This window comes from Hemicordylus capensis, chromosome 1, assembly GCF_027244095.1.
Source record: "Hemicordylus capensis ecotype Gifberg chromosome 1, rHemCap1.1.pri, whole genome shotgun sequence".
In the NCBI taxonomy this organism is placed as follows: Eukaryota; Metazoa; Chordata; class Lepidosauria; order Squamata; family Cordylidae; genus Hemicordylus; species Hemicordylus capensis.
This window is the reverse complement of record NC_069657.1, coordinates 288,788,715-288,932,893: the sequence shown is the minus strand read 5'-3', so window position 1 is coordinate 288,932,893 and position 144,179 is coordinate 288,788,715. Positions and strand designations below refer to the sequence as shown.

Genomic DNA, 144,179 nt, shown 5'->3' with positions numbered 1-144,179 from the left:
TAAAAGGTGCCTCTTTGCCAAGTTAGCAGGGGTTAGTTAAAGTTCAGTGTGCCAAGGTCTCATACACCAATGATAAGATGTGCAAAGCTTTGTCCTTGCACTACATCAAAAGCAAAGCAGTCTTAAACATAAAACATATCTATCTCTGTTTAGCCTACTGCTACTGTGTTTACAAGCCTGTTCTCACAGTTTTCCCTTCTGGCCTTTCCACTCATAACTCATAGATCTGACATGCATCTATTCTCAGTCTAGGTGCTTTCACATGGAAGTAAAGTCTGTTGATTTGAATGGACTTACTTCCATGTAAGTGTGTATAGGCATCTGCCAAGCAAAAACTGAAGTGAAAAAAGCCACAAATAGTGTTTAATGTGTATGCAGCTACAGATAGACTCCTCCATTGAAACCATTGTAGACTGGAGGTTATATCAGGATTTCTGCCCCACACACGCCTGCATCCTCCTAAGTTTCAATGTGAGAGTGGTGCTTTTTGAATTGCTCTATCACCATTTCAGGTGCTGTCAGCTTCCCAGGTGTTTAGACCTGTCTGCTTCAGGCAAAATCAATTTAAACTTGGCAGTGACCCGTGTCGTACAGACCTGCCCTGAGTAAGCTGGTAACAGCCAACTACCTATATTAGACAGCGGTCGTCACTCACTTTCAAAGAGCTATTTGGAGCAATCCGTGACACACAGTTGCAGGTTGGATGGACAGAGATTAACAAAGTTACTTCTTTGAGAACTGGAGTAGAATTGTGTGGGTGGGGGGTGGGTGGGGGTTAGAAATAGTTTGTCTGGGGGGAAAATGTTTACATAAGTTTACATTCGTTGCTGCCCACCTGGCCATCTTTGCCATGCACCTCTGTTTCATGTGATGCAGCATGATGATGTCACCAAGCTGGAGGGGTGGGCTATGCCCAGAGTGGATGCGCCATCTAAAGTGAAACTGATGAGCTAGTAAGAACAGGCCTGTCTGAAAGGGGCCACCTGTTTTCAGTGGGATCAGGGCAGCTTTGGGATCACAGCTGGTGGAGTGCAGGAGGGGCATCATGTGGGGGAGGTAGCTGCTGGGCCCCAGGCAGCAGGGCAGCATTGGGATGGATGCTGCCACACACTCCTGGCTCAATTGTCCTTATGCCCCTGCTGGGGAGGAAACAACTGAAAAATGACTCTAAGGACCAAACTTGGCCTTACCTGAAACACGTGGCCTCTGCTGATCCGCAGTTCTTTCCTGTGTCTTGTAATAACGTCTTGGTGAAGCAGATACGTGATGTGACATCATTACATCCAGTGTTTCTCTAGTGAACAGTACAGAAATCTTTCCTGTTCATATGGCTGTTGCGTGTGAGGCCCTATGTCAAGAAAGAAGAATGGGCTTTGCTGATGTTCCCAGTCATTGTTCTGCCAGCACACTGTTCTAATAAATCTTGGTCCTCTTAACTGAGTCTCCAAACACCGTAAGAGCCTTTGATCTACATTCATGGCACTTTCAGAACACCTCATAGGAAAACAGATTCCTCCCCCGCCTTCAGTTGAATCTCGCATCAGACCCATTATGGAATAAATGCCTCTACGAACTAGGTCATTTAAGTTAGGGTAGTATAAACCAACTACAGAGGCCTCCTCTTATTTATTTGTTTATAGCATTCCTCCAGCATTAACTTACAAACGGTCAAGCCTATTTTAATCAAATTTAATAACAACAATTCTCTCCTGGGCTAAGAAGTTGGAGGCCAAGTTCCTGCCTGGATCCCATCCATGGAGCTGATATACAAGGTACAGAAAATGTGGGCTTGCAGTGTAAATGGGGAGTGACATTTTAAGTTCAACAGCTCAAGCTGTTGTGCTGTAAATTACAATGGTTGCGGTGGGGGGGGGAATCTTCAAATATATGAAATGTTGAGCTTTTAAAAAATGGGAAAAGAATGCCTCATTTCAAATGTCTGTTCTACAAGCATGCTCTTCTACTTGTAAATCTGAATTTGAAAACCTGCTCTGGGGAAGGGGCAAGTTAGGGGTGTACATGGACCAAGGTTCGTGGACAGGTTTGGTGCCATCAGTGCAGGAGCGGAGAGCAGTGACCGGGATCTTTAAAAAAGAGGAGAGCAAGTCCTTACCTGCATGAGGTGGTGAAGGTAAGGAACTGGTCTCCTCCTTTTTAAAGATCCTGCTTCTTACCCCCAGCGGCACCGAACCTGTGCATGAACCTTGGTTCATGCACATCCCTAGTATAAGGCACTTTATGATGTCACAGGTGGCCAGCCTATCAGTACTCTGCACAGCTCCTTCTTTTTCAAACAGGAAACGATCCTTATCTTGAGCAGAAGAAGGTTATACACGGTGTGAAAACAAAGTAGTGAGTGAGCTTTCCAGAATGAAGTGACTGCTGGTTTCTGTACTAGACGCACTTCCCACTTCTCTGAGCAGTGAGACATTCCAAGTGCAGCACTACCTGGGTATTGGCTTCCTCATGACCAGTTTGGATTTTATGCTGTTGCCCCTGATCAGGATATCCCTCACTGAGAGTCAAGGCAGGCAGTGCAGGAGTGGGAGGGTCCTATGATGCAGACTCTGGGCAAACCACTGCCCCCCCCCAAGTACTGGAACTCCTTACACCAGGAGAACCAGTGGACTTGAGTCAGTCCCTCCACCATGACTGGCCTGAGGACACAGTCCTGTCTTTGACTCATTGCTTGAGGGTCTACCAGCTCCAGTACAGGTTAGATCCCCTAGTGCCACCTAGTGCTGCCTTGCATTGGGCAAGGCTCCTTTAATTGGATTGTCTTTGTTGTTTTAACTATTCTAATTTTATTATTTAAATTGTTGGTTTTAATATTCTTGTAAACTGCCTAGAGATCATTTGAGTAAGTGCTATAGAAATATAATGCTTGTGTGTACAAATGAATGAATAAGCAACGGAGCCTGCCCAAAAGGTGGGGCTAATTCACTCTGCTTGGGCAGCAGCCATAAAAACCAGCAGTCTTCTCCAGGAAGCTGCTGGAGCAACATCTCCAATGATGTGACAATCAGTTCTTTTAGGTTCCTATGTGGAGCTAGCCGAGGTCCTGACTTCAGCGCTGTCTGAGTCTGATCATATGTCCCTGCACAATACCTGCCTTGTCTTCTGGTCCAAACTGGTCACCAAATCTTAAGAAGGGCATTGTAGAATTGGGGAAAGGTGCAGAAGATGGCAACCAAGATGATCAGGGGCCTGGAGCATCTTCCTTATGAGGCAAGGCTACAGCATCTGGGGCTTTGTAGTATGGAAAAGAGGCAACTATGGGGAGACTTGATAGAGGTGTATAAAAGTATGTGTGGAGTAGAGAGAGTGCACAGAGAGAAATTTTCCTCTCTCACACACAGCACTAGAACCGAGGTCATTGCATTAAACTGATGGCCAGGAAATTTAGGACCAACAAAAGGAAGTACTTTTTCACACAACACATAATTAATCTATGGAATTCTCTGCCATGGGATGTGGTGATGGCCACTAGTTTGGATGGCTTTAAAGGGGGCTTGTACAGATTCATGGAGGACAGGTCTATCAATGGCTACTAATCTGGTGGCCATGGGCCACTTATAGCCTCAGAGGCAAGATGTCTCTAAATACCAGTTACAGGGGAGCAAAAGCAAGAGAGAGGGCATGCCCTCACCTCCTGCCTGTGGATTTCTCAGAGGAATCTGGTGGGGCCACTGTGTGAAACAGGATGCTGGACTAGATGGGCCTGACCCAGCAGGGCTGTTCTTATGTTCTGGTCCAAGGTTTCCACATGTGACCCAGACAACTCCAAGAGGCAGAGCCAGAAGCTTGATCAGAGCTAGGCTGGATACTAAGAACATAAGAACAGCCCTGCTGGATCAGGCCCAAGGCCCATCTAGTCAAGCATCCTGTTTCACACAGTGGCCCATCAGATGCCACTGGAAGCCTACAGGCAGGAGTTGAGGGCTGCTCTCCTGCTGTTACTCCCCTGCAACTACCGTAGTACTCAGACAACCTGCCTTTGAGGCTGGAGGTGGCCTATAGCCCTCCAACTAGTAGCTGTTGTTAGACTTCTCTTCCAAGAAGTTATCCAAACCCCTCTTAAAGCCATCCAGGTTGTTGGCTGTCATCACATCTTGTGGCAGAGAATTCCACAAGCTGATTATGCGTTGTGTGTGAAAAAGTACTTCAGTTTGCTGGTCCTAGATTTCCTGGCAATCAATTTCATGGGATGACCCCTGGTTCTAGTGTTATGTAATATATATAGTGTTATGTCATATAATACAGCATAGAATAATGTTGTTTTAGCAGCCAACTGCTGGTTATTATAATTGTGGCCTGTTCAGGGTGAACGGGTTCTGCTCCTTCACTTGGAATGATGCTGGTAATAAAGGGACCTTGCCTAATTTCTCAGGCTCTGGGTCTGATGATGCTGGCAGGCCTCTGTTACAGCTGGCAGGATCCTCCAAGTTGGATGTCAAGACTCTGTTCTTGGGTCAAGCCAGGGGCACAGGCTCAGATTTCTCCAGCTTACCTTTTGTAATAATGGGTTTATTTATAGGTTGAGCATCAGGTGGAAGCGTATGCATTTCTACAAGTTAGGAACAGATTACACCAGATGGCGAGAGAGAGGCTCCTGCACCCTATGATCCATCTTATTTATTGATAAGATCCATCTTATTTATTTATTATTTCTTGATGTAAGCCTCTTTGGAAACTTTTGTTGAAAAGTGGTATATAAATACTTGTTGTTCTTGTTCTTGTTCTTGTTGTTTGCATTAGCTTTTCAGCATTTGTGGAATGGATTCTCACTACAGACTTATCAAAGCCCAAATGTGAAATCCATTCAGGATGGCTCCAAAATACCCACATTGATTAAGCTGATGGAGAAGCTATTCACACGTGTGGAGGAAACCGGGCTAAGGGAACCCAACCCAGTTTCCCCTGCGCGTGTGAACCACCAGGAGCCACTTAATTGCTGACTCGCCATGGCGTGGTTCCGTGCCATGGTGACTCACAAGGAAACCTCCGACCAGGAGGCAACAGCCAGCCTCCCAGCCTCGGTGGTCTCCCCAGAATGCCCCATGTACTCACTAATTAGACCTGATCCTCACCACCCCTACCAGCTCCGTGACAGAGAGGGTAGTCATGTGGGTGGCCGATCTGGCCACCCAGGGCTAGCCTGAGGATTGTCTGAGGGAAGACCAGGCTTGACCTGCTCTCCCCGCAGAACCCTATTAGGCTCTACACACTGATCATGTGTAAAGCCTCATGGAGGGTCAGGGGAGGGTGTTTTAATTACTTACTAATTAAAATTGATATTTCAATTTCTGATCTAAAGATTCACAGCAAATTATGCAGTGATGGAAACATTTTAAAGACAGCACAGGAAAGGAAAGAATCCATGAAATCCAATGAATTCTAGCCCTTACTAAACAAAAACGGATCCAATAATACCCTTCCTAACAATGAGATCTGAACTACAGAAGAGTTCAGCATATTGTGCTGATTAACTAAGGCCCCTTCCCTCACTAACAACAATACTTTTATTCCTATTATACCTGTTTTTAAAAATAGGTTACATGGCTTGCATTTTAGATCTGGCAGAGTCAAAAAAGAGTCAATATCCTTGAGCTGGGAACCAAAAATAATGAGGCAAGTCGCTTTTAAAAGATGTCTCTCCAAACTATTTCTGAGGCAGTTAGGAACTGAGCAGACTGCTTTTGACAAATGACAAATGCAGGTTTTGCAACGTCAGTACCTGATATTTAAGAAAGCACAAGAATTTGGAACATCGAGCATAATTATCTCTTGTTGGACTAGTACTAGGGAGGTCTAGGCAGAAAGTTCCCAAGTTCCCTCCCTGGCAGCATCTCCAAAACAGGGCTGAGAGAGATTCTGGCCTGCAGCCTTGGAGAAGCTGCTGCCCGTCTATGAAGACAATACTGAGCTAGATGGACCAAGGGTCTGACTCAGTAGAAGGCAGTTTCCTATGTTCCTGTGAGACTTGGGTTCAACCTGCCACCATCACCACCATGAATCTCACTGGATGATCTTGGGCCAGACTCCATCTCTCAGCCTATTCTGCCTCACAGGGTTGTTGTCAGGGAGGAGGGGGAGGGAGGAAGAACCATGTATACTGGCCTGAGTTCCTTGATGGAAGGGTGAAATATTGATGATGATGATGATGATGATGATGATGATGATGATATAATCAATTAAAATTACTTTGCTTTCACATTGGCTCCTTCCAGGGACTCCAGGTGGAGACTGCAGCCCCAAATGCATCAAAAGACATTTCTGTTACCCATCCAGTGGGGCCCGGATGAGCACTGTGATGCAGACGTGCTTTTGGATGCTAAGCAGCTTACTGTCACAAGTGTTACAATTAGGCTTGTGCACCAACAAATCTATTGGATCAGATCAGATTTCTTTTTAAAATGTTGGATTCAGGTCTTTAGACCTCTTCAAAATGTCAGCTTCAGAGGTAGAGTTGGATTTTCTGACCAGAAAACTGACATTTATCCAGGTCAGGAGAAGGCTTGGAGGCACTTTGTCTCCAACACAGCTCCAGACCCATTTTTTAAGTGCTGAACCCCTGAAATTGGGATGTGTGTGGGGGGGTCTAAGCTAACCCCCTAGCAAGCACTTATTGGCCCAATGGGAGCTTGCTGGGGGTTATCTCCCCCCCCATTCCAGTTTTGTGGGTTCAGCATGTAAAAACTGGGTTAGGAACCCACATGGAGACACTCACTATCTGTGAGTCTTTGGTTTTTCCTGATATTCCCTATATTGGATCAGAATTATATTTGATAGGATCTGATACCAAGGATATTGGACCAAACTCAATATTCCAGATCCGATATTGCACAGGGATACTTACAACATGTATGGCAAGACACATGTACACTGCGGGGACTTTACAGCGAGGGCTAACCCGGGCGCTGACATGAGAACGACACCAAGGGGAGGCAACAAGCCTCTAATGCAAAATACTAAACGTTTATGGAATGTCAATCAAAATATATATTCTCATTTGGGGAAACAATAGAATAGGTATCTAATTATAATGCTAGCAAACCAAATTGTTAGCCTGGATACTTTCAGTAGACTAAACTCACTTGCATATAGAACAACATAGAAAAGCAATGCATACAATATTGCTCATGGAAACGAATGGAATAAAAGACACGACTCCTAGTGAGTCTCCTTATTGTTAAACTAGCTGCTGAACAGCTAGTTTATGTGGCAGTGCTTTCTGAGTCAGGCAGAGGGTTAACTGACACAGGGTTCAAAACCAGAGAAATAGATGGGTTAGAGAAGGAGGGAATAGGCAAAATACATTAATGCAATGAAGCTGCATTTCAGGTGAATCAGGTGGCTTAAATTGGCAGTGGCTGCATGCAGTGTGAAAAATGCAAGGGCAGGCTGGGCCCTGCAAGAAGTTGAATGAGAGAGGGTTTCACTATAATTTAAGCAGACAATGGAAAGAATCTAGATGGGGATTATTGAAGGGTCAAGCCAAAATGGGAAAACATATATAGGCTTTTTTCCTGGGGTCAGGCAGATATGCCTAGACAGCCACTAACCACAAACACATAGAGCCCTTTCTCGTGGTCAGTGAGAAGGGCTTGAGGGAGCACATGGAGGAAGGCTGCTAACACTTACCTCCTCTGCAGAGGATCCTTGGGACCATGTTGGATGTGCAGATCACGCACCCACATGGACGCCCGTGTTGATGGAACTGCCTCGGGGATGATTGGTCAGCACCCCTAGTTTGGACAAATGTGAGGAATTTAGCTCAAAAGGGGAGACTGTTCCAAGCCGTTTTAATTTGTGCAAGCGTATGAACTCAAGAAAATCATCTTGAGAGAGAGGTTTTAATTAACAAAAAGGAGTTTATTGGAAGACAAATAATAAAAGCAATACACTAAGTTACTAGGTGGTCCTAATGCAAAAGCAAAACAAATGTGTTTAAAAACAGACTATTGTAAGGCATATTTAGCTTAAAGTTCCAAATTATGTGTAAATTCCAAAGTGGGCTATAGAGCGTTACTTTGAGATAGGGGGGTAAAGTTTCAGAAATAAGAGAAAGGGATAGATTTAGCCCTGAAGGAGCTGGGCAAGAGGCTATATCACCTGTCCTTATGAAGATCCGACTTGGGCAGCTGGAGACTAGCATCTGTCTGGGGAGGCAAAGTGGAAAGCAGGAGAGTTGAAGGAGTTAGTGGGGTTGCTCACGAGGAAAGTTCCAGTGTGAGGTCAGCTGGATCGATCGGCAGGGAGCTGAGCCTCGGCGTGAGGGCAGCCAATTGGCCAGGCAGGTAGTGATTTTAGCTCGGGTGGTCCCAATGGAGAGGGTAACACCAAGGTGGTCTGCTGGAGTTCTTGTTGCAATGCAGTCCCCTGTGTAAAGCACAAAAGGTTCCCTGAAGATCATTTTGCTGAAGTCCTTGTTGCAGTCTGATGGAGTCCCAAATGTAAAGCACAAGGGAGCACTTGTAGCAGTGGAGTCCCAAGTGTATAATACACGAGGAAGCACACTGAGTCATGGGATTAGGGATATTTATATCCCAAAATATGCCTTGAGGGCACATATCCCAAAATGTGATTTGAGGGCACTTTTCTTTTGTCATACTTTGCTGAATAGGGTAGCCCATACAGGCTTCTGGGAATGTATTGTGCCTGATCATCCTTCCTGGGTGGGAAGGTGTGTAATTCACCTATTGTATTATGAGGACAATTGGAGTGTGCAGGGGAGTCCAAGAGTATTCTGTGCTGGGAAGGGCTTCTCAATAGTTCTATCAAAAGTTTCAATGGGCACCTCTTCAAAGTTACATCACTAACTTTTCACATCACTAACTCTTGTTGTAATGGAGTCTGCTGTTGCACTTGTCTTATCTGCCTTCCCTTCCTGGCCTAATTGCTTCGTTAGCAATTCCCTTTCCAATTTGTGGTGCTTGTAGCCCAATCTGGGGGCGACCAGTTCACTGCCAACTAAGCGACTTGTCCGCATGTATAAGATAGACTGGAAGCTCACTTTGTGGTGCAGGTCCTGAGCATAACCAAAGTGCAATCTCCAAGTCTGGAGATGCAGTTGCAACCAGGGAGGCTTCTGGGAGCAGGCAGAATAAGCTTAGCTGATAACACTAACTTTCCCTGGCAGCAAGGAGATTTTCAGGCTGGGACATGTTGTCTTGGCCCCTGGAACTCCCATAATGCACTGCACAAGTGCATTGTGGGGATCCCCAGTACTGGCTGGGAGCCTGCTCCTGTGTTGGTTCCACACAGCACTGACACACAAGCACTTAGCCTGGGTTAAGGGCACCCTCGCGCCCTTAACCTTGACCAAGCAGTGGGCTCTCTAAGCATGTTTGCTGCCATGCCAGTGCCAGGATCCACTTGTCTCATGGTAGTACACATGTGCAGCCAAGAGTGGGCTTGTCTGCCTTAGCTTGCTCTTGCCTACACTTGTGAACAGCTTCATAGTCTAGAGACAAATGAATCAAGGGGCTCCTGGGGTTCTACTTTACTTATATAAGATAGAAAGAGGAAATAGAAGCTGGGCAGTTGTGAGAAGGGCTATATCTACCTGTCTTAAAGCTGTGCCTTGTGTTGGAGTGAAGAGATGAGAGATCCGCTGAGCAAGGGGAAACTCTGGCAGCTCCGTTCTTGGTTTGCAAAGATTCGAGGAGCCCCAAAATAGTGGTTTCAACTCAGAGATTCTCAAGCTTGGCAATCTCTAAGACTCATCCATGGAATGCATACTCTCTCTGGGCTTTCAATGGGGGGTGGATGTTCATGTTAACCAGAGGTGAATGGCCTCAGTCCTAGGGAATAGTGAGGTGAATCCCAATGGGGGTTAGCTAGTTTGCAAGGGCTGAAGCAATGAACCAAGTGCCAAACTGAAGTTTATCACAAACACTGAACACGCTGAATTTACCATGCACACTTAATGTTTGCTGAACAACGTAACAGTTTTGGGAGGGGGGTTTATACTTTAAAGGTTTTATACCTTATACCTTTGAGCGTGGCCGTGCTGAACATCTTATACCTTCTAGAATCTTAATCTGGCAATTTATTGCTTCGGGTAACTAAACTCAGGATTCAGAAAAGCTGAATTGCTTGAGGGTGGAGATCAGTTTGGGCTTGAGGCTTGATCTTTGGGATTGATCTAATAATGAGATTCTGGTCCTCAACGTGCATTTTTCTCAGTTGGTGGAGAAATGGGTACTTACACATGGATGGGGGAGATTGCTCTGTGGAGGAATGTTATTATCGATGATTACCTTTTACTTCCTGAGGAGGCTTCATACATACCAAACCTAGTTGTTTTCCACGTAAGGTCTTCCCAAGTCGTCTGGATTGCTCTGAGATTTGTCAGTCTCTTCTGTTATTGTTCTCAAGCATGGGGAGAGGGGCACTTCTGCCAAACCTTTTCTCACCTTCCACTGTAAAATGTGTCATTCTGTTTGGTCTCTGGTAATGCCAATGTGAAGCTGAGAAAGTCCTGATACTGTCTGGGAGACCCACAGGCATATAGTTTGAGCTGAAAAGGTGGTTACTATTAACACAAGTTAACTGCTTTCTATTGGAAAGTCTGTGTTTGAATGTCACATGATTTTAAGATTTTATGTAAAAAGAAGGAAAAAAACAAGTCTGCATGGAGAACAAATATGTCCATATGATATTTCTCCAGATGTGTTATAGCTTTAAGAGCTTCCTCTCAAATGTGGACTTACAGTTTCATTAGGTCAGTATTCCCCTCACAGTTGCAATATATTAAAAAAATACAGAGATAAGATTGTTTTATTAGTGAGAAAGCAAATGGAGCCTACTTATATGGGAAAACCTCTCTGCCCATATGTTATCCACCACTGACAGATCACAGTGTAGAGTGCTTCATAACAAGTATCTCATGGAGCCATCAGAATGTTGCATTGTTGAATGCTGGCCAAATAGTAATTAGAATTCATTTAATTCTGAAGGTCTTGCCCCTTTCCCTAGTAGATCCTCCTATGTTGCAACATAAAAACCGGATATGTTTACATTTAAAAGTGTAATCGGTCACATAATCAATGTAAAGAATATTGAACTTACTTATTATCAAGTTCAGTATATTTGTAATGGATCAAGTCTCCTGACAACCTGAGATAGAAAACAAAAAAGATAACCAAGGAACAAGGTGGCATACATATAAGCTCATTTTTGGAACTGTTTTACGATCATGTGAAATGCAAATACATGCTAATTTACAAGACCATTATGTGTCTATCTAAATGCACATATTCTCATAATTATATAGCACCAAGCTTCTCCCAAGGATATAAAAATGGATGTAAAAATATTTCACACTAGCTTTGTAGGATAAATGAAATATATAATTACCTGGACAAAGACTATCCAGGTAATTAGATACTGTATATAATTGATTGTAAATGATCTGACGTTAAATTATAATAAATAAATCTAATATATGAGCATTTTTCTTTGATACTGGAAAAGAATAGGCTGGTATGTTCTTTAGAATTTTGTTGAACATTGTTTTCCTCCACTAACCATAGAATGAATTTCAGGAGTGTGCAAGTTATTTTTTTCAAAAACATAAAAATCTGCCAAAGTTCCTTAATACCATATTTGTTAGTAACACATTCCATATTTCAGTGGAATGTGGTCTCCTTGCTCTCGCTTGTTACTCTACAGTTACCATGAAGAATTAAAATATTTATTGAAACTATTAAAAATTAACATAATCAATAGGTGAAAATTACACAGTCCCTGCTCAAATGTTATGTTTTTTCATGTTGACTGATCAGTTTACTGCTTTTTTGTAACCAGTCTGTAGTGATTAGCCACCCCTCCCCTGATGAGTTAACTGGATGTGAACCCTGTCCTGACTGACAGGCTGGTGAACTCCAGGGCTCAGCCAATCAGCATACCAGGGGGTGGGACCTAGAGAGCCATTGGGAGGAAGGGGAGTTTCTTTGTTAGAAGAAGCTGGCTGGGGCTGCAGGGAGGAACATATGTGGTCAGGCAGTATGGCTGCTGGAGGATGACTGCAGTTCTTGGAAGATAGAACTGCAGGGGCTTGAATTCTCATCCAGGATTGGGTGAGTTCAAGACAAAGGCAGCCAGGGCTTTGACTTTGGGAAGTTTAGTCTAGGGAAAGTTTGTTTAGTCAGATTTTGCATTAGACTTCCTGTTTCTTTGGTGTGTGCTTTGTATATCCCTGAAACTGTTCTATGATTGATTACCTCTAATGTAACTAAACTAAGAAACACTAGCCTTCGCCCATCCAGCCATGGCATTACAAAAGACTCTGTAAGCTTTTAAAGGTGCTTTTGTATTTTTTTACATACCTGTTCCTTGTAACTGGGTAACCACGATTTTAAAAGCGTGCCACCCCAACATCATTTGGGGTACTTTTTGAAGTATTCTTGTAACCTACTATTTTTACCTGTAACTAAAAGCTGAGAGAGCCTCGGACAGAAGCAGTCTGTAGCATTTGAATAAAACTGTTTTTCTTTTTGTTATTTTCTTTTACAATCCTCTCCGAGTCGGGTTTTTAACTCAGAAGAAAGAGGGAGCTGGAAGGGGGTCTTACTCAGGTGCAAGCACATCCTCAAATGTTCAGCAACAACCAGTTTTCTCATCACATGTTGGCTTGCACATGGAGGATTTTTGGATATTTTTCCAATAGCAAAAGAAAGAGAATTTTCCCTGGGAGTCCACCCCAAGTCCAAGGAGGTTAAAATTCTGTAATAAAGAGGGGGGTGGGGTGGGTGGCTGCCATTTTTGAACCTACCAAAAATAAATAAGAGTTTTAGGAGAAGCCTAGTCATGCAGCTCTGCGGGGATGATTCATCATTTCTTTCCCTCAAATGAGCTTGCTCTGAGACAAAGGCTTTAATCTGCTACACAGTCAAATGCAACCCCATGGTGTGCTGCACCCATGTAACTCAGAATCTGTGAAAATAAATGAAACAGATGTTAAAGCAAAACTAAGGAATATACATTGATCCAAAAATTTACTGACCAAACTGTTTCTTTTCTTGCTATGATCTACCAAGTATTGTTCTTGTGAGGATATTGTAGGAGCTGCCTGACATTCTAACAAAGCACTTATTCAGCAGGAGAATCCCAGACTAATGCTGCACTGGCTAGTGTGTGTGTGTGCAAGGGCTGGGGGAGCGGGGGCTTTGATGACTTCCCCTTCTCCCAGATCCACTCTTATTCATCCTCAGGGCCATATTTTCAGGTGGCGGAGAACATTTTGGGGGGAACGGCAGGTTGTTGACATCTCTCCCACCTGCCCTGTAAACATTAGAGCTGAGTTAGTTAAACACGTCAGAAGTACCAGTGTTTCTCCTGTTGCCACTAGAGCCTTTAGTCAGGAGCCCAATTCAGACATTAAACTGTATGAGTGTACTTATGTCTGTAAACTCTACACATGTTTGTGTGATGACTGTACCTGTGTTCATTTTAAAAACACCTGGATACAGGGCCTTCAAATGCATGGTACAGATAGGAAGTGTACTTCTGTATCTGCATTCAACATAGCACATGAATGACTGTACCTGTGTACAGATCTGTACCTGTGTACATTGTACACTCATTGTACAAGTGCTGAACATAACATGTGAATGGGCCAAGGATGTCGGCTGACTTTGTCCAGGTAAGTGTATGGAACATTTTTTTTTTAAAGGGATATGGAGGAAGAGGTGAGATAAACCGTAGGACATCCATTTGGTCGTCTGCATAACAAATCAAATAAAAGGTGGTTCAAGAGCCAGATAAGTCCCATAGTGTGAAATCAAATCCATCACTCCCTGTTAACAATTAATTTTTGACATAGATTAGCATGGAAGCCCAGGGAAATTTCCAGCCTTGCACAGTGACCTCAATAGACTTTAAGGGCTCTATTTTGGTAAACGGTTTATTTTATTTAGCACAGGGTACCTAAGTGCCCACGCAATGGGTGTCCCTATAAATAAATGCAATATATAAACAATTAGACCTTTGTAAAATCTAGCATTGTTGCACCAATGTTCCCTATTGCTTGCTTGTTTCCCATATTAGATTCCCAGAGTTTTTGCAAGGAAAAACATTTTCCGTTCCCACGTTCCTGCTTCTTTTTAATAACATCTATTTAATTATGAAAATAAGAAGGGGCCAAGGGGTTGTTTTGAGACTGATGGGTGTTTGGGACAGCTGGGGTTTGCAAGAGATGGCTGCTCTCTTTTTTGTGGGAATGTAGTAGGATATGATATTCTGTGAAACGGAGGCTTGCAGTCATCCAGCGAGGCATTTCAGGGATGCTAGTTTTGTAGAGTATCCTTTCTGTCCCTTTGCATCTCCTAAATTGGGCATCATGTGTAGATGTAAAAAACCAAAGAGGATGTATGTGAAAAGGCGATGCTATAAGAGGCCAAAGGTTCTTAACTCTCCTCGACAGCCATCAGGGATCAGAGATTTCATAACTTTTTATAATTTGACAAACCAGAGTTTGCAGATAATTTGCCATGCAATTCAAACAGAACCAACCATTAAAAAAAAAGAAAAAAGGATTGCAACCAATAATAAACATGCAAACAGGATTCAGATGCAGGCACTTTGCAAACTGGCTGTTCTCAAAGTCCTTCAAGCCCAGTTCAGGTTTCCCAGAGGATTTTTGCAGCTGCGTGGGGGCCAGTTTCATCAGTTGGGCTCCACAAGTCCATGTGAGAGGTGAGGTCTGGGGTACCTTTGGCTTAAAAGAACTGGGGCAAGCCAGAGGCACAGCTGTTGGAGCAGGCCATTGGTGCCAGGCCTTAGATGTGAGACAGCGGGGGTGGGAAGTTATATTTAAGGTCCTCCAGTCTTAGTTGTAGGTTTTTTTGTTTGGTTTTTGTAGTTTGTGCCAGGCTGTTGCAGAGGTGTGCCTGGGCTCTCTTGTTATGGATGAAGCAGGTGGTGTGTTTGATGAGGTTAGGGCAGCTGTTTCAGTAGTGGTGGGGAATAGAGGATTGGGCATTGGCAGGCCAGCATTCTGTTACAGGGGAAGGGGAGTCCAGTAATTTAATTACTGTTTTCCCTTCTAGCTGCCCTGTCACTTCTCAGGCCTTGTGGAATAGTTCCAACTCCCCACTGAACCTAACCATGCTCCTTTGTAATGCCAGGTCGATTCAAAAATAATATTGCAATCATCCATGATTTGACTGTGGATGAAGGAGCCGACCTGGCTTGTATAACTGAGACCTGGTTGGGAAAGGGTAGTGGGATCTGCAGTTACCCCAGTTATCCCGAGTAACCCCGAATCTGCTGGTTCCTCCCTGGTACCTACCTGATGAAACAGACTTTGGTCTACAAAAGCTCCTTTTACAATAAATCTGTTAGTTATTAAGGTTCCCCGAGACTCTTTGTTGATTTTGCTGCAAAAGATTAACATGACAATCTCCTGAAAGTTCTTCTCTTCCAGATTTCCAAGCTTGGTTTCTGTTGTCATCCTCATGGTTGCATCTAGATCATGTTTAGCCAGCTTCAACTCATTAATGTAAGTGAACAGTGTTTACCACCATCACAATTTGCATTAAAGCGGAGCTCAAGTTCTCTGAAAGAGATACCACCAGTCATTCTCCCCCCCCATCCAGTCTTTGAAACGATGACAACGCAGCCAAGATAACATATACAACACCACAGTGCTATCATTAAAACACAAGACTGTGTGGGACAGCTGTAGCTGGGAATGAGGAACTGAATCTCCCTCACCCTGCAGTGAGAAAATGGAAAGTTGCATTTCGAATTTCATGAGAAACTCAGGTTTACTCTGCAAGATTTGCAACTTTTTTACAAGTTGCCTTATCATCCGTTTGTTATTTTAAGACTGGGATCTTTTTTGGACAGCAGAGTGGATGCGTTTTGAAGCCAAGAGACAGCAACTTCCCGGTGCTCAGACCTTTTGCTGTGCATTGAAACCAAACATTACATGCTTCTAAAGGCTGTTCCATTAGAAAAATGAGATGACATTTCTAAACCAAGCTAAGGATTAACAAACAAAGGAAGTTCTCAAGTGTTACCTGGAATCATTTGTAATCACGATATAGGAAATGATCTTGATGGGAGAGCAGCAAAATGGCCTTTGTCCTTGCAACTGTTTATCTGGCAGTTCCCACCACCTGCCGTCCTTCTGTCCCTTTGCTCCAGATCTATCAAAATCACTTTCAGAACATTGTAACACAGCAGTGACCACCACCATGCTACTGCCATGTGCCGCTTATTGCGGGTGGTAGGGCTTCCTCTCCAAGGGTTCCTTGCTCAGCAAAGAGCCAGGCTTGCCCTTACGCAGGGCAAGCCTCAGACAGCAGATTTTGCTGTATTGTTAGATGATAGTGGAAACAGTCAATTATGTAGCTGGTTGTTTCTTTCTTTGACACCATGCAAGGTACCTTTTGAATTTTCCAACTTGGGACACCAAAAGGCCATGGGCCATTTCTGCTTGTGCAGTCTTTGCGATTGCTCCTTCCCCCTCTTCTGTTCCATACCCTTGCCACTGTGGCTCCAAACTCCAGTATGAGCTCAGGAAGACTGGGGGAAATGGGAAGCGACGAGGGTCTTGTAACTCTCTCCCTTTCCCAACTTTCTAGGATAACCTGTCAGAGCACCTGCGGTGGCTGACCTATGAGATGTTCTGCCCCACATTTTCTTTCCGCATGATGAGCTTGCTTGGTCTGTCTATGCCATCTTCCCCGCCCTGGCACAAGGAGCAGGGAGACGGGAAGGTTGCCAGGAGCCTCCTCTTCACTATTCATGCTTCTTCCAAGCTTTGCCAAGAGTGTGGAGAGAGATCAGCAGGGCCGTGCCTGGGCTCATAGTGAAATTTGAAGCCACTGTGGCAAGGGTATGGAACGGAAGAGGGGAAAGAAGCAATTGCAAAGACTGCCCAATTCAAAATGGCCCATGGTCTTTTGGTGTCCCATTTGGGGTCCAAGTAGGGTCAGATCAGTCCCTAAGAGATGCTCCTATCATGTCAGTGGGGAGCATCTTACTGGAACATAGGAAGCCGCCATATACTGAGTCAGACCATTGGTCTATCTAGCTCAGTATTGTCTTCATAGACTGGCAGCGGCTTCTCCAAGGTTGCAAGCAGGAATCTCTCTCTGCCCTATCTTCGAGAAGCCAGGGAGGGAACTTGAAACCTTCTGCTCTTTCCAGAGGCTCCATCCCCTGAGGCGAATATCTTACAGTGCTCACACATCAAGTCTCCCATTCAGATGCAACCAGGGCAGACCCTGCTTAGCTAAGGGCACAGGTTATGCTTGCTACCACAAGACCAGCTCTCCTCTCCTTTCTCTACTGCCTTGCTGGCATCCCAATAATCAGAGGCAACTGCCTCATCTTGTTTCATGCCATTGTATCTGTGCAACACTGAGCATGGCTCTTAGAAACCTCATTTTCCTGATGAAAATTCGTGACTTGCATAAACAAGATCACCAGCTGGTAGCCTTCATTGTTTTTGCTACCTGCCTAAGTTTATTTAATTCCTGGCAGTATTCAAAGTTTTCTCTCCCTGATGTTATCCTGCTCCAGCACCAGAAAGTCCGTTGCAATGTGGAAAGTGACTTTCATCCTTTCAGATGATAGAATCTCTTTTTCCTGAGAAGAAACAGCCTAGAGCTCTTGGGTGAAGAATTGAGATTTTTAGTATTGTGACAAAAATCCTATTTGACAACCCTGTTTATGTTGCAGGGAATAATGGCTGCTGACAATTTCGAAGACCACCCGCTGGATTATTTACTTTCCAAGTCAGCTCTGTTTAGATAGTGTTTCAGTTTGCATCTGGCTTGCCGGCACATGCTACTTGGATGCTGTATTTCAGTCAGTGCACTGCATTGGGAGTGTAATCAGTAATACGTACATGTCACATTGTCAGGCAAGAGCTATTAATATCACACTCTTGGGGCTCATGTTAAACATTTTGTTCACTTAGATGCCGAGAGCCCATTAATGGAATCCTCTTAAGCATAAGGGGGGAAAATGTTGGTGGAGTAGCATGTGCATTACTGCGGGGAATAGTGGGTGGTGGTTTGGTAGGCAAAGTTTTAAGAAGTCGTTGCTCTAAGAAGCACCATCTGGCTCTTATTTTGGGGGTGCTGTTTCAGCCCTTTGGTCTCTGTGTACAGACCGTGTGTGTGTGTGTGTGTTGAGCAGATGCAGCTAAAGGCCTCTGTGCAACTGAAACAGGGTGCCAAATGCAATATCCCTTTTGCCCTTTTTTAAAAAAGCAGGGAGCAGAAAGGCACCTTGGCACCTCACTGGTGGCCCAGTAATCTGTTGCCGGGGGCGACCACCTTGCCTCATGGAAGGGCCACCCCTGGTCTTGAGCCTGTAGTAGCCCACAAAGTGATCAGCCTAGCAGCCATCTTTGGGGCCTGTTCGGTGTGCATGGCTAACTAGAAGCATGGGAGTATCTCCTGATCTGTGGCATCACCTACCTACCTGGCAGTGAGCTACAGCATCAAGCTAGTATTGCCAGTTGTTACTACTGGGATGTTCCTTAAAGTCATACTCTAGAGAAGCTATGGCAAATTATGTTCTTTCACGAGTCGAAGGCTAGAAAAGTATTTTGCTGCACCCTCTCCATGTCTGCTCTCTTTCTACAATAAAGTCACTTAAGAGTAAGGGCTTCGCAACTAAGGACACAAGTTCTCCAGCAGAATGAGTAATTGCCAGTATATTCCTTTCAAGAGATATATTTCCATTCCCAAATTGCTTGAAAGAGTGGGCAACTCCCTCTTCAACCAGCAACAGCCTTACAATACAATTTATACCCATGGTGTCTAATTGCTGCTCCAAGTAACTTGGTGATGTTTACAAAGGAGTGCATGAATAGCACAGGCAAAGGAGGAATTGGGTGGCAACATTACGTAAAAGGCAAGGATGAGTGAAATTTATTTATTTATCACATTAGGATACCACGACAATCATAAAATATCATAGTGGTTTACATAAATGATCAAAACAATGAAAACCAATGAAACAATTACAACAGTTAACAGCATTCAAAATGATTAAAGCAACTCAGTTTGAACATAACCCAAAGCCTGGTTAAACAAGGATGTCTTCAAAGGTTTTTAAAAGCTGGCAGATGTTGAGGCTCTTAGTCTAGCAAGGAGCACATTCTAAATATAAACCTCCTAGATTCCTGTCTCACAGGAAAACCCTACTGTAATAAATGCATAATGGCGCACGCACGCACCCCACCCCCAAGGGATAATGTTGGCTCAAGTGAAGCACATTTAAGACCCATTCATTTCAATGGGGGTGTAAGCACATGCCTAAATATTTTTCACTGAGATCAGTGGGATTACAGATGCTCAACTCGCAATCCATAGCTGGATTGTGTCTAGAGTATGGGGGAAGATGGGGAAGATCAATATTTGAAAAGGAATGGGAAGGGCATTGTTGTTGTTATAAGGTCAGTAGAACTAGAGAATGCTTTCCCATTAAGTTCTTTGCTCTTTCATTAATTCTGTCTCGAAAAGATGTGTCAAGCTCAATTGTTAAAAGCCTTATTTCAAAGGGTAAAGAAGAAAAATATTGGCAGTCAGACTGTGATACAGATAAAGTTGTCAAAATGGTGACTGTAACTTGAAAACTATAGGATAGATGCTAAGTACAAGGCAATTACCTTGGAGATACCAAATCCTGGAAATTAAAATTGATTTATGAAACTAAAATGTTCTCACTAGGACTGAGGAAACATTCAAGAATTGGCTGTTTTTAAAACTTTTCCCAAACTGACAAGGAGTCAGTTACATGGCATTCCTCCAGAAAGATCCTATTACTACTAAAATGAATGGAAATGACATTAATTGATTTTCATATATGTAGGTGCTTGCTTTGCTTTGCTTTGACATTGGTCCAAAGTTTAATGAAGTCAACAGAAACACTTCAAAAGTCACCGAAGGTCAATGGATCCATGGCATCCTGTTTATAGACCCCAGCAAGCTCTTCTAGTTGTAATACATTGATATTTGCTAGCCCACATTTGAAGTTAATTAAAAACACATATACAAAATAAGTGACCCAAAGCACTGAAGTCATTTTCTGTGGGGCTGTTATACTGCATGTTTGTCAGAATCTGATGGATAACGAACAACCAACTGAAGACAGGTTTGGGTTTATGACTGGTGTAGGTGGAGTTTTAAAATCAAGTATGAAAGAAGAAAGGTTAGCACATAAAGATACAAAAGAATGTGCTAAAGGAAAGAACAGGTTGAATGCAACTAAATAGTGACAAATTTTAAGAAGCAATGGGCTGCGAGAAGTTTTTAAATGTAATGGATTGTGGGCTATATTTCAATCTATAAAAGATTAACACTGAGGGGAAAAATATATGCAGCTGGGATTGTAATGAAAACCAACCCTGAAAAATAGCATCTGCCCTTAACAAAGATATATTTTGACACAGCCATGGAGGAGGAATTTGCTGACCAAACTTGCAAATCAGAATGGTCAACTTCTGTTGTTTATCATGCTAAAGATGATTATAAAGATGCCAGTTATCCTATGTACACTGCTTTCCCCTTTATAATGTTCAGTTGATGTGTAATGGAAAATATTTTCAACATTAACCCATCTATGTTGTCCCAAAGCTGCCAACAGATTTGGCCAAAGCTAGACTGGAGTGTTAGGTGCCATTAAGCCATTTCCAAAATTCGATCCTCAATAATATTGTACTTTTAAATGGCACTACATGCTTGTCACAGTCACAATTTGCTCCTCTTTTCATTGCATTTGTATGTAAAACATTTTTTTTCTAACTCGGATACATCCTAGCACACTGCACATATACAACATCAATCAGACTCAGACCCATACATGCAGGCAAGCAAAACAGATTTTCAGGTTCACAAAAGCATGTACCCCTTTCCCGTTCTTTGACTGAAAACTCTTTTCCTCATGGAATAGCTACCACTAGAGATCAAATGCACTCAACATTTTAATCCCAAACTATTCATTGCCACTACTGGCACAGTGTTGCACTGCTAGATTATACTGGGAAATTATACATACGTACATTCTGCAAACATAGGTAAATGTTCCTTGCTACAAATGGAAGTATCCTTTCTCCTCAAATCCAAGCACAGACAGACAATGGAATTCCCACAATGCGATATTCTGCCCTTGTGTAGCATTTATTCCTTTATTTAGAAGATTTTTATCCTGCCTCTCCACCGTTTAAGTCTTCAAGGTAGCCGCAAACGTATTTTAATGAAGTTGTTCTCAGAGCAGGGGGTGGGCTTCCACATGTAGATCTTCCACTCTACAACAACCTACAAACTTGCTCATCCTACATCAAATGTTTGTTCTGAATGGCTGCTATCCTCTGATGTTTTACTCCCGCATTGCCACTAGTGGCACCAGTGCAAAGAGCAAGCCCTACCCAACCTGGAAGAGAAGCAGATTAGCAGGCTTCCTCATCCTGCAGCCTTCCAGATGTTGCTGTAATCTACAGCTCCCAGCATCCCTAGCCACAATTTATTAATTAATTTTACCAGTCACTCAACTGGTAGCTCAGCTTGTGACTGTCTTCACTGGTAAATAAGATGCTTGGTGTGAGGCGATATGAAATCCCTTTTGTGGTGTCTGATCTGAACTGGTTCAGACATGCAAGTTATCACTTGAGGCTGAAGTCACTGATAGCACAATCCTAAGTGCATTTACTTGGCAGTAAGCAACATAGTGTTCAACAAGGCTTACTTCCAGGTTAATGTACATGGAATGACAGGCTGGGTGGTGAACTTAGTCTAAGACTGCATTAATGGCATGTGAAGGCTCTCGGAGGGAAAGGCACCTGTTCATTCTCAAGAGAGTCTTCCTGTATCTGTGATGGGGTTCTGCTTATTATTATTTTTACATTTATATCCCACTATTCCTCCAAGGAGGCTAGAGTGGTGTTCATGGTTATGTTTATCCTCACAACAACTCTGTGAGGTAGGTTAGGCTGAGAGATACACGACTGGCCCAGAGTCATCCAGTGAGTTTCATGGCTGAATGGGGATTTGAACTCAGGTCTACATGGTCCTAGTCCAACATTCTAACCACTACACCACAGTGGCCGCTTGCCTCAGAGACTAGGAACATACAGCCTTGTTCTTGTTCCTGCACAAGCAAGGTGCTCTAGAATACCATTCCATCAATAATTTGGTGCAAAGACCTCAGATTTTTCTCTCCTATTCAGATCTGGCAATTGTCATTGATACCTTCATAAACATGAGATCCAAATATTTTAAACAGACTGTGTGTAGCCTTCTGGCCTTTGAAGGGTATTTGGAGATATTTGGCTCATACAGCGCAACACTCCACAGAATGCAGTCTGCACAACCATGGCCTTCTCTCTGGACAGTAGGGCCGTGCACAAAGCCGGCTGGCCTGGCTCCGTTAGAGTCTGAACCAGACTGGCCCCCTTCAGTTCTGCACCTCCTCAAACTGACCCACCCCCCCGGTTCGACTCGGGTCCCCCCCCCACAAATCTTTTACTTAACTCCCTCCCTCCAGGGGTATTCTACGAGGCCACGGGGTGGGGGGACTCCAGAGGTTCCCCCTCCCTCCACCATCCTCCATTACTGCCAAAATCGCCTGGTTTGAGTGGTCTTTGGCCTATTCTGGGCCTGCCCAGGCTATGTAGAGGCCCATTGGGCATGCCCGGCAACCTCCAAAATGGCCACTGTGACAGAGGGCAGACCTGGAATGGGCCAAAGACCACCTCAACTGGGCAATTTTGGCAGTAATGGAGTCTGGCGGAGGGAGTGGGAACCTCCGGAGAATATCTGCAGCCTCAGAGAAGCTCCCGGACAGGGTAAGTTGATTAAAAATAATAATAAAAAACTTCAAACCCCCCAACCTGCCAAGCTGAACTGGGGTGTGTGTGTTCGGTTCAGCTCTGAGCCACTGAACCAAACCAGTTCAATGTTGAACAGGTTCGGTCTCGAACCTGTTCGCACATCCTTATTGGACAGTGTCAAGAGCTTCCTGAAATGTCCTTGCCAAGGGTCAAGACACCCAATGCTGTAGACCGAGACATGGGCAGCTACGGGGTAGTGGAGAGTGCCAGACAGAAACCCTTGCTCCATTAGTGGAGCTCTGCCCACTTTCTAGAATCTCTCCCCTCCCCCTGCAACCACCCCTGTCACAGCCCACAATATTGCCAAGGGGCCCTCCACCATCAACAAGGGACTTTGAGGATGGTCAGCAGGTTGCCCTGGGACAAAATTGTAGTTGCAGGGATTCTGCATTCCATCTGGCATCGCTCTATATGTGAACCACAGAACACAGTGGTTTGTCTCCTAGAAGTGTTTTTTTGGTGGGAGTATAATAACCCTCCTGCAAAGCCCATTCATTTTGACCAATACAGCTTGGACTTCAAGTGGCTATTTCCTCAAGTGGAATTATAAAGAAGGTGGTGGTGGTGGTTGTGCTTCACTGCTATTTCATTGGAATTTCTGCAGAACATAGGCTTTGGAAATGATGCAAGGAAGCTATTATTTCCATCTGCCAGTAACAGGGATCAGCAGTGCTGGGCAGCTGGTGAGGACCTAAGACCCTCAGAAAGGTCCACTGCTGATCCCCAAGACTGCTCTGTGTCCACAGCTTTTGTGAAATGGCAGCAGAGTCTTGCAGGTGCACCCAAGTGGGAGTAGGCCCATGGAAGGCAGTTTGCTGAAGTCCTCCTGGAAGTTGCCCCGTTCTGAATGCTAGAGTGACTTTTCCCCCTGGACTACACGCCCCAAGGGGCAGCTAAGCCAGACTTGGAAGGTACTGATTTTCAACTGGAATTATTTGGGAGTAGGTAGCAGGTCCTTCTCAAGTACATATTCCAACTGACTAAAGCAAAGCCCAAGCTGGGACCAATTTAATGACACCAAATATTACACATGCAGCTGACCTCTCATTTATCCATCTTGGCCCAAGTACTGTTTTCACCTTCTTATGCACATGCCTGAAAAGGTCCTCATCTCAGGCTCTGCTTGCTGGTCCATCAGTCATAGAGACCAGGGACAGAGGTTTTCTATGGTGGTGCCACACTTCTAGAACTCCCTGACTGAACTGACTCAGACCCCACCCCCATTTTAAACTGGCCTTGATGACCCATCTGCTTAGGCTAGTTTTTAAATTGAAAATTTTAAACTGAGAAAGATTTTAAAGTTGGATTTCCCCCGTATTGTATTGCTGTCTTGTCATTATTGGTTGTTGCTTTTTCTTTCAAGATGAGTTTTCTTCTTTTATGTTTTATTATGAACTACGATGCCATTTCAGAAAAGTGATATAAAATGGTGTACCCACACCCACACCCACCCACACCAGCCTTGACTACATGTGAATCACCAGCGATCTATGGCCTGGGCAGGTTCAGCACTAAGGTGCACGTTTATCAGCTTTGGGCCTGGTTGAAGTGAGGTGCCAGCTGGAACCTGGAACAGGTCCTTTTTTCTTATCTGACCAGTCACATTTAACTTGGGCCTTGGGTTCTGCAGAACCTTGAATAACTCCTAGAGAAGGCAGCTGATCCTGGCTCAGAGTCAGCATCTCAGGAGTCAATAACAAGAGTTCTGGGAGCCAAGTCACAACACTTAACTAAATGGGTATATGGTAGTCACCATGACCCACTGGGGCAGCTCAGATCCAAGAAAGAGAGAACACAATAAAACAAATATAAAACCCAAAGGAGAGGTAGGCTTAAAATGTTCCGTGACATTTTAAACTATCAATTGGTTTGAAAAGAACGCTAGAAATCCAGTTGATAAGAAACAGATACTTTTATTAGGCACTATTACTGGAAAGTGTTTGAGAGGCAAATTAGTAAGTTTTGAATCTTTTTTGCAGCTCATTTTGATTAGCTTTTGTGTAATTTCACTCATTTAAAAAAATCACAGAAAAAAGTTTACACAATTCTGCTTCCGAAAATATTATTTTTTTAAAAAAAGAAATCTGTAAAAATATAAAAGTCTTGATCCCATCAAGTGTGGACATCACACCTACATATAGTGACCCATTTTTGTTCCCTCTTCCAACATGAGCACATGGTTGAGTGTGCAGGGAGCACTGTGGCAAGTAGGATGCACTTCCCAAATCAAGCCTTACAGAGGACATGCATTTTCGATTCTATTCAGTGTCCTCAGGTTGCCTGTGAATTTTTGGGGACACCCAAAACAGCTCTATTGAGCCCTGTGGCACTTCTCTGTATGTTTGCACTGTACTCATGCTTGACTGGATCAAGCTAAATATAAATTCTTATCTTAAATAGGAGAAAAGGGGTTTTAGCTAAAAGGATAAGGCTATTTAATTTTCTTTAGTACATGGTAACATAATTGGCAGGGAAAATGCCAGTCCTGCCCTGTAAACTTCCTTCCCACCAATCGAACTGTGAATCGGTTTTCATTGTGACCTTTATTTTATCTCCAGCTTTGAAAGTCAAGTCCCCCGGCTGCTGTCCTTCAAATGAATATAATGCTGTCACTGTTGCAGGATTGGTCCTCAAGTTTCCTAAAAAGGAAAAAAAAATGTGTTCAGACTTGATGACATACTTTACATTAGAATTCAACATTCATTGGAACAAAATGTACCTGTGTTAACCACCACTGAATGCAATACATTTACAGAAAAGATGGTGACGTGTGGGAGCAGGAGAGACTGGCAGGATAGCAGCTTTCAGATAGCTACAGAGGATGTGCACTGTGGGCAGGAAGAAATATTGGAGTTGCACTGAGTTAAAGGCACTGAGGGTGGAGGGAGATGTCTGGGAATGGTGAGGAAGAACTCCGTTGCAATGAATTTCCCCCCAAAGCACTCCAAGACCAAAGACTACTATAAGAAACAAAAAGCAACATACTTGTCCCATTAAAAAACACACACACACACACACACACACACACACACACACACACACACACACTATGCACTCCTCCTCCCCGCACCACATCTTTTCGTTCTCCAATTCCTTCCTCAACACCTTTTTTTTCCATTTTGTCCCTTCTCTTCAAACTGTAAGGCACCTGGGATGGGAGGGGTGGGTGGTCTCAGCCTTGAATCATGGCCTCCAGCAGCAAGGCCCCAACACTTTACCTCCTCTGCCACCAGCACTCTGGCTCCTTGGCAGGCCTGACAGACTAAGCGCTATGGCTCAAGCGTGCCAACTGGGCTGAAGTATCGGCCAGAGGACAGGGTGGGCCCGGCCGGGAGGCGGCGGCGGGGGAGGCCGGAGAAGACGGCGCGCCCGGGGGAAGCTGGAGCCCTGGGGAAGCGGGCCCTGCAGAGGGGCCGGACGAGAAGGTGGCGGCAGAGCCGCCGCCTCGGCAAGAGGACGCGGTGAGGGCGAGGCGGCGGCGGAGCCGTGGCCTCGGCCAGAGGAGGCGGTGGGCCCGGCTGGGAGGAGGCCGGAGAAAACGGCGGGCCCAGCTGAGGGCCGAGGCGGAGAGCCGGGCGGGGCCGGCCAGCAGGCGGGGGCAGCAGGCGGCAAAGCGGTGACGGGCCAACGCTTCTAGCGCCCGTTAATTTTAACGGGATTAATGACTAGTGAAGTTATAAACTCATCAGATCAAAAGCAAAATTGGATTTTAGGTTGGACTCGGAACTGTACAACTTCTGCTCAAGCATGGAGAGCTGGAGAATCTGTGGTTGGGCTTGGGTGGTACTTGCTTAAATTCAAGAAGTTAAGCTTTAAGAGTGTTTTGAATTTTACAAAGTCCATAAGTCTTTAAAAAAAGAAAGAAAGAAAGAAAGAAAGAAAGAAAGAAAGGAAAGAAAGAGTTCTTGCTATTCCCAATAAGAAATCTTTTGAAATGCTAAAGGCAACCATGTCCCTGCTTTTTAAACATGCTAAAGGCAATATTGTGTAATACAAGACAGTGTACTTTTCATGGGTTTTTTTGTGTTGTTAATGATAACATTATCTTTTAAAAATACAAATAAAGAAATGCTCTACTCATACAAGACAGTGTTGCAGTGCTACGTTAAGTAAATGATATATACACTATTGAGCCCTATTGATCTGTTTATATGAAACTGGAAAACCAAAACATAACATGACAAAACATAACAGCCCTGCTGGATAAGGCCCAAAGCTCATCTAGTCCAGCATCCTGTTTCACACAGTGGCCCACCAGATGCCTCTGGGAAGCACACAGGCAAGAGCTGAGGGCTGTTGCCATGACTTTGGCTATAAAGCTTGTGTTTTTGTTACACTAAATCCACTTAAAATGGAAGACATTTACTAGGAGGTTCATCTCAGCTGGAATAATGCAACTTGACCCATCTCAACTTCAACTCACCTTGCTTCTTTTGCTCCTAGGAAAGGGGTGGAGAGGGAATCACATGCTAGTCCTAGCTCAGGAATGGCCAACCTGTAGATTCATTCCTGTAGCATAGTTTTAGAGATGAGGGAATTTCAACAGGTGCTGTTGTCCATGTCAGAGCTACAGGGCTTTGAGGAGCTGAAGTTGCCAAATTATTTTTTCAATTGCATAACTTAGTTGCCTTTAGCATATTTTGTGGAAAAGCAGTGTATACAGTTTTTAAACCAATAAGATTTCTGTCATCAGCACAATCAAAGGAAACCTGTACCACAATCTACTGTGTTCAATGGGGCTTACTGCCAGGCAAGTGTGTACAAGATTACAGCCCTGCTTTTGGACAGGCAGTTATTCCTTTCTTTGTATACCACTTAAAGAACTATGACCCTATACATATTTACTTAAAAGTAAGTACCATTGGCTCCAATAAAACATATTTATAAAGAGTGACTGAATTAAGTAGACTATTCTTAACCTGATGCTGAGCAATCCAGAGGCCCAAAATGGCACTCTCAACACGCCGACAAAGTGGTACTCTTGAGCACAAGAGTGGGCTCCAAGACCACCACCTAAGGACAGAAAGCAACTGCAACTCCCTGTCTAAGTGATCATCTAGAAGGCCCTTTGGAGAGCAAACGGAAGAGCTCATCCCATGAAATCTCAGCCATTTCACTCATTACAGCTCCTACACAGAAAGCACAAGAAACTACTTCCACAACCTTGCCAGTACGTCAACCAAGTAAGCAGTTTATGGCTGCCTTTGCACATAACACCAAAGCACAGGCAGATGAACCTAGAGGTCAGCTCTTGAACCAGGAAATCATCCTGCAGACGATCTTCCAACCTGGGTCGGGCAACCTCTGGTCAGGGCAGAGGAGCCCCTACATAAGAACAGCCCTTCTAGATCAGGCCCAAGGCTTGATCCAGCAGCCTCCCTTTCCCTGGTCTGTTGGGGCCACATCCCAGCAAGCTGCATAGCGCTCATGTTGACAGACTTTGGGCAAGGCATTAGCAGGGCGGCAGTTACTGGCCACGAACTTCAGTTGTGTCTTTTCGGCATGGACTGCGCACCCTAATTTATTATTTATTTATTTGATTTCTATACCTTCCTTCCAAAAATGGCCCAGGGCGGTTTACATTAAAACAAAAAACAAAACAATTAAAATGAAAAACTATAAAAACAATATCAAACCAAGTAACAATTAAAACATTTAAAACAGTTTTAAAACTCTTGAAAATCAGGCCAGACATTTACAGTTTAAAAACCCTGGAAGGCCCGGCAAAACAGAGAGGTCTTAAGGGCTCTCCTGAAGGCTAATAATGAGTTCAGATTACGGATTTCTGCAGGGAGTGCATTCCACAGCCCAGGGAAAGGGCATTTAAACCTTTTAAATGGCATTTAAACACTGTTCCTCGCAACACTTGTGTTGCTACCCTCACAAGAACCCTGCAGCCAGTCTCACATAAGCATGATCGCTGGTAACCCAGGGGTGGGGTGGGGGTGGGGTTTGGGGGTTGGAGAAGGGCACTATTTTTCTGTTACTCTGGGAAGGGATCATGACGACTTCCTAGGAGGGAATATGTATATGAGGGTGGGCGAAGGATCCCGGGCTCTGGTCCACTGTGACAAAGGATGCTCTTGTGATGGCAGACCCGGTCAAAGCAGTCTAGGAAGCCCCAACACACTCCTGCCTTCATGTTGGCTTGCTGGCCGGGGATTAGCTCTCATGAGAGGGCCAGCCTACTGGAGAGAACCAGAGGCTCCTGGAGCTTTGGGTCTCTGTTGGACTGCACCCTCATGAATTAGGCAATCCAACTATAGGGGCCCCGCTGATGTGGGGCCCTTGGTATATCAGTTTAAAAATAGAACATATACCTCTCGCCTTCCCCTCCACACTCAACCCCTATGGACTCCCAAGGAGTTGGGATGTCTCCATGTGTCCTGCCATTTCCCTGTGGGCTCAGTCTTGCAAGATCGGGGATGGCTCCTAGCACACATTCAAAATTCCTGGGCTGCGACTGGTGTTGCGGCGTATGCAGATCTGCCACTGTGGGTAATTGTGGGTGATGGGAGCCCCTGTTTGCAGCAATCCCAGGCAAGCCAGGTGGCCATACTGGGCAAAACTCAACATGCATATGTGCCAAGGGACGGCCAGATTGCTAGAGTGTACACTTTGATTCCTGCTGTCCACCAGTTGCTATGACCAGTTGCTATGAGGTGTTGGTGTGGTACCCGTTCCTCAGGCTTGTGTAGATCTAGCAACAGGAATGGGTGGAGACAGCTCTCTGGCCTGCCTGCATGCCTCTATGGCCTGCCCCTCTTGTGAAATTGCTGTCCGTGGGAGAAGGGGCATCACACATTCGCAGCAATACAGCCCGGTACACCCCAAGATGGTTCTTTTAATGCCAAAGATTGCACACAAGTGGAAGAGGCTGTACCCCCTTCCCCTACCAACTGGTTCCAAAAAATAGGAGCAGAGCCACTCAAGAATTCCAGGGACTGCCTTTCAACCCAGAACCCAGGTATTCCCTCCAGCAAGTGTTATCTTTGTTAGGAAAACAACTGGGTTGCCTGGTTTATGGTGCCACCAGGACTCTAAGTGCTTGTGCAAATATTTCTTAATCACTTGATTTGTGGGGACCTCTCCACAGAGTCTCCGTCTTGTCATCCCATTCCCCTTTTCTGCAGAGTGCCAAAGGGGGAGCAAGCATGGGATACAGTTTAAAGCAGGCATCCCTCAATGTCGCTTTTCCTTTTCATGTGCTTTGAAGCTTTTGATGCAGCAACATGACATCCCTGTTGCTGGGGAATGGCTGGACAAATGCCGAGACAACGTGAGGGGCAGGGCCAAGTGTTCGGAGAGGCAGCCAATGAGAAGCGCAGCAGGGATACAGTTGGTGTGTTTCTGGGCTAGTCTGAGCTGCCATCTCTATGGTTTTGGTGGCAACCACAACACAAAACCCAGGTTACAGCGGTGCAGAATTCGGACAACACGATACTGCCTTCAAACCTCAGGTTGCATCAGAGAAGCTCACTACAAACTGAACATTCGGATTATGGTTTCAGCTCAAAAACCTTGGGTGTCTTTTGTGATGAAACCATGGTTTCATGCATTTGGATGGTCACAAAATGGAACTTCTGCCCCCTTTGCTTCCAGTTTGGCATTACGTGCGAAGGTGGCCACTGAGTATTTTTACTAGTCTACCCACATCAGTCATTTGTGACTCCCACCATCTCTTGCAAAGCTTCCTTGCCGGCTTGCTTAGATAAAATGTAATATCTCCACAGGTAACTAGGAGTTGTCATATCACACCTGTGAATCTTTGGACTGGAGCTAGACTTCTTAATGATTACTTAACTCAGGGGTTCTCAAACTTGGGTCCCTCCCAGATGATGTTGGAGTACAATTCCCAGAATTCCCAGTCACAATGGCTTTTGGCAATTCTGGCTGGGGCTGAAGGGAGTTTTACTCCAATAATACCTGGGGGCCCAAGTTTGAAAAACCCTGAGTTAACCATTTCTAGCATATCCTCAGCACAGGTAGTGCAGTTCCTATTCTCCCGTCGGCCATTTTTTCACTCTGCAAGCATCTGTTTGCAACTCATCTGAATAGTGTGCCAAGTACAATGAATGCAATTCAATATTCCTGTAGCAGCACTTCATGCAGAGGGTGGTTTGTTGTTGTCTATACTTTACTTGGCTGCATTTTCGACATATGAGACTCCTAGTTCTCAGGGCATTCCAGCTACTGCTGGATTACAAGCAAGCCCTGTATTAACACAGCTAAGAAAGCTGCTCCCCAGACCCAGGAGTCATTTTTTTCCCCTGGCACACCCATCAAGTGGTATCTCTCTCTCTCTCTCTCTCATACACACACACACTTCTAAAATAAGTATTTGGATAAAGCTGCCCAACTTAACATTGCAGAGAAAGTGTACCCTTGCCTAGATCAAACCAAGCAAAACTCTCACAATCCATTGGGGAAAAGGGACTTCTGCAAGTCTAGATAGCACTGAAAACAACCAGAACATTTATTAGTTGGTTAACTTATAAGAAGGAAGCCTGTCAATATGTTATGGTTGGTTCTGTACTACAGACCAACTCAGTCAACATACTACTCTGCATATTAAGTGGGAATATTTGCCTCTCTCCCAAACAGTGGAACATTTCCCAGGCAGCCAATGCCCAATGGCTCCTATACAGAATCTCAGTATTTTCAGTACTGCATGCCACAGGACTGATACTGCAAGCCAGCTGCTGGTTAATCCTACTTCAGTTCAGTAGTGACCTACAGTAAACCCGTAATGTTGACAAATCCCAAGGCCACATTTTTCTCCCTTTCACTCTCACGGAACAGATGTTGGAAGAGATTTAAATGACCAGCAAGAACTACCTGACATTTCCATGGCTATTAATCCCATTCATATACAAAAGTATCATTTTTATTTCTGCTGTCTGTCCTGGAAAAGACTTCTAGCTTCTGTCACAACTGATCTGTTCATAATCTCCAACCGTGCTCTTCCTGCCCAAGAACAGTGGCAGCAAAATGCTGAGATTATCTCCCACAAGCTACTGATTTTCTCTTCTATCATATTAGGCAATTCTGCCTGCAACAGGACAGGACAGACTAACGCTTGCTGCCAGTTTTCAAGTTTACTTTCAAACTGTTAATATTTACCAGCCTCCTAAAAAGAGAACAAAAACCTTCAATTACAAGTTCTAGTTTGAGTTTCCAATTTCTTTAAATAAAAAAAAAAGCAGAGAGAGAAAACGAATACACTAATTTGTGTGTGTTATTTCAAGCCTCTTTTTCATTTTCCAATCACACTGCTTTCTACCACAGATATAGGCTCACATGTGAAAGGAGATACCGTGGCTACTTTTAGGAAGACAGTGCTCAGTTTTTCACTGGTATAGTATTCAAAGATATGCATCTAAAAATAACTGTGGTACACCCTTTACACAATGCATCTGCTTGTATGTGCAGACACCCTAAATGTAAAAAAAAAAATGCCATGGAGATATCTGTAGAAGCATATAGGACTGCTGGTTTCCAGCAATATGGCGAAATGAGATGTCATGGTAGGCAGCCATGTTGGTTTAATAATGTACATGCCTTCACATGTACATGCAAGAGGTGGGGTGTGTGTGCGCACGCACACAAACACTGGAGGGGATGTTAATCTCAACACTAAAAGGAACATGGAAGTCAGGAAAGCAGGCTCCTCTCCACCCCACCCCCTGCTTTCTCTTATCTCCATGCAGTCTATCCCCATCAAGATATTTGTCTGTCAGCCCAGCTCACTTCTGGCCATGGAGCTGGGGCAGAAGAAAATGTCAATCTGAGCACGGGACATTGGGGAAGATAAGGTAGGGAAAGTTAAGTTCTCCTCACCCATGTGTCTTTTCAATGTCAAAAATAAACACCCTCCATCTCTTAGTTTACAGATGAATGGCACATCAGAATCGAATGAGGCTACCACAATTCCATAAACTGTACTTGGAAATAACTAAATCTCCTTTGTAAAAACCTTGAAGGTTTGGGTCTATCATACCTCCACAACCACGTTCACTGATCTATCACAGTCCACTAATTGACATGCATATGTAGCTGACATTCTTTGTCTTCCTAGGACTGTTTCCTCAAGCTGGATGGAAAAGGGCCTAGAATTTCTCAGTGGTGCCATTAATGACTGTTGATAACAATTTTGTATGAAATATCTGCTTCAGTCAGAAAAACTGCACAATTGCCTTGAGTTAAGAATACGAAAAGGTGTGAGTTCTTAACATCTGCCAACAACTGAATAAGTTTAACTAAATGGCATTGACCGACCGGCAATAAAAACAAAGACCTCAATTTTCTAGACCAAGCAAGCACTGACCTCAATCTCTATGTCTTTGTAATCGGCTGGCTCAGCAGTAGCATGGATTTTCAAGGTCTCCCCATCTCCTGCCAAATGATCAGAATTCTACATCATGGAACTCCCCCCCGCCCCTCACTTCATGACCAGATAATCCAAAAGACGGGCAATCCGTGGGGGAAAGCTGCTTGGTTTAAATAACTGCTAAAGTGCTGTAGTAGTGTTACCTCAGCAAAGCAATCACAAAAATAGCCTTAGAAATTATTTCCAGGAATTTCCTGCTTTGCCATAGGAATTAAGACAGTTTATAATGGTAACAACAGATGGAGGAAAGCTACTAGATGGTGTTTATTTTAGCTGAAAACAAGTTACAAGCCTGCCTAGGAAGGCAGGAAAATGGAGTGCCATAAAAATAGACTATGTTGTTATAAACCCCTTTAAAAGAGGGTGGTGGGGGCGGGGAGAGAAAAGGTTTTACTTTCTAATGTTTACCAAGTTGTACATGTCATCACATAAATAAATATGGCACATTATCCCTTTGCTTAAGGATCTTCCAATACAAATATCCATTAGTCACGGCGATCTGGCTTGCTGCTTTTAGAGTTTCTAATCTGCTACAGAAATCATTACAAACATATTGCAGCCCAGCTTTTGTGCAGAAATTATTACTGCCATTGTGAATTACATGCTTGATCCGACATATATTTCTCCTTAAAAAGAAAGATATATCCTCTAAATCGTGAGCAGCCAGTCAGCAAGCATCCATCTGTTCACTTGACGTTGAACATAATTTCCATTACTGAAGAAATAAATTTCAGCTGCTTATTCCACTATAGTGTGAAGATCTTAATCTCAGAAATTTAGAACTTCTTTCCACTGTGGAAGCATTGGATTTTACCATCTACTATAATATCATCTGACGCCTCTTAGAAAAATACACTTGTGATAATGTTCCCCTTAGATCAAGACTGCACAACTTTGGCCCTTCAGCCTCTGTTGGACCAAACGTTGTGCATGTATATCACTCTATTCACCAAACATGACTATGCCAGTAGCTTCTGATTCAATTCTGGTGTTACTCTTCCATTGTGGAAGCCAATTTAGTATGGTACACTGTAACAGTAACACCTGCATTCAGGAACCAGCCACACTCGCTCCATCTAGGATCTGCAGAGTTGGGATAACACTGATCACTGCCCTGAGAACTGCTAAAGGTTTCCCAAGATAATATTTATTATTATTTTACATTTTATATCCCGCTCTTCCTCCAAGGAGCCCCGAGCGATGTACTACATACTTAAGTTTCTCCTCGCAACAACCCTGTGAAGTAGGTCAGGCTGAAAGAGAAGTGACTGGCCCAGAGTCACCCAGCAAGTATCACGGCTGAATGGGGATGGTCTCCCATTGTCTCGGGTCTCCCCGGTCCTAGTCCAGCACTCTAACTACTACACCACGTTGGCTCTTAAAATGTGTGGAGTACTTGGAAGACTCAAGTTTTATGCAAGAGTTAGCTATTATTACACAATAAGGTTGTTCACATGACCCACTTACATAAGCCTGGGAAGGCAGGCTCCTACCTGCCTCCTCGCATATGATCCTGCCACTTCCCATCCCTCTGCCGCTTGTGCACCCACTTAAGCGGTGCCATGGCAAGTGGCAGAGCTGGGATCTGGAGGAGGAAGTCCCCCAGCATCCCACAATGCACTGTATCAGGAACGGGGTGCATTGGATAATTTCCCAGCTGCCGGGTGCTCCTGCTGCCCAGCGCTGCAGGCATCCCAAGCAGCCACACAACTGGGGAGTGGAGTAGAAGAGCGTGCTTGCTCTTCTACCGCACTATTATCCCAGTTCAGAGCGCCGGGATCAGGACCAATCCTGGTGCTCCATATGACCAGCACTACCCAGGTAGGGCTGGTCATGTGACCGACCTCAATATGCTGCCAAGCAGTCTCTTCTCCATATTGTGAATTTAGTTTCTACCTGTGCCCAGGCAAACTGCTGCATGAACTAAAGCTTATACTTTGGGAACCACCTCCGTTTAGGCAAGATTATGTTTCATGCCTGGTGACAAGGAGTGGCTGACATTCTAAGGAAGCATGTGGGTAATGAGAGACTGTGGGGACGCAACTCGTGTGCAACTCCCCAGTCCCTCTACACACCTGCTGTTGTGCAAGCAGGCAGAACAACCCTGCTCTGCCCAGGCTCCAAAAGTGCTCTGGAGGAGAGAAAACACGGTGCTGGCCTCCAGCGATGTGGGCTTTAGGGCTACTCTGCTCTTGGACTCCTAGAGGAATGCGATCCCACTGGCCTGGCCTTGCCTTTGGCAAAGGCCTTGGCTTGTGGCATGTCTAAAACGTGCTGCCATCCTGACACCTCAAAAAGCTTTAGACTCATCATGCCTGAAGTGACTGCCTTGCAGCCTTGAAGGGCCATTACCCCCACAAGTGAAAGCCTCATCTGGAACCCTGGATACCCTCACCTGCCATCCATCTCCTCTTCTGCTCTCAGCCAAGGAAAGCTATAAGGTACTTCTCCTTTCTTTTCACTGCCTTCTGTTCCTCGAAGAGCCTTCATTCTCATTACCACAATCAATGTTCCATAACCAGCTGTTGTGCTGTGATCTCTAAAGCCCATCTTTTTTCTTTTTGAAGTCCCTGACTTTTAACTTTACTCTAAGGTGATGTTCCCCTATCCGAATCTGACCCAAGGTTATTCATGCTTGCTGGTTTGCTTCAAGTTCACGTGGGCTCATTCTGCGGAGTTGATAGCTGCCTGCTTCCTTGGCTAATATAGCTGGTTGCAAAAAAGAAAGGGTTCCATGAGCCTCTGAGTAATTTTTAGCTTTAAGCTAAGAATTCTCCCAGAAAACCTGAACTGGTATGCCAGAAAGAGACATGCAGCTAGGTTGCAACGAGGAACCTACAGCAACTTGCCTTTTTTAAATTTATTAATTTTATTATTATTTCTTGTTTACACAGTCAGACAGGTGTTATTGACTGGTTTGTTTTATCCAGACATCGAGTCCTTCCCAAGGACCTGGGATGGCTGGATTTTATTGTCAGTGTTGTTGCTGTTATAGATATCGTCGCAGAATATAGGCTGTTCCCAGTAAAGCTGCTTTTTGTAATTGGCTGTTGGTGATTTCTGTGGCCCCTATGGTGTTGAGGTGCTCTTCAAGGTCTTTTAGAACTGCACCCAGGGCGCCAATTACCACTGGGATGATTTGGGTCTTTTTCTGCCACAGCCTTTCAATTTCAATTTGTAGATCTTTGTATTTGGTGATTTTTTCTATTTCTTTTTCTTCTATTCTGCTATCCCCTGGTATTGCTATGTCGGTTATTTTAACTTGTTTTTCTTTCTTCTCAACTACAGTTATATCTGGTGTATTGTGTGGCAGATGTTTGTCTGTTTGTAGTCGGAAGTCCCATAATATTTTTGCATCTTCATTTTCTACCACTTTTTCAATTTTATGGTCCCACCAATTGTTGGCTACAGGTAGCTTGTATTTTTTGCAGATGTTCCAGTGTATCATCTCTGCTATCTTGTCATGCCTTTGTTTGTAGTCAGTCTGTGCGATCTTTTTACAACAGCTGATTAGGTGGTCCACTGTTTCATCTGCTTCTTTACAAAGGCGGCACTTGCTGTTTGTTGTGGATTTTTCTACTTTTGCTCTTATTGCATTTCTTCTTAGTGCCTGTTCTTGCGCAGCCAGTATTAAACCCTCTGTTTCTTTCTTCAAGTTGCCATTCTTAAGCCATTGCCAGGTCTTGGTGATGTCTGATTTTCCACTTATATTGTGCAAATATTGACCATACAGGGGCTTACTTTTCCATTTTTCTGCTCGGTTCTTGACTTGTTCTTTCTTGTAGGCCTGCTTTGTTTCATTGGTTTTGAATAGTTTCTCATTACTGACCATTTGAAGTGCATCTTCTTCACTGTCCTTTATATATTCTTCAAGGCCTCTTTTCTCCTCCTCTACTGTTTGATGGACTTGCAGCATTCCTCTTCCACCTGAGCTGCTGCGAGGGAGGTATAGCCTATCTACATCACTGCGGGGGTGCAGAGCATGGTTGATGGTCATGATTTTCCTGGTCTTACGATCTAGCGTCTCTAGCTCTGCCTGGGTCCAGTCTATTATTCCTGCAGTGTATCTGATAACAGGTATAGCCCAGGTGTTTATGGCTTGTATGGTGTTCCCGCCATTGAGGTTGGACTTGAAGATTTTTCTAACTCTCCTGATGTATTCACTTCCAATTTTACTTTTAACTTCAGTGTGTGCGATGTTATCAGCCTGAAGAATGCCCAAGTATTTGTAATGTTCTTTCTCTTCCAGGTTCTTGATCTTGCTTCCATTGGGCAGTTCTATTCCTTCTGTTTTTCTTATTTTCCCTCTGTTCATTATTAATGCAGCACACTTGTCTAGTCCAAACTCCATTGCTATATCGCTACTGAATATACGGACAGTGTTTAGCAGTGATTCAATTTTTGACTGGGAATTTCCATACAACTTCAGATCGTCCATGTACAGCAGATGGTTGATTTTACTTGATGTTTTAGATGTTTGGTATCCGAGGCCTGTTTTGTTTAGTATTTGTGAAAGTGGGGTCGTGGCGATTACCAACAACAGAGGGGATAGTGAGTCCCCTTGGAAAATGCCTCTTCTAATGCTAACCTGTCCAAGTGTCTCGCCATTGATTGTTAACTGTGTACTCCACATGCTCATTGCTTTTTAAATAAATATCTGAATGTTTTTGCTGACACCAGTTGTTTCTAAACATTTTAGTATCCATGTGTGAGGCAATGAATCGAAAGGCTTTCTTCTAGTCAATCCATGCAACTTAAATTTGTTTTTATTCTCTTGCAATTTTCTAAAATCATTTTGTCAATTAGCAGCTGGTCTTTTGTGCCTCTGGTGTTTGGGCAATTTCCTTTCTGTTCAACTGGAAGCTGTTAGTTAATAAGTGTTGCATCATTTCATCTGCTATTATTCCAGTTAATAATTTGAACATGGTTGGCAGGCAGGTTATTGGTCTATATTTACTTGGAACTGCACCTTTTGCTGGGTCTTTCATTATGAGATGAGTTTTCCCAGTTGTTAGCCATTGTTCAATATTACCACCTTGCAAAATGTGATTGAACTGTTTTGATAGTTGTTTATGAAGGCTTGTTAGGGGTTTAAGCCAGAAGCTATGCAGTTCATCGTCGCCTGGCGCAGTCCAATTTTTAATTTTCTTTGCCCTTTCACTTATTAATTCTGGTGTTATTATTAGGTCTTGCATTTGTTGGTTAGATTTTTTGACCTCTTTCATCCAGCCTGCTTTTTTATTATAATCTAATGGATTGTCCCATAATTTTCCCCAGAATTGCACTGTTTCTTCTTTATTTGGTGTTCCTATGTTTCTTGCAGTTTCTCCTTCTATGCTTTGGTAGAAACGTCTCTTTCGACTGGAATTGGAGATTCTTGCCTGTGTTGTGTAATTCTGGCTTCATATCTGCTAATCTTCTTTGACACTGCTGTTATTTGCTGCTTTATTGTTTCCAGGACTTCTCTAATTCTCCTTGAATCTAGGTGGTATTTTTGGATCAGATAGTGTTTGGTGTTTTCATTCTTCAATTTCTTGTCTTTCATATCTTTCAATTTACTAGCATCTGATCTAAGCTGGGAGATTTTATTTTCTAATCTAATCTTCCATTTAGGTGATGTCCTACTTTCTTTTTTTACAGGTCCACTGATTTTATATCCGAGCTCTTGTGTTGTTATTGTTGCTGCACTGTACATTAGTTGGTTTGTTTCTTGCAAATTATTGGTTGTTATTTCTCCAAGTGCAGCATTGACATCTTTTAATGCCTGAGCAAGTTGTTTTTTGGCAACTGTTTTTAGAGCTGGAAGTCGAACCCTGGTGGTTGTTTGGTTCATGTGCTCAGTTATTTTTTGCTTTAGTTCTTGTTGCTTTTCTTTTAAATGGCATTTGGGTTTTTGAGGTGAAGGCAAAGGGAAGGTTGCCTGGTTTTGATTTTGAAACAGTTCAGCAACAGTGGCACCCTCTATTTCCAACACCTCCTTGACCTGTGCCTGAGCAACTTCTTCAGTCGGTGGTAATTCTTCCATATCTTGAGCCTGTGTTGCTCTTTGCAGTTCTTCCAGCTCAACTCCTGTGAATACTTTATTTCTTATTATGAATCTTCTCTGGTCTGCTGGCCTTTGTTCTGTGATTTCTGTATCTGGATGCTTCTCTTTCCAAATTTGGTACATTCTTTTTAAATAACCTCTTTTAGTTGGACTAGACTTGTAATAGCAGATCATTATTTCCTTGTTGGCGTTTTTCGTATATTTTTTTCGGTTAAGCGACGTTTCTTCCAGTAACCTTGCAGTCTCCAGCCCTGGTTGCTCAACTGAAGATCCTGAGTCCTGTTGCCCACTTGCCACCAGATGTCCAGGGACTACAGCACCTGGCGCGGTCCTTGTTAACCCGGGCGACGACCAATCCGGTATAGATTTATTAAAGTTACGTCTCACCATATTGTTGATGGGAGAGGCACTCTTTGTCTGGCTCCTCTGGTGAGACCTGTCCAGTATGGTTGGACCTCTGGCATAGCACTCACCTTCCTCAGAGCACAGAAGCCCCACAACCACGCCAAGGTAGTGCCTCACTGGGGGTGGTTGTTGTTATTTTACATTTATATCCTGCTCTTCCTCCAAGGAGCCCAGAGCAGTGTACTACATACTTGAGTCTCTCCTCACAAGAACCCTGTGAAGTAGGTTAGGCTGAGAGCGAAGTGACTGGCCCAAAGTCACCCAGCTAGTTTCATGGCTGAATGGGGATTTGAACTCGGGTCTCCCCGGTCCTAGTCCAGCACTCTAACCACTACACCACGCTGCCTCCCTTTTAAAAAGTTTTATACTTTTAAACTTTGAAAATTAAATTAAATTTTTAAAACTGACTTTTTTAAAAAACGTGTTTTAATTTGTTTTGTATTGGTGTGTGTGTGTGTGTGTGTGTGTGTGTGTGTGTGTTGTGATTTCATATGTTATGTGTTTTTACTAGATGTTTTAATGCTTGTGAGCCACCCAGGGAACAATTTATTATGGGGCGGTTAACAAATAAATCCCACTAGCATTGTGGGAAGGAAGTGTTTTTAGGAGATACCAGGATACCAGTGTTTTTATGGTAGGTTATAATCATCACCTTGTATTTTGCCTGGAAACTTATTAGCAGCCAGTGTAGTTCTTTTACTATAGGAGTAATATGGTCTCTTCGAGATGACCCAGAGACCAAACTGGCTGCCGCATTGTGTACCAACTGCAGTTTCTGGACTCTACATATAAACTGTAACTGTTTTTAAATGGTTCTAAATTGTTTTTATATGATAGAGGTCTATAAAATCATGCATGGCGTGGAGAAAGTGGATAGAGAGAAATTCTTCTCCCTCTCCCATAACACTAGAACCAGGGGTCATCCCATGAAACTGATTGCCAGGAAATCTAGGACCAGCAAACAGAAGTACTTTTTCACACAACGCGTGATCCACTTGTGGAATTCTCTGCCATGAGATTTGGTAACAGCCAACAACCTGGATGGCTTTAAGAGGGCTTTGGATAATTTCATGGAGGAGAGGTCTATTGACGGCTACTAGTTGGAGGGCTCTAGGCCACCTCCAGCCTTGGAGGTGGGGTGCCTCTGGGTACCAGTTGCGGGGGAGTAACAGCAGGAGAGATGGCATACCCTCAACTCCTGCCTGTGGCTTCCAGAGGCATCTGGTGGCCACTGTGCGAAATGGGATGCTGGACTAGAGGGGCCTTGGGCCTGATTCAGCAGGGCTGTTCTTATGTTTCACATGATTCTTTGTTGTTGTGCACCACCCAGAGCTTTTGGATGGGGTGGTATTAAAACGTAATAAATAAATAAAATAAAGGCAGCCCCACATAGAGCGCACTGCAGTAGTCAAGTCTAGAGGCTACCAGCATATGTACCACTGTTCTGAGGTCATTTATCTCAAGAAACGAATGCAGCTGCTATATCAGCTGAAAATGATAGCAAGCACCTCTGGCCATGTCCTCAACCTAAGACACCAGGGAGAGGTTTGGATCCAGAAGCACTCCTAGACTGCATACCTGTTCTTTCTGGGGGAGTGTGACCTTATCTAGAACTGGCAGATCAAAATTGTCTCCAGAGTTCCCATGTGAGGTTCCTGCAGAGCAGGAAGAGGAAACAGCAGCAGTAGCAAGGAGAAAAGCTTGGGGCTTCTGGCTGTGGTAAAATTAAGAATCAGGATACCTGGATTAATTTCAGGCCTTGTACACGGGACCAGAATAGTAAAGCCTAGTACTGGGCTGACTCTTATATGAAGTCCTACCAAGCTTAAAGCCAGTACATAACACATGCTATCGCTCTTCCTGTCTCAGCCCATAGTCCACATCTAATGGGCAAAGACACAACAGTGGTCAGAAAGATCAGGGAAAGAGGGTTCCACCAATTTGTTAGCAACAGTTGCAGCATCTGGACCTGGATTTGAAAAGAGGAGACTTCCAAGTCAGAAATTATGCAACTTTCGCTACAGAATAATTAAATGGCCAGTTGTGCTGTGGTCTGCTCTACCAGTGTGGAGCCTAGCTCTTTGGGCTACATGTAAAGGGATTAACTTGCAACACTATTGAACAGAAATGACAACAGTGTGGTTGCTGAAATGGGATGACGCATCACTTTACCTGTTTAAGTCCTAGGCAGGGATGACTCACCAATGAAGCAAAGTGAGGTAATGACCTCAGGTGGCCCCTGTGCCCTGGGGCAGCAAGTACAGGTATCCCATACTGCCCAGGGTTGTTTCCTCACCTGGCTTGCCACTCGCTGCTTCCTGCCCCCACCTATTGACAGTGCCTAGACAGCTGGTTCAGTGCTAGCAGCTGAGATATGCCAACGAGTGGAGCCTGTGCCCTGATGCCAACCATGCCCTCGACACCAGTGCATCAGTATGAGGGGGAAAGCACCCTAGAGGCCAGATTAACCAGCCACTGCATCAAGAAAAGATTCACTGGCAGGCAGATCTACCAGCCCCTTGCCTAGAAGAAAGCTGACAGGTAGACCTAGCCACTTATGCTCCCATGCTTGCCTGTAGCCTACTGTTGCAAGGACAACCAGGTCTACCTGTCAGCTTTTTGGGGGGTGAGGGACTGGTAGATCTGGTCACTTGCAGACCCTCTCTCTGGCTGGTGGATAGTTGATCTGGCTTCTGATGGAAGGTGCTTGAGCCCCGATGCCCAACATGCTCCCCCAATCTTGGCACGTTGGCATCAGGGGTGAGGCCAATGCTGGGGTTGTGTGACTGGCAACATCTTGGCTTTGCTGGCACTCAAGCTGAGCCTGGTTTCCAGGCAAAATTAGACAACTTGAGAGATCCACAATCAGATCTGATATTTCTATTTTCTGGGGCCCCTTAAATTGGATCAGGTCTATAGGGCTGGGGGAACGGTTTCCTCTGTGCCATTTTCCTGAATCTAAATCACTGTCTCCCCAATCTGCATCCAAGTTCAAAGCTGCTATTTGCCTTACAGGGTATACAGGCATGCTTGCCCCAGCAGGGCATTTAGCAGCTTCATGGTGCTATTTACATTGGGGAAATAGCACATGGGGAAACATCTGTCCCCTACTGCAAGACTCCTGGGCTGTTCTTAAGAAAGGGGAGGGGGGAAGAAAGAGTCAGAAAATCCCATCACAGATCTCCCATGTCTCATCTATTGTTGGCAATACAGCTAATTGTTTGCAGAGTGATATAAAACAATGATGATGAAATCTTGGGTCAGGTTTTCATTGGAAAAAGCAAGAACTTTAAAAGCAATCCTCAACAAGAAAAAAGAGAACTGTACATACAAAAATATCAGAGGGGTAACTTCAAGTGTACCTCGGTTTTACAGCAAACCAACTGCATGAATGGAATAATAGCGCACTTTGGATTACAAGTGTCATGATTGCCTGGATTTTCTTTAAATGACTTCCTGAATTCTCAATTCCTGTTTTGAGTTTTACGAACAACAATATAAGAACTCACCCATTGCAGCAGAGTAACTGGGAAGCTCCGGGTAAAGTCTGTTTGGTGTTTTGACAGCTGAAGAAGAACAGAAGAATTCTGAACACATTGTATTAATTAACATGGCCCAATAGGTTTCATTCGAAACTGTAAAGCTATTATGACAATCCCAGAACTGCCCATAAGATGCAGGCAGAGCAAGAGAGAACTATCTTCACTGATGGACTATGAGAAAGGGGGATAAAGTTCACCAGTGCTGCAGAAGAAAGTCCAGCCCAAGCAGGCATGCTTTTGTGATGGGTTGGGCACATTCAGATCAGATCACAATCTTTAGTAGAGTCATTGACCAGAACAGGGTTGGGCACATTGCATCCCAAACGCTTAACAACTTAAAAAAGAAGAAGAGGAGAAAGAGCAAGAATGTTCTTGTGGCACATTTATTGAAGAATACACTTTCATGGTCTAGAGCAGGGTTTCTTAAACTTGGGCCCCCAGATGTTGTTGGACTACAACTCCCAGAATCCTCAGCTGCAATGGCTTTTGCTTGGGGATTCTGGGAGTTGTAGTCCAACAACATCTGGGGGCCCCCAAGGTTAAGAAACCCTGGTCTAGAGCCTACTTCATCAGAATCATCGAGTCCCATGAAAGCGTCTGCTTCAGTAAACTGGTTAGTCTTTCAAGTGCCACAAAACTCATTTTGTGGCACTTTCCGATACAAGAGACTAACACGGCTACCCCTCTGGAAACTTTTAGAGGTTACTAAAGGAAAGCCTCCAGCCCCTCTGTATTTTTAGAAACAATGAAACACTGATTGGGGGTGGGAGGCTTTCAGAATTTTGAGTGCTCCCCAAAGAGAGTCATTTTTCTCCAGCTACAAAGAGAGGCTCATTTGGATCCAACTAAAAAAAAGGAAAGCTCTTCTGGAGGAAACCTTAAATCCTAAAACAGTCTTTGTAGGATACATTAAGCTGGTTTGTAAAAACTGTACTCTAGTAGTTTTAGATTGTACATTAATGTATTCTAACACCACTGGATTGTTCCAAACCCCTGGTGCTGTAGTGTGAGCAGTAAGGCTAACACTCAAAAGTCTTCTAGCCCAATCCTAACCGTGGTCCTGAAAATTAATTATATTGTTTTAAATGGAACACAGGCCCAAGAAAATATACTTAGGATTGTAGCTTTAGTTTTAATTTATTATATGTGCCTATATTTGCATAAGAGTAAAAATAACAGGGAAAGCACACAAACAAAAGAAAGCACACACACACACACACAATTGGAGTACTAGGGCATAGGTCTGAGGGCACATGACACAGACATCTTGCTGAAGCCAAGCAGGTCTAGACCTGGGCATTACCTGGATGGGTGACCACCTGGGAACTCCAGTAAGTGGTGCTGAGCTCCATGATGGAAGGAAGGCAGGAAATGTGTAATACATAAATAAAATAAAGGCATCATGTGTGACAGAAGAGAAAAGCCTCTTCTAAAATTGTGTCTACCATCTGCAGTTTTTGTAAACACTTTGGCATTTGCTTTAATTTAAATTTTTTTATTGTTCTGTCCAATTGGAGGCACCCTTTAGTATATTATAACAGTTTAAATTGTTTAATCTATCCGATTAATCAACTAATGTTGCAGCCCCAGTGTACATTCTATCCCATTCACTTCAATGGAAGATTAAACTCTGCATATTATAGATCCACCTTTCTCCATCCCTTTATATAAATAGAACTGTGCTCATCCTATCTTTTTCCTCATTGAAATAAATAGGGAAGCCAGTGTAGGCAGAAAGCTCTATATCAGTGCTCTTAAACTTGGTCCCCAGATGTTGTTGGACTACAACGGCCATTGTGGCTGGGGGTGATGGGAGTTGTAGTCCAACATCATCTGGGGACCCAAGTTTGAGAACTCCTGCTCTATATACATATATCACCAGGGTTCTGCTGCTCCAGGAGAGAGAGCGACATGTATATGAGAAGATCACTTAATGTGTTCACATAGCGTACCAGTTTTATACTCAGAGAACAAAGTAACATGCTCATTGAAGTTTTGTAGGCCTTTTCATAAATGTAACTCAAAATTATGGATTACAAAATCTCTATGTGGGAAACTGCCTAGAGACTGATGATTAGGCAGTATATAAATGTAATACATACATTTAATTTTCACCATCTGTTAAAATAAATGTACCAATGAGTGGAACAAAACAGAACTGGAGACACATACAAATTATTAATTACATATTATTTACACATATGGTCCTCAGCATACGTGATCCCAGCAATTGCATATCTGCAGTCGGGCAATTGATACTGACCTCAATAAACGTGGGGGGAAATGATGAAAAGGGGGTTAATTTCCATGAATCTGCAGTTATGGGGTGGCCAAAAATGACCTCTGAGGTAACTTATGGCCGCTATTTAGAAGAAACGAACCATTTTGTGGCTCATTTGTGCAAAAAAAAAAGTATTTTCCATGATTAAAAAAAAGGAAAAATAGGCAAAAGTCAGCATTTTGGGGGCACTGCTGGGCAGTTGGGGATCCACAGAGCACGGTAGGGCACTCCCCCCATTTCAGCCATTTCTAGCCCTTTGGGACCAGTTTTCTGCCCTACTGCCCTGTTATCCGCAGTTTCGTTACCCACAGAAATCAGAGGGAATGGAACACCTGCGAATAACGGGGTACACACATATACATTTATTTATGTATTTATTTGGAGATGCCTGTTACATATATTGTACCTTCAGAAGGGGAGTTGTCAGGAATCCTGCGTGAAGGTCGCTTTGAGGATTGGTCATTAACCTGCGAAGAGAAAATACAACCAAAATATTCACCGGTAGCACTGCACAGAACAAGTAGTCAAAGGTTTTGAGAGAATTCAGAAGGTAGCCCCTCCACCCCCATAATGCTCTGAACAACACTGCATCCTATGGTTTTCTACAAACTGACGAATTCCTGTTCAAATGTGCAGGGGAGAGGGGTTGCCAGTCACCACTTCCTGCTGCATTCCCCCCACACCTTGCTGCATACCATTCTGTTTCAGAGGATCTCCCCCACAACATATTTCTGGGTGGTAAAGAGAGAGGGAAGAATGGCCCACCTTCCTTGCATGAATGGAAGTTCTTCTGTTTGTTGAACAACACTTTAGGATACATCCCATTGTGCCTCCCCCTCACCCCCCGGCTCAAAAGGGAACTGACTCATGCAAACCTTTTTTGGCTCGCTTGTGGCGGCTGTCCATATGGTGCTTCTCCCTTCCTGAGCTTCATATTGCAAAGTAAAAGACTCAAGAATATCATAAAGATCCTGAGCTTGAATGGGAGGAGGTATATCACCAAAAAGAATGGCACTAGCACGAATATCCCAACCATAAAACCTAGATTAAAGACAACAAGAGTTTAGTATTCTCCCCACAAGGGAAACTTACTAGCATTCAGCTGGACAAGGAATTTCATGCTGCACCCAAGCAGAATACAATTTCTAGGTTTTCAACAAGATGTAAGATTCCTTTTACAAATGGCTAATCAAGCAATTGATATAGTTGCTCAGCAGCAATATTTTATTGATAAAATACCTGGGAAATTGAGCTCCCTTTTCTTTTCAAGGTTTTTGTTTTTTTTTAAATTAAGCTATATTAATGTTTTCTTTTAATAGGCACAAAATACCAAAACAATGGTCTTAAGTGAAACCTTCAAGCATTTGTAAAAAGAAAACCCCAAAGCTTAGCTGTAACTAAGCTCACTTCAGTATTTACTGTAAATACTGAACAAATACCTGAACAGTCAGGCCGTCCGGAAATCGTTAAGAAGTTACTCATGGTCAGAAAGATCTCATTGTGCATTCTGAATACTGGAAAGTTTGGTGGGTGTGTTAGTGACTGACTGACTGACTGTGCACTAAAGCCTCAAGCTTGCGTACCATTATTTTTCTAACAGAATGCATTGCCTTGATAAGTACAGGGACTTCCTGAGCTTTCCCATGTACTAACATTGCCAAGAAAAGCTTTACACATACAATGGGGATGTGTGCACAGGACGACCACCCCAACATGACAGTAAATAGGGAGGCATGACTATATAAAGGCTGCTGTGCACCACTGAGCCAGCTAGCTCAATACTGTCTACACTGGCTGGCAGCAGTTCCCTAAAGCCTCAGGCAGGGGTCTTTCCCAGCTCGGCTCCCAAGAGAGACCAGGGATTAAACTTGGAACTTTATGCATGCAAAGCATGTGCTGCATTCTGAACTATAGCCTCTCCCAAATGCGAGGACTCCATCTGTACATCTGAGAGCCCAAAGGTCTGGATCAGGGCAACTGGTGTAATATATCCAATCCTTAGCTAGCCTATTTATTATGCTAATTAGCACTAGACACTATTTGTACAGTTTTACAGTGCTTTTGACTGTGGAAAATACATATCCATCTGATAAGCATCTGTTTCACTATGATTTCTTACATAGGTTTTGCTCCATCTAGCAAACTATATGTACCCCTACACATACTTCAATGGCAGCATGAGCTGTATATATGCAGAGTACACAAATGGTACATACCTGCAACAGTTTTTAAACTGCTGATTTGTTTTAACTTTTATATGTGTTTTAATTGTTTTATGTTAACCGCCCAGAGACGAAGATTTGGGTGGTATATAAGTTTGTTGAATGAATGAATGAATGAATGAATAAATAAATAAATAAACTTTAAAAAGACAAATAAGCGTATGCTTGGAAGCTCCAACTATGTATATGCAGCTGTAAGCAGTTTTCTACACACTAATTAAATGAATGTATGTGGTGTTAATTTGCTTTTAGACCAGAACGCAAGTTCTTATTTCCCCCACTAATCTTAATTTACTTGCAAATAAAGTAAGATTATAGAAACCCATGAAAATTTGCAACACAGAATGGTGTAAGGATACTTTTTCACATCTTTTAGAAGGAGCTAACTCCTAAAACTATGCTTACAGGAGAGATTCTACTCTCTTGGCTGGAAACATGAGAATGGCAACTCCTTCCATCCAGGGTAAAGAGCTAAAGCAAGCAGCTGTATGATTCAGGGCAACTTACTCAATTATAGCTATTATATATGTACTCTCAGTAGAAAGAATACACTCCAAAATAATTCTTTGCTCAAAGATCCAGCCTCAGACCTATCCCATGATACAATACAAAGATACTGAAAAAGATGTGCTATATTGGCTCCTCCTCTCCCAGAACTGTGTCGAATCAAAATTTCGTTATTGTGGCCAGAGACCAGCAGAGGAGAAAAAATAAACATAATTGACAGTAATTAATAAATCAAGCTGAAATAAAATCATTGATTGCCACAATCCAGAAGCTAAGAAACAGAATTTGACAACGTAAGTAACCTGAAACTTATGATCTGCTAAAAGAAATGATACATAAAAATCATCAGACTGACCCAGAAATTTCAATTAAGAAGTCAGACTATAGCGTAAATTGGAATAAAATTAACAATATAAAAGCACATGCATTATTGATCCAATTTCTTCCATACCACAAGGACACAAACGATGCACAGTGCAGATTTCACGGTATCTGCCCTCCAGGAGTGCTGAAGGGAGGGCATTAAATCATGCTCTTGTAACAGCCCAGCCATGGCTCTCCCATTGGCCTCACTTGGTGTCCTGCAAAAAGTGGGCATCTGGCTCAGATTGAACTGGAGCTCTAAATCTAAGAGTAATTGCAAAAGTAATTCTTTGGCCTTCTCCCTATTTAGCATCCACAGGGTATCCAGAGACAGGCCACAAGTAAGCATTTTGTGGACAATACATTTCTGCCAACTAGGGTGAAAATTCTCACTCAGGGTATGAGGGGCCAGCCCCACAGGAGTACAGCTGTGTCTATCAGCAGCCATTCCACCGGGCTATTATAACAATAACTGTGTGAGTTTATATATGAATTGGTACTTGGATTTGTTTTCGGCTTCCCGACCCACCATCCCACCCCCGCCCCCACAAACTCCCAGTTCTGTACTACATCCATGGTTGTAAGCCTGCAAACAACTCCTGAGCGGATCTTCAATTTGTGTGCGGAACCTAGAAAATGCTAGGTGCTTTGTAAATAATATTCATTTCCCTGTTAATTTTGTACCACTCAGTATAAGAACTTGAGAATTCCTTAAACTGAAATACTTGTTTACAACAGGGAATAATTTTGAACAGAAGAGTCTGATGTGTCCAACAACTTACTTGCTGTTTGTTTCCTTTCTTTCAATTAAACAACTTCCTTCTAAAGAAACTCCTGCAAATAATCCTCGAGATTTGCAATAGGTATAGACAGCAGCAGAGCTTCTCAAGGCTACATCACCTTCTAGATTTCTAGAGTGGGGAGAAAACAAAGGCATTGCTATGAGTTGTCAATTTTAATATCTTGTGATCATTTTCACATTTCACCATTACCTTGCACACTTTCAGCCTCCTTTCCAAAAGGAAGACAACTTATGATTTCACCGTGTCTCTCCCTGTGTCTCTGTAATAACTTGTGCATTTACAGTTATACACAAACCCAATTCAAAGAACTGGGAAGCTGACAGGAAGCTTTTGGCCAATCTGGCTTGTTGGTCCATGATGGCAGCCATTCAAAGCACAGACAACATCCCTTTGAAACCCATATGTGTCCCCTGCTAACTGAGTAAAGAGGCACTTTTTAAAGTGGTGATTCTCTTTATTTAGAAGGGAGAGAGCACAATTGGCCCTCTCCACCCCCAGCACAGCATCCCTCCAGTGGCTGTTGCTGATGTCTATCTTATGTTTCTTTTTTCGATTGTGAGCTCTTTGGAGACAGTGAGCCATTTTATTTATGTATTTATATCTATGCAAACCACTTTGGGAACTTTTTGTTGAAAAGCAGCATATAAGTATTGGTCATAATATTCATCATATAAGCGGACAGTCAGATACAAGCCAAATTCACAGGGCATCTTAGATAAGAGTTACCATGTGAAAAGAAGCAGAAAGCTGGCTCCACTGGTTCAACTGAGAAATACATTTTTTTTTTAAAAAAAACCCACAAGTATGCATATGCAAGTCTACATTTTTCTGAACTAGGCTGGCAGAAAAGATAACAGATTATGTGCTATATTGCACCAGTATGTTGCAAGTTATTTGCATACAAGTAGTCTGACAAGGAACTTTAGGGGTTCCTTAATAAATCTAAGCCCATATGAAACAACCTAGTTCTTTTTAAAAAGTGCCCTCTGCTTTCCCGTGGAAATGAAGGGAAAGGAGACCTTAAATGGGGGTGGGATGGGGAAATAGCACTGCTACCTAGAGACTGCATCTCACTATTTTTTCTAGATCCTTCAGAAACTAGGGATGTGCACTAACTAAGGTTCTTGCACTGGTTTGACACCACAGGGAGGGGAGTGGTGAGCAGGATCTTTAGGAACAAGGAGAGCAGGTCCTTACCAGCTCTCCATCACCCTGTTCTCCATCAACACATGCAGCTTCCTGCTGCGGCAGCGATTCTCTCAAGAACCCATGCACGGCGCTGGCATGGACATGGTGTCCATGCATGCACAGGTGCCATCTGCATGATCAGCATCATGTTACTGACCATGCAAATGGCGCCCATGCATGTGTGGACGCCATGTACGTGTTGGCACTGTGTGCGGGTTCTTAGGACCATCGCCACTGCAAAAGGAAGCCTGCATCTCCTCTCCTCTTTTTTTTTTTTTTTGGCCAATCTGGTCTCCTCTTTTTTTTTTTTTTAAATGTCCCGCTCGCCACTCCCCTCCCTGTGGCGTCAAATCAGTGCATGAACCTCGGTTCATGTACATCTCTAGCAGAAACCTCAAGAAACTGGGGTAATGTGTGCCTTTCAATTCTCCTTTGCTAGAACTAAAGGTAGAAACAAATGCATTAACAATGCTTAGTCTCTGCATATTGTTTCAAGTGTTCACAGTGCTACACATGTATTATATTGTTGTTATCCTTATAACAGCTCTGTTAAGATAAGTATTATTGCGCATTATTAAGCCAGACACACAAAGTGGGTTGAAAGCAGCACTGGTAAGTTGGCTAGCCATCACTGATAGCCAGATCTGACCTATGGGTTGCCAGAGGGCCAGATGTCTTATACCACTCTCATTTTTAGCATGAGTACCAGTGCTCTTCAAAACAATTCACAGGGAACACCAGAAAAGCAGAGAAGAGGTTAGACTAAGCTTCTTCTCCCCAACATGACAAATTTCCACAGGCAGGAGTTCTTGACACAGAGAAACAGTCAAATGAGACAGACACATACATATATTGTGTGATGCGGTACAAGTCCCAGAAGGACTCTTACATGCTTTGTCTCGATTCAAGATCAATTATCATAGCAGGCCCAACATGATAATTTTCAGTTTATTGCAAACAAAACAGACAGGAGCGCTGGCTATAGAAAAGCCTTCAACAGCTCTGATCCTTTAGTGTTTCAGCGATACTCACCTCCCCATGGGCCCAATTGCTACTGTAAAATTGCCTCCTAGGGTAAGATTGCCACCTTTTGCAAAAGCTTCCACTGCTCTTTCGTGGTTCATTATTATTACAAGGTCCGATACCTGGGGTGTGGGGAAGAATGAAAAGTGTGTTTGTGGGGCGGGACCCCTTATGTGTTAACTATTTCCAGAAAATCATCAAACTGATATTAAAAGTTGTTTCATCTGCCTACAAGCTGGAAAGAGAGAAAAGCTCACACCAGTTTGCAGGTACGTCTGCACACAACTTTAAATGTTAAGCACCTGTTTTCTTCAGAAGAGACCTTGATCATTCAAGAGAGTAAAGAAAGTTAAGTGTCCGTCATCTCAGGATACCTAATCTCAGGATAGCACAGGATATCCTGATCTCTGACTAATCCCAGGATAATGTGAACAAGCCTTATTTAAATATTGGAATACATGTGTTCATTCGGAACACAACCCACTGATACCTTCGCTTGCGTTGGCATGGCCAAAATTCAATTAAGTATGCAGTTTTCAAACAAAGACTCAGAAATGAAGCATTTGTTCTGAGCAAAGGAGAGGCAACCTGAGTGAGTCTGAAGGAGCTATATAAAGAAAGAAATTTGCAGCGGGGGTGGGATCTGAAATATAATTTTTTAAAAAGACGAAACAGGCTTGGAGAGAGGAGAATACTGGATTGAGAAATCTCTTCCCACAAACTTGTTGGAAATCTCATTATTTAGACTATCGAGATTGGGAAAACTCACATACATCACATGGGGGAGAGAGCGCAACAGGCCCTGACATATAGCTTATTAGTTGTACTGTGTCTGTGTCTTCATTCTGTCACCGGCTGCATATGTATTTGAGAAGGTCATGGAGATGGTCCTTAATAAGGTATGATGGAAGCTTGAGTGAGAACATTGGTTTGCCAAGTCCTGTCTCTTGTACAGCACCAGCGTGGTTCCTTGATTCTGTCTGTTCACACTTTCCAAAACTTTGCTCTCCAATTTGACAGCAATGGCTGCCCTCTTGCATGGCGCCCTCTTCTCCTGCTTCCAAACTGAAGGATGCAATGATGAGTGACAAAGAATGGCAGCAAATTGCAGAGTGGCACGACAGCACCACCTCCCCTGACTTAATTAACTAGATTCCATGTGTGATTCTGACACCTGTTTGGACAGGGATCAGTTTGCAGATGTGTACAAATTGATTCAGGTGACACAGCCGTCTCTGCTATCATCCAGAGGATTCAGTCAACCATCACAAGAATGCAGCTCCTTGCTTTCTCCATTTTAAAACTTTATATGTTTTGTTCAGTTTTCTCTGGGGAGTAACTCTCAAATAAAGCATAACAGCTGGCTTAACAACCAAGTACTAAATAGCCATCAAGCTACTTCAGCTCTCATTTGTAAATACACTTTACATATACAGGGCAGGATTTATAGAGTTCAGTCCCATGCTAGAATTCCAGCTTAACTAGTATAACAGGTTTGCTAAAATACAGCAAACTTTAAGGTCATAAGTCAGCCAATGACTTCTAGAAGTTTCCAGCAGTTATAATACTTAGTATACAGAAGATGCATGTAAGTACAAGACCATTTTAAACAGGACCGTCACCCTGATTCTTGCCAATTAAAAGCAAATCTGCACATCAAAAAACTTGGGGGGTGGGGACGGGGGGTGTTTGATAAATATCACAGTTTTGATAATAGTTTATGGATGTTTGTGGTCAGCAGGCATCACCTCAGAAAGAGGCATTTCTGTCCTTTGTCACACTGGAGGGGATGACCTTCTCAGATGATACTTGCGATCTATTTTTATAAGTAAAGTGTGCCATCAAGTCAATTTCGACTCCTGGAGCCCACAGAGCCCTGTGGTTTTCTTTGGTAGAATACAGGAGGGGTTTACCATTGCCTCCTCCCACGCAGTATGAGATGATGCCTTTCAGCATCTTCCTATATCGCTGCTGCCTGATATAGTACTAGTGGGGATCCGATCTGGCGACCTTGTACAAAACACAATTGCTAAGGATTTGTACCAAAAAAAAAAAAAATTGCTAAGGATTTGCTGCCCAACTAAAAGGGGAGGTACCTTTTAGTCTATCAATTGGAGAGGGATCAGTTAGTTCACTAAAAGTTGCAACTGGTTTTAAACACTTACCTCAATTCCAATTTCAAATCCACCACCAAGACCAGCTATCCCAATTGCAGATGGAGCAGACCAGTCTGAAAAACACAGAGATACACTGCTGGGACCACCTCATAAGTTTTAGAGCTATCAAGAAGCATGCTGGTTCAACCTGAAAAGAGGTACCCACTGCAGCCATTTCTTTTAAGGAAAGTTCCTCTATAAAAACAATCCATGCCATTTTGTAGGCAAAGGAAAAGAGCTTTTCCTTTTTAAAAAGAGAGAGAACTTCATGCTACACACAATTTGGACATCTCTGTCTTCTGCAACTGAACACTGGGGATATTCTCAACACTGTGAAACCTTCTCCAGTGTATCTGCTTAGGCCCACCCTGGCCCTTTCCTCACCACCTCACTGGCACAACTCATGGTTACAGTGGCATTCGTAAAGTAAGCTGAACACCATATCCGTGATGGGGGGTGGTCCCATGCTTGCGAGGCAATCCTGGAAGTGTCCACCATCATGGGTACGGATATCCAGCTCCTCCGACACCACAGTAACCATGAGTGGCACTAGCACGGGGATGAGTGATGGGCCCGGGCAGGACTTCTGGCCCTACTTTAGATGCTTGCACTTGCATGCAAATGCCTTTTCTACAATGATTGGATACGGCTACACTTTTTTGGGAAAGGGCACTAGTCCTATTGAGTCATGAGACCTAACTTAACAGCAGGCTCTGAATTAGAGAAATGTTTCTACTAATTAACCTGAAATATTTTCCCAGCCGTTCGTAGTGAGCCATTTTATACAGTAGTTAGCTCTCAATTTCACATTCAAGCACAACATGTACTGTAACACTTTGCTAAGTAAATATTCAAGACAAAGAGAGCATTCATTAGGACCTATTCTTTAGAGATTGTGGAAGCTGGCTATTAAAGCTTGCCAGCAAATGTACACAAATTATTATTTTTAAGCATGTGGCTACATTGGTAACATAATTCTGTCCCACTTTTAGCATTTTGTTTGAGGAGAGCCTTAACGTTTGAGTGTTGGAGACTAATTTCTCGTCTGATTATTAACAGAGGAATAATCATGGGTGTCAACACATTTATAGTACTAGAATCCAGAAAATATCACCCCATTCTGCACTTAACTTACTCCACTATTAGTTTCATGGATAGTTTAAACTGCAAATTCCTTTACATTCTCTTTATAACTGAGCCCTAGTAGGATGATTAGAAGTTCTTCCCCGTCACACTTCATTTTTTGAGTTTTCCATTAGATAAACACAATTAGCTATATAAATATACAGATGTCTAAACCAAGTGTTGAAACTTGAGAGGGAGCCTGATATTTTACCCTAGATAGAGTGAGTGGTGCACATGTTTAGCGGGCCCAATTTACAATAGTTTAGAATACTATCAGAGGTGCACCTAGGTAATTTGGGAGCCTGGACCTAAAGGCCTTTCGAGCACCCTCCCCCGCCGGTCCGGCTGCAAGTTAAGCATCATTCCCCTACACACATTCACAGTATTTTAAAACTCATGGCTTCTTAAGGGCACAAACAGCAATTGTACTCACAAGAATATAAGAATATAAAACAGGTTTATTTATGCACATATGCATTAGCAGAAACATTTCAACACAAAACTTCCCATCCCACATATTTCTTCCCCCCACCCCGTCTCTAAAGCACAGGTCACAATCACACTTGGCCACCCGGCACAGTGTGGGCCAGCAGTGATTACACCACCCACGACAGACTAGAGAGGATTTAGGGGGCCCCAGGGCCTGTGGAGGCCTTGGACTTTGGCCCCAAAATCCAGGGGTAAGAGCACCACAGTATACTATTTTATTCCAGTACTAAAAAAGGACTTTACTAGTTTGGTTACAATTCAAAGTGCTGAATTTAACCAATAAAGCCTGAAATGGCTTGGGATCTTGGCTACCTGAATAATTGCCTACACCTATGTGAATCTGCCCAACTAGTACATCTACTTCAGAAGCCCTGCTAAAAGGGGCCCCAGTTGAGATGGGCAGCAACACGGGATAGGGCCATTTGGGTTGTGGCACCTCATTTATGGAACTCCTTTTACTCTGGTTCCTTTGCTTAGTGCCTTCTCTTTTGATGCCAGCTAAAAATAGCTTTCGTATGGGGTTTAATATCCTAGAGTACATTTTCCTCGACATAGTTCTTGAGCTGGTTTTTAAAACTATTAAACAGTGGCCAATATCTAGAGCAACGAACCACCTGCAGAATGAGTAACAACGCTCTTTCACAAAAATTCCCATTGGCATATATGGAAGCATGCTTGCAGTTGCACCACACTAGTCTGGAACACAAGCTCCAGACTTAGCACTGCTAGCTAGCTCAACTCTTCTGCGCCAGCGTAAAGGCTGTGCGCCAGCAGTTCATTGTCATGTCAGCCCTCGTCCTTAAACCTGTTTCCCTGACCCCCTTTTGTCGAAGCTTATCTTTCCTGGTTTTCATGGCATGTATGTTTGAGCCTTCAAATGGAGGGAAAAATATATAAATATACCTAAAGTATTTCATTCAATGCCCCAGTTTTCATTTGAAATACTGGCTTGGATACAAAAATGCCCTTCCAGTAGTAGAAACCCTTCTCTGTTCTGACTTAGTGAAAGAGGTCATTCACACAATCAAAAACCTGGGTAGCTTTTCCTCCTACCTTGCTTCCACATAACCACTTCTACTCAGGTTTTTTCTTACCTTGCTTCCACACGACAAAAACTTGGGAGCACACACAGCTTCCAAATCTGGGTAGAACACACTTTTTGACTGTGTGGATGACCTCAAAGAATGCTTAATGAGAAAAGTGAGCCCAAATCCAGAGCAGTTCCTCCATTTGCACCAGCTCCTTTCACTATCTTTTTATGGCCCACTCGAGTTTATAAGCTACAGACTGTATCTTCCTTGTAATGCAGTGCCACACCAGATGCAATGGGACAGAGATGCAAGAAGTTTCCATTAACATTTGCACAAGAATTCACAGTATAGCACTAAGTTACTTTCTCTTCCATTCACAGTTCTTTGGATCCAAGTCACTGTGTGCACATCTTTAGTTGGGTCCCATGAAACTTCCTTTGTACGCGTAACAGAAAGATGTGAATTGCTCATGCAAATATTCCTGAAAGGGAGAACCCAGCAGCATACACTTGCTTCTTTTAATGGGAACATGCAATGCCTTCTTCAGTATGATCCCCACCGCACTTTAAGGTCATCCTGAGAGGTCCATCTCCAGCTGCTGCCAGCTCTCCTGGCGACAACTCGGGGTCGGGCCTCCTCTGTACCTGCTCCTGGGCTCTGGAATGTGCTCCCTATGGATATTAGAGGCTTAAGAGTTTTAGCAGCCTTTAAAAACAGAACATAAAGCCTGGCTATGAGTGAGTACTGAAATGATTTTAAGCTGGTTTTAATGAGCTATTTGTTCTTTATCTGTTTTTATAATTGTGAACCACCTAGAGACATGTGGGTGAGGCAGTATAAAAATCTAAACAAACAAACAAACACACAACATGCAAACTTACTTCCATTAGACAGGCGAGCTAGTACAATCCCACTGCCTCCTCGAGCTGTTACCAAAAATCCAGCCTTGATTACCGACAAGATTGCAAGGCCTTTTGCTTTAGCGACTACATGTGCTGCAAATAATGAATGTAACAATTAGAAGATGGAAGAAAAATAACTACTTAGATGATTAAAAAAAAAAAGAATCAAGGAATTTGCACAGACTTAATCAAATGTGTTTTACACCCACACCCATAAAATATTGTGGCTGGAACCCAGTTGCATTGCTGACATTGCAAATTACTTTTGCAAATCCCCTTCATTTTAGTTGTGTTTTGTCACATGCTCTTTGATAGACAGTAGTCTAAAGCATAATTGAGTGTATAGAACTAGTTGAGAGGCTATTTAGATCATGATCCACAGCTGAAATATTCAGTTATCTGGGAAAATCTGATAATCTTGACTGATTATTTTAAGGACAGAATTTTAAATTATTCTTAAACATGCCATAAGTGATTATCATTCATAATACTGACAAGTACAGAAGCCTGGGGTTTCTCTTACAGGCCACATCCTTTTAGCTACTAAACTAGAAATGAATGGCTGACATCTAGACTAATGCTGCACATGCACTTCGGGGGATCCCTCCTTCAACCTACAACCCTCTATGCTCCCCTCAAACACATTCCTGCTGGTTGTGGGTCTCTCAGGTACATATCTAGAGACATGGGAGCCTGCAGAAGGAAGAGGGTATCAGCAAAAATGTAAAGGGGGGGGGGATACAATACAATAGTATGGATTGTATACAATTGGTTGGAAGGGGGGGAATCTAAAAGTACTATCCAATTTGGCTTATATCAGTTCTGTAACTAAGGTGTAACATTTATTTCCAGCTTTGCCAACATAAAGACTACCACATTTTCTTTACTCCTGCTTGAAGCCTCATAAGGGATCTGTGTGTTCTAATGAGTGTTAGACAGAATCAAACAATTGTTAATATTTATTTTTTCAAAAGGCAGAATGCCATTTGCTTCAGTATGCTTTGGTGCAATCAGAGATATTTTGTACTGGGAACAATCTAGCCCAATTAGTCCTCAAAAAGCTTCCAGGATCACCCTATTAAGGCTGTCTAATATACAGCAGACAGGGCTTTTACCATGCCCTGTACCAACACTATATTTGACTTCCATTACACCCTTTTTTACCTTACACCCCACAACCCAAGTGAGGATATGCTGCCTCATCATGGCGGTGTGTGTGTGTGTGTGTGTTCCTGGGAAGGATGAGGCAAGTACGCCATGAGGTATACTCCCAGTAGGGCCACCCAAGGCGCGAAGGTCATCCCAGCCGCCCAGCTAAAGCAGCAGGTACCTATATTGGGCAGCAGCACTATAGGAAGGATGGTTGTTACTTTAGTGACAATGACAAAGGCATAATTTCATACTGCATGGGAGAAGGCAATGATAAACCACCCCGGTATTTTACCAAGAAAATCACATGGATAGACAAGATAGAATGATTGTCAATGTAATCCTGGATGATGGGCCCCTCAGGCTGGATGGTATTGCTACTGAAGAAGAGCTGAGAATCTCTCAGAGTACCAATGGTGTTTATGACGTGGTTAGATTAAAGCCTTTGGGTGTCTAGCAGCTGATATTGCCATGTGGGAAAAGAAAATCTGAAGCTGCAAAGACAGAATTACAATGGGAATGTGGAATATGGGAAAGCTCGATACAGTGAACGATGCAATGAATTGACTACAGATTGACACCTTGGGCATCAGTGAATTAAAATGGACTGGAATAGTACACTTTCAGTCAGAAAATCATACCGTTTACTACTCAGGACACAAAAAACAAAGAAGAAATGGTATTGCTTTCATAGGAAGGATATAAAATGGCAGTACTCGACTAATATCATTTAGATTTCATGGACAATCCTTTGACATGGCCATTTTTCAAGTCTATTGCCCAATGACTGATGCAGAAGGAGAGGAAGTTGATGAGTTTAATGCTCAAGTTCAGTCTGAAATTGACAGTAGAGATGTGCACGGTCCGGACCGGCACCGAAGGGGGGCCCTTTCTTTTAGGGCGGGAGGGCTTTCTTATCCCTCCCGCCTCTTCACCCCCTCCAGCGCCCGTATTCAACTGAATAACGGGGCGCTGGAAACCAGCCCCCCCCGCCGCCGCCCCCCCCAGCAGATTCACATACAAAGGTGGCCATACCCCTGCCGCCGTCGCCCGCCCGCCCGCCAGCCAACCAGCCCTCCCTCCCTCTCTCCCAGCTGCCCGCCCGCCTGAGTCCTTACCCAGCTGCAGGAGAAAACGAGAGGAGCTCCTGGACAGAGCTCCTCTCGTTAGAAAGGCCTGCTGCAGAATGAAGGCGCTTTGCGCGCGCGCACATGCACGCGCCGCAAAGGACACCAGAGGCCTGGTCTACCCGGCCTTTTCCCGGCGGGTAGACCGGGCCTCCGGCGTCCTTTGTGGTGCGCGCATGCGCGCGCGCGCGCGCAAAGCGCCTTCATTCTGCAGCAGGCCTTTCTAACGAGAGGAGCTCTATCCGGGAGCTCCTCTCGTTTTCTCCTGCAGCTGGGCAAGGACTTGGGCGGGCGGGCAGCTGGGAGGGAGGGAGGGAGGGAGGGCTGGCTGGCGGGCGGGCGACGGCGGCAGGGGTATGGCCACCTTTGTATGTGAATCTGCTGGGGGGAGGCGGGGGCGGCGGCGGGGGCGGCTGGTTTCCAGCGCCCCGTTATTCAGTTAAATACGGGCGCTGGAGGGGGTGAAGAGGCGGGAGGGGTAAGAAAGCCCTCCTGCCCTTAAAGTTATACCCCCCACCCGGACCAGCAAGGGCCGAACCGGTCCAGCAGTTCGGCCATTCCTTAGAATGGCCGCCGGACCGGTTCGGACACACCCCTAATTGACAGAACATGCAAGCAAGATGTGCTGCTGGTGGTTGGAGACTGGAATGCCAAAGTTGGAAATGGTAAGGAGGAAAACACGGTTGGACTGTATGGCCTAGGAAACAGAAATGAAGCAAGAGAATGACTTCTTAGTTTCTGCCAAGCCGCTGATCTCTTCATTGCTAACACATTCCTCAAACAACCAAAGCAGTGCCTATACACATGGACATCACCATATGGAGTACAGGAATCAAACTGATTACATTATTGGTGCAAGGAGGTGGAAGAGCTCAGTTATAACAGGCAAGATGTGGCTGGGGGCCAATGGTGGAACATATAACGAAGTGCTCATGTACAAGTTCCAAGTCAAGCTAAAGAGGAAAAACAAAGCTATCCAGCTTCCACAATATGATCTTGAGAATGTACCCACCATTTTCAAGGAGAACATCAGGAACCACTCTGAAATTCTGAACCTCATTGACAGGGAACCAGAGGAACTGTGGAATGAAATCAAAGAAGTTGTTAAGGATGGATGTGAAAAGAGAGACTGCCAAAGACCAAGCAATAGAAGAAAGCAAAATAGATGTCAGAACAGGCAGTGCAAATTGCCAAGAGGAGAGAAGCCAAAGTCAAGAAAGAAAAAGATCTAATGAAGAAACTTAATAGGGAATTTCAGAAAGAAGAGACAGGGAACAATACTACAATGACACCTGTAAAGACCTTGAGGATGGAAATAGACACAGAAAAACAAAGAAAGTTTTCCAAAAGATCTCTGAAATCAGGAGGTGGTTCCAGCCTCGAATTGGTATGTTAAGGGATGCCAAGAGACAGATAGTAAGTAAATGATTCAGAGAAGACCAAGCAGAGATGGAAGGAGTATACTGAAAATCTGTACAGAAGGGACATCAACATCCACGATACTCTAGAAGATATTCTTGTGGTAGCAAGCATGACTTGTCCCCATAGCTAAGCAGGGTCTGCCCTGGTTGCATATGAATGGGAAACTTGATGTGTGAGCACTGCAAGATATTCCCCTCAGGGGATGAAGCCGCTCTGGGAAGAGGAGAAGGTTTCAAGTTCCCTCCCTGGCTTCTCCAAGATAGGGCTGAGAGAGATTCCTGCCTGCAACCCTGGAGAAGCCACTACGAGTCTGTCAAGACAATACTGAGCTAGATAGACCAATGGTCTGACTCAGTATATGGCAGCTTCCTATGTTCCTATGTACTTTCAAGAATCTCTAGTATGGAAAGATGAAGTTAGATAAGCACTCCAGTCATTACCAAGTTGGAAGGCTACAAGAATTGAGGGAATAGCTACAGGAATATGGCAGGCAACAGAAGACAAATCAGTCAAGGCTCTAACCAAACTATGCCAGCAAATTTGGAGAACAACACAGTGGCCAACAGATTGGAAGAGGTCAGTCTACATACCCATACCAAAGAAAGGAGACCTAATATATTGTGCAAACCATTGTACAATATCCTTAATTTCACATGCTAGCAAAATAATGCTCAGGATCATCCAACGCGGAAAGGGAATTGCCAGGTGTTCAAGCTGGTTTCAGAAAAGGCAGAGGAACATGAGACATCATTGCTGATGCAAGCTGGATAATTGCAAAAACCAAAGAATATCAAAAAGAAATCAACATGTGCTTCATTGACTACAGAAAAGCCTTCGATAGCATCGACCATGTCAAGCTGAGGAATATCCTTTTGGGAAATGGGCATCCCAGAACATGTCATTGTTCTCATGAGAAGCCTATACACAGGACAGGAAGCCACAGTCCAGATGGAATATGGTGAAACAGACTGGTTCCAGATCAGCAAAGGAGTAAGACAAGGTTGTATACTCTCTCCTTATTTATTCAGCTTATATACTGAACATATATGGAGAGAAGCTGGTTGGAAGAAGATTAGCGTGGTTTTAAAGCTGGAGGAAAAACACCAATAATCTGTGCTATGCTGGTGATGTCATTTTGATAGCTGAGAATGTGGGTGATCTACAAGCTCTAGTAATGAAAGTCAAGGAGCACAGCGAAAAAATAGAACTATGACTAAATGTAAAGAAGACTAAACTAATGACAAAGGGTACAGCAACCAGCTTCAGAATTGATAATGAAGACACTGAAGTGGTGGATAGCTTCTGCCTTTTAGGATCGACCATCAACAGTAAAGGATCCAGCAGTCAAGAAATACGCCACAGACTAGCACTTGGTAGGGTTGCAATGAAGGCCTTGGAAAGGACATTTAGATGCTGTGATGTGTCTATACCTACAAAGATTAGAATTGTTTGGACAATGGTTTTTCCTGTGACACTATAGATTCGAAAGCTGGACTTTGAAGAAGCAATATAGAAGTATTGACACTTTTGAACTGTGGTGCTGGAGAAGATTTTTGAGGATACCATGGACAGCCAGGAAAACAAATGGATGATAGAACAGATCAATCCAGAATTTTCACTCAAGGCACAAATGACCAGGCTCATACTATCATACTTTGGACACATTATGCAAAGACTCGGCTCCCTTGGGAAGTGCACAATGCTGGAAAAAGTTAAAGGGAAGAGAAGAGCGCGACCAGCAGCACTGTTCCCTGTTAGGCATGTGCCCGAAACGTTTCGGAGGCCATTGTAAAGGCCTCCAAAATGTTTCGGCGCTGGGGCGGTTGTCGGTGTTTCAGCACCGGCAGGGGTAGAAACGCATGCGTGCTCGCAACTTCCGGCCGACGGGGGGGAACAGGGTGGGGGGGGGTGAGTACACCCTCCCCCGCCCTTAAAGTGCTACCCCCACCGGTGCTGAAGACCATTCGTACACATCCCTATTTCCTGTCAGAGGAAATCCCAGATGTTGCTGACTACAGTTCCCAGAATTCCTAGCTGTAGTGGGCTTTGGCTGAGGATGCTGGGAGCTGTAGTCAACAACTTCTGGAATTTCCTCTTACAGGGAACAGTGACCAGCAGCAAGGTGGATGGACTCGATTACGACAGCAATGAATGCTCCACTGAGAGACCATAAAGGCCAGGTTGAAGACAGATCATCCTGGAGAGAATCAATCTATGTGGTCGCTAAGAGTCGACACTGACTTGACGGAACTTAATCAATAAATCACATCTTTTTTAGCACTGGGCCAGGAAGAGCACTGTGAAACCCAGCAGCTGATAGGGATGTGCAACCCCCCAAACCGGTCCGTTCTGGCACGGGGGGTGGGGGCTGTAGCTTTAAGGGCGGGGGGGGGTAGTACTTACACACACCCCTGTCGCTCTTCCCCCTCCGGCGCTGTGTTATTTTCCATACGTCAACGTGTGACGTATGTGGAGCGCACGCGGCGGCGGGTGTGCACACGCGCCGGAACGGGCGCATGCGTGCTCTTTACATCGGCTCTTGCGGGCTAACGACGGGGGCAGGGGCGGCAGGGAGGAACACTGCCGCCCCAGAAACTTTGGAAAATAACACAGCGCCGGAGGGGGAAGAGTGGCGGCGGGGGGGGGGGTAAGTACTACCCCCCCGCCCTTAAAGCTACAGCCCACCTCCGTGCCGAACCGCCGGACCAGCTCAGAACCAGACCGGTTCGGAGGCCTCCAGCATGGCCTCCGAACCGGTTCAGGCACATCCCTAGCAGCTGACTCTCTGCTTTGAGATTTTGAATTGGCCCCACTAAGCATATTACAACACTATTCCATTTTTGTATCTTTTTTCAATAGAATACTTTTGGAGACAGAAGTTTGCTTTGCTACTCATGACTAATTAAATTAGGCTTGAGAACCATAGATAATGTCATTTATTAATTTGGGGCTAGTCAATGGTGAAGTTAGCTTTGAAGATGGCCCTTCCAAGTGTGGTGTTAATTCCTGAAGGGATTGGGTAGAGAAGGAATAACTGGATGGTCCTTAAGACCACCTTTAAATGGATATAGTCATCAGAAAGGAAGTATATTGCAAGTAAAAATATTTTGCTCCTGAAGAAGGCTTTAGCTAATACACATGCTAACTTGGCAAAGAGGCACCTTTTAACGTGGTGATTCTCTTTTATTTAGCAGGGGGAGAGTAACTGGCCCTATCCACCCCCAGCACAGTACCTCCAGTGACTGTTGCTGGGGTCTATCTTGTGTTTCTTTTTAGATTGTGAGCCCTTTGGGGACAGGGCTCCATCTTATTTATTTGTTATTTCTCTGTGTAAACCACCCTGAGCCATTTTTGGAAGGGTGGTATAGAAATCAATCAATCAATCAATCAAACAAACAAACGTGTTGGGCTTCAATAAACAAGTTTTATAGCACCGTGGGACTTTGGTCTCCTCTTCTGCATCAGCAAGTAAAAATGCAAGACAGCTTTTGAGCTACTGCTGTGTCCTGGAATGTGACTTATCCAGAAATTTTTTTTTTTTAAAAATGTAACCAAGAGGTTTCTCCATCACACTGCTGATTTCACATTACAAATACAGAGTCTGTGACTTATTCTTCTCTCAAGCAAACTCCCAAAGGAAAGTCCAAACAAAAAGGAACCTTTGCTCAAAGAAGAACAATGAATGGAAGTTTCAATATGAACAAGCTGTCTCCTTACTAACCAGGTATGATCTTGTCAGGTCCACTCCTGGAAGTTATTTCTGTAAACTCTCTTAAAATTTTAGCTGCCTTTTTTGCTTCTGACTTCAAATTGGAGGGTATTGGGTTATTCACTGGGGAAGGAAAACACAGTGATAAACTTACAAAAAATATAAAGGGATATTATACTCAAGATTTGAACACGATAATATTAAGCATCTATAACTTTCTAAGTTCTGTACCGTTTGTTTGCTTGTTTGTTCTGTACCATTTGCTTATGGTGTGACCCATCATGTCTCACCTAGTATCATACAATACTGGTATGACTTTCCAGCAATATCAGCATAAGAACAGGAATTTGGAGAGTGATACCAATCCATATGCAGCAGCAGCACAATGTACCATTTTAAAAGCACAATATTGAGTCCATGGGAAGATGACACATTCCCCTGAGCAGCTTTGAAGTGTAGCTAAATAAAGAATAGCTCCCATTTCCGTCCCACTAATGATAAGAAAAAAGGAGAATACTAGCAGGAAATATAAAAGCACTTAAGTTCCAGAAAATGGAATTTACTAACTGATGGATGTAGTATCCCAGTGCTGCTTTTTCAAGAATGTATATACACCCTGTGTGAGTCAGAATGCATACTGCAAAGCTGAAACACAGGCAAGCTGTATCATTTGTAAGTTTCTAAAGAAAGCCATGTCAGTCCACAATTATTTTATTTTATTTATTTATTATCAAATTTATATACTGCCCAAACTTTTGTCTCTGGGCAGTTAACAGCAACATAAAACAATTAAAGCACATATAAAAACTTAAAACAATTCAACACTTTAAAAATAAATCAACCACAGAATTAAAACCTAGAAATTTTAAAAAGCTGAAAAAGCTTGGGAGAAGAGATGGGTTATCAGATTTTTTTTTTTTAAATGCCAGAGATGGGGAGGATCGTATCTTAGTAGGGAGTGCATTCCACAACTTCAGGGCAGCAACCAAGAAGGCCTGTCTCCGTGTAGCCACCAGACGAGTTTGTGGTAACTGGAGATGGACCTCCACAAGTGACCTCACTGGGCGGTGGGACTCATAGTGAAGAAGATGCTCTCTTAAATACCCAGGGGCTAAGCCGTTTAGTTATAACTAGCACTTTGTATTTTGCCCGGAAACCTATTGGCAGCCAGTGTAGCTCCATCAGCAAAGGAGTAATGTGGTCTCTCCACGATGACCAGAGTCCAACCTGGCTGCCACATTTTGAACTAACTGAAGTTTCCGGACTAGACAGCTCCACATAGAGCGCATTACAGAAGTCAAGTCAATTAGCCTTCTAATAGTGTTTATATTGGCAGAATATCTCCTGCAAGAGGAAGTTTATTTCTTATAGCATAACTCTATATTTGTAAATAAGTTTATATTTCTCATAGCATAACTCTTTAGCTAGCTATTGGTTTTCTGTCGGGCTCTATAAACAAAAATCAAAAGATTTTAAAAAATTTTGGGAGATTTAAACGCTCCCTTCTTTTTCTTTCTCCTCACCTTTCTCCTTTCTCTTTTCCAAGTGCAAAGAGGCAAGATTTATTAGATCACCAAAATTTTGCAAAAAGCTGCTACAAATAACTTTAAGTGGAGCCCAGTATTTCACATTGCATATATAACTTGCCACAACTTCAAAAAGGGCAGGGGCAGCCATTTTCACACCTGATCTCATAACCATGACTTGGTTTATCCAAGGATATTTTCAACACTATATATCAGAGGCACAGCTGTAGTTGAACAAGGTGGGACAAATATCCCTGGCCCTTAAGGGGGTGGCTCTGGCTGGGCAACAGCTCGCTTTCTCCTTCCCACCTCCCTGACTCACGGGCATACTGCTGGCTCCTGATCTGAGGACACATCTTGGCTTCAAGTGACACAAGTCCTCTACAGGAGGGAGTGGGAAAGTGTCAGGCATTGTACCCTCCACGCCTTTGACTAGTTCTTCAGACTAGTGCTCAGGTTCACATTACCCCTCCCTTAGCCTGACTGACAGCAAGCATTAGCCAACCAGTCATGAAGAGAGGAGGAGGGAGAGATGCTGCCTGACACTCCTCCCTGTTGCCCTTCTTTCCTGAAGCTGAGACAAAGCTGAAAAGATATACAGTTAAAGGAGCTTAGGGACCCCTTTTTTTTAATCCTGCCCTCATTAAGAACAGGGTGAAACCAAGTACTCATATTCTCTGCTTCTCCTTCCCAAACTTTAGGAATGTGCATGAAATGCTATTCGATCTCCGAATCATGGCATGTTCCCCGCACCTTTAACAGGGAGGAGAGCAGGTCCATACCGACTCCTCCTCCGCCCACTGCCACAGGAAGTTTGGTGGCACTCCCCCCCAGGTAAGATCACACGCCAGCAGGGCATTTCCCAGCTAAGATCACATGCCAGCAGGGCATCTCCCAGCTGCCCTCGCACAATGGCAGCATGCCCATGGCCTCCATGCATGCATGGAGGCCATGGGCATGCTGGCATTGCACGAAGGCAGCTGGGAGATGCCCTGCTGGCACATGATCTTAGCAGCGGGGCGGGGGGGAGCACTGCCGAACCTTCTGTGGCAACGAATGGAGAAAGAGCAAGTATGGACCTGCTCTCCTCCCTGTTAAAGGTGCAGGGAATCTGTCGCCGTTCAGAGTTTGAATCAAATTTTGTGGACATCCCTAACAAACACTCCTTAGCAACTGGGTTAACTTCACCCCTATACCTTGAGGTGAAGTCTGGGATATAGTTTGTGAGAGGGAGAGAAACTTCCTGACCAATAAAGTCAGAAGCATTGTAGATTCTGAATGAATAGATGAAATAATTTTAAGTATGTGTGTTGAAAAAAAGTGTTTGAGTCAGAAAACTCACTGCGTGAGAGCGAGAGTGACTGTGTGTGTAGGGAGTGTGTGATATTATTTGCATAAGTGAGGGAAAAGGGAATTTCAAGGATGCTTTGTTTTTTTACAATGTCTTCACTGTCCTTCGGCAATAAAGAGAGGGGGATGGGATAGGGGCAGGGATCGATCTTCCCTTTTTGTCCCAGGATGCCTCTGCTATACACCCTGTGCCATACAAAATATGCAAAGGGTGAAAGTTTTAACCAGTTTAAGACCTAGAACATTTGTAGAACATTGGCCAACATGCTCTGCAGTGTTACAAGGCTGGCTCAAGAGCTGTGACCTCACAGAGAGATTGCTGCAAAGCTCAGCCAAAGGCCTGCTGTGTGGCTGATCGTGCATGTGCAGCCCTCAGGGACATATTTCTGGAAGCCAAAGGGTATTTTGGAGGGAAGAGAAGCAAACAACCACTCCCCCCATGTGCGTGATTGGCCTCCCACAGTGTGCGTGATTCGCAGAGCTCCACAGCAGCCTTTCTGTGAGGTTGCAGCTCTTGCTCTTGTTGTACTGCAGAACACATCATTTCATTGCATGACATTTTTATTAATTATTTTTCCTCAAAAGAATTCTGATACAACTTTTCCTGATGCACTAAGTAAATTATGATTTGATGTGGCATGTTATTTGACCTAATTATATAGTAAAGAACTACCTCCACCATATTAATTTGCCCTCATTGTATCTCTAAATTTTTGTAAGTAGCCAAGCAGAAATGTTAGCTGCAGAATGGTGCACCAGCTTCTGAACAATTTTCAAGGATCTCATGTAGAGTACATTGCAATAAGCCAAATGGAATGTTACCACAGTATGGGTAACAGCAACAAGATGTGTATGGGGAAAGAAAGGAAAAAAAGATGTGCACACATTGCAGATAGATCAGGTGCAGCACAAAATACTTTCATAACCATGTCCATCACCTGATCATCAAGAAGCACATCTGGCTTCAGAAGCCCACCCAGGCTACAAACCTGACTTCTTCAGGGGGAAGAGCGATTCTGCCAAGTAGATAAAATCCACTGTGCTCAGTTTCACACATTTTATTTATTGTTATATAAGGTCTGGGATCATCACTTGGAAGCCTTGTTCAACTTAAAACCTTAGAACTGAATGCCACATCACCCAAGGAGATGGCAATAACATTAGTGCTACAAGCTGGGAAGCACTGTAGGATACTCCCATTCTATTTAAGGGCATATGAATATAGGTAGGGTTGACCATTTGACTGGTTGAAAAAGATTTGGTCAATTGACAGATCAAATATTAATTAAGGATTTAAATTACTTCTGCGGTGTGGCTGTGGAAACCTGAAGAAATTTTGCTTAACACCCTTGCAGGGCTGTCCTTAGAGAGCCCGGGGGGGTGGGGTGCGGGGCCCCCTTCCAGTTAATTCTAATGGGGGTTAAAGGAGTGGGGCCTGGGGCGGTCACCCTGCTTGCCATGCCCTAAGGACAGCCCTGCACATTTGAGGAGCCACAATTGTATACTTTATCTGATAATGCTTTTATTATTGGCAACAAAACTGTGCAATGCTAAGGAATGGAAAAAGAAGAACCCTCCAAAAATTAAACGTACGTTTGATAAAATTTGAGAGCTACTAGGTTCAGGACAAGCTCTCTTCCTAGCTAAAAACCTCTGCTTATCCAAAGTGTAAGAGTTTCTTTTTAGAACATTGGTTCCCCTCTTAAAATTACATTGATGCCCCCAAATCCGCATATACAAGACCTGAAAGGTTGAAAATTATATTTTATAATTGTATTTACAAATATTCTAAATGAATCGAGTAGAGCATTGATCCTGAGGTGCTATATTTGTTCCTGAGCTGAGTTTTATCTGTCTTTTTTGTAATTTGTTTCCTTTTGTACATTTCTGCAAACATTAAAAGTGTGTGTATAAAGAATTTTTAAACTACAAGTTCCATTAGAACAATAATAATGATTTTCGCTTTCCTGGATCCCATAATTTAGTGTCTCATTTATAACAGCGTTCAGTTCTTTGAATAGCTACTGTTCTAGACCAAAGTCCAATCCCTCAGAGAGGTTTCATACCACAGGAAGCCACATGGAAGGGGTTTGCCCCTTGCCATTTCTGAAGCAAAAAGAAAGACATGGTGGCCCCATCTAATGATCTATGCCAGGGTTTCTTAACCTTGGGCCCACAGATGTCATTGGACTACAACTCCCATCATCCCCAGACATGGCCTTTGTGGCTGAGGATGATGGGAGTAGTAGTCCAGCAACATCTGGGGGCCCAAGGTTAAGAAACCCTGATCTGTGCCATTGATGACTGCTTGTTTTGCTGTTTGAAGTTGCCTGCAGTGATAAAACATGGCCAAGTAGAACAAGATTTGCTGTACTGCTAGGTTTGCCAAAGACTCCCAAAGGGACAAGAAGCCCTCCCTCCTCCCTGATTTTGCTAACCAATGATACCATATGAAATAAAAACCAAGAGATAAGGTGTCACCTACACAGGGGCATCCACGGCCTAATGAAATGTTTGGCAACAGTCAAATAATAGTTGAGTCAATTAACTGGTATGTCAACTCATGGGGGCCCACACCCCATCACTGACAGAAAATGGAAGGTAAGGAGAAGAGATGAAAAGAATTTAGAAAAGAATTTAGCCTGGAACCTTATCTTGGCTCTCCAGTTCAAGGAAAATTCACTATAGGAATTCAAGCAAACAATTAAACATATCAATATACAGTATCAGCATTCTACAAGATTAAGAAAGCAACATCACGATCAATGTCATGTTCAAATGCCTTGACCCTCTTAAGCTTACAGGTTGTGTAACAAGTTGTTGCTAACTGCCGCCACGTACTTTGTATTTTGGGAGGGCATATTTGTACAAGTGTGGTCAATAGGTTTTTTAACCAAAGTATTTGTTTTACAGCTTTAAATACATATACATTTCACTTTGCACAGCGGAGTGAACACCAGAGTCTACAGTATATTCTGTATTTTTAATTTCAATATATAGCTAAGGAAGGTGGAATAGCATAGGTCTAATAGGATGAGACTACCTTAATAAACATTATTATCTTGGTCAATCAACCCCCACATGTGACCAGGGACTTTCATGGACTGCTCACAAATCTGCCTGTGACTTTCACCTCTCTACGGAGATCCTTAAGAACATAAGAACAGCCCTGCTGGATAAGGCCCAAGGCCCATCTAGTCCAGCCTCCTGTTTCACACAGTGAATTGATGCCATTGGAAGCCTACAGACAGGAGTTGAGGGCATGCCCCCTCTCCTGCTGTTACTCCCCTGCAACTGGTATTCAGAGGCATCCTGCCTCTGAGGCTGGTGGTGGCCTATAGCCCTCCGACTAATAGCAGCTGACAGACCTCTCCAGTTATCCAAACCTCTCTTAAAGCCATCCAGGTTGTTGGCTGTCACCACATCTTGTGGCAGAGAATTCTACATATTGATTATGCGTGACCCTTCTTCATGTTTTCCCCACCTGTGGTGGCACAAGTATCCACAAGGGATAGAGCCTTTCCAGCTGTGGCACACTAACTGAGGAATGCTCCCTAAAGAGTTATGTTTGGTCCCCTCATGGGATCCAATGTGAAATTCCTGATTCACAATATTAATCCCTATCAATATTCCCTGTAACAGGAATTCCCGGATTTTAATTTTTTTTACAACAACTCCTATTGTCGCCTGCTGCAATGGCCTTTGGCTGGGGATTTTGGAAGTTGTAATCAATAACATCTGAGAATCCCTGTTACAGGGAACACTGGTACCTATGCCACCCCAGGAAAAGCAGTGAAGATGATAAGGGCTTAGACACATAAACACACACTACCAGTTTATATTAATGTATAAACACCACTTTACTGTAGTTTGAGTGCACTTCTCTGTGCAACATTAATAACACTATATAGAGATAAACATTCTGACTTATCTTACAGGACTCTTCTGAGGATTACTGGAGTATGTGAACACCTGTACCATACAAGTGACAAGAAATATTATGAAATTCCACCAAATGAAAAGTGATTTCATTTGCATGCCTACATAAAGCCATTTGTTTATCATCAATTTGTTCTTTTCCATCACATAAAATACTGTGCAAAGTCCAGTCAAAATGAACCACTTTTAAGTTGCAGTGGCTGACATCCAAATGAAGTTTCTGAATTGTACTATTCAGGCGTTACTCTAAAGGACTACTTAATTTCAGTTTTTAATTTCAAGTAAATATTAGCAATTGATTTCAATGGGAGAGAGCTATTTTTAATCTCTCATTGTCATGGAGAATTAAAAGCACTACACTTTAGCCCACTTTCCGTTAACAAACATTCTTAACAGATTGAGATATTTTCACTTTCCAGCATCTGGCTACGATAATCCTTCCTGCTCATAATGAATGGGGAAGAAGAAAAAGGAATACAATTGGCAAAATGGAAACATCAAACCCAATGAAAACCTTAATCCAAATTGTATGCAATAAGGTATTGATCCAAAACTGAAGGAAATACAACTGTATCTTATTCCTGATCATTATAGAGACAACAGTTTGCATTGGAGCCTAGAATAAACAGATACCTAGTGTTTGCAATATTTTCTGTTATTGCAATTTTTTAAAATTTTGATCTGACACACTTTACTTATATTGATACTTGCAAAATACTTGTGTGGAGCATAAACCTCTAAAGAATCTACACATGCCTTAATCACTCAATGACTGTATCAAGAGATGACAGTCAATCATACATCCCTCTGAGAACACACAGAGCTCTCATTCCCACTGATATTACTGAAAACACATTATCCATAGGAGGCAGACTACAAGCGATGATCACCAGCTGATACACATAATCATAAAAGGCAGCTTTTACCGCAACCCCCAGTTTAGTTAAAATAGGTAACTGATTTAAAACTGAGTGTAAACTGATCTAATCCTACTGCAGTAGTCAACTGGGCTATATTTAAAGAGAGCCACTGCACTCCAGGGAAAATAATAGTGATCTGGATAATGAAGCCATAGTGTGTGAGGTGTTTTATTTTGTTGGAAATACATGAGTATGAAGTCTCACTCACTGCAAAGAATCAGACCATGTAACAATATGCAAATTATTCTAACCTATGCCTCATCTAAAAACATCAGGGGAAAGAGATGTAGCCAGACAATCTGAGCAATTCTTTCTCTCGCTACTTCAGTTCCAAAATCTGTAAAGCAGGAACACACTGCAGGGCATTATGTTCACACCAAGAAAGTAACATTATCCATGCAAGTAATTAACATAAAACAAACATCTGGCCTGTGAGGCAGTAGTATTAAGAAGTCCACTTACAGTACTCTGAACAGACCTACAAATGATCATTGAGCTTGTTTCAGAATAGGGGTTGAGATTTTCAAGCCCCTTCTTCCAAAATAGTGAAGATCCTCCATATATTTCAGTCAAAGTCTACATGGGTTAGACTTAGTGCATTAGAACTTGAGAACACAGAGCTAAGAATCCATCAACTATCACTTCAAAGCTCAAATTATTCTCCCCGCAGACGCTCCGCCTCAATTAGAGCCATCCATTATACTCACTCCTTCCAGGGTGCTCACATCCATACACTAAAGCCCTCGCTGAAAAAGCCTCTCCTGTGCTCTTCTTGGCAGCAACACATTCTCTTTTAGAAAGAGAGCAAGGAGGAGAGAGGAACTGCTGCTTCCTCCTGCAAAGACTCCGCCTTGGAGAATCTGCGGCTCACCTGGAGCAGGTGCATTTGGGAGAGAAATAGTCAACCACCGAAGTGCCTGATTTTTCTAGGCACAAATTTGCTAAAGAAAATCGCATAAGGCGGGTAACGTGACAATCTTCACTTTCCCCAACACACACATATATATATTAAATTCAACCATTTTATTTAATCTCTCCCCGCCAACCACCGCCCGTTCAATCGGGCAATGTCGGGAGATAGACTTTTCGGGCTTTCTTGGCGCCGTAAAGCGGCAAGGGCAACTTCACGACAGTTTGGGAACGAGCTTCACTTCCTCCACGCTGCTGCTGCTGCTCTTGCTGCAGGTTCCTGAGCGAAGATGGCGTCTGGGGAGGTTAAGTCCGTTTTGTTCGTGTGCTTAGGTGAGTGGAGATGGCCGGAGAAGATAGTGGGGCGGCTGAGAAAGAAAGGAAGAGGCCGGCAGGCAAGGAAGGGATTAAGCCTAACTTTTAATAAGGTCCCCTACTGACTCTCCTCTCTGCTGGAGGGTGGGAACCAGCCAGCTAAGAGATTCTAGGAGAAAGGCTAACCCATCTTCCTCTTTGTTTCGTCACCCTTTCCTCTTTATAACCTCGTTGCCTACATGATATCCTATTTCTCTCTCCCACCCCCAATACTGAGTATTCCCATTTCCCTCTCCTTTTCAAATAGAGTTCTCAGGCTGTCTAGCCTGTATTGTCAGTTCTGACTGCCGGCGGCTTTCCAGGGGTATTTTCTCATCAACCTGCTATCTAATCCGGGTTGTTTGTTTTGTTTTAAAACACCCCTGAATATATTAGGAATTGAAGCTGGGAACCTCTTGCAGGTAACTTACAGTGCTCTGCCACTGATTTATGGCTTCCCCTTTATTTCAGGCCCCTCAATAGGTCAAGCCCTCCCCCCCCCTTGGTGGGAGGAGCACTTCTGAGTTTATCACTGCAGTGGGAGACTGAGAAGGAAAGAGGATTATATGGACATTCCTCTCACTGAACTCTTTTAACCAGACTCTTCCCAAACCCATAGGAACTTGCATACAGTGCTTTATTCTCTCTACCATTGCAACCACACATTCGTTAGTATGCGGCCATGCTTTATCGGGAAATTCTATTCACTGTTGCTTTTGTAAACCATATGTTAAATATTCTCTAATAAAAGTCAATCTGATCCTACCTACTCAGTTCTCCCTGAAATGGGAGAGGCTAATTCTTGGAAAACTAGTGAAAGGATATGTTCGATACTGCTACTCCTTGCATTGGATATGTGACCTAAAGGGCTTTCACCTAGGGTATGTTCTGTGGCTGATGCTCCTGGGTGGTGAACAAAAGCAATTGGATAAAATTAATTAAAATGGATATTTAAAATAACACAGATTAGTAAAGCATCCACAGAATAATCAGTGGGGCAGAACACTGAATAAAGCACTAAGGGTTAACAACCCAAACACTGAATAAAGCAGTAACACTAAATAAAGCAGTAAGGGCTAACAACCCAAAGCACAATATCACAAATTGCCTTTACTAGTTTATGGGATGCTGTAAGACAGAGACCAAAGCAAATTATCCATGGAAAGGTGTCCAAAGCTCTGGAGCGGTAATTGGCTTCTGCAGGGAGCAGGGCCTTTTGAGTGTGGCTTTTCAAATTTGAAGGAGGACTTCATTTGACTGATCTTAAACTTTGGAAAGGTCCATATGGTGATTCTGAGGTAACCAGATCTTAAAGATGACAGGTTTTCTCTATCTTTTTTAGTTGTGTAGAAAAGGGATGTGTGGCCTTATCCCACAGGCAAAGTATATGTGAGCCTGCTGAAATTCCTCCTACAGAACCCTGCAGTTTGTCTGTAGATACTGTCTGGTCCGCTACTGAACAAGAACAAGCTGGGTTCTTGCAAGGGAGAACAGAGCAGTGTCAGGAGGTCTAGTGTACAATAATGTGCTATGAGAATTCTTGTTTTTCTTCCTGGTTTGTAGTGGGCACTTAGCTGGTTGTTGTGTGGTCTTATGCAAGTGCACACAACTGCTTGAAATCTTGTCTTCCTATTCAGCATTATATTTTCCACTCTTTGCATGGCCCTTGAGGGTGATGCTGGACTTTTGTTCTGTGTGTCCCGTTTTCTCTATCCTTCCTTTCTTTGCTTTCATCTCCTTCATGTTCTTAGTATGTCGTGTTCTTACCACTGCCGCATCCTCCTCAGAATCCAGATATTTGTTCCTCCTGCTAGCATTGCCATAGGAAAGAAACCTGTTCACATGCACTGCCCAGTTCTTAACACTTTTCCTGCTGAGTTCCCTCCTTGGCCTCCTCTCTGCCGCCATCCCCATTCTCCCTCCCAAGTCTTCACCTGAGCCCCAGTTGTGACCAGTCATCTAGCCACTGCCCCTTCCCATCAGGCACTGGGCTTCCTCGAGGCCAATACCTCCACCAAGGTGCTGTTATTGAGGCACCCACTGCTCAGAGTGGCTGCAGGTCTCTGGTTCTGGTGTGAGCCTGAACTCCATTTCCCTCTAGCTGCTCACAGCACTAGCTTGATCACTGGAACTGCCCTCCACATTTGATTTGTCCAAGCTGAAGCCCACCCTGGCTTTGCTACCACTGCCAGAGGCCCAGCCACCCAGGACAGAGCAGAAAGGTTAGCTGGTGCAGCCTTAACAACAATAACTCTGAGGTAGGAGGCAGTGGCAGCCACTTCATGTCTAGGCTGGCCACTGCTTCCTATGCTTGTGGGGGGAGCTGCCAAGCCCATGCAGCTCCCATTACAGGTGAAACTCGGAAAATTAGAATATCGTGCAAAAGTCCATTAATTTCAGTAATGCAAATTAAAAGGTGAAACTGATATATGAGACAGACGCATTACATGCAAAGCGAGATAAGTCAAGCCTTAATTTGTTATAATTGTGATGATCATAGCGTACAGCTCATGAAAACCCCAAATCCACAATCTCAGAAAATTAGAATATTACATGGAACCAAGAAGACAAGGATTGTAGAATAGAACAATATCGGCCCTCTGAAAAGTATAAGCATGCATATGTATTCAGTACTTGGTTTGGGCCCCTTTTGCAGCAATTACTGCCTCAATGCGGCATGGCATGGATGCTATCAGCCTGTGGCACTGATGAGGTATTATGGAAGACCAGGATGCTTCGGTAGCGGCCTTCAGCAATTCTGCATTGTTTGGTCTCATGTCTCTCATCCTTCTCTTGGCAATGCCCCATAGATTCTCTATGGGGTCAGGTCAGGTGAGTTTGCTGGCCAATCAAGCACAGTATACTGTATACTTTTCAGAGGTCCGATATTGTTCTATTCTTCAATCCTTGTCTTCTTGGTTCCATGTAATATTCTAATTTTCTGAGATTGTGGATTTGGGGTTTTCATGAGCTGTACGCCATGATCATCACAATTATAACAAATTAAGGCTTGACTTATCTCGCTTTGCATGTAATGCATCTGTCTCATATATCAGTTTCACCTTTTAATTTGCATTACTGAAATTAATGGACTTTTGCACGATATTCTAATTTTTCGAGTTTCACCTGTAGTGGCAGCAGGTAGAAGCCTGCTGGGCTTCAGCTTGGATGAATCAAATATGGAGAGATAAGGCTGATACTGCTGGCAGCCAGAGGAAACAGGCTTCCGCTTCATCCCAGGACCCAAGCCTATGGCTACTCTGGCTACTGGCTCCCTCAGTAACAGTACCTTGGTGCTCCCTGCTTGTCTTGCCAGTGAACATATGCAAGCAGGAGGAAGAGAGAGCACAGTGCCCCTGCTTTGTGTGTGTCCTGCTCACACCCATCCATTGCCTGGATCAGGTGCCATGGTTAAATTTCTGGGCACCGTGGCAAACCGTTGCCTGAATTTGTTCAGGCTTGTCAAGGTACTTGTATAACTTTTGTCAGCATTTTCTTTGTAGTGTCTGTGTAGCAACATTAGTGTCTACAGAAGTAAAATGACCTTCCAAATATAAAACTGGTCAAATATCAGTGCATCATTTACTTTCTGTTTGTAAAAGGAGTTGCAGATGTTCTCAAAGCAGACAATAAGCTGCTTAATACTCGAAATTCACAGACATGTAAGAAACTCAGTTACTAAGAAACTGAGTACATGATATGTGAAGAAGAAATGAGAAAAGATAAACAACGTTAAAGAGTGCGATGAAAGGATTCCAGCACCAAAGGGTTCAAATCACTTGAAGGAAAGAAGGCTAAACACGCCCCCTGTGTTTTCCAGATACGTTTTGGAAAGTTTTGAGGACCCATTCTGTTTTGTGGAAGCTTATTGGAGATTCCAGAATAAGATACGACTTTTCCATCATTAATGATCTTCCCCTGCAGTGGAACTGCGGGGAAGTTTAGGGGCTTCCCAGTAAGAGACTCTTGGTTCCCACTGGGCTGCTGAATATTGGTCGTAAAGTCCTCTCTTTGTCCTCCTTGTAAGACAATGGCTGACATCCAGATTAATGTCACTTGTAGAAAAACATTTCATGTGCACAGTGGGCGAGGGACAATTTTTGCTGATCACCCCTTTGTGATCAGTTGTCCGTGCCAGCTACCTAAAAGCTCAAGAATCACCTCCCACCTTGCCAAAGCCTCCATTTATCAGAACGGAGTCCATGACAGGTGTCACGAAAGAAAATGGAAGGCTGATTGGGGGTGGGGTAGCTATGTAAGAAGCAGCAGTCCAATTGGTGAGGCAGAAGATGGTTGGTTTCTTAAGCCAGATGAGAAGTTGAACAATAGTCTGTGTATAAGTAAGTGCCTACTCGGAAGGAAGGAAGGAAGGCAAACAGCAGACATGGCTAGAAAAACTGCATATAAAGTATAGCAGAAGGGGAGGCCAATAAGATGGTATATCTGTGACTCTGGACAGTGGGAGAACTAGGAGCTAATGAGAAGAAACAGTGTTGATTGATCTGCTTGGCTAGGACACTCCAACTATACCTTTGGGTTAACGTTGGGATTTGGCTTGATTGTGGGGGAGCAGTCTATCACAGTATTAATTTTGAGCAAAGCTTTGGTTTGGAAATGAAGTGTATATGCAGTTTAGAGTTATTAGAGGGGAAAGGGGCACAGAAAATGAAAAGCTGGTTAGGTAAGCAGTGAAATCTTAACTAACAGTTTTAAGAATCTCACAATGAGAGATTTTAGCTTAAGGTCCAAATTATAAGTAGATCAGCTGAAGGCTTGCTGTAGAAAGGTCTAAAATGCAGTCTTGAAGAGGGAAGAGAAGGAGACGAGATTTAGAGGGGCAGGAGGTTAGTATTACTGATCCAGATCCGTTGGCACTTCAGGTGCACTTGAAGATGGGCAGCTGAGCAGGTCTTCTTGCAGGTGGAAGGCAACAGAAAGGCAGGAAAGAAAAATGGCAAGTGGTGTAGAGCTACCACTCACAAGCTTGAGAACCAGTATGGTGTAAATCCAGGTAGACCACTATGCAGGTTCCAGTATAGATTCCCATACAGATTCTGAGGGTATGTGTTTGGATCTGAGGTATAAGTAGGCAAATTCACACCCTGGGGCCATGCATAAGTCACGGACTGTTCCTGGAGGGGCTGAAACCTAGGCTGAACAAAGAAGTCCATGGTTGCATGAATTGATCAGCTTGAATGTAAACCCACTGAACAAAAGAATGGAAATGGCTTGGGTGAAATATATGTAGAGGTCTGAATGGGTGACCTTAAAAAGCTTATCTAAGAACCAGGATGTCTCTCCAGGTTTTCTTAAGACTTAACTAGTATGTTCCTTCATCCTTGCCAGCTCATTAGGTTGTTGACAGTGGGGTGGGGATGCACTGTGCTTTTCTGCGTTTCTGTGGAGGAGAGTTATGTCTGGCAGGAGGGAATCGGGTATTCCCTCTGAGAGTATACTCTGAGTTTTAACTTGAGGTCTACTTTTCCAGCTTTTCGTTCTCTTTGAAGGTCAGACAAAGAGAGGTCTTGGGGATGATTCCCTTCAGTCCTTTGTTATGGTGATCTAGGGCTGCATTGCCTCATGCTTTGCTTGTACTAAGTCACCGAATTGCATAGTTTGCCAAATGTGGGCATGTGCAGGGTTCACAATCCCATGAATTCATGTATCCCCAAAATGGAAGCTGTGGTCCCACAGTTCCATGTCATATAGAGGGGTGTTGTTTACAGCCCCAAGATAAACTGATTTGGCAGCCCAATCATCTATCTGGTTAAGACCCAAGGCTTGTCTCAGCTTCCTCTCACCCCTGCTATCTTCAGTTTTTGCAGCTATATGGAATTTTTCACATAAAGGTACAGATATTTGAGGCTGTGTTTCAGAGACACTGAATCAAATCATTATTTCTGCAGGGAACATTTGCCGATCTCCCATCGCCGAAGCTATTTTTAAAAAACTTGTAACAGATGGAAACGTTCAAAACAAGGTAAGTATTATTTTGGTCAGTTAATAATTTTTCTCTTAATATTGTAGTAGTCTGAAGGGGAAATATAAACATTTGAATTTATTTTGTAGTGGAGGATAGACAGTGCAGCAACATCTACATATGAAATAGGAAATCCTCCAGATTATCGGGGCCAGAATTGCTTGAGGAAACATGGCATTACCATGAATCATATTGCCAGGCAGGTACTGTACCCGTGTTCCTTCTAAATGCATGTATATATATGCTCTTGTTATTTGCAGTGGATGATAGACAGCGGTGCTGTTTCTGACTGGAATGTGGGGCGCTCCCCAGATGCAAGGGCTTTAAGCTGTCTAAGAAATCATGGCATTGTGACGGCCCATAAAGCACGGCAGGTAGAAAAAGCCTGTTTCATTATTTCACAGAAATCATGGGATTATTACTCTGTAATGGTTGTCCTACCTTGGTAGTGGCTGCATTCAGTGCATGGAGTGACAAAGTATTAAACTTTAGAATTTTGGATACAATCACTGGCTACTGGGGGTGTGCACAAAACTTATTTTGTGTTCCGTTCTGAACTCAGAGGCATCCTAGCCTCCCTCAGAGAAGCATTTATAATATTCACCAGACCATCTCTGATAATATAATTACCAGATGAGATAAGCCAAGTTCGTCAAGGGTCAAGAGAACAGGTTGTGGTATGCAAAGTCTGAAGCAGTTTGTCCACTTTCTCAGGAGTCACAAACCATAATGATCCAATCTAATCCCATAAGAATTGCTGGACACCCCCACAGTAGACTCTGCAGTAGCTGTGGAATCCAGCTCAGCCCGAATGTCAGAGATTTTATCCGCAAAAAAGTCATTAAAAATGTCACAGTGAGTGACTGATGGTTCCAAGTTTACATTCAAGGGTGAGGGGGTACATACTAGCCCCCTCACAATTCTAGACACCTCAGCTGGATGTGAATTTGCGGAAGCAATGCAGGCAGAAAAGAATCGCTTCTTTGCCACCAGCACTGACAGAGCATAGATCTTCAAATGGGCTCTGTGTTGTGCCCGTAAGTTCTACCTTAACCAGATGGTGATCAATCCATGACAATGGGGAGATGACAGGAGTCCCCACCCAAGTAACACCACCCTATTCAAAGCAAAAGACCAAATCAAGTGTATGACCAGCATCATATGTCAGTCCAGAGACCATTTGGGATAGGCCCACAGTCGTCATGGCCACTATGAGCCAGTCCCAGTCTATCCCTGATCCCTAGACTTAGGTAAAGTGTGCTTAGTCGATATCAACTCCTGTCGACTACAGAGCACTGTGGTTTTCTTTGGTAGAATACAGGAGGGGTTTACCATTGCCTCCTCCCTCACAGAATGCTTTTCAGCATCTTCCTATGTCGCTGCTGCCCAATATAGTACCAGCGGGGATTCTGTACCAGCAAGCTTCTGCTTGTTAGTCAAGCATTTCCCCGCTGCGTCACAGAGTCCAATACACATTCAATATAGGCCAAATCCCTGACAGGAATTCTGGTAAAGGAGATTGTATTCTTATAGACCACAGCCACCCCACACCCTCTCACCTGCTCCACCATGGAGTAACCCTCTGGGACAAGCAGGGTCCAAACCGGACCACTAGCCTCTCCTGACCAGGTCTCCGTGATACATACCAAGTCAGCTCCTTCATCCACAATCAAGTCATGGACTACCTCAGACTTATTTTGAACTGACCTGGCATTACAGAGTTATAAGGTGAGGTTCTGTGGGTGGTTGGCATTGCTCTCTGAGGTCAAAGAAGGCAACAGCATTTAAATTTCTGAATTCCCTTCCCCTGCAACAGCCCGCTGGCCTACTAATGCCATATCTTGGTCGATTCCCCACCACCACTGGTATAGCTGCCCCAGAGTCATCCTCCACCTCTCTGTTCAACCCAAAACACATACCTGTACCAGGCCTAACTAAGTACTAGGCAACAATGAAGTGACTGCTTCCTTCCAGGAGTCCAAGACAATAAGTGGGCCCCAGCCCTCAGACCCACCCCCGAAGGCTGCCACCAAGGGCCAGCCCCCTTTAGTGGCCAGCTTTGGCAGCTGTGTGTAGGTGGCACGTGCCAGCGGCTGCACTTGCGTATTGCTTGCCTTTATAAGGGCCAAGAGTTCAAAAGCCTGGCCAGTGTCGCTCTCCCCTACTACCAGTCAGGCCAGCCCTCCCAAATGCAAGAAATTATAGCACAATTAAAGTGAGCTAACACACCAGAGAACAAATAGCAGGGTGCAAAAGGTTGCAGTGAGTTTCATAAATTTAACTATGTTTTGTGAAGAAGTACTTTTTGTCTGACCTACTGCCAATTTCATTCAGAATTTCAATTGCAAAATCAATTTCATTTGGTGAACCTGAGCTTTAGTGTTAGAGAAAGGCGCTCACTCTCTCTTTCTCTCTCGCATCTTCTAGTTGTTTGCTTCTACATTGACCTCAAATACTTGAGCCTTTGCTCATGGGAAAGGTACTTTAATCCCTTGATCATCTTAGCTGCTCTTCTTTGGGCCTTGTTCAGTACTGCTTTTTTGGTCCAGGGATTGACCAAAACAGTATTGCCTTTTTGAGGAGGGACTAACCACATAATGTATACATTTTTCTGAATACGGCCACACCATAGATTTATATAAATGCATTGTGACACTGGCAGTCTTATTTTTCAGTCTCTTTCCTTTGAATTCTTAGCATAGAATTTACCCCTCTCATTGCTGCTGCACACAGAATTCACATTTTCATTGGACTATCCATTGTGACTAAGGTCTCTTTCCTGGCTAAGCATAGGCATTTCAGTGCCCATCAATTTAAATGTGGTTAGGACTTCCCCCCCATTATGCATCACTTGACGTATTTACTTTGAAAAGAGAAATCCTTTTGGAGCTGTTTGCAGTCTGCTTGAATTCTGGTGAAGAATCTGGTGCACTCTGCAAATGTAGAGCACTTGTCTGGTCTCCTCAACTCTAGATAATTTATGAACAAGTTAAGTCATACCAGTTCCACTGGAGATCCTTGGATGACCCCACTGCTTCCTCCATCCATTGTGAAAACTGTCCTGGCTAAGAGGTCAACTCAGATGCAATTCAAAGCCTGGTTTAATTCTTGGCTTCACACATTTCCTAGCATTGTGAGCGTGCACCCCCTCCTTTCCCCCACCTCACACAGGAGGCTTTGAAGACTGCTACAGACTATGGGAAACACCTATATTGGGCAGCAGCAATATAGGAAGATGCTGGAAGGCATCGTCTCATACTGCGCAGGAGATGGCAATGGTAAACCCCTCCTGTATTCTACCAAAGACAAGAGTCAACATTGACCCAACAGCACACTTTACCTTTAAGCCAGGATCACATCCAAACTGAGCAATCCTGACAAATTCCAATAAGTGTTGGACAATCAAACAGGTTCTGAACAAGAGATTGTATTCCAGGTTTAGATCTGGTTTATTTTGGAACTCGAATTAGATTAAGCCAGGATTGCCTGGTTTGGATGTAACAAGTGCTGGCTTGTATCTAAGCAGAATCAGAATTTTTTTAAAAAAATTGAGTTTGCATACACAATGGAAGGGGGAGCACACACTCCTGAGCTAGGAGATGTTGTACAAAGCCGGGATTTGGTCATCTGTCAGTTTAAAATTTATTTCAGTTTTGTGTATACAAATTCCTTTAAGACCTGACCTCAGTAATCTGGGTTTGTACCTGTGGATTTTGCGTTATACAGAGATGATGTGTTGCATGTTCGCTCTGGAGTGTTGCTGTCATTTAGTGAAGTCAGGCTTTGTTTTTTGCCATTTGCAGAGATTACTCACCAGTCTTGCTGATGAAGTTTCTTTAGCCATGCCAATGCTCTTTGCTGACCTTAAGCTCCCTCTAGTCCACTTCATATAAAGCTACTGACAAACCTCAAGATAGGCTTGATCTTTTCAGCACTCCAACAACTGTCTATATTTTTCTATCTTTAGCGTTCTATGACTGTTCTAGTATTTATCTGTTTTAAAATTATCTGTTTCTGATTCCTGAAATAATGGATTCACCAGTTATCATCAGCACATCAAAATCTCTCCAAATATTTTCTTTTATCATAATTGAAAAGAAAAGCCAGTCGCATTGCTTGGGAAAAGCATGATATCAGTTCTCAAATTTCCTTATCCCAGAATATCTAGACCAGTTCACATCTCCACATTAAATGGTAACCTGAAAGATAGTTTGTAAAAATTGCCTTTGATTAAATGATCGAAGGAGGGAAGTACCAAATATCCAGATGTAGTTTCACATTTCATCTAAGATCAGTAGTTTTGCCTCTTCTTTTTCCATATATGTATAAAGATTGACATCCTGATGAATTTACTCAATAATATTACTGAGAATAAAGCACTACTAAATTTTAGTACAACTTCCCCCAGTAAATTTAGGCTGAATGTCAGCCAGGAACCATGAATCCTGCTGAAGACAAAACTCAAAGGACTGAAAGAACTCCTTTACTCATGTCTAAGGGTTTGTTGTTTTTAACTTCTCTTTTTTATTTGAGCAATATGGATCCTCTTCCATAAAACAAACCTGTGAAAATCCCACAAGTTTCATAAACAGTTTGCCATATGTCATGGAGAACTACTGCTCACATAGCCCCCTTGGGCATACAGAACTAGTTGCACAGCTCTCTAGATTTTGGCCTTAATTTTTATTATATTATGAATTGTGTTTCAGCTAACTCACCATGGCAGATGTCTTGTGAAAGAAATTTTATGAGTAAGAGGCCGAGAAGTGCCATGGATAAAATCTTAGGGTCATTCTAGATGTGATGTGGGAGACATGTGCAGTCTTCAATTTTACTTTAATACTGGCCTGGAAGAGGGAAGCTGGCTCTGGATTGGACTGTAGCAGCTGTGGGAGTTATTAACTATTTTTCCTATCAAAATTAGCCCCTCCCCAGCTTCTCAAGAGAGAAGATACTGGGTCCAATCGGTTCCCTGCAGCTGCATTTATTTTTTTTAAAGGCCCCAGACTTTTAGATGAAGAAAAATCTCTGGGGGGGAGACACAACTAGTTAAACTTAAATTGCACTGTAGATGGGCAGTACTGTAGGCATATACAATGTTCAGTTAATTCTGCATTTGTTTACAAGTGGCTGGCTTCTGCATGACTTTTATATTGACAAATCTCTTGAATAAGTGTCTAATTGAAACCATAAATTAGTTTGAAAACAAAATTCCTCTTAAACAAATATCCCAGTGGTTCTGAATATTTTCCTGTATCTGAGATTTTTTCTTACTCATGAAAGCCCTTGACTTTCCTAGAAACTTGCTAAAAACAACACCTCAATATAACTTCTACCAATACTTCTGTCTCTCCAGCTTTCTTAAATGTTCGTTTCCTAGTGTAAGTCAGGCTTCCGGGCCACTTGCATCCTAGCCGATGGTAAAAACAATATTGTCTGGCACCTGAAATATTCAGTGCTAGGTTTGCTTCTTGTTTTGTTGTCCCCTTCTCCTATATGCAATCCACATATCCTCTTGCATATGCAAAAATAAAGTTTCTGTGTTCAGCAGCTAACATTTTTGTGTGAGGAAAGCTAAACTGCAAACAGATTTTGCAGTATGTTCAAAAAATGCAGATGCATTTTTTAACAAAATGAATGGCATAAGGGCTGTTGTGGTGGTTCTCCTCCTCCCCCGCCTCTGCCCCATAGCTTTTTGAATTGGCAGTGTTATTGTGCAGCATGTTTAGAATGTATAAACGGCTGGTTCACATGATCAGAATCCGATTTCTGGCAGGCACATGCTCCCATGGAGCGTATTGCGCAGGCAGCAAGAAACCTCCTGATCCCAGGTTGGAAGTGCACCAGTCTGACATTTTACTAGGATTGGTAATCTGGTATTTTGTTTGTTTGTTTGTTACATTTATATACCGCCTTTCATTAAACACAATCCCAAGGCGGTTTACAAAAGTTAAAAAACATACAGTAAAAATGACAATAAAAATATTAAGCTAAAAATACAAAACCAATCTAATTAAAAATCTGTAAAATGCAAACATAAAAACTATACGTGAGTAAAACACATAGAAGCAGCAATAAAACAATCCTGTAATGGCCTGTGTTATGGACGGTCCACATCAACATATCAGAACCAGAGTACCAACTCAGAAGTATGTGAAGTGTGGGCCTGTGTCTGATTTCATTTTATATTAAGAGTTCAAATGGTGCCTGAACTCGAGGTGAACTGGCATACTAGATCTCAGCTGCTCTGTGAAGGAGGAGACAATCCAGCATTGTATTGTCTAATGGCTACTCAAAGGAATACAAAAGCCAGGCCTGAATGCTGAATGCTATATCCAAATGCTAAAATGTGACTCACTACCAGATAATGTCTGTGGAGAGGCCAGGGGCTGGTCTCCCCTCTCCTGTTGCAAAAAGTCAGCGCTAATCCTTGTCAAGAATCAACTCAATTGCTCTCTATAGAGATTCAACATAGGTAGATGCATACAAAGAAAACTCCTATAGACTTTAATTCTTACCTCACTGATGCTTCTGCCCTAGCCAAATGTATTGAACTCACACATGTACCCCTTTTTATGTTACTTTAAATATTCTCTTGTTATAATTACATACTAGATAGAGGTACACAAGAAATAATGTAATTGCTGTCTCACACAAATAGAACTAATTCTCTCACTAACTCCTGACTTTTAACACCTTTTGGGGTCAGACTGGCAATTGGGGGAAGATGCAATTTGTAGCTCTGAGATGCAGATTTGCTTTGGGCAATGTTCCCCCTCCCTTCCTAAGCGCAGTTTACAGAAGATGAGATTGAGATCTCTCTGGACTGGCCAATATCCTGAATAATTAAAAGACATTGTCCAGAAGGTAGCAGCAAGTTGTCACCTTTTGAGGACCCAGGAAAAGATGAGTTTTGAATAGACTATGAGAGATCAAAGGAAAAATACACTATAAAGAATGAGGCTACTGGACAGAGAGTGAGCAGTCTTGTTCCTACGGGCAATCTTTTGCCTACAGTAAGAGCTGCTCACAAAGATCCCAGAGTTTGCTGCTAAGCCGCGGGGCAACAAGCAGGAACTCTGTCCATGGACAGGAGCTGTCTGTGACTTATACTGCGCAGTGAGAAGTCAAGACTTCCCCAGCCATGGTGCTCTGACTCTCAGCCGTGATCTGAGCAACTGCAAACGCTCCTGTCTCCAGCCAAGAGCCTCGCTTCTTCGGCTGAAGAAATCCACCGCTCTCAAGTCTCTGGTCCTGGTAATATGCTGCCTTCACAAGCCCTGGATCCCTACTTTCCTCCCCCTTACTAATCATTGCTTCCCCCCTTCCTAACCCCCCCCTTCCTCCTCCTTCTTTCTCTGCTTCTCTCTAAATGTTTTGTTTAGGATTTGTTAGATTGTTAGATATCTGTAATTACTGATTGCACACACACATATGTTAGTCAGGCACATTACACTACACCTTGAATCGGAAACATGTTTTTAATGTGGATTATTTTATCCTGATGAGCAACTTTTTATAATAAAGCCCATTGAACTTTCTGAGCGTGTGTCTCTCTCGATCTGTTTGCGTGCCCAGATCCTACATGGTCACCATCTCCAAGAACCAATTCAGTTTGTGTATGATGTGACTTTGCCTCTTTCCCTCTGAGCATGTACAGAGTGCGAAACCAGGCATAGTTCACAACACCTGGATAAAAAGCCAAGATTTAACAAGCTTTCTAAAAAACTGTGATGGTGTCAGAAGAGCAAATGGCCACTGGGAGAGCATTCCAAAGTCTGGGGGCAGCAACAGAGAAGGCCTTTTCCCGAGTGCACAAAAGCTGAGCCTCCCTCATTGTCGGCACCCAAAGCAGGGGGTTCTCAGATAACCTTGTCAAGCGGGCAGCAACCCTTGGGTGCAGGCGGTCCCTCAAGTACCCTGGGCACAAACCGTTAAGGGCTTTAAAGGTCAAAACCAGCACCTTGAATTGGACCCGGAAATGAACTGGCAGCCAGTGCAACTCTTTCAAAATGGGTGTGATGTGCTCCCACTGGGCAGCCATAGATAAAACCCTAGCTGCCGCATTTTGCACAAGCTGCATTTTCCGCAGTTAGTCAACTCAGACTGTTAATCCTGGTTAAATGTCGTTTGGCAGACTGCCAGCCCGGTATCAGGAGATGTTGCTGCCCATACAACATGCTCTGTGGGAGCATGCGTCCAGTGGGAATCCCAGATTCCTAGTAAATGGACATTGATCTTGATTGAGTGAACCGGCCCAAAGTCCATAAATAAATATATATTGTACAACTAAATATCAAATGCTTGCAAATGTCTAAATTTTTCATGACTTTTTAAAAATAAGACTGCTCACTTGATCCAAACTATAAAGTAGTTTGAATACAAACTTTCTCTTAATACTTTAAATCAGGGGTGATTTAATTAATAATTGTGGCTGGGGATGATGGGAGTTGTAGTTCAAAAACAGCTGGAGGGCCAAGGTTCCCTACCCTTGCTTTAAATGTTTGTTTTATTTCTACTTTGGAGTCTTAACAATTGCACCACAGTAATTTTTAGGATTATTAATGCATTTACTCTTACTATTATGTGAAGATGAGATGTATTTATTGTAATAGTGTTAAAACATTCAAAATTCTAGGTTACACAAGATGATTTCGTGACATTTGATTACATGCTGTGTATGGATGAAAGTAACCTACGGTAAGCTGTGAAATGATGTTGCTGCTTTTGGTGTCTTGTAATTGTAGCCTCAATATTGGTTATTTACTGTATATCCTGCTGTCTACATTTAACAGAAGCCACAGCTCCTGCATTCTACCAAAGAAAACCACAGGGCTCTGTGGGTGCCAGGAGTCTAAATCAACTTGACGGCACACTTTACCTTTACAGCTCTTAAAAAAATGTATTCCCAAAGTACAGTTATTCCAGAAGATAGTTGCCCCTACAGATTGTCAGGAAAGCAGCTATGGCAGTGCTGTACTACTAAAGTAAAGTGTGCTGTCAAGTTGATTTTGACTCCTGGCGCCCACAGAGCCCTGTGGTTTTCTTTGGTAGAATACAGGAGGGGTTTACCATTGCCATCTCCTACGCAGTATGAGATGATGCCTTTCAGCATCTTCCTATATTACTGCTGCCCAATATAGGTGTTTCCCATAGTCTGGGAAACACACCAGCGGGGATTCAAACTGGCAACCCTCTGCTTGTTTGTCAAGCATTTCCCTGCTGCATAACTTAAGGTGGTTGCTATACTACTACTACTACCTACCAATATACAACTTTTCAAGTAAAGTACTCAGAGCTAGGAATGTGCCGAATCCCTTTAAAACTGCAGGCTTACACAGCTCCTTTAAAGCAAAGGAAGTTAGGTCCATACCTTCTTCTCCGCTGGTCACCATTGCCATCATCCCACACTCCCACCAGGATTAACTGCATGCCAGCTGGGCATCTCCCAGCTGTCCCTGTGCAACGCTGGCACGAACATGGCCTCCACGCATTATTTTTGTAATATTGTCAAAGTTTGTTCCTCCTGTGCAAATGATTGCTAGGATTACCTGTGACTGGAGAAAATGAATGTACCTGTGTGTGTTTCAGAGGTTGGCATTAATGTTTTCCAAAAAAATTGCCAGGTTTTTTGTTTCCCTTCCATACAGTGGTCCAAGAATCAGAAATTTGTGTAACCACACAACCTGAGATACTTGCAAATGTTTAGGTTTCATGTTCAAGTGCATGCCGTCTAACACAAGGGTTTTTAACCTCTTTGCATGTATATTTTGCACACACACCCCCGATCATCAGTTATTACCCACAAACTCTCACCTCATTTATAATTCTATTTAATATTGAAGAAAAACAAAGGATTTTTCGTTTTTGATTATAAATTAAGTCTTCAGAGAGCTCCTTTTTAGTTTTCCACAGATAGCCCAACTTACTCCATGGACCACCAGAAAGTCCATGAACCTGAGACTAAGAACCCCTGATCCAATAATAAGGGTTTGCCAGTTATGGAACATGTGCACGCAAACACTGTGCTACATAGAAAGATGTACATCTAATGTTACATATAGAATCAAAGAAGGGTGTGTCATTAAAATGTAGGCTATTTCTGTTCCTTATAACTTGAAAATACAAGTAAAACTACCAGCAAACCTTTGCTATGATTTAACATTCTGTAAAACTACCAGTGACTAGCTTTTGATTTTCTGTGGGTGGCCAGATCTTGTCTCTAGGACACCTGATGGCTAGAGGTATTTAGGCTGTGAAAGATTATTGGTCAATTATATAAGAAGAGGTCCATCTCCAGTTACCACCAACTTGTCTGGTGGCTACATGGAGACAAGCCTCGGTCGCTGCCCCAAGATTGTGGAATGTGCTCCCTGCTGAGATACGATCCTCCCCATCTCTGGCAATTTTTAAAAACCCAATTTTAAAAAAACTGAAAACCCATCTTTTCACTCAGGATTTCCCAGCTTTTAAAAACTGTCTGTTTTTAATTTTATGGCTGTTTTTAAATTGTTGCATTGTTTAAACTTTTATGTGTGTTTTAATTGTTTTTATGTTAACCACCCAGAGACGAAAGTTTGGGCGTTGTAGAAGTTTAATAAATAAATAAATACATAAGAGCCCTGCTGGATCAGGCCCAGGCCTGTCTAATTCAACATCCTGTTTCTCCCAAAGGCTTACCAGACGCCTCCGGGATACCCTTGCCGTTTATCAGTTGCAGGAGAGAAAAAGCAATCCTGTAGGTAGCCTAATATCCTAATAGCCATTGACAGACGTCATCTCCCATGGTGTTCAGCCCGTCTCAAGAACTATTAGATATTGTTCAGCATTTCAACCATTGATGTATCCCTGCAGAAACATCAGGAAGAACATTGCTTTTGAAGTACTGGGGTAGGGTTAGTGGGGAGTGGAAATAAGAAAGGCAGTATTGTACAGTGGAGACAAAAGCTTTTGCTCCATTCTTTCCAAGAAATAGATTGACAACATTGAAAATATGCCTTTATTTCATAAAAGCAAAACAATAAACATGAATAGAATGACCAGTTGTATCAATCTTTTCACTATCCAAAACTAGTTAATTCTGTATTGTTGGCCTATGCCTAAAATAATTGTCTAGGTCAGTAGACAATTATTTTTATATAGAGCTCTCCATGCTACAGATGGTAGTCAGTACATCACACAGTTAGAGTGTGGCTGCAATCTTTGTTTCCTTCATACACTGAAAACTGACACATTGCCAAATGAAAGACATGCCATACTTCATGATTCTTTTTTTAAAAAACTGCTTAATCTGTTGTATTTCAGAGATCTACAAAGGAAAAGCAAGCAAGTTAAGAACTGCACAGCTAAAATTGAGCTCCTTGGAACTTATGATCCACAGAACCAGCGTATTATTGAAGATCCATACTATGTAAGTATGCAAGATAATTTGAGCTCAAAAATCAATATTGTGGTGTCTAATACTGAAATCTGCATTTATTTATTTATTTATTTCTCTCTCTCTCTCTCCCCCCCCCCCCCGCCCCTTGAAACTTCCACTGACCCAGGGGAACGATGAAGATTTTGAAACCGTTTATGAACAGTGCCTTAGATGCTGTAAAGCATTTTTGGAGAAACCTCATTAATGGGATAATATGCTTCTGAAAGTAAAGAATATTTAGTTTTTCTATAATAGTATTAATCTCAAACTTCACTTGATTGATACTGAATTGTAATATTGTGCCTCTAAAATAGATCCCATTTAAAGCTGTGTATTTTAGTCTTTAACATTAGTTGCTGTACCATCCTACTTGAGAATATTCGATTTTTAAAAACAGTCTTGACCTTTATCAGACCTGTGTAACACAAAATTTGTCCAAAACAAGCGGAATAAATGTGTAAATAGTATGTATAAGAGCTCCTACATATGTATTCTAAATACGGCACATATCTGTCTTCTGTTGCTGCTCTTTGTTATGGAACCTTTAATCTTAAATATCTTTCTCAAAACTACATTTACATGTTTATACAGTTTCAAATGTCCCCTGGTTGGTTTGTTTATGGCTTATCACATGACTTAAGCAATGAAGGGAATAGTCTTGTCCTTTCAGTGCCATGAATGGAGGGAACTAAACTAGAAGAAATGCTCTCAGTGGGGAAAGTGCTGGGAAAGAATAACACCTCTCATCACTTGCTGTGTACCTTCCAGGATGGTTGCTGAAATGCAGCAGGGCTTCATTCCCCTTAAGAGAAGACCCTTGGAACCCTTGGGACTTGGTATGGGATTTGGGTCCTAGGCAGAGGTGCACTTTGGGAATGTGCACCTCCATGTAGTACCTATGGGGCAGTGTGGATATTTATTTATTTATTTACTCTGGTTATTTTGAACCAAGTGATTGCACAGACTTAATCATTCATTTATGAGATGGTTATGATATGGAGGCTTGTAGAATACTTGTGAGCTCAAAGTATGGCTTTTTGGTGCAGAGCTCAGCAGCAAAGAATCTTGGTGTGTTTAAAAAAAACAACCAACCACTTCTAACCCTCATGACATGGAAATGATGTTTGAAAGAAGACAGGCTGTGTCCTGTGAAATCTCTGAAATTAGTAGTGTAACTGTATATAATTTCCAGTGATCAGAAAATTGAGCTTTAGTGCTTTGAATCTTGCCCCTGCCTGCTACTAGCGGAATGAAATAAATTATGTGCTGTTGTTTATACAAGCTGAAAAGTGTCGCTGCCATGCCATATAATTTTGCCATTGTTTTTAGGAAGAGTATATACAACTGATTATAGTTTGTAGAATATGGAAATATCTAATTTCCTAAAGCGGGGGACTTAAAAGCCAGTCATTGCTTTGGTGGGAGCTGTGAGTACATCAATGTGTTCATATCCATTCTTTCTTTTCTTGTATCTACAAAGAATAGAAGCTGGATTTTTCCCATTCCCCACTTAAACCGTCATTATTTTCATTGTGATTTTCTGTAGATAATACCCCTATTTTTAACTGCTTCTTTTGGTATTTGTATACATTTATGCCTGTATTCTTCTTTGTCAAATTGCTGAGATGACCTTCCAGAATTTTCTCATGCAGAAACAATTGTATGCTTTCATCATGCTCTTTTCCCATCATTCTCCCAACTCATCCTTTTTGTTGGTTCACTTCTGTGCAAGTGTTAAAGCAGCTATACCAGTTGTTGGTTCTCAGAACATATTTTCCTGAATTGCTTGATGACTTCTAAAAATTAGACCATCTGTCCCTTTTCTCAGCTGCACTAATGTAGAGAGAGAGAGAGAGAGAGAGAGAGAGAGAGAGAGAGAGAGAGAGAGAGAGCAGCATATGTGTGGAATCTTTCCAGAGTGCCATGTTGTTGGCTGCACGAATGCATCCTTGATAAAGGAGCTTGATAAAACTACTTTTTAATAAGAGATTAGAACTTTTGAGTCAAACTTGTTTCAACTCAAGCTTAAACCCTTGAGTCAGACCTTGTTTCTTAAGCTGGACGTGTTGCTCTCTGTGTTTGCTAACTTATTGTCATGAAAAGACTTCAGGGTCTCAAATCATCAATGTTATGTGCATTAAAGTGATTTTAGGTCAGTGGTTTCTCTGCATCCTTGGGAATTTCTAAGTATGTAGAAGTATTTTAAAATTACAATTATTAAAATTTAATGGCTTGTGACCTATGAATTGCTGAGGGCATAGAAATAGCTCATTGGCTGGAGCGAGAATTTCCAAGTTCAGATTGAATAGTAGTTTTCGTCTGTCCTTGAATGGAAAAGAAAGCAGCCCATAGAAAACATGGGCATGATGATGGTAAATTACCCCAGCCTGGTGCTACTTAATCTTCCTCTCTTTCCTATCCCTATCCTTTTCCTTGAAAGAGGAAAGGGTGGTAAATATTTCCTTTTGTTATTACTGCATTCAGAACTGAACCAAATCTTTTATTATATGCACACAGAGCCCCCCCCCCAACACACATATATTTTTAAAAACTACTTTCTTATAAGATGTATCTTGGAAAGGATGCTACTGACCGTAAAACAAGTCTTTTTACTCCAAGTAAAGACTGTTTTGCGGTCAGTAGCATCCTTTCCAAGATATGTCTTATAGATGTATAAGGAGTGTAAGACAAACATGTTTTTCTGTTTGTAGACAATGAAGTTGTGAGCCATTCCTTGTTCATGGATTGTGTTTGCTTAAAACAAACAAAAGCCTAATATAAAAATCCTTGCCATGATTCATACCTTTTATTTAGCAGTATTAACAAAGTGCAAACTGCAGAAAAGAAAATATGGCATTGTCATTTGTCTTTATATAGGAATAACTATAAATGGAGTTTAGAGGTAGAAATCCTCACTGCATGTACACAGAAGTGCATTCCCATAAGACATTAACTCCCCTGCTGTTCCTCATAATGCTCGGCAAAATGCAACAGTCATTCTCTGCAGTAGAAGGTTGAATTAGTAGGTTGTATGCTGGGACCCTGCTGAGCTGTATATCTTTCTTTCTTTTCTTTCTTTTTTTAACAAAAAATTATACTTATATATCCTGCTTTTTTTGAGGAGCCCAGAGCAGTGTACATGGTTATATTTATCTTCACAACAACCCTGTGAGGTAGGTTAGGTTGTGAGATAAGCGACTGGCCCAGAGTCGCCCAGTGAGTTTCATGGCTGAATGCAGATTTGAACTCAGGTCTCCCTGATCCCAGTCCAACACACTAACTACTACACTGACATTTTATTGACTCTACTGTATGTTTTTTCCCCGTTAACACTTTTAAATAGCCATAATTTCTTTAATAGTATGCTATAATTGAGTGTTGCTAAAGCATAGTTTAGAAATCTATGTTTATTTTAATTAAAATGCCAGTTTTTATGTTCAGAAAGCATATAGCCATAGCAGCTAATAATGACCTATGATCTGAAAGTACAGGGCCAAATAAAATGATGTTAAAAAAAACCCCAGATAAATTAGTTGTCCTTGTAATATTTTTTTCATTTTTCATATATTTATAAATAAATATTTTTTCATTTATATATACATTTTTTAATATGGGCAGTTGCTTTGTGAGTAGTCTATAAATAAATTATGCATGAAATACAATGGACATCTGAAGCCCTGATCCCAATATTCCTTGCTCCAGAGGAAAATAAACCTTGGGTGGCATTTAGTGAAGCTGTGTCACATGCACACCGAATATCGGGCTAAGGAAGCGCATGTGTACAGCCAGGAGGCTCCTGTGTATTGCGCAGCTCCTGGCAGTGGAGCCTCCCACTTAGCCTGGGTTTTGGACACGAGGCCACTTCGCACGGCACCTGCACACAAGTAGCCTCCCAACCAGCATAATGCACTACACACTCATGTGGTACATTATGGAAATTATGGAAATTTGGGTGGCCTCCTGGCCTCCACACCTCTCCCTGCTACCTTGGATGGCAGAAGAATCCTATCTGGGTGGGATTGTCTGCGGGGGAGGTAAGCCTTTTGCAGCTTCCTTGCCCGTCTGAGCCTATTGTCCAGTCGGGAGAATGGGCTCAGTATGTCTTTCTGTGTTTGCTAACAAACTTCATTTTTAGAAGGAAAAAGATCATGATCTCAGATCTTCGTGTCATGGATATTACAGAGAAAGTTCATCATTTCTTCTAATAATGAACGTGAGTGGTTAAGTGCTTATCAGTTTGGAAGTAAAATGGGGTCACCCCCCCAAAAAAAGTGGCAGTTTCTCCTCATCCTTGGGAATCCCTAGATATACATGTTTGTAAATTAAATGCTTTTTTTAAAGCCCTGTGACCTTCCAGACCTCTAGAATGTTGAGGGGGAAACCAAAGAATAATTCATCTTATTACTGTATTTATCTGAATCCAAGACTAGTCCCCCCCCCCCGCCCCTTCTTTGATGTTAGAAATTGAGGGTCATCTTAAATTTAGAGTAGTATTCCTTTCAGATAAATACAGATATAACCTGCATTTTTTAACGAAGGTCATCTTAAATTCAGAGTCGTGTTCTATTCAGATAAATACGATACTCCCTGTAGTGTTTCTTGATACATAAGGAAAACACAGTACAGCTCCTGACACACATTTCAAAAACATACTTCCTTCACCTTCACCAGATATTGTTGTTATGGAGTAACTCTGTACACCATACCCACCATTGTTGTGGTCATTGGGTAATTGTGTACCCCCATTTAAAGTAAAGTGTGCCGTCAAGTTGATTTCGACTCCTGGCGCCCACAAAGCCCTGTGGTTTTCTTTGGTAGAATACAGGAGGGGTTTACCATTGCCTCCTCCCATGCAGTATGAGATGATGCCTTTCAGCATCTTCCTATATCGCTGTTGCCCAATATAGGTGTTTCCCATAGTCTGAGAAACATACCAGCGGGGATTTGGACCGGCAACCTCTGGCTTGCTAGTCAAGTTATTTCCCCGCTGTGCCAGTAAGTGGCTACCCCCCACTTAGCCAATGAAAAACCAGTGACAAGTAACTCAGAAAAAACACTTCATTTTCTTAAGATTAACCAAGGAAAACACTAACATTTTTTCATTAACTCCCAAAACCTTAATTTTCAGGAGAATGCTTTTTAAAATCAGAATTGTAGAAAAATATTAGAAAAAGCACATTGACTATATTAAATTATTAGCAGTAACAACTAAGGAAAAAACTTATGTCAGAAAACACAGATCAATCTATTCTACACAGTCAGCACACAGTTGCATTGTAGTGAGGTGCATTGTGCAAGCAAATCTCTTGCAGTCCTCACACTTCCTGAGAGATTTGTGATCTAATGCTCTTGTGCAAAGATTACAATGTCCCCTCCCCTGCCCCAGTTTGCGATTCAGTGCTTTCTAGGAATTTGTCATTGAGGGCTGTCATAGCACCTCTGATTGACTTGTTCTGATGCTGGACCTCTAGCATCCATCTTAATCTGAGCATCAATCAGCTGGTAGCCAAGCTCAGTCAAAAAGAGGTACTGGCTTCCCTTTGGGGATTTGTTACTTCAAGTTGGCAAGTTAGCTATCCAAATTATAAAGCTGCCAATTGCATCAATATCAACCAAATTATAAAAAATTGTCATTGGCCACATGTTGATTTTATGCCTGCAGGTTGCCATGCATACTAAATGGTCAAAGTTGTCCACCCAACCTTTGTTTTTATTACAGTCCAGAATGATATCTGGTTTCTTCTTTTCTCCAGACACTGATGTATCATGGTGCATTGTGGACAACAAAATAGCAGCTTTAGATTTCCTGGGTACATAGGAAACCATGGACACTTCCCCATCAAAAGCAGAAATAGATGGAAAACCGTTCCCTTCTGGAACTTGGCTGCATTTCATTATGAATATCAGCCTTGTTTCTCTTGATAGTACCTAAGCAAGTCAGTTCTTCTAGCAGACTTTCTGCTAGGCCTGTACTGGTGAAAAATTATCACCCACCCATTCCTTCCTGAATGGTACCATGGCCAAACAGGTTTTCTACAACACGGGTACCTAGCTGTTTTGTATTCTGCTCTTCATTTTGTTTTCCCAGGTAGATATCCCCATTTATGCGATAAGGTTGCTGCATCATAGCACCACCAAATTTTTATTTCGTGTTTTGAGGGCTTGCTGGGCATATATTGTTTGAAGAGACAGTGACCCCTGAAAGCAAGAAGCTGCTCATCAACAGTAAAGTGTACCCCAGTCATATACCATTTACACAGCTGCTTGACAAATAATGTCCACACATCACAGAAGATGGCAAGCTTGTCCACAGCTCTATGTTCCTCCTTGTCCCCTTATTATCAAATCACATATGTGATGTTGGTTTGAATCTCCCCAAACTCATGGTGGCAAGAAAACAAGGACGCCCTGTGTGTGCAGCAGTCATTGTTTCCAAGGTACAGGCCACTTAAAACGAGGCCAGTGTAACCTTTCAATTCAGTCTCATCCAGCTGCTTCCCTGTCTTCACCTTCTTAGGCTGGCTCTCATTCCACATCCTATATTTCTCCCCCCCACTCCGCCTCTGTTTTTCACACAATGAAAGACAAACTATTGTCAGAGGAATAGGCCAAATGTCTCGGCTATAGTGTCCCTTTGACTACCATGTCTTGGCTCAGCATGTTCATGAATAATGTCTTTGGTGGTTCTTCTGTGAGGAGAGCTAGTCTTGTGGTGGCAAGCATGCATTGTCCCCTTGCTAAGCAGGATCCACCCTGGTTAGCATTTGAATGGGAGACTACATGTGAGCACTATAAGTTATTCCCCTTAGGGGATTGGGCTGCTCTAGGAAGAGCACCTGCATGCTTTCATGCAGAAGGTTCCAAGTTCCCTCCCTAGCATCTCCAAGATAGGTCTCTGAGAGACTCCTGTCTACAACTTTGGAGAAGCTGCTGTCAGTTTGTGTAAACAATATTGAACTAAATGGACCAATGGTCTGACTTGGTATATGGCTGCTTCCTTTGCAAGGTACTTGTTGTGGATCTCTATGTCACAATCTGCCATCCCTTCCTGTCATGGTGGCGGGAGCTGGGATGTTCTCAGGGATTGGTGGCTGTTGTTCTCTGGACTGTGAAACTCTTAAGTCTGCCTCTAGAATGCCGGCCATGGGATGCTCCTCTTCTTTGCACCACCAGAAGACTTGGAACTTCAGCTGCTGGCACCACCAACTCATCCTGATCAGTGCTGGATGAACCTTCCTGGGATAGATGATCATCTGGTGTGGAACAAATAGCATTCTCTGGAACAATATCTTCATCCTGATTGCAGTAGTCATCACTTGAGGATTCACTGTCATCTTGGAAAAGCAGTCTATAGGCTTCTTCAGCTGTGTATGTGCTCTTTGTCACTCTGGCCTGGAGATCAAAGAAGAGATTTGAACATGCTGGTGCAATGAAGCATAAAAAATAGTTTTCCCCTGGGTGGCTGGGGGACAGATCAGCACATTGGCCAGCTTGGCAACCATGGCAGAGAGGTACACAGAAGTACTTACTGTTGAAGAAGTTTTCGTTACGCTTTGCTCTTCGTCTTGTCCTGCTCTCTTGCTTGGTCTTCACACTTGCTTTTTCTGTCCTTGCTGGTAGGAAAGGGGCAGTGGAGTCCATATTTATAGGCAATGATGTTTTGCTGACATGAGACTTCTTACTTCAAATGAATCAAAAGTGCAGTGACTTGGCATTCTTGAGACAAAAGGTCAAGAAGAGGTTCCTTCCTCTTGAGAACATGTGATAATGACTTTTTTCTGTGTCCAGGTATGTTAGAAATGCAGAGATTGTTCCAAAGTTGCCATTTATGGTGAACTTCGAATGGTCCCTGACCCATAAGTCAACCAAACAAAATTTGCAGAGGCAAACCAAGTCCTAAAATATTTCACTAAGATAATGGGTGTTTTGCAAGTCAAGTAACTCAGGGTATTACTGTGCCCCTAATGGAGCACACTTGTACCCCAGCAGTTCTTTCTAATCATGGAGGCAAAACCATCTATGGTAATGAGCTGCTCTTTGCAGGATTTTGTTTACTGGGGTGTCACTGACAATGTCCTAAATGGACAAAAAATTAGAATTTAGAACCAACAATTACTGTTTTGAGCCCCTAGGGGTACAGAAATACCACATGATAGTTTAACTCGTGTAAAATTACTTATCTAACAAAAGTATCCAAAAGTGTCAAACATGTAGACAGAGGGGATTTAAAAGATGTTTTTTACTTGGGCTTCCAGAAAATGTTTCTACTAAGTGCTTCCTGAAAGGCTGGGAGAGCTTATGGTAGCAAGCATGAATTGTTCCCTTTGCTAAGCAGGGCCCACCCTTATTTGCATTTCAATGGGGGACTAGATGTGAGCACTGTAAGAGATTCCCCTTAGGGGATGGGGCTTCAGAAGGTTCGAGGTTCCCTCCCTGGCATCTCCAGATAGGGCTCAGAGAAAAGTTGGAAGACTACTCTGTGAAGAGCAGACACAGCTGAGAAGGTGATAAAGCTTTTCTAAGCATCTAGCCTTTCCCCCCTTCAAACTAACAGAAAGGAGATTTTCAGGGGCTGGTTTCTCTTTAAGGAATCTCTTTAGTCTGTGTGTGTGTGTGTGTGTGTGTGTGTGTGTGTGTGTGTGTGTGTATATATGTTTTTTTCAGGACTAGCCAGCTCCAATGTTTTTGTTTGTCCTTGTCTGGAGGGGGTGGAGTCAGCTAGGGCTGGGGGAGGCTCCTCTTTCCTTTGACATTCCTTTGGCTCACATCCTGTGTCTCAGTTGGAAGACTACTCTCTACATAAGAGGTGAAGGCCCGAGAGCATAGCGAACAGGGATAACAAACAGGATGTTGGAGTTTTGCAGGAGTTTAGCGGGAAGTGTGTGGGGGAGCTTGGAACAAGCCCCTGCGATCACAAGGAGCCTGGTGGAGAAGAGAACGTAATTACAAATCCCTCCCTCATATTCTTGGGAAAGGCTGTTGGACAGTTAAATAGCTGACCATTACAGCTGCGACCTATTCTTCTAATAAACTATCTCTAAATACTGTAAACAGCCAACAAAAACAGTATGAAGATAGAAAATCAGCAGGTGAGGTGGCACTTCCCAGTGTATTGTACAGAGTGCCACATGTATGACTATTTGCCCCATGGATAGAAGTCATGGGTGTGTGCTTGGTGCAGTGTGCTCCTGGCTCTCAGGGAACAAATTCATTCCCTTGAGACTAAGGTGGCTGATTTGGAGAAGCTCAGAGAGACAGAGGCAAGTGGACGAGACCTTCAGGGACCTTATAGAGACTTCTCACTCCAGGGCTGATAGCTTCTCTGCGGTCAGGGAGAATGAAGGTCTCGGGCAAGGAGGACATGGGTCTGAGGAAGAGGGAAATGCTCCTTTAGAAGGGACCCTTTCCATGGATGATGAACCCATATCCTCTCGCACAGGGCATACTCCTCCAGGGAGTGGGGGGCCTCCTTGTAGTGGATGATTCGATCATTAGAGGTATAGAGAATGGGTTTGTGACCTGTGTGTTGACCGCATGGTGACTTGCCTGCCTGGTGTGAAGGTTGCGGACATCACACAGCATCTAGATAGGCTCTTAGGCAGCGCTGGGGAGGAGACAGCTGTTGTGGTGCACTTTGTTACCAACAATGTGGGGAAATGTAGTCTGGAGGTCCTGGAAGCCAAATTTAGGCTGATAGGTAGCGTATTGAAGTCCAGGACCCCCAAGGTAGCATTCTCAGAAATGCTACCTGTTCCACGCGCAGGTACAGTGAGACAGGCAGAGCTGAGGAGTTTCAATGTGTGGATGAGATGTTGGTGCCGGGAGGAGGGGCTTAGATTTGTTAGGCACTGGGATACATTTTGGGGCAAGCAAGGCCTGTACAAAAGGGACGGGCGGCACTTGAACAAGATTGAACCAGACTGCTGGCGCTTAAAATGAAAAAGGTTGCAGAGCAGCTTTTAAAATGACGCCTGGGGAATAGCCGACGGTAGCTGGGCAGTATCCGGTTTGGCAAATGCCATCCTTTAAAGTGTGAGGGTGCAAAGGATTCAGATAAAACAGAAGGGGACAGAGCAGAACTGCTTAAAGAGCAGACAGAAGTCTGTGCCAGCTGGTCAAAGAGTCAAGAGAAAGATAGCATACATCAGGTGAGAGATTCAGCGTATAGGTGCTTGTATGCCAGTGCCAGAAGCCTCCGAGCCAAGATAGGTGAGATGGAGTGCTTGGTTGCTAACGCAGAAATAGATATAGTGGGCATAACAGAAACATGGTGGAACAGTGAGAGCCATTGGGACACTGTTATCCCTGGATATAAGCTCTATAGCAGTGGTGTAACTATAGGGGGGGCAGGGGGGCACGTGCCCCGGGCGCCACCCCGGCGGGTCACATGGGGGTGCCAAAAAGTGGCCTCCCCCACGCCGCTGCCCCTGGATTGCCCCGAGTGGCGGCGGGGCCGGGCCTGTGGTGATGTGGCGGTGGTGAGCGGCAGGCGGCGGTGGCTGGCTGCGGTGATGGGCGACTGTAGTGCGGCCCGAGCGGCGGCGGATCGCCCGCCGAGGAGGAGTTCAATCAGAGCCAGGAGGAGTTCAATCAGAGCGACGCCGAGCTTGCCTTCTGGCCCGGCGTCGTTTCCCAACTGCGCAGGCACGCCTGTGCAGTTGGGAAGCGACGCCAGCCCAGAAGGCAGGCTCGGCGCCGCTCTGATTGAACTCCTCCTGATTGAACTCCTCCTGATTGAACTCCTCCTCCACGGCTCTGATTGAACTCCTCCTTGGCAAGCGATCCGCCGCCGCTCGGGCCGTGCTACAGCGGCCCTTGCCACAGCCAGCCACCGCCGCACTCGGCGGGCGACCCGCCGCTGAATCGCTGGGCGACCCGCCGCCGCCACTGAATCTCCGGGTGACCTGCCGCCGCAATATGTCGCCTGGGGGGCACCGCTGCGCCCTCACAGGTATGTGGGGGGTGGGGGGCACCATTTCAGGGCCGGCCAGAGCTTGTCCTGGGCGCCGTTTCCCCCCGATACGCCTCTGCTCCATAGAAAGGACAGTATGTTAAAGAAGGGATAGAGTCTAACAAGGTAGAAAACCTAGGTGGACTGGAGTCCTCCACAGAAACCCTGTGGGTGACAATAAAAGGCCTGAGAGGTAACGTGCTACTGGGGACGTGCTATTGCCCTCTGGATCCTAATGCCGACAGTGACTGGGAATTGCAGGAGGAAATCAGAGAGGCATCAAGGAGAGGCAGGGCAGTAATAATGGGTGACTTCAATTACCCACACATAGACTGGGTAAATTCACATTCAAGTCAGGACAAAGAGGTCAGATTTCTAGATATGCTGAATGACTGTGCCCTAGAACAGCTGGTCTTGGAACTAACCAGAGCTTGGACTTAATTCTGAGTGGCACCCAGGACCTGATCCATGATGTCAGTGTCATCGACCCTTTAGGGAACAGTGACCCTAGTGCGATCAAATTCAGCATCCATGCGGGGAGAGAATCACCAAGGAAGTCTAACACAGACGTTTTGCATTTCAGAAGAGGAAACGTCTCCAAAATGAAGAGTATGGTGAAAAGAAAGCTGAAAGGGAAAATCAGAGTCACTTCTCTCCAGAGTGTATGGAGTTTACTCAAAACCACAATACTAGAAGCCCAGTTAGATTGTATAGCCGAAAGGAGGAAAGGTATCACTAAATCCAGGAGGGTGCCAGCATGGCTAATGGGTACCATCAAGGAATCCATAAGAGGGAAGAAGACTTCCTTCAAAAATTGGAAGGCCTGTACAAATGAAGAGAACAGAAAGGAACAGAAACTCCAGCAAAAGAAATGCAAGGTGACAATAAGGGGGGCAAAAAGAGCATTTGAAGAACATTTAGCTAAAAGCAACAAGGGGAATAACAAAAACTTCTTTAAATACATCAGAAGCAGGAAACCTGCCAGGGAGGCGGTTGGACCATTAGACAATGAGGGGGTGAAAGGGATTATTAAGGAGGATATGGAGGTTGCAGAGAAGCTAAATGAGTTCTTTGCGTCCGTCTTCACGGCAGAGGATACTGACAATATACCTGTTCCTGAACCAGGCTTTTTAAGGATGGAGGCTAAAGAACTGAGTCAGAAGTGATAAGAGATGATGTTCTTAACTGTCTGGAAAAGCTGAAAACTAACAAATCGCCAGGACTGGATGGCATCCATCCAAGAGTCCTCAAAGAACTCAAATATGAAATTACCAACCTTTTTGCTAAAATATATAACTTATCTCTGCAATTGGGCTCTGTACCAGAGGACTGGAGAGTAGCAAATGTTACACTGATTTTCAAAAAGGGATCCAGGGGCAATCCAGGAAATTACAGGCCGGTTAGCTTAATATCCGTTCCAGGCAAATTAATAGAAAGCATCCTCAAGGATAAAATTGTAAAGCACATAGAAGAACAGGCCCTGCTGGGAGTGAGCCAGCATGGCTTCCGCAAAGGTAAATCTTGCCTCACCAACCTTTTGGCGTTCTTTGAGAGTGTCAACAAGTGTGTGGATCAAGGTGATCCAGTTGACATAGTATACTTGGACTTCCAAAAAGCTTTTGACAAAGTTCCTCATCAAAGTCTCCTGAGAAACTCAGCAGTCATGGAATAAAGGGACAAGTACATGTGTGGATTGCTAACTGGTTGAAAGACAGGAAACAGAGGGTAGGTATAAATAGAGAATTTTCACAATGGAGGGAGGTAAGAATTGGGGTCCCCCAAGGATCTGTACTGGGGCTGGTGCTTTTTAATTTATTCATAAATGATCTAGAAACGGGTAAGCAGCAAGGTGTCCAGATTTGCAGATGATACCAAACTCTTTTGGGTAGTGAAATCCAAAATGGATTGTCAGGAGCTCCAAAAGGATCTCTCTAAACTGGGGGAGTGGGCGACAAAGTGGCAAATGCAGTTCAATATTGACAAGTGTAAAGTGATACACATTGGGACAAAAAAACCCACCTTCAAGTATACGCTGATGGGATCTGAGCTGCCGATGACTGACCAGGAGAGGGATCTTGGGGTCGTGGTGGACAGCTCATTGAAAGTGTCGACTCAATGTGTGGCAGCTGTGAAAAGGCCAATTCCATGCTAGGGATCATTAGGAAGGGGATTGAAAATAAGACAGCTAATATTACAATGCCCTTATACAAAACTATGGTGTGGCCACACCTGGAGTGCTGCATACAATTCTGGTCACCACATCTAAAAAAGGACATTGTAGAACTGGAAAAGGTGCAGAAGAGGGCAACCAAGATGATCAGGGGCCTAGAGCACCTTTTTTAATGAGGCAAGGCTACACCTATTGCTTTTTAGTTAAGAAAAAAGACAACTGTGGGAGACATGATATACATCTCATGCTATCTATCCATCTAGAGGTCATCATGCATGGAGAAAGTGGATAGAGAGAAATTCTTCTCCCTCTCACATAACACTAGAACCAAGGGTCATCCCATGAAATTGATTGCCAGGAAATCTAGAACCAACAAATGGAAGTACTTTTTCACACAACGCATAATCCACTTGTGGAATTCTCTGCCACAAGATGTAGTGACAGTCAACAACCTGGATGGTTTTAAGAGGGATTTGGTTAACTTCATGGAGGAGAGGTCTATCATCAGCTACTAGTTGGAGGGCTAAAGGCCAGCCTCAAAAGAAGGATGCCTCTGAGTACCAGTTGCGGGGGAGTAACAGCAGGAGAGAGGCCATGCCCTCAACTCCTGCCTGTGGCTTCCAGTGGCATCTGGTTGGCCACTGTGCGAAACAAGATGCTGGACTAGATGGGCCTTGGGCCTGATACAGCAGGGCTGTTCTTATGTTCTTAAGCTGCGGCCAGTCTGCATAGACAATACTGAGCTAGATGGTCCAATGGTAATGCCAAAGGCAATTTCCTATGTTCCAGGGAGGTTTAGATGTGGGGAAATGGGACGGATCCTACTTAGTGATCACTGGCTGTTTAAAAAACAGGAAGCAGAAGCTAGGAGTAGGAATAAATTGTTTTCATATAGAGGGAAGTAAGCAATGGGAGCCTTGAAACACCTGTAGTATTGGAACCAGTACTATTTTAACCTGCACATATATTATCTGGAGTTGGAGTAAGCAGTCAGGTAGCCAAGTTTGCATGTGACAGCAGATTATTTAATATGGTAAAACCCCAAGAGGATGACAGAAAGCTCCCATAGGATTCTTTAAACACATCAGTTGAACAACAAAATGGGAAATGAAGTTGTGTAAGTATAAATGAGAAAATGACAAAAAGTACTATTGCCTACAAAGCATTATGTTATATTAAATTTAGTGAATTCATTACTACATGTGTTCAATGACCATGATCTCAGATGCTTTCAGAAAGGGATTCAGAAAATTTGAGTAGGACACATCAATCGGTTGTTAGCTACAACAAATTTTCAGGTTTAGACATATTTTTATTTATCATATTTATATACTGCCTGATATACATATCTCCAGGTGCTGCACACAATCCAAATTTCAATGTAAAAATAAAAACAAACAGAACACTTTCACAGAATAGAAACCATTCAGAGTGAAAGAAACTAATTTCACAGGATAAACAATTTAGTTTAAAACTTAAATCAAAAGCCTGAGAAAGCAGGCTTGTCTTAAGTGTCTTTTAGAAAGAAATCTGAGATGGAGCAGCTCTTATTTTGACAGGGAGTGGATTCCAAAGGCCTGCAGCAGCCACAGAGAAGACCCAGCCCCAAGTTGCCTCCAGGCAAGCTGGTGGCAACTGTAACCATACCTCCCCAGTGGATCTTAAAAGGCATCGAGTTCATGACAAAGAAGGCAATCTCTTAAATACCCTGGATCCGTGCCGTTCAGGGCTTTCTAAGTAATGACCAGCACTTTGTATTTCTCTTGGAAGCATATCGGCAGCCAGTGCAAGTATTTCAGAATCAGTGTTGTATGATCCCTTTGTGTTCTCCCAAAGACCCAACCTGGCTGCTGCATTCTGTACAAGTTGTAGTTTCTGGACTACATACAAAGACAGCCCCACATAGAGTGCATTACAGTAGTCAAGCCTGGAGGTTACCAGCATATGTACCACTGCTGTAACTTCATTTCCCTCAAGAAGTAGACATAGCTGACGTATCAGCCGAAGCTGCTAAAAAGCACTCCTGGCCACTACCTCAACCTGAGAAACCAGAGAAAGTTTTGGATCTAGGAGCACCCCCAAACTACATGCCTCATCTTTCAGGGTAAGTGTAACCCCATCCAGAACAAGCAGATCTAAACCATCTCTTGGGTCTTGACCTGCCCCCCCCCCCCCACCCCATCAGTAAGGTAAAGTGTGCTGTCAAGTTGATTTCGACTCCTGGCCCCCACAGAGCCCTGTGATTTTCTTTTAGTAGAATACAGGAGGGGTTTACCAATTCCTCCTCCCACGCAGTTTGAGATGATGCCTTTCAGCATCCTCCTATATTGCTGCTGCCCGATATAGTACCAGCGGGGATTCCAACCAGCAACCTTCTGTTTGTTAGTCAAGCATTTCCCCGCTAAGCCCCCATCAGTACCTTGTGTCTTATTTCAATTCAACTTCAGTTTATTATCCCTCATCCAGCCCATTATCATCTCCAGGCAGGCATTTAGGAAAGTTATGCCATTTCCTGATGAAGTTGAAAGGGAGAAGTAGATTTAGGTGTTATCAGCAAATTTCATTGTAAACCGCCCAGGGACACAAGTAGAAATATTTTAAATAAAAACAATATTTATAACATCCTGCACCAAATCTCCTGTTGATCTCTCCCAGTGGTTTCATGTAGATGTTAGATAATTGTATAATCCAGTTTGGCCCAAATATGAGAGATTTTGTCTGCAAAAAAAAAAATCAATAAAAGCATCATAGTGGGTAACTGATGGTTCTAAATTTGGATTCAAAAGGGTGGGGGCTTGTATTAGCCCTCTCCCGACCCTAGACAACTCCGCTGGATGAGAACTTGTGGGTGCAATGTAGACAAAAATCTTCATAGAACATAGATCTTCAGATGTGCTCTTTGTTGAAATTTTTTGGATTCTAGTCAAATCTTTCTCCATTTGCACTCTAATTGTCTACCTTGCCACTTTGGCTCCTGTAATTCTTCTGAATTACATGAAATACCATGGGGCTAATTTGAAGCAAGTCAGAGAGGATGCTTAGGAGCGATTGTGTCTACTGCCCTAGTGAATTCATTATTCCAAGTTTGCGCCTGAGTGTCAAGAGAATCATTGACAGGGCCAACTTGAAACCCTTCCAAGGCTTCTTGGAATCCCATTGGATCCAATAACTTCAGGGACCAACTTAATGGATCCTCCATCCCTACAGAGGTGAGTTGTGATTGCAAGTCCTAACCAGATGGTGACCTATTCATGACAATGGGGAAATGACAAGTGTCCCCACCCACAGAACACCCTGATCAGAGTGAAAAACCAAATTGAGTGTGTGACCAGCAACTTGCATCAGTCCAGAGACCACCTAGGTTAGGCCCATCGTTGTTATGGTTGCTATGAACTCCTGAGTTGCTTCTGACAGCCCAGTCCCATAGTGAACATTGAAGTCCCCCACTACCAACAATCTGGATGACTCCAATGCCGACCCTTCATCCAAGCCCATCAACTCAGTTAGGGGCTCAGTTGAACAATGCGGTGATCAATATACCACCAAACTCCTGTTGCTATAGGTTCTGCAGTGGTACAGGTTGTTGCCTTCAATCCTTGCTGGTGGATGAATTCTTTTTTTAACAAAGTTTTACTGTGTTTTAACTTTTGTGAACTGTCTTGGGATGTCTTTATGAAAAGTGGTATAAAAACTGAACAAATTAAAAAATAAACATCTGGCTGGGCACTATGGGAAATACAATGCCATATTTTGCCATCTTTGGGCTAATCCAGCAGAGTTCTTTATATATACTCATGTTTTTTGCTGTCCTAACCTAAGGGACAGCAACATTCCCAGCTAGAAGAGGGTGAAACTGAGATGTGCAGCACTGAGGGGATGTGCAGCATATAGTCTGGGAATTTGTGTACATGATTCAGCAATGCTGCCCTGCTTTAGAGAGCACTAAGTAAATCATTCTCTCCTAGTCTGAAGGTGGTGGCACAGGCAAAGCAGAGTAGGAGCAGATTAACATTCTAAAAGAATTATTTGCAATGATGGTTTTGGAACATGCCCTATCTCCCTATATTCCGATGTACTGTGACCTATTTCAGCCAGCTCTGTCTTGCATTGAAGTGTATAGTTTTTATTGCCTTCATTAATATCTCTAGTGCAATGTTCATATCTTCAAAGCTACAAGTAAGAAGTGTCAGAAATATACAAGAAGACCAAAGTTGTATACCAAACACTTTATTAATTTTGTATGTTATCTACAATATTTACATATTGCACATTTAGCTGGAATGTTTATACCTCTATTATACAAAAACAGATGGCAGTTTTGTGTGGATACAGAATCCAAGTTTCACTTGAGCATATTTGTCATTTGCACATGACATGCAGTTTGCACTTGATAAGCGTTCAATATGAGCCCAACATAACAGATGTATGAAGGCTGTAATCAAACATCTTGAACTGAATAAGCATGAAATATATCAAGTGGCACCTTTGCTACAGCAAGTTTCCCTTAACAAGTGTCCCATGAAGTCTCTGAATGAAATATGTTTGTTCCTGAAAGGTTGGTAATACACTGGATTTTTTTTTTTTTTTTTTTGGCAATGCAACACATCTGATGTGGGGTAGGGCAGCTTTAAAGTATGAAACATTTTAAGTTGTTTTGGTGGTTTTCCTACGATAAGAACGTGTATCTGTAAATAGTGGCAACAGTATACAAAACACGTTTAAAGAATCATGAGAAGTAGTCAGCTTGCAAAAATAAATCTCTTGTTCACAATGGAATATCTTACAAAGGTGGTTAAATTCAGTTTCCCTGTTGGTTTCCAAGGCACTTCTCTTGGTTCTTGATATTTTCCCCCTTTTTGATAGTTGAATCAGCTGGTAGGAAACAGTTAAAATTAGTTTCACTCTTAATGAGATATTTCTCTTCAGTATTTGATGTGTGTGTTGAAAATAAGACCTGAAAATTGAATTAATCTGACCTTTTGTCAGATTTTTGTGATGTGATATAAAGCTGAGCTCTTTTTGTTATCTGTGTGATAAGAAATTCCACAAATGACTAGATGTGGGGGGAAATTGACACATTTGTTTCCACTTGAATCTCTCCCACCCTGCCCCATCCCGTTTTTCTCTTTTTAAAAGAAACTTATTTATTTATTTATGTAAACTATTTCTATACTGCCCAAAACTTTCGTGTCTGGGCGGTTAACAATTAAAATCCTTTAAAACATTAAAAATTTTAAAATATTTAAAACCCAGTATTTAAAAAAAAATTAGAACCATAGATCTAATTAAAAGCCAGGGTGAATAAATGTGTCTTCAGTGCCTTTTTAAAAAGTTGCCAGAGATGGGGAGGCTTTTATGTCAACAGGGAGTGCATTCCAAAGCTGAGGGGCAGCAATGGAGAAGGCCTGTTCCCGAGTAGCCGCTGAACAAGTTGGTAGCACCTGCAGACGAACCTCTGCAGATGATCTTAACAGGCGGTGGGACTCATGGTGAAAAGATGTTCTCTTAAATACCCAGGGCCTAAGCTGTTTAGGGCTTCATAGATAATAACCAACACCTTGTATTTTGCCCAGAAACGTATCAAGAGCCAGTGTAGTTCTTTCAGCACAGGAGTAATATGGTTTCTCCTCGATCATCCAGAGACCAAACTGGCTGCCGCATTCTGAACCAACTGCAGTTTCCGGACTACATACAAAGGCAGCCCTACACAGAGTCCATTACAGTAATCCAGCCTAGAGGTTACCAGCATATATGTACTACCATTTTGAGGTTGTTCTTCTAAAGAAACAGATGCAGCTGGTGTATCAGCCGAAGCTGATAAAAAGCACCTCCGGCCACCGCCTCAATCTTGGATACCAGGTAGAGGTTTGGATCCAGAAGCACCCGCAGACTGTTCCTTCCAGGGTAGTGTGATCCCATCCAGAAACCCAGGGAGATCAAAATCATCTCCTGAGTTCCGACCCCGCACAATAAGTACCTCCGTCTTATCTGGATTCAGCCTCAGTTTTATCTGTCATCCAGCCCATTACTGCATCCAGGCAGGCATTTAGGGTGGTTATGCCTTCTCCCCATGATGTTGACATGGAGAAATAGTTTGGGGTGTCATGAAGATACTGATAACAGTCTGCACCAAATCTTAGGGATGTGCAAAAAGTTTCGGGCACAGAATGATCTGTGCCCGAAACGAACAATTTCAGGTGATTTGGGGCCGAACCGAATCACCCCCGATGTCCCCCGATATTTTTCGGGCATGAGCCGAATCACCCGAATTTCGGACCCGAAAAATTCAGGTGATTCGGTTCATGGTTGATTTTTGGCGATTTTTTTGAAGTTTTAGTGACTTTGGGGCAGTTTGGGGGCAGAAAGTGGATCTGCCCCAAAAGAGTGGGGTGGGGTGGTAGTGCCTAATGGGTGGAGGCTACCACCCCAATTTCAGGGGGATTGGGCAGAGGGCTGATTTTTTGGGAATATTTGAAGTTTGGGTGTCTTTGGGGCAGAAAGTGGATCTGCCCCAAAGGAGTGGGGTGGGCTGGTAGATAGTGCCTAATGGGTGGAGGCTACCACCCATCCCCAATTTAAGAGTGATTGGGCAGAGGGGTGAATTTTGGTGAATTTATTTTTATGAGGTTTGTCTTCATAAGGTGAAGTGTGCTAAATCGATTACTTCCTCATATTATTCATAGTAATAGAGAGTGTGAAAAAGTGAAAGTGGGGTCATGAGAGTTTTTTAATTGAAAAAAATCTCATTTGCTATGATAGAATGAGAATTCACACCTCAGAAAAAACTTCTGAGGTGTGAATTCTCATTGTATCATAGCAAATGAGTTTTTTTTTCAATTAGACAACTCTCATGACCCCACTTTCACTTTTTCACACTCTCTATTACTATGAATAATATGAGGAAGTAATCGATTTAGCACACTTCACCTTATGAAGACAAACCTCATAAAAATAAATTCACCAAAATTCACCCCTCTGCCCAATCACTCTTAAATTGGGGATGGGTGGTAGCCTCCACCCATTAGGCACTATCTACCAGCCCACCCCACTCCTTTGGGGCAGATCCACTTTCTGCCCCCAATCTGCCCCAAAGACACCCAAACTTCAAATATTCCCAAAAAATCAGCCCTCTGCCCAATCCCCCTGAAATTGGGGTGGTAGCCTCCACCCATTAGGCTCTACCACCCCACCCCACTATTATGCCCCAGGCCCCACTTTCTGCCCCAATCTGCCCCAAAGACATGAAAATTTCAGAAATTTACCAAAAATCAGGACTTTGCCCAATCCCCCTGAAATTGGGGTGGTAGCCTGCACCCATTAGGCACTACCACCCCACCCCACTCCTTTTGCTCAGATCCCATGCTATGCCCCCGAATTGCCCCAAAGTCACTAAAACTTCAAAAATTCGCCAAAAATCAGGTCTTTGCCCAATCCCCCTGAAATTGGGGTGGTAGACTCTACCCATTGGGCACTACCACGCCACCCCAAAATCTTGCCCCTGGGCCCCTTTTTACCCCCCAAATCGATTCAGATTCGGATTAAATCCGAATCCAAACCGAATCAAGGGTGATTCAGGTGACCCAGATTCGGGCACAAAACAGAACAGGGGTGATTCGGTTCGGGTCTGAGCCGAATCACCCAAAAACCCGAATTGCACACCCCTACCAAATCTCCTGATTATCTCTCCCAGTGGTTTCATGTAGTTGTTAAACAACATCGGAGACAATATGGAGCCATGAGGGACACCACAGGAAAGTTCAGATTTTGAAGAACAGTCTCCGAATGACACCATCTGGAATCTGCCCGTGAGGTATGAGCGGAACCATTACAAAGCAGTGCCTCCCAGTCCCCTCAGTCGTTCCAGAAAGATACTATGGTCAATAGTATTGAAAGCTGCCGAGAAATCCAAAAGGACCAACAGAGTCACACTCCCTCTGTTAATTCCCAATTGAAGATCATCCATCAGGCTGACTAAGGCAGTCTCCACCCCATAGCCTGCCCGAAAGCCAGTTTGAAATGGATCTAGATGATCAGTTTCCTCCAAGACCGCCTGGAGCTGGGAGGCCACTACCTTCTCAATCACCTTGCCTAGCCATGGAAGATTGGAGACAGGCCTGTAACTGTTTAACTGTGAGGGATCCAAGGCAGGCTTCTTCAGAAGCCGTCTGATTGCCTCCTTAAGATAAGGAGGCATCCTGCCCTCCCTCAGCGAAGCATTTATGATCTCTACCAGGCCGTCTGCAACAGCTTCCTTGCCAGATTTTATAAGCCATGTTGGGCAAGGATCAAGAGGGCAGGTGGTAGGCCGCATCAGTCTAAGCAACTTGCCCACATCCTCAGGGGTCTCGAACTGCAACTAATCCAGGGTCATCACATAAGGGGACCTGCTGGACACCTTGGCATCAGAATCTGTAACGTGTGGAATTTGAACCCAAGTCAGCCTGACTATGAGATATTTTGTCCTCAAAAAACTCAATTTAAAAGGTCACAATTAAATACAGGATTTAATTATTTCTGTTGCTTGTTTAGAAACAGAGTAGCAAGATCAGAGGTGGACATTTATATCTTAGTCCTAATGTGGTTGAGGCCAAAGGTGACAATGAGCATTGGTATTTTGGCAATGGCCAAGTAGCAATGACCACTATTCTATCATTTTAAAAATGAGAAACAAAAACAGAATGTAAAGGATCTTGAGCCACATCCCTGAAGAACATTCTTAGTATTTTCTCATACCGATTGGCTCAATTTTTCTCTTTCACAGACAAAAACGGATTTTCAATTTTTTTGGAAAAGTTTCCGAGAAAAATTCATTTAGTAGACTGTTTTTGAATGCATCTTTCCCAATATTGTTTCCTATGGTTAAGCAGGTATTCCCGTGAAATATAAATAGCAAATTTGTAAGGCAAATTACCAGAATTTGCATATGCATGCTATGACTATATTACAACTCAGTTACAGATATGCTAATCAGCTTTACATGTCTAAAACAGGTACCTCTCCCACCACATATTAAAATAAATCTACATGTAGAAATAGAAAGTCAGCCAATGTCAGTACATAGAAATGTATGCTGACTCAACTGAACTCTTGAAAAATCAGCTGTGTCTAGTGTGCTTTGTTCTCAAAAAGCAAACTCATTATCTGCTAACTGCATGCTGCTAGGAATAATTCACACTTGATGTCCAAGAGCCTTTATAATGCTTTCTATTAGGGGGTATCCTTTTATTTATGGCCGCTATTTTGCCAAATGAAGAGAGTGACGTCAAATTCTCTGAAAGGGGAATACCTTGATTAAAAAGCTATTGTTGCAACGCATGATTTTTTCCATATCTACAATGGAGATGTTGCTGTGCATATGCAGCTAATGTGTAATTAATCATTTTTAAAAGCTTACCTTATCCTTCCATGCACATTGGACTTACTGCCAATCGGGTAAGAAGCCTGGCACATCTTTTATAATCTGCAGTGAAAAGATCAAAAACAGAAGAATCCAGCATAACTGCGTGTTATACTCTTAAATTGTACAAGCAATTTTTAAAACAATTTTAAAATCAAAGCTTTTACTTGTATGTTTATGAAACAATGTATAAATGAGATTTTAGAGTTTCTAGTTTTTAAAAAATGTATGTTGCAGTCCTGTACAAACTTACTTGGTAGTAAGTGCTATTGAATTTGAACTTCAGAGTAAATATTCATAGAAGCATGGACTGTACACAAAAGTAGGCACCTGAATGAACTCTGAAGGCATGGAGCTTCTATGTTTGTACTTTAAAAGAAATACTGCATACAGAGAGAAAAACATGTAAACGGTCAAGTAAGCAAGTACCGTATTTTACGGACTATAAGACGCTACGGACTACAAGACGCACCTTAATTTTAATCCAGTTTTTCAGAGTTTTAACATATTAAACTGTTAAAACATATAAGACGCTCCTGAATTTTGGCGGATATTTTTTGAGGAAAAAAGTGAGTCTTATAGTCCATAAAATACGGTAACATGCAAGAGGGAAAGTTGCTGTGTGTGTAGATAGGATAGCAAGCATGACGTTTTTAAAACCCAGCCCTTATTCTAACATTAGAATAAAATAACACAGAGAGGAAAGGCAAAGGAGGAAAATCTGTTATTTAAAACTAAAATGGAAGTTAATTGTATTTGCTGCCCAATAATGTACAAAACATCCTCTAGGTCAGGGATAGGCAATGTGCAGCTCTCCAGATGTTGCTGAAGTACAGCTCCCATCACCCCTCCATTACAGTGGAGGATGATGGGAGTTCAGCAACATCTGGAGAGCCACACACCACCTACCCCTACTCCAGGTTTTGTCCAGTGCAATAAATAACAATGTAGTAAATAGATCTCTAACTACCAGAAGCGCCAGGCCTGCAGAGTTCATTCAAGTGACCAGTTATGTGTCAATTCCAGTCTAAATGAATATTTAGGGATTCCTCAATATTTAGAAGCTCCTCAAACAGCTTTTAGCAACCTGTTTCAAATGCCAAGCACTTTCTTTATATGCAAAGTTAAATCCATTTAAGATTTCGGGAAGCCCAGCCTCATCTAGTATGGAGAACTCTGTTGTAACTGGCAGTAGAATGAGTAAGTTTCCTAATACAACCAACAACAAGTGTCCAACTTGCACATGCAAGTAGTTTTAGGAGCAGTTGCCAAGAATGAATAAGTAAACTAACCTAAGATCAAAATGTGAGCCAATGTATTCAAATGGATGCCAAGTTAGGCTAAGGCTTCTGGAGAGCAAAAGAAGTTACAGATGCTCCATTAAGTAGTCTTGAGGAATGTGACAATGTAATATAAACCTTCCACTTTGCTAATTTGTGAGTTGGAAGGGCTCTGACAATGTGAAAGGTTTAACAGCCCAGCTAGTGTTGTGAAGAAGAAACATTTCATAGGTGAAAGGTTCATCCGATTTCTGAATCGGCAATGTGGCATTTTGCACCTGCTTACTTTTTAGAATATAAAATATTGTATGTGCTTCTAAGGGTAGAAAGGGGAACTTTCTCTATTTGGAAACCTCTGTCTGGAAATCTCCAACATGCAACTACATTGTCTGAGAAAGTATGAAGTGCCAAAAACATTTGAGGCAAGTAAGCCACATTAGAATGGGGCTTAGCTCCCTGAAGGTGACTTCTTTGGTCTGGATACATTTCATACATGCCTTATATATGTATTATTGTTCCCGTAAAATACACAGAAAGGACAAGCAGAAAAGCACTAGAACTCAACTTATGTACATTTTAAAGTGAAATAGCCAAATAATACATACATGGACAGTTGATTAGCATATATGTGTTTCATACATACTGTAGTTTTTATGTGAATACAGACACCTATGTACAAAATGCACATATACCAATGAACTGCACATGTGTGTATTATTTGGGCATACGCTGAGCTCTCAGATGTACATGAGTAGAGTTCCATTTCTTTTCATTGCAGTTTTCACCAATCCTCCTGCAGCCCTCTGTGTCTCCCAAAAGTATTTATTAGAGTGCTCCGCAGCCCTCACAGACCTATTTCCTGGAGGCAAAGAGGGAAGGGGAGATTTGTGAAAGTTGCCCCTGCCCCATTATGCAAATGCAATACTATTTGGGCATGCAATTATAGTCCGGATGTCAGCCAGTGAATATAGGCACATGCCTAGATTCCAAAAGACTATTGAGATAATTTCTTGGCTGTATATGAAGATGATCTGTACCACTGGTAGTGTTGCATTCTATGGACTCCCTTTTCAGCGTGATTATATTCTGATAGTGCACATAGGATACAATGAATCCAATACACATGATAATTACAAATCTAGTTTATTTTCAACATTCCTAGGATTTTGGATTATGGCTGTACTATAAACAGTGAGGGGGAAATTATTCATCTTCACAGTCCAAATCTTAGTGTCATCTGTGACTCCATTAATTGTAGTGATGGGGAAACTCTTGTCCCCACCCACCTTATTCCAGAGTTGCAAAACCAAAATTTAGTTCATTAATGTATGATATCTGATGTACAGTGAATGCCAAATTACTGTATTTAAAACCTAAGGCAAAATGGCTAACTGGTATTATTGGAGGACAGCTTGGCTACCTGTCTTGAGATGTCTGCAGAAAATACATTTTAAGTGATAATTTATGAAGTTAGATTCTTGGGAGGAATTTCAGCAATAGCAGTTTAGAATATCTTCCCCTAGAATGCAAGATCAGCAAATGTATGAAATTTCTTTTATAGTCAACATTTATTGGTACTGTATACCTATTGGAACCTCATTATATCCCCATCATGATGAAGACTGATTAATTCTTTTAACTCCCTGAGCTCTTTAAGTTAACTGAATGATCATTACCCAGGCTGACAGTACTTAAAATCTGGACCTAGTCAGTGGCTGGCAATTCCTTCTAAGTTTGGATGGTGGTACTTACATGCAGGGATGGTGCAGTCTCTTGTATTGTGATAAAGCCTATGAAAGTGTTTAGTGCATTTTGGACCAAAGTAAAGAGGACCTGGGGAGAGATGAAAAAACCATGGAGCAATTGAAAGTTCCCATAATAGATAGTATAATGAATAAAGAATAACATGCATAAATTCTGCTTACCTGTTAAATGCGTTAAAAACTTGTCTTTCATTCTCAGATCTCTAGGAACTATTTCTGTTAAAAGAAATATAAAGGACATTCACTGTACTAGAGTCATCATTCCTGTTCTGTGCTTTTATCCTGAGTTAAAAACATTTGGACAATGGCATATTCACCATTATAGCATCTTTCCTTGCTTGCTGTGAAATTGTTACAAAACCAAAGATATATTTTTAAACTTTCTAGAATGTTATCATCAGGCTTAACGGAATTCTACAAACATTTTGCTTTGGAGTAACTTGACCTAAAATCAATAAAGGTGGATAGGAGTGGGTTGCAGACCTGCAATCCTTTCCAGAGAAGGAAGTGCAATTGAAATGAATTGTAGTCACTTGTAAATAAAAATTCTTATGGACAGACTGCAAGGGATCAGTGTCTGACATATTATGGGGTCAATGTTTCACATTTATAAGGGAGTTAACTTCCTGTGGCTGATCTGGCATCAGGCAGAAGGTATTATTTTCACATTGTTTAGTGGATAGTGTTTTATGCCACAAAACTAAACATACATATCTGGAAACAAATTGGTTTTTAGTTATTAGTCCATATAAATGTGCTTACAGCTAATGCTCCCCATACTTTGCATAACATGTTTCTGGGGGACGTGTGACACACAGGTGCATATTTTCTGCGGACATAGATAGCTTCCGAGGAAGGGGAGATGGTTGGAATTCATTCTCCCTCCCAAAAGTTATTCCAGCTGTAGCACTGATACCACTACTACTGCTACTATAAATACTTATATACCACTTTTCAACAAACGTTCTCAAGATGATTTACGCAGAAAAATAAATAAAATGGTTCCCTGTCCCAAAAAGGCTCACAACCTAAAAAGCAAATAACACTAGCAACAACCACTGCTGTATTAAGGTTGGACAGCAATATGTGCTCTTCCCCCTGCTAAGTATAAGAGAATCAGCACTTTAAAAGATGCAACTTCACTCAGCAGGGGCTGACACATCTCACAAAGCACCAGAGCTTCATTAGTTAGGATGTCAGCCACAGTGCTGATAGATTTCTTTCCCCCCGTGTTTTTCCCCAATGTGTACTTTCCCCCCAATATGTACTTTGCACATATCTTCTGCGTTCTTTACAACAATCGCATAAGACAGGTCAGCATTATCCTTGTATTACAAATGGGCAGAAGGGCTGTGGGAATGTTCAAGGCCATGCACTGAGTTTGTATCTGAGATTTTCAGTTCCTCCTCTTAATGATGTGATTGACTATTATTGCTGATGAAAGTGGACAAGAACAGACAGGTACCAAGTACATATAAGAGTTCCAGCAAAACAGTTCAACCACTGTTCAACCACAGTTCAAGCCAATAGTCCTATTGTATTACATGACTAGCATGTTCATAGTCATGGAATGTCAGCTGCATCCATTTCATGCCAACATGTCTGTACCCGACCATTATAATTCATAGGGAGAGAGCAAGCATATTTTGATCACCTTTGGGACCTCCCTCAACACGATGGTCTTCTCTCTTTGACCCTTGACCTCTTCAGTCTCCTCAAACTCTGATTTTCCCAGCTATCCCATCTCAATTCCTTTGACAGATACATCATAATGTGACAGTGATGTTTTGCAGGCAAAGCTGGTGTGGTGCCTCTGGCCACTCCTCGTTATATCTGTTTTGATGCAATGTGCAGATGTTCAACTTAAAACTAGGCTGCTGAATAAAGAGAATGTGGGCAACCCTAGATTAAAAATCCCAAACCTCATAATTAACTTTTGTTAAATATAATAATGCTACTATTATGCCATGGGCTTCCAAATTATTCCTTGCATGTGCAGATCAGTTGATGCTGTGGGGGAAGAGCCAAGATGGCGATGGAACAGCAGCCTGTTTTAGAGCTTGTCTTAAATCAATGCCCCCCCCCCCCCCCCCGAGAAGCTCTCAGTCTTTTAAAAAGAATCTTCACTGCCTATGTGGCAGTCTCCTGACAGCCCCTTTGTGGGTGATTATCTAGCTTTTGGAAGACCAGAAAGTGGATAAGAGACTCTTTATTCTCCAAAAACACCAGCCTCTTGGAGGAGCTTAGGGCTTGGTGAAGCAGAACAGTCAACACTTCCAAGATGTTGAGGCTCTACACACGATTGGTGTGTAGAGCCGGATGGGGTTAGGTGGAGAGAACGGGTCAAGCCTGCTCTTCCTGCAGACCATCTGCCCTCAAGCCCTGGGTGGCCATATCAGCTGCCCACACAATTACCAGCTCCGTCATGAAGCCAGTAGGGGTGGCAGGGATCGGAGGCCTCCTTGCCACTGGAAGTCCCAGCATGCCCTGTGGGAGGCTTGCTGCAGCTGCCCAGTCAGGGGTCTTCTTGTGAGTCACCATGGCACAGAGTTGCACCATGGCATCTCACAGTCGGAAAAACGGTTAGTGGAGCACTCGGTCCACTAACCTTGTTTTCAAGGAAGGCTACTTTGGTGGGCTAGTCACCGTTGAACCACTGGGCTTGCCTGCAAGCCTGGTGGTTCTCACGATGGTGGAAAACCAGGTTGGGCTCCCTTAGCCCAGTTTTTCCACATCATGAGAATAGTGAGAACTATCTTTTCCCTTTATTTCACTTATTATGGGAAATAAACATAACCAGACCAATTCTGGGTCCCCAGGGTTCCCACAAATGATAAAATCCACCATGCAGCTTAAAATAGATGGATTTTACCCTCTTAAAGATGAAAGAGACTTTATTATTTATTTATTTATTTATTTATTTCATTTATAAACCTCCCCATCCAGAGGCTCTGGGCAGTGTACAACAACCTCTAAAAAGACATAAAACCCACAATTTAAAAAATGCTAAAAACAATATAAAAACAATTCAAAAATGATTAAAACTATTTAAAACCAATTAAAATACATTTAAAAACAATCCCCACATGTAATAGAAATGCTGCCCTTGAGGTAGATGATCTCCTTTTCTCAGTGTTATCATGAGAGCCTGTTTGGGGGCTCCCTGGAGCACCCCTCTACCTAGTTTGGGGCTACAGGCTTGTAGTTCCCACGTTTGCTGCTCAGATCCCAGGAGACCATGAGATATCTGTTTTGGTTCACATAAGCTAACACAAAGAGCATGTCACTTTGACGTGCGCAGCCTGGGATGATAGCTCTCAGGTCAAGTTTAATTTCTGGACTGCAGGTGTATCACCCTGCGCTCACCTCCTGGATTGCTTTCAGATGAGGTATGCCAGAGTAGACATGATTGAATCAGTGCTATTCTTTTCAAGAATCAGCCAAGTATTCTCCCTACATTGGCACAGCAGTTTAGGTCACGATATCACCTCCTCAGGAAAGTGTGATAGGGTAGCAGGTCATCTCCTCTGCTAATGAGTATGCTAATTGATGGCTCTAGGTGCGGGAAGCTAGCTTGTTTGTATTTTAGTTATTCCCAGATATTCTAAAAGAGATGAGAGATAAACTTTGGTGTGTCCATTTTGTTTCTCCCTACACAAGTCTTTTAGACCTTTCTCAGCCTTTAGCAAGAAGAGGCCCACTCCTCACAATTGAATAGGACAATGCCTCATTCTCTCCTTTTGTCCCTATTGTCCATCTTTTCTAGGTGCAATCAGCATAATGCCTTCAGGCAAGAATTTTCCTGGCTGTGAGATTCGGGTTCATTTTTGGGTTTTTCCTGGCTCCCAGACCTCTGCCTAGTCCCTGGGTTCCTGCTCCCACGTGTTTGCCTTCCTGCCTACCTCAAAGAGAAGCCCCTTGGTAATGACTGAGCTACAAGGGTTTACAGCACACCTCCAGGAAGGATCAAGGTAGTATATAACCCCTGCTCTCAAACCTCTTACTGCGTTTCTGCTCAACCCTAAAATCCAAAGCCTGTTTCTTTCTTGTCATCCTTGAGTGAGCGTAATTCGGACACTCAAACTAAATTGCCTTCTTGTGAGTTGTAACATAGTCCTGTTAATCTCGTTGAGGTGGGTCTCACAATCAGTGAGACCTGCCTTGAGAGGGTTAGTGGGGAGAGTGGGCTTAGCCAGTTCTCCCTGCAGATGAGTTGGGAGGCAGCCCTGGGTGGCTGGATTGGCCACCCACATGACTGCCGGCTCTGTTATGGAGCCGGTGGGGGCTGGGGGGAATCGGGGGCAGCACGGCCCCCAGAAGGTCCAGCATGCCCTTCGTGAGCGCTAAGCATGCTGGAGAGACCCCTGAGCTGGGAGGCTGCTTTTTGCCATGGCATGGAGCTGTGCTGCAGCAGCACACAATCCGTTAACCCCAGTTAGCAGAGCACTCGCTCCACTAACCTGGACTAAAGCGAGGGCTTCTCAAGTGGGTTAGCCGCTTGCATTTATTTATTTATTTATTTATTCATTCATTCATTCAATTTCTATACCGCCCTTCCAAAAATGGCTCAGGGCAGTTTACACAGAGAAATAATAAACAAATAAGATGGATCCCTGTCCCCAAAGGGCTCACAATCTAAAAGAAACATAAGATAGACACCAGGAACAGTCACTGGAGGCACTGTGCTGGGAGTGAATACGGCCAGTTACTCTCCCCCTGCTAAATAAAGAGAATCACCACCTTAAAAGGTGCCTCTTTGCCAAGTTAGCAGGTGGACTTGTAAACCGCCGGGCTCATCTGCGAGCCCAGTGGTTTACATGACCAGCAGAAATCGGGCTAGGCTCCCCTAGCCCAATTTTTTCTGGTCATGAGAATAGCCTCTTAGTCTTGCTGGTTAAATATTGTTGCTCCTTAACCATTATTTTTCTCTTCCTGTACCCCTAGAAACCCTTCAGTAAACCTTATTTTATTTTTGCACTTTACCTCTCTGTTCAGTTCTTTCTGCAACCAAAGTTCTGCATAAATTTATTCTGAAGGTGAGACTGCTCCATTTCAAGCTAGTTCCCCCACTCAAAATGTAGCTTGAGGTCCCTGCTAATTTCTTGGGAGCAGTTCCATTAACATGAGAGAAGCCAGTTTCATCAGCTGATTGCCCAATTTCACTAGGAGTAATATTAATGCCTGAAGACCAGGAGCCTTTTCAAAGATAAATTTGTAGTTTGATAGATAAATTGGAAGAGGCTCAGAAGTTAAGGCAACAGTGATCTTTTCCCACAGACATTTTGACAAATCAATGCTTGTTGACAGCAAAAATGGTGATAGCAATCTTTGAAGAACACTTCTGTGAGTAGGATGGCATCTTTTGAAAATTTTACTCAAGTATTTGGCAAAGACAGACTCTGTAACTAAGTCATCAGGGCCTAGTTTAAGCGAGGCAGCAGGCTCATACGTAATGAAAACAACTGGCTGTGACCTTTGATTTCAAACATTGCAATTAAATCAGGTTGTGCTTTATGCCTGTCTGAATAATATTAACAAATCATTGGCATTCTCACAGAGAAATAATTTGCTCCTTGAGCTAGCTCTTGAGATGTGGGCCTCAATTTATTGATTTTGTTGCCATCATTTGGCTACCTAGCCCTCCAGCACCTAAGAGAGCTTTGTTAACTATTAATCAACCCACTATGCTGTTAAAAATTAAACTTTCCTTACATGCATCCCAAATCACACCTGTCTGAGTATTCCATGACATGATTGTAAGGCCGCTCTCCCATCCAGTCACCTCAAATCCAATACCTCTGACGATAGATAAGCAACCTGGCACAGACTCCATTGCCATTTCTAATCAGTCCTCAGCCTTGTCCGAGGCTAGAGAAGAACAACATACCAAGAAATCGGCTCTGGCCTGCAGCCCAAAAAAGGACTTGAATGTTCCAACATAGGAATTTCTGATTGATTCATTTGGATTATTGCCAAGAAAAGTACAGGTTCAGATTATAGTATTTCTGAACCTAGAGGGCCTCAAGAATGCCAGGGACTTTGATATGCTTGTTCCCTATACCACTCTCAACATATCTCTCTTCTAATGAGATTTACAGTCAAAAGTGTTGTTGATGACCTAGTAACAACTAGGAGACTCCATATAGTAGCTCAGTTAAAGAGCAACTGTCACCGAACAACTATCGCCAAGACAGTTGAAGAGCAACTGTCATCAACTGCCACCATCTGAAATCTACCCAAGATATAAGAGCAGAACCACTATAAAACAGTGCCTTCTATCTCCAAATCCCTCAGGTGATCCAGAAGGATACCATGGTCAGTGGTATTGAAAACCACTGAGAGATCAAAAATAACCAAAAGAGTCACACTCCCTCTGTCAATTACCTGGCGAACATAAGAACAGCCCTGCTGGATCAGGCCCAAGGCCCATCTAGTCCAGCATCCTGTTTCGCACAGTGGCTCACCAGATGCCACTGGAAGCCACAGGCAGGAGTTGAGGGTGTGACCTCTCTCCTGCCATTACTCCCCTGCAACTGGTACTCAGAGGCATCCTGCCTTTGAGGCTGGAGGTGGCCCACAGCCCTCTGACCGGTAGCCATTGATAGACCTCCATGAAGTCATCCAAACCCCGAAGGTCATCTATCTGGTTGACCAAGGCAGTCTCAACCCCATAGCCTGCTCTAAAGCCATTTTGAAATGGGCTTAATAAATTTCCTCCAAGACCGCTTGGAGCTGGTCAGCCACCACCTTCTCAATTATCTTACCCAACTATGGGAGGCTGGAGACTGGCCTACTATTATTGATCACCAGGGGATCCAAAGTGGGCTTCTTAAGAAGGGGTCTAACCACTACCTCCTTCAAACAAGATGGCATCCTGCCCTCCCTCAGTGAGGTATTAATGATATCAACAAGGTCACTTCCAACAACCTCCCTGCAAGATGAAATCAGCCTCGTTGGGCAAGGAGCCAAAGAACAGGTGGTTGGTCATACCACTCCAAGCAGTTTGTCCACATCCTCAGTTTGTCCACACCCACCCACAAACTGAAACTGATCCAATCTAAGCTTGCAAAAGGGATTGCTTGACACCCCACTAACTGGCCCTGCAGAAATACTGGAATCCAGATCAGCCTGAATATGAGATATTTTATCGGCAGAGAACTCAATAAGGATATTCACACGATGGGGCAAAATTGGACTAGCCTCTGCTAGCCCGATTTCACCCCATCGTGTGAACCACCGGGCTTGGCTGAGAGCCTGGTGGTTCCTAGGCAGGTAACCCGCCTAACTACCCCGCCCTAAAACTAGGTTTGCGGAGTGAGTGCTCTGCAAACCTGGTTTTATAGATCATGAGTAGCTCGAGGGCGGCTCCGTGCTGCAGTTACCCACAAGTAGACCCCCATAGGGGAGGTGAAAAGCTGCCTCCCAGCTCCGGGGGTCTCCTCAGTATGCCCTGCGCACTCACGCAGGGCATACTGGAGCTTCTGGGGGCCGCATGACCCCCGCTCCCCCCAGCCAGCTCCGTCATGGAGCTGAGCCGATGCTGAGCCAATCATGGAGCTGAGCCGATCATGGAGCTGAGCCGATCCGGCCACCCAGGGCTCCCGCTCTGCTCGTGTGGCTTAGCCCGCTTTCCCCGCTCACCCTTCCAAACTGGGTCTCACTGATCGTGAGACCCGGCTCATGGAATATGTTACAGTGAGGCTATTCACACGCAACATGCAAAATTGAGCTAAGGGAGCCCCGACCGGTTTTGCAAATACGTGTGAACCGCCAGGATCAAGCCAATCCAGCAGCCTAAGTAGCTACTCTACAAAATGCTCCCTTAACCCCACTTTTTAAAATTGTCTGGCAGCCTTGCAGCTGTGGCTGCCAGACTGCAGGGAGCCCAGGGAGGGGAGTGAGGATCCCCTTGACACACTGCACACTTGTGCTGTTTCTGGGGGTATTTCTGATATACATGGTATTTCTGGGGGCCAGGATGACACATCCTGGCTCCCCATTCACCTCGCTGCCTGGGTGCATGGGGAACACACCCAGCACAGGAGTGGTCATCTGTGGGGAAGGTAAGTATAACCCGACTTCCCCGCAGCCTGAACTGGAGCCCTTCTCACTGCTCGTGAGAAGCGGCTCAATGTTTCTGGAATCAGAGTTGAAACAGAAGGGGTTTGAGTTAACAATCTAACCCCTAACAATCTGGAACAGCTCTGTTGGACAAGAACTTGGAGATGCAATACCCACAGAATAAAATTGCTTCCTTGCTGCATGTATTGCCATAGCATATGCCTTGCCTTCAGATGGCTTCTGTGCTGTATCTTATCAAATTCAAGATGAATCTTCCTCCATTTGCACTCTAATCATCTACCTTTATAGCAATGATATAGTACAGGCCATGGAATCTCAGAAATTCCGCTCTCCCTCACTTAATGGGTGCAAAGTCTTGATGTTGCTATATGCTGATGACATACGAATATGACATATATTTATATACCACCTTTCAACAAAAGTTCCAAAAGCAGTTTACATAGATATAAATAAATAAAATGGCACTGATATCTTGTGTCGAGATCGGACTTAGAAGAATGCTGGTCAGATTGGCCGATTACTGCAAAGAGAAGCTGAGGATCAACTGCAATAAAACAAAAGTGCCCCTCCTTTAAATATTTGGGTGTCTCCTTTCAGAAATCTTTATCTTGATCAGTCCATCTTAATGCAGCTCAGTTAACTGCATGACCTACAGTAAGGATCGTTTTAAAATTCTTTTTCTTCAGGCGGAGTCAATCAATAGCTCCTGCACTCAAATTATTTCAGGGCAAAGTAAATCTGCAGCTTTTGTATGGGGCAGAGTTTTAGGGGGTGGAATGTGAAAGTGAGTGAGAAATTAGAAATAGTCCAGAATTATTTCCTGGGGAAAATTCTGGGCCTTTCCCTGGGGACCCCTACTGCGTATGTAAGAATGGCGGCGGGGCTGCCCTCAATCTCTGTTGTCCATCTAATACTGCTAAAATATTTTAAGAAACTTGACAACCTTCCAGAAGACCATCTAGTTACTTCATGCTATTGGCACTACCAAGAGGGGAATCAGTAGGCAGATATGCTATCCCATATACTAGAAATGTACTCTGTATATGTATCCCATATACTAGTATATGTATCCCATATAGCATATGTATCCCATATAGTATATGTATCCCATATACTAGAAATGTACACTCTTCACTTGAGCAGGATGCCAGGCCCTACACAGTTTTGGTGCAACATTCAAAGTTCTCCCTGTGCTATCCTTACTTTAAGAAAAGCAGGTCCAATTTACAGGTACCTCACCAGCACACTGCTAAGGAAGGCATTTACCAGTTTATGTTTTCAAACCATGCCATTGGCATATCTTGAGGGTAGATTTAACAAAATTTCCATGGGACAGCATCTCTGCCACTGTGGCCAGGGGCAAGTGGAGGACATTAAATATTATGACCTACACTGCTCCGTTTATGGAACAATAAGAGAAAAAAACACTGGGTCAGATTACTGATAGATTCATGAATTCCAAAACAGAATATGTTATTTACTTGCTGGTGGGTGTGTTTCTTTTTGCTAGTTATCAAGCGGCCATTTTTGCTTGATAACTAGCAAAGAAGAGGACTGTATCTGCTAGCCCTGCTACACATCTGGCTAAGTTAAAGTCCCAGGTCTAGCTCTGTTATTCGAGTTGTAGCCATCAGATTTGTAACTACATTTAGGTATTTAGGATTATATCACTTTTTATTTTCATGCATGTTGTTTAGCTAGTTATACTGTTTTTATTGTCTTATTATGTCATCTGTTTTTCTTTAAGCATGATGTATTAGCGATTATATTTTATGTTTTATGTTGTTTTATTATGATTTAATGTGTGTGTTATGACCTGTGGTTACAACAGTAAACCTACTTACTTACAGTTGATCCTGCTTCAGAGCCTTTAAATGAAAATGGAAAGATACTCCTGCTTTGGTATCTGGAGATTTAATGGGAGTTTCAGAAAAAGAGCTAAAATCTCACTTTATTAGTGGTGTGCCGTGCCGTCAAGTCAGTTTCGACTCCTGGTGACCACAGAGCTCTGTGGTTGTCTCTGGTAGAATACAGGAGGGGTTTACCATTGCCTCCTCCCTCACAGTATAAGATGATGCTTTTCAGCATCTTCCTATATTGTTGCTGCCCGATATAGGTGTTTCCCATAGTCATAGGGGATGAATTCCCATAGTCTGGGAAACATACCTGCGGGGATTTGAACCGGCAACCTTCTGCTTGTTAGTCAAGTACAGACTGTTTATTTACTCAGATGTATAATAAACAAAATAAACAAAAATATCCAGGAATCTGGTTTACTGGATCTTGAGAATGCCACTTGGTTTTGTGGTTCAGTTACTCACAACAAATTACATAATCTCCTCCAGGGCAGGAAAATGTTGATCAACACAATCTGAGTAAAGGACGATGAATCAAAAGGGATGTATCCAAAAGTTCCTTTCTTTGAAGAAAGGGAACCTTTGGATCCAATGAATCCAATTTATTTACAGGAACTGTAAGCACAAGGCATAACACTAAACAAACCATACAGGAAAGAAAACATACCCAGTAAGCTACTTTCTTACTTCTGTGGTTTGCTTTCCCACATATCGTGTTCAATAGCTGGGAATATAACTACTTGATCTGGAATCCCCTTTAGCTACTTGCGGCTGCCTCCTTGATTTACTGTCATCTTTCAGTGCTTTTACCTTGTTGTCTTAATGTTGATTCAACATGAAACACTGTACTTACTTTATTTTACCATAAATGAATGTCTAAGTGGCCTTTGAATTCCCATGGAACTTATTATTGCATTTAAAACCAGAACATTTCCAAACCAGATCTGATTTTCTGGTGAGTTTAGATCTTCCTTGAAATTCATTCTTCATTTACTTACTTCTAAGTATAGTCAGGCTCAGTCGAACTGACCTTATCATATTTGACCTAATTGTGTCATGCAGTGCATTAAATGCTTAGATGTTTCTCTCAAAAGTCCCCCAGGGGACAGGCAGACACATTAGAAGACTGATAGGGAGTGCTTTAGCTAGTTGTTCTTTTCAGGAGTCGCAACACCTTTGGGAATAATGAACTTGTAACAATAATTTTTAAAACATGATTTCAGAAATTGGCATGCCTGTTTCAGAACAGCTTTATTTGTATAAGAACGGGTTCAACAGTAAACCTCAGCTGTTGTGTTCTGACTGCTGCAGTGTTCTAAGTTCTGCAGGGTGTGTTCTAAAGTTCTGTTGGGTAGCTATACGTGTACAGTAGTTTAATGCATCGATTAAAAAAACATTTACAGCTGACTTGCTGTTTTACGCTTTACACAGAATGAGGTTGTAGATGGGTATTGTTAAATAAGACTGCAGCAGGGTCATATTTGTGAATGGTCCCCTATGTGGTTTAAAAAACACACAAAAAAACCTTCCTGCATGAAGAATAACCCTATTCATGCTGTATTAATTTACTGCAAGGTGTTTTTGATGTGGGATTGCAATCAAAACTATGATCCACATCCTGCAGTCTGAAGGACTGTCTGCTCATATATCTACCTGGTAGTGCATTGACATTATAGTTGGGGGCTCTTGGCCAGCTATCCTCTCCTTCTGAAGAGAGATAGGTGGGAATGGGTGAGATGAGAGGACATTTCTGGCTGGGTGCCCTGGCTTTGGTTTTATTGTGTTCATTTTCTTATTTGACTATGAGCCAACCTAAACAGTTTGCGTGGGGTTTTTTTTAGGGTAAAGGGTAAAGTGTGTCGTTGAGTCAGTGCTGACTCCTGGCGACCACAGAGCCCTGTGGTTGTCTTTGGTAGACTACAGGAGGGGTTTACCATTGCCATCTCACACGCAGTGTAAATAAATGATTGTGCAAAACAGAAGATATTTGTCACATGTAAGTTTATCACAATTTTGGGGACACAGATTCTGGATTGCCCTAGTACAGAATTCTATTGTTGTTGTTGTTGTTGTTTTAGTGCAAAGTACACACAGTCCTGCATATAGGCAAAGGCCGCAATCCTAAGTGATCTTTCCAGTAAGACCTCCTGACCTCAGTGGAACTTTCTTCCAAGTAGGCATCCTAGGAATCAGGATGTTAACCTTATTAAACCCTAGCAAACTGTTTGACATTATGACAGTCAGAGAACATTAGGAGGGTGGTCCCGTTTACTATAGGAATAACTGAAAAGCATAAGAAGCGCAGACACACAAATATACACACAATGTTGACAGGCCACCTGGTGTCAAGTGTAGTAGGTTAGTTTTGCCCTTGCATTCATGTTCCACCCAGTATTGTATCCAATGCAAAGCTTAGTGAGAGCACTCGCTAAGATCTAGTACAAAGAGATATTAGTTTTGCTGACAAAACCTTTCCTGAGGAAAAAGTCAAGCTTGAGATGCACCTGGACTTTTGGGGACATTTATTGGTTTGTACCATGTGGCCCCGCTTTGCTGCTGTGATTTATAGGATTAAATTCACTTTTATGTAGGGCTGCTATTGGGTGAGGTCTAAACCTCCCCCTACCAGCCCACTGTCTGGAATGAGGGACAGATTTTACCCCTCTCAGCCATGTCCCCGATTTATTTTGCACCATAGGTTTCAATGGGACTGCAGACGCTGGCTTAATTCTCAATCTGCACAGCTCCATTTCATCTGCATCAGTGTTCTTCATTGTAAGGCCCTGAAATCAGAGGCCGCTCCCATCAACCCTAAGCGTGACTCCCTCTTTATTGGACCGGTGCGAAGCTTCACCCGAGGCTGAGAACTCTGCATGTGGAGGCAGCCATCTCCACTGTGCAGTGCTGAACTTTGCCCAGCACCCAGGAGCATAGAAAGTCTGGCAGCAGCCCAGTAACACAGCGGGAGGGTGGGCACTATGTGCAGACCCCCCACTGCTATTGCTGCTGCTGCCTCCTGCCCCACTGCTGCCAGGCCCTGTGCCTGCCCCTTCCCTGCTGTTGCCCCGCCCACTCGCATTCCCTGCTGCCACTGCCAGGCCTACTTCTTTCTGTTTGGGGCAGCCATCACCCTTCCGGCTGTGTTGGCATGTCAGGGGCATGGCCAGAGATGGGTACTGGTGTGCAGGGACCATCCAGGTGGCCAGCACCTTTTTCACGGACCAGCTGGGAGCTTCTTCCCTCCTCCTTGCAAGTGAAAGAGGAAGCACCCAGCCAGGCCCCCAAAGAAAGTGCAGGATGGATGGATGGGCTCTGCCCACAGACATGCAAAGCAGCAGGCACAGTGTTGGCAGCACCAGAGAGCAGGTGAGCTGCCCAACATTGGAGGCACTGGCAGTCCCATTGATAGGATGGGCCCAGTGGGTGGCTGGGAAGGGCAAGAAGTTGACTGGGTGGGGTGAGGCCCCCTGGTGGCCTCTTCAAACCCTGCAGCCCAGGGGCACACACACACCCATTTCAGGTGGCTATGCCACTGCCAGCCCCTTTAAGAGAAATAGAGCCCTCTTGAGCTCTTGCACCAAGAGCTCTTGAGCTCTTGGAATGTGTGCACAAGTGCTGGGAAGTGTAGTGTTTCCCAGTGCTTTCCCCACAGAGTTGTTAAGAGAGGGCTCTCTCTCTCTCTTAAAGGGTCAACCCAGCACAGTGAAAATTCCAGTATTGCGGAAGTCAGCAGAGTGGGAAATGGCTTTCACACTGAAGGGTGTTTTTTTTTGGGGGGGGGGGTTTGCCAAAGTGGCCCCACTTGAAAAATAGTGAAGATCACTGATCTACATAGACTATGTAGTCTATGTATACTGTTCTATAGGTTAGATTTCTTCATCATCATAGAGTGTAATGAAACGTAGGGACTGGTTTATATAGAACTTAAAGTAAAGTAAAAGGTAAAGTGCGCTGTCAAGTCAGTTTTGGCTCCTGGCGCCCACAGAGCCCTGTGGCTTTTCTTTTGGTAGAATACAAGAGGGGTTTACCATTGCCTCCTCCAGCACAGTATGAGATGATGCCTTTCAGCATCTTCCTATATCGCTGCTGCCCAATATAGTACCAGCAGGGATTCGAACCAGTGGGGATTTGAGCTGGCAACCTTCTGCTTGTTAGTCAAGCATTTCCCCACTGCACCACTTAAAGTGATATAGATCTTACTTGATGAATATTTCTGATAACCCCCTATTACCCATGTACAAGGGGCTAGAATCTGGTATTCTGAATCATATGTAAATTTCTAAGTGTCTGAAAATATGTTGATGAAATGACTTGCTACAGTATTATCCTACTGAGGTCAAATACACTACTACTCTGCAATAGAGTGTGTGTGTGTGTGTGTGTGTGTGTACACACACACAGAGAAATATATCTATATCTATATCTAGAGAGAGAGCACACACTGCCCCCAAACTTCCATCCCTGGATGGAGAGCAACATAAAATAAATTAAAACAGAAATCAAAACCTTATAACAAAGTAAAGCCACAAGTGTACTTTAAAAAGCTTGGGTGAATAAAAGTGTCTTTAGAGACTTTTAAAAAGTTGTCAGAGATGGAGAGGCTCTTATTCAGCAGGGAGTGCATTTCAGAGACTTGGGGAGGCAACAGAGAAGGCCCATCCCTGTGCAGCCACCAGACAAGCTGGTGGCAATTGCACACAAACCTTTCCAGATGATCTCAATGGGTGATGGGGCTCATAGTGAAGACGACGTTCTCTGAAATTGGCCTAAGCTGTTTAGGGCTTTATAGGTTATACCTATAAAAATCCAATACCTTGTATTTTGCCCAGAAACGTATTAGTAGCCAGTGTAGTTCTTTTAATATAGCAGCAATATGGTCTCTTCCAGACCAACCTGGCTGCCTCATTCTGTACCAACTGCAGTTTCTGGACTATGTACAAAGGCAGCCCCCACACAGAATGCATTGCTGTAAACAAGTCTGGAGGTTACCAGCATATGTACTACTGGTCTGAGGTTGTTTATCTCAAGAAATGGATGCAGCTGGCATATCAGCCAAACCTGATAGAAAGCACCTCTGGCCATTGCCTCAACCTTAAACACCAGGGAGAGGTTTGGGTCCAGAAGCACTCCCAGACTGTATACCTGTTCTGGGGCAGTGTGACCCCATCCAGAACCAGAAGATCAAAATTATCTCGTGAGCTCTGACCCCACACAATAAGTACTTCCACCTTATTTGGAATCAGTCTTAGTTTGTTATCCTTCCAGGCAGGCATTTGGGGAGGTTATACCTTCTCCAGATGATGCTGACATGGAGAAATAGATTTGGGTGTCATTAGCATACAAATAACATACTGCACCAAATCTCCTGATGATCTCTCCCAGTGGTTTCATGTAAATGTTAAGGTAGGAGCTGAACTACTGCAAAGCACTCCTACTTCCAACCCTCTCAGACGGTTTAGAATGATACTATGGTCGACAGTATCAAAAGCCACTGAGAGATCCGAAAGGACCAACAGAGTTTCACTCCCTCTGTCAATTCCCTGTTGGAGATAATCCATCAGGCTGACTAAGGCAGTCTCCACCCCATAGCATGCCCCAAACCCAGTTTGAAATGGGTCCAGATAATCAATTTCCTTTATGAGTGCCTGGAGCTGGATGGCTACCACACTTTCAATTACCTTGCCCAACCATGGAAGGTTGGAGACAAGCCAATAGTTGCTTAATTCTGAGGGATCCAATGCAAGCTTCTTCAGAAGAAGTCTAATGATTGCCTTCTTAAGACAGAAAGGCATCCTGCCTTCCCTCAGATAAGCATTCATAGTATCTACCAGGCCTTCTACAAGCCACCCACCCCACCACCCATCAGACAGTATAAGCCTTACAGGGTTTCTTAACCTTGGGACCCCAGATGTTGTTGGACTACAACTCCCATAATCCTCAGTCACAAAGGCCATGTCTGGGGATGATGGGAGTTGTAGTCCAACAACATCTGGGGGGCAAAGGTTAAGAAACCCATAAACCATATCAGACAAGGGGCCAAGAGAACAGGAGGTAGGCCGTACCATTCCAAGCAGCTTATCTACATTATCAGGAGTCTCAAATGGAAACTGATTCAGCCTAACCACATAAGAGGAGTTACTGAACAACACCAGATTAGACTGCAATAATTGTGGGTCTGAGTCCGAGTTGTGGATGCTGTTCTCACAAGCAACCAAGACTGGGCTAGGGCAGCTAAGTCTGGGCTTGGTTGCCCGTGAGAACTGCCAGGAGCCCCAGGGCTACCAACAGCACCTCAGCATCAAGCCCACTAGTTAGCTGAGGTTCAGGGCACAAGTGTGACCTTAACTCGGACTCATGTGTCAGAGCAGCTGTGTGGGCGCAGTGGTGACAGAGGAGTGGGCTCCTGGCAGTCACCAAGGGGATCCTCGCAATCCACCGTGCACTGACATAATGCATTGAGGGATTTCCAGATGCTGGGATCATGCGTCCCGGCCCCCAAACCTCCACACTGCCTGGGGCCACAGTGGCTCTCCTGGGCATGCAATCCACATACCCAGCATCTCTAAAAGATAATCTGCAAAGAAGGTATGATGCTCTAGCCTTCCCTGCTGCCCGCCCACAAACCCGCTCACGGGATCGTTAGAACGGGCTCGAAGTCTGAGTCTTAAGTAATATGTTATTATTATTGTTATTATTGTTATTATTCCACAACTTTTCAACAGCTGTTCTGAAAGTAGTTACACTGAAAATGAGTGACAGTAAGAAGGTGGTGCTCTGTCCTCAAAGGGTTCACAATCTAATAATAAAATAACAACAACAATCAATCAATCAATCAATCAATCAATAAATAAATAAATAAGCACTACCACAGCCACTGTAGGAATATTATTCTTGAACAGAGACAATCGTTCTCCCCTTGCTAAGGTGCCTTTTTAACAAGTTAGCAGGGTGACCTGATATGCACACCAATTCAATCAAAATGTTCAAACTTAAGCAATTTTAATTCCATTTAGTTAAGTAGGACTAAAATGACTAAAATCCTAATCAGTTTAAATGAGTTTTGGACTAGGCACTGCACAGTTTGTAAAATATTTATCAATTGAAAATTGTTAGAAATTGTTTATGTTAATAGATATCAAATATGAACAAAAATAAACTTAAAATATTTCATAAACCCAATGGGTATAAGTCCCACCCAAGGGGATTTAACTCCCATTAACTTCAATGTTTTAATTGTTTAGTTATTAAAACTGAAGTTATTATATGTGATATTTTTATTATTTGTTTTGCAAACCACCTTGATATTCATTTAATTAATTTCAGGAAATAAATTAGTAAAATAAATAAATGAGCAGAGGGAGGGTCTGTGTACAGGCTGCATCATTTTGACAGAGAACCTACTGTGGAAGCACACTCACAACTGACACATGTACAGCCTCTTCTGAGGATTTGGCTAAGTAGGGGAGAAACTCTTCTAATTTAGAACAGAAACAAAATGTGCATAGTGCTGATTGGCTAGTTCTTGTTTGAATCATACCTCTCACTGCCGCCCCCTTGAGTTAGGTTGACTGCCTGGGCTTTGCATCAGTCACTAAAACCCCTCTTCTCTTTCAGCAGGCTTCAAAGTTTAATTGAACAATGGGGGGGAAAAAACCACCACTGAATAAACATAGATAAACAGGCTAGCAGGCATTGGGGGTGGAGGAGGATCCACAAAAATTAAAGCTGACTACCTATCCCACAAGTGTGCATGGGAGTTACATACTTTGAACAAGAGGCTGTACTTGTATCAGCTGAGTTTGTCCTGCAGCTGAAAAATCTGCATCGGCACCCCTTTGAAATGTCATCTATATGCAGCCTTAACTCTCCATGATTTGCTTGTCCATTAAAATATCAGGATTTTGAAATGTTTAATCTAGGAATACCAAATATTAGAAAAACAGCAAGGGCGGGGTGGGGGGTGGGGAAACAATAGTCAAACATTGTTTTTAAAATCCTTGCAAGCACCAAGAAAGGCAAATTTAGTATCTGCATGTGAGGAAAAAGGGAATCTATCAATCACAACTGCCCCCTATATACTGCTTTTGAGACTGCATTTGAAGTCCAAATATGTCTTCATATTTTCAGAAATGCAGCAACAAACAGAAAGAATGTCACCTGTTAATTTATCATCTTATGGACATTAAGAGCTTTGAAAAACAAAATAACCACTGAGGTGATATCTTGCCCTTCCACAAGCCAACAGTGAAACTCCCATTAAGTTTACCAGACCAAGCTCTCTTTGCCATGGTTTGCTAAACACTGGCTACCAGCGCATAGTAAGTGGTAACAAAGGAGGGCAAACTTCCTCCAGAAAAGTAGCTCACTCCCATTCCCACCGCTGAATCATAAACTGGGAATGAAAATAAGCTTTCAGTCCTAATTTCTTTGATAACTAACTCGGCCATCAGAATAATTTACTTCAGAGAGAACATATGCTTAGTGTGGCAGAATAGTACTATGTTTTCTGTGGGAGTAAAATGTGTTTAGGATGGGAGTGAAACATACTATTGGTTCTCTTTCAGAACTGCAACATGTAGAACAAAGCTCACCTCACTGAAATGCACTGTGTCCCTTTTCTGCTCCCCCCTCCCCCAATATGTGTTTCTGGTTGCAATCCAACTCCACCACTGGAGCTGTTTAGCAGGGGACTTATTATTGAGGTGAAAACATGTTTCAATATTTGAATTACTGGATCATTCATTTATTCAAAATATTTATGCCCCTGCCCTCAAGTACACTACTGCTCAGGATGGCTAACATAATCAATTAAAACAAGTTGTTCTAGTAAGAACTAATCTGCCTACTTTCCTTTCAATTAATTTATTGAAATCAATTAAAACAAGTTATTCCAGTAAGAACTAATTTGCCTGCATTCCTTTCACGATCACTACAACTGGACTAAATGTGGTCTAAATCAGTTAGGCAGCTAACAAGTTAGCCTACTTGCAGCTCAAACATTCATGCGTCCACCATTTTGACTTAGGGTGGATGACATCATCACATACTGTGTTTGAGGTGTTCCTATGCATCCCTACAATAGTACCAAAGTTGGTCCAAATCAGTTCCCACTTGCACCTCAAAAGTTCATGTGTCCACCATCTTGAATCAGAGTGGATTGCATCATTACAAACTAAATGCTTGAGCCATAACTACGTGTCCCTACACCTGTAGCAAATTTGGTTCAAATCAGTTCACAAGTTAGCCCAATTGTGCCTCAAATGTTCATGTGTCCACCATCTTGAATAGAGGTGGATGGCATCATCACACACCACACTGTTGAGGTGTCCCTGTGTGTCACTCACGACAACTGTACCAGATCTGGTTCAAATTGGTTAGGGGGTCCACAAGTTAGCTCTCTTGCCCCTCAAACATTCATCTTGGATCAGGATGGATTACATCATTACAAACTATGCCATTGAGGCATCTCTATGTGTCCCTACCCCTGTAGCAAATTTGGTTAGGCGGATCACAAGTTAGCCCACTTACACCTCAAATATTCACATGTTCACCATCTTGAATCAGGATGGATGACATCATCACAAACTATGCATTTGAGGTGTGCCTGTGTGTCCCTACAATTGTACTCAATTTGGTTCATATAGGTCCACACATTGTGAAGTTGATGGGGGTCACACACACAGAATGCTGGGTGATCTCATAAGCCTACTGGAAAGTAGGCAAAATACACTATAAAACAATATAAAACCAATAAGATAGAAACAAATGAAAAACAAATTCCAATTAAAAACAAGAATTTAGAATTACAAGTTAAAAGGTTAAAAGTTATGAGTTTAAAAGGTACATACCCACCAGATATAGTTACAGCTGTGAGCCACCTAATAGCACAGCGGGGAAGTAACTTGCCTAGGGAGCAAGAGGTTGCTGGTTTGAATGCCCGCTGGTATGCTTCCCAGACTATGGGAAACACTTATATTGGGCAGCAGCAATATAGGAAGATGCTGAAAGGCATAGTCTCATCTTGTGAGGGAGATGGCAATGGTAAACCCTTCCTGTATTCTTCTACCAAAGAAAACAACTGGGCTCTGTGGTCCCGAGGACTCTAGGCACAACTGTACTTTATAGTTATAACTAAAATGTTAAAATGCCTCTCTAAAAAAGATGCATCTTCAACAATTTCTTAAAGATTTTAGAATATTGGACAGCCAATACTCTAAAATATTCCCTTGTTTTTAGATGTTTCTTTTGAACAGTTTTCAGAGGAAAGAGGATGTTTCAGATGAGGAGGAATTTCAGTCTTATATTGACTGAAATTTCAGACTAGTTTGACTGAAGTTTTAATAAGTGGAGGCTAGGATCCTTGGGCCACATGCATAGATCACAGAAGTGATGCGTGACGCTTAAGGGATTTCTATCTATTGCTCTTGCTCTTCAGTGCCATCCACTGCTGAAGAAGGGCTTGGCTGCGGAGAGCTCTGGTACTCCACTGAGTGGTTCAACTTCAACGCGAGCAGGGGTGTAGTGGGCGGGGGCTGGACGCGCAGGCACGGAGCGCGGTACTTCTCGGCTTCTCTGGCTGTTGGGGTGGGCATGACCATGGGGGCTGTCATGGAGAGCGCCTCCACCTCTGGATTTGCAACTACATCACTGCGTGATTCCCTACCGCGGTTTTTGCTGTCGTAGCAGTTTCTTGCTGATCTTGCAGTGTTTTCCTAACGGTCGAGGGAACTTGCAAGGCCTCCCAAGGTGATTTCTCAGATGCCAACTAATAAAGTGATGGGGGCTGATTCCCCACGCCCTGCCCAGTGCCGAGGAGGGCTAGGCAACACACGGTGCGTGCACTTACCCACTCTTTGTTCGTCCGCGTAAGCTCCATAATCGGAGACTTCCCTTCGGTCCAGAAGATAGTCTCGTTTGGATGTGTACTGAACTCCGTTCTCCTCGTCCTCCTCCAAATAGAACTTTTTCAGTTCCTGGATGATCTCCATGATCAAGTTTAAGAGGTTTTGCCTTTCCTTCAGCCCGGCGCTCGATTCGGAGCTCTCCTTGCAGTTCCCCGCTGACAGCATCACCAGGACCAGTCCCAGCAGCGCAGGAGACCTGAGGAGTCGGCACATTGCACTTCGGAGAACGGAGCCCGGAAAACGAAGCCAAGGTCCTCGTTTATACTGCCTGAGAGGGGGAAAATTCGGGAGGAGGTGCGGGGGAGAAGGGAAGCAAAATGTCACGGTGGGGGTGGACAAATCAGCCGAAACGCCGTCTCCCGCTAAAATAAAATATTCTGGTCCGCAAGTGAAGCCTGCGGCGGGAGTTAATCGCGGATCCTCCCTCTCCCCCGCAAAAAGTGCCAGATCCTCAGCTGCTGGTTCTATGGCCTTTGGCCAAACAGGCGAAGAGGGCAATCGGACTCTCTCACTTGCTGACTAGCCACACTCAGTTCTACAGCGGGTACTCGAAAGGGGCAGAGTTTCATGGAACTTGCTCAAGGCAGCAGATGAAGAAGATCCACTGCTATGTCCACACGTGTTACAAGCAGCGGGCTTGGGAGAGGCGAGGGGCAGGTGTTTGTCACCTCCAGCAAAGGCACGCAGCTCTTTCTACAAGCCTGATCACTTGGTGTATATTCCTGTTCTCATTTAACTTGGAAGGCAAGGGAAACGCAGCATCGTCTCCCCGCTGAAGCGGAGCCGGATCCCGTCTTGGAAGGCTATCAGAAACTGCTGGTCTGTTCCAGGGGCGTAGCTAGGGGGGAGGAGGCCGTGTTCGCCCCTCTCCCTGCTGGCGGCCCCTGGAGTGAGGGAGATAAAGAAAATAGGGAGGAGTGGAGCTGGGGGGGGAGGGGCGGGTTCTTTGAACCCACTTGCTCGATTATAGAGCCCCTGGTGGCACAGTGGTAAAACTGCCGCCCTGTAACCAGAAGGTTACAAGTTGGATCCTGACCAGGGGCTCAAGGTTGACTCAGCCTTCCATCCTTCCGAGGTCGGTAAAATGAGTACCCAGGATGTTGGGGGCAATATGCTAAATCATTGTAAACCGCTTAGAGAGCTCCGGCTATAAAGTGGTATATAAATGTAAGTGCTATTGCTATAGCTACACCCGTGGAGTTTAAAAGTACGGTCAGGCAGACCAAGGAGCTTAGCAGAAGAAACTTTTCTGAAGGCCGCCTCAAAAGCAAAAGCTCTGAACCCGTGCGGCAAAACTCTACTACACGCAGGCTAGAAGTGCCATGCGCAGTAGCTACACTCCGCTGTCCCATGCTGCGTACCGCTGGGAAGAGTACTATACTGTATCTGCGCTGAACAACAGACTATGAACGGATTATGTGAATAACTGTGCATGCACGTGCGCTAGAGACCTACACGTGCCCACACACATTGCATGTGTATCGAACACATCAAGTAATGAATAGAGCTCAGGTAAGTTAGGGATCGATATTGTCCTGCCAAACGGGGCGGAGAATTTTACCTCTCCCTTGAGTCCCCTAATCAGGCGGTGAGATTCTCATCACTGGGACTGGGTAGGTCATTAGAGACGACCAACTACACGCACACCTGTAATAAGGTCCCTAGGGGGCTGGGTCAAAAGACAAATCTAACCCCACCCGCATGGGGCACCTTTTTAAAAAAAGCTGTGAAATCTTGTCTTTTTAAAGGTAAAGTACCGAGGCTTTATATGATTGTCTCTGCTACTGAAGCTTTGTATTTTGTATGGTCATTTTTGTGCTTGTCTTTCAAATCTTTTTAGATCTATGTTTTCAAATTTTTATTGTAATTTTTATAGTCTTAATTTTTCTATGTGAACCATCTTGAGATTATTTTAATGAAAGGAGGTATACAAATCTAACAATAAATGCAATAAAATAAAAATAATAAAACCTTGAGGATGCAGGAACAGAGAGAAACTCCCGTCACACTCAGGGCTACGGTCTGAACAGGAGCTACATCCACCCTCCTGTCGGACCATTTCCCGCTTAACCCGCCGCGGCAATGTCAAAGTGCCATCTGGAAAGTCCGCAGGTCAGCGGTTGTTTCCCCCACGCGATGCCCCGGTCTTTTGGAACATCGGAACTCTTGGGAGTGATCCATTCACAGAGGGAGACTTGGCACAATCTTGTCCAAGTGAAGTGCGTTTCAGTTCCATTTAGAACAATTCAACAGCGCGTGGGCGCTGCATTGATTTGTATGTGACGATTAGGGTTGGCTGTATTGTTATTGGCTATGCCCAGCGAATAAAGTGAATATACAGATTAAGATTTCAGTGGGAGAGATCAAAGATTTAATCAATCGAAATCAGAGGAGCTTTAAAGTGGCTGGATTCTCTTCCTCTCCCCTCCCCTCCCCTCCCCTCCCTAAAGGTAAAGGCAAGCCGCTCACCAAGCTCCTTTTCATCTATGCAGCTCCGTATTACCCGTGATGGACCTCCCTCCACTTCCATCTAATACCGCCCCTACCCCGCAACACGCTGCCACAACCCCTTTGGTAGGCAACAACAAGGCAATCGCCGACTTCGTGAACGCGCCAGTACGTGCGAGGCGCCTTCCGCGCAAGCCGGACCCGCTGAGAGCCGCAAAGAGGCAGCGGCGCCTCGCTCCCCTCGCTTGCCCTCTCTCGAACGCCGTCATGGACGGCTTTGCCCGAGGGAGAGTCAAGCGACACACACTCCTGGAGGTTCCCGCCGCGAGCAGCCCTCAGCAGCACTAAGAGGCGAAACTTGGCGTGCCGCGCGCGCGCGCTGGTGCGGCTGCTGCTGGTGAGCGAAGCGTCGCGCGCTGCTTGCTGCTGTTGCTCGGGCTGACTACCTAACAATCGTGCTGCTTCTTGAGTGCGGCGCGGCTGCGCACGAGTTAGGGGCATTACCTGCTGTTCCCAGTCCTTAGACGGTCTTGGACTGCCCGCAGCGGTGGGGGGAGCCCGGTGCTGCTGCCTTGCCTGGCCCGCTGCGCTCTCTCCTTTCGCTGGCGCACACGCCTCCTGGTCTCTTCCACCTACTCCATAGCCGCGCTTTATATAGGCTTATAGGGTGTCCATGAGGTGGCCGCCGCGGCGGAGAGTATCGACTTGCAAGTGGGTGGACAACCAACTCCAAGTCCCGCTTGGCAACCCCGCGAGCGTCGCGCTCACTCGCCTGCCTGCAGCGACCGCCACTGAAGTTTTGCTCCCTCGCGGCTCAAGTCTCTTCTTATGCTGCCTCCCCGCAGACGTAAAAAGAGCTGCCCCAGCTTGAGCGGGGAGGAGGAGGAGGGCGTGAGGAAGGAGGGGGCAAGAGAGCCCAAGTTTCTTTAATTAGAAACGCAGCCTGAAATATTCATCCCCCCCCCCGCCGTTTCCTTTGGACACCCAGCCTCGTCACACGCTTCCCTTCTCGTAGTCGCCCGCCTGGGCTGCATCTTTCCGGCATCACCGCCCGGCGGCTGAGGGCTGGATTACCAGCAGCAACTTGGCTGGCCTGCTCGCTGGCTTTTTTTTTCTTCTCCTCGCCGGTGGGCCGGGAAAGGGCGGGGTGTGAAGATGGGGAACAGGGGTGGAGAGATTCATCTTCCCGAGCGGGAAGCAGCAGCAGCGACAACAGGTCGATGCCACATTCCCACTCGCTGGTCCTCAGTGCGAAGGAAGGAGGCTCCCCTTTCAGGAAAGGACCCCAAGAGCTGTAATGGGGCGAGGATGGGCTTGGTCCTTCAGCCGCGGCTGGACGACAATCCTTTATTCCAGTACAATCTGCCCCCACCCCACCCCCAGCAAGTTAAGCACCATCATCAACCTCCCCCTCCAAACACACAGTATTTTTAACACGTGGATTCTTGGCACAAACATCAACTGAACTCACAAAATATAAAACAGGTCTATTTATGCAAATATGCATTAGCAGAAACATTTCAACAGGCAACTTAACATATTCTCATCCCACATGTTTCTTTCCCTGCTCCCCTCTCTGTCTCTAAAGCACCTGACACAGATCATAATCACACTTGGCTGCCTGTGCAGTGTGGGCCAGCAGCTACCACACCACCCAGGACAGACTAAAGAGGATTTGTGGATGGCCCAGAGGGTGTGGTGGCCCTAGACTTCAGCCCTGAAGTCCAGGGGTAAGAGCGCCACTGCATGAAGGTTCAGTTTTGGCTAAGAGTCATTGATGCATCTATCCTCCATGCAAATGTCTCATCTGTGGGCCCAGAGTGGGCCCAGGGAAGGTAGGCTGCTGTCCTCTGGGATGGTGAGGAGGTGGAAGGGGAAGAGTAAGTGTCACCCAGCTAGTGGGGCTCCCAACCTCAGGGGCCCAGGGGACATTTGTGCTACTTTGTCCAAGTTATGACTATGCCCCTGATCTAAACCACTGGCCATCGTCCGGGGCAGTCCCTTCATGAGGAGAGGTGAGGTGGTCATCTCAGACAGTGGATTATTGAAACACAAACAGGGCAGTAAGATGTTCCTACCACCATTGCCACTGGAGCAGCTCTTCAGGACTTCTTTCACTTTGCAAGCCTTGCAAGGAGCTTTTGCCTCTCTTCACACTCCTTGCAAAGTTTGCAAGAAGCAAGAAACATTAGGAGAAAAGAGGAGGCTGTTGGCAACCTTCCTTCCTCTCTGTACCACTTTCAATGTTTGCAGGGGTCACTTTTGAAAGGGGGTTGGCCCCATCAGGGGCATGGGGCAAGGCAGCATTTGGTGTCTCATCTCAGGCACTGCAATGCCTGAGATGGTCAAATGCTGTGGCAGTGAATGCCGTAAGTTAGTCATATGTTGTGAGAGTTTTATTTGCTCAGTCCTGACTCTATTACTGATCCGTTTCATTTGGGTGACCCTGTCCCACAAGTTCTCACATTGTGAAAAGGGGAGAAAAATTCTTCTCTAACAGCTTTTTCAAACCTATTCTTTAATTTCAACACTTTTCTCATGTCCTCCCCTTAGTAGTATTTTCTCTAAACTAAAGAGCTTTCCTCATAGGAAGGTAATCCATTTCACCTGTGACCAGAGGCGTATCGAGGGAAAATAGCGCCTAGGGCAAGCACTGAAATTGCGCCCCCTGTCCAAACATCTGACACCCATCTTTCAGATAACTTTACCATAATATCAGCTCAAAAATACAAGTCAAGCTCATTAATCTTTTAATCTTTCAAAAACTATTTAGCAGTGGATGTAGCCAGACCAAAAAATGCTGGAAAACTACCAATTTCAGTATGCTGGGGCTCATGAAATACCCGAATACTATGTGGAGGTGTACTTGGAAAACTAAACAGAAGTGCCTGTCTAATTTTCTACTATACATTGTAGCATCACCATTACATAAGTTTTTAAAATAAATAGAGAATTTGACTTTTCCCAGATACTCTTAAAATAATTAAAGGATATGCAGAGTAAACTGTGTCACTGCTTGAAATATATTCTAGTATTTCAGAAAGACAGTTAAAATGAGAGAAAGAGAGCAAGAAACTCCCAGTGAGCCTTAATACTAAGGATTTCACAGGATTTAATATGGCTATTAATGGTGAGTTTGTCTTTGAATCAAAGACAAATTCACCATTAATAGCCATATTATTAAGACATCACATTTAACTCACTTATCACAAGAAGCAAAATAAGAGCAAATGAATACAATCCTAGCTCATAAGCTTCAGCTCAGTATTCACAAGCCCTGATTCTCTGTACATAGTGCCAATCTGAATATGTGTACAGTGACTTATATTATATTAATTTTTTTTAAAAAAAATTCTTTACCTGTAGCTCCTTTGGGGGCTTCCTAAAGGCTGTTGGGGGGGGGTCTGCAAAGGTTCCCCCTCCCCCCACTGGCCTATAGGGCCTCACAGGGACCGTTTGAACATGTGCTGTGGCCATTTTAAAAATAATAAAAAAAATTTTTAAAGGCTGCTGAAAACAAAATGACTGCCGTGCATGCTCAAATGGCCTCTGCGAGGCCTGGCGTGGCCTAGGGCCTCACAGAGGCCATTTGAGCATGTGTGGTGGCCATTTTGTTTTCGGTGGCCATTTTTAATTTTTTTTAAAAAAAAAAATTAAAAATGGTGCCCCCTTCAAGTGGCGCCCGGGGCACATGCCCTGACTGCCCCACCCTAGATATGCCCCTGCCCGTGACAACAGGTATGTGATGAAGGATAACCATATAAAGTTGCCTTATGAGCTGGTCTTGTGGTAGCAAGCATGACTTGTCCCCTTAAGCTAAGCAGAGTCCACCCTGGTTGCATACAAAAGGGAGACTATAAGTCTGAGCACTGTAAGATATTCCCCTGAGGGGATGGGACCACTCTGGGAAGAGCATCTGGGTTCCAAGTTCCTTCCTTGGCATCTCCAAGACAGGGCTGAGAGAGATTCCTGCCTGCAACCTTGGAGAAGCCACTGCCAGTCTGTGTAGACAACACTAAGCGAGATGGACCTATGTCTGACTCAGTATATGGCAGCTTCCTTTGTTCCTGTTCCAAGTTAGACCAGCATGGTCTACTTTGACTGGCAATGGCTCTCTGGGGCTCTTTGGTAGAGGGTTTCTGCAGCCCTGTTAGATGACATTCCATTTAACAGTAGAAGCTGGAGAATTT

The 144,179-nt window shown here is 43.5% G+C and overlaps 3 protein-coding genes across 7 annotated transcripts; 1 reads left to right on the top strand and 2 right to left on the bottom strand.

The window, feature by feature from the left end:
• Positions 1-24,754: 24,754 nt before the first annotated feature.
• Positions 24,755-73,565, bottom strand: SH3YL1 (SH3 and SYLF domain containing 1). Its single transcript, XM_053286089.1, has 10 exons — positions 73,184-73,565; positions 64,754-64,864; positions 57,314-57,427; positions 53,797-53,861; positions 51,641-51,753; positions 49,400-49,528; positions 46,401-46,566; positions 45,932-45,992; positions 43,212-43,268; positions 24,755-25,500 (listed from the first exon to the last, which is right to left on the bottom strand). Coding segments are annotated over exons 1-10 (1,011 nt in total). The 5' UTR covers positions 73,185-73,565; the 3' UTR covers positions 24,755-25,306.
• Positions 73,516-92,828, top strand: ACP1 (acid phosphatase 1). 4 transcript variants are annotated; one of them, XR_008313871.1, is made up of 7 exons: positions 73,516-73,718; positions 79,646-79,719; positions 79,980-80,093; positions 88,358-88,419; positions 90,394-90,457; positions 91,024-91,129; positions 91,266-92,828. XR_008313871.1 is itself a non-coding variant. In XM_053286091.1 (6 exons), exons 1-6 carry the CDS (start codon positions 73,676-73,678, stop codon positions 91,341-91,343), a joined length of 477 nt encoding a protein of 158 aa, XP_053142066.1. In that variant the 5' UTR covers positions 73,549-73,675; the 3' UTR covers positions 91,344-92,828. The 4 variants fall into 4 exon arrangements, 2 of the variants coding, with proteins under 2 accessions (XP_053142066.1, XP_053142065.1); XR_008313870.1 differs by lacking the exon at positions 79,980-80,093 and adding an exon at positions 79,809-79,922 and having other exon boundaries at positions 73,559-73,718; XM_053286091.1 differs by lacking the exon at positions 90,394-90,457 and having other exon boundaries at positions 73,549-73,718.
• Positions 92,829-108,998: 16,170 nt separating this feature from the next.
• On the bottom strand, positions 108,999-140,949 carry ALKAL2 (ALK and LTK ligand 2). Of its 2 annotated transcripts, none has more exons than XM_053283515.1 (6): positions 140,494-140,949; positions 137,484-137,809; positions 116,862-116,915; positions 116,689-116,769; positions 113,654-113,719; positions 108,999-109,131 (listed from the first exon to the last, which is right to left on the bottom strand). In XM_053283515.1, exons 2-5 carry the CDS (start codon positions 137,752-137,754, stop codon positions 113,655-113,657), a joined length of 471 nt encoding a protein of 156 aa, XP_053139490.1. In that variant the 5' UTR covers positions 137,755-137,809; positions 140,494-140,949; the 3' UTR covers positions 108,999-109,131; position 113,654. The 2 variants fall into 2 exon arrangements, with proteins under 2 accessions (XP_053139490.1, XP_053139491.1); XM_053283516.1 differs by lacking the exon at positions 140,494-140,949 and adding an exon at positions 139,103-139,213.
• Between the last annotated feature and the right edge of the window lie 3,230 nt (positions 140,950-144,179).

What these genes read in the sequence shown, in the direction of transcription:
- SH3YL1 (XM_053286089.1), bottom strand. An exon ending in AGCTCGCCTGTCTAATGGAA is followed by an intron (nt 53,862 to 57,313) that starts GTAAGTTTGCAT and finishes TGTGTTTTTCAG; the next exon opens with ACTGGTCTGCTCCATCTGCA. An exon ending in CCACAAGCGAGCCAAAAAAG is followed by an intron (nt 45,993 to 46,400) that starts GTTTGCATGAGT and finishes TTCTCTTCGCAG; the next exon opens with GTTAATGACCAATCCTCAAA.
- ALKAL2 (XM_053283515.1), bottom strand. Translation starts at nt 137,754, where the DNA reads ATGTGCCGACTCCTCAGGTCTCCTGCGCTGCTGGGACTGGTCCTGGTG. An exon ending in GTTTTTAACGCATTTAACAG is followed by an intron (nt 116,770 to 116,861) that starts GTAAGCAGAATT and finishes ATCTCTCCCCAG; the next exon opens with GTCCTCTTTACTTTGGTCCA. An exon ending in AGACTGCACCATCCCTGCAT is followed by an intron (nt 113,720 to 116,688) that starts GTAAGTACCACC and finishes TTTTCACTGCAG; the next exon opens with ATTATAAAAGATGTGCCAGG.
- ACP1 (XM_053286091.1), top strand. Translation starts at nt 73,676, where the DNA reads ATGGCGTCTGGGGAGGTTAAGTCCGTTTTGTTCGTGTGCTTAG. An exon ending in ATGGAAACGTTCAAAACAAG is followed by an intron (nt 79,720 to 79,979) that starts GTAAGTATTATT and finishes TGTTATTTGCAG; the next exon opens with TGGATGATAGACAGCGGTGC. An exon ending in CGGCCCATAAAGCACGGCAG is followed by an intron (nt 80,094 to 88,357) that starts GTAGAAAAAGCC and finishes TCAAAATTCTAG; the next exon opens with GTTACACAAGATGATTTCGT.